The sequence below is a fragment of the Helicoverpa armigera genome, chromosome 11 (assembly GCF_030705265.1).
Source record: "Helicoverpa armigera isolate CAAS_96S chromosome 11, ASM3070526v1, whole genome shotgun sequence".
NCBI classification, from domain to species: domain Eukaryota; kingdom Metazoa; phylum Arthropoda; class Insecta; order Lepidoptera; family Noctuidae; genus Helicoverpa; species Helicoverpa armigera.
This window is the reverse complement of record NC_087130.1, coordinates 659,010-803,188: the sequence shown is the minus strand read 5'-3', so window position 1 is coordinate 803,188 and position 144,179 is coordinate 659,010. Positions and strand designations below refer to the sequence as shown.

Sequence of the window (144,179 nt, the reverse complement as noted above, 5' to 3'; positions counted from 1 at the left end):
ATTCGTTATTTTCGAAAGTGATTCACACTTGGCCGTTTTCAGATTTTTACTTTACTTTGACTAAATACAAACCTTTGTACCATTCGAAGATATATTATATAAATATAGATAAATTTAGTTCGTTTTAGTTCCTTAGGGGTATAAATTTACACCGGGTATAAAACACCTTCATTATTTTGAAACCGACTCACACTTGGCCATTTTCAGATTTTTCCCTTTACCTTGACATAAAGACCTACCTCCATGCCAAATTTCAAGTCAATACGACCATTGGAAGTGGTCTAGGTTTTTGATGAGTGAGTCAGTGAATAAGTGAATCAGTGTATAGTAAAAATAGCGATTTTCTGACGTCAATATCTCAGGACCTACAATAGGTATATTAATGAAATTTTGTATTTTAGATAAGTGAGGGGGTCTCAACAGATACTAGAAATTTGATATGCGTAAATAAAATAGATTTTGAGTTACAGGGGGGTCGAATTTGGCCCTAAATGGTTCGTGTAATATAACCCACGGCCGGTGTGTCGCTTTTTTTGCTCGAACTTGGCGGACACACTGCCGTGTGTCTAGATTGGGACTAGTACAACTAATTACATTAACACTACCACTCATTAAATAAGATTATCCCCCGAATATCCTAAAGGCGTCTTATCGCCATTTTTTACCAGGAAGTAACCTAGAGCAACTACAGATGATACCTACTAAAATTAAGTTTAATTTTAAAGACAAAAACAACACTCGAGGCGTAATACCTCAACTTTGAGTAGTATTAAAACATTTTAATATATTGTATATTTATAGCTAAATTGTAATTATTGACGGGTCATAAATAATTGTAATCTCTAGCTTGCAGCGAAACATTTTAACGTACGTTTAACGCTTTAGGCAGTAGTTAGCACATTCAAAACTTATTAGTGTTCCCTCTAAGATTTATCGTCCATTAATTAAATAATTAAATTATATTTTATAATATCGTGAAAGTTTGGTATGTAGGTATTTAGTACCGAAGGGCTATGAATTGGTTTTGTTGCATCCTTATGTCTGTGCAATTGTTTATTAATTGAAAGTTATCTAAGTATTTAATTAATGTTATATTAAGTGGAAATGTTAGCTATTTTAGTTGCAAACGTTTGTATAGACAAGCTATTCGTAAGAGTCAACTTTTCAAAGAATGTTAATATTTCTTCACTTTAAACTTTATGTGCTTCTTTTCAGCGTTTCCAACCAAATTCCGGATCCATGTTTCAGGTGGAAGTTGTTCATGACATATAAAACCTCATTGGAGGATGTATTTTATTTTTATTTTTTCTTAATTGTCAAGAACAAAAGAATGACGATTACTCTGTACACATTTGTTTTCCTGTGAGCACGTTTATATAATTTCTTCTACAATAAAAGTTATTTATACCTATTTACCACTTTGGAAAGCCTTTTTCTTTTATGTTCCCAAAGACCACACCAGCGAGATATTGAAGAACTAATTATTTAATTTTGTGGGGAACATAAAAATTGGTCCTTCGAGAAAAAGTTATCCTTCGAGCTTTCGAGAACCTGATCTATCGAGCCTTCGAAAAAGTGATTCTACGAGTCTTCGAGAAGCTGGTCCTTCGAATATAAGGAAAAATTGGTCCTTCGATTGTCTTCGACTTACATAGAAGAGAATTATTCCTTCAAATTAAATATATGTAAGAAGATAATAATTCTTATTGAAGTGGAGAATTTTGATGCTTCGTATTACAAGGTAATCCCTTTATGAAAAAGTGGTTAGAAAGAAGAAAGCCACAGGAGGATTCAGAGTCATCCATCAATAATTGTGCGTAAGGGTGTTTCCGTGCTATTACGGGAGCAGTTTCGCTGCGTGCATCGCGCGTATCCAAACGTGCAAACGAGGTAAGGCGCTGCCAACCCAAGAAAACGAAACGCAACCAATGAGCGCGCGAAGAGCGACCGAACAATGAACATTTGCCGTGAGTTTCCGGCCAAATATCGAACATCGAGTGAATGAATTGACTGTCGGCGTTCATCATTTTTTTTTCGCGTCGCCATCTTTTTCACACGTTTCTGTTTATTTTGTTAGTTTTGTTAGTTGTATATTATTTATAACAGTGTACTTAACGTTAAGGTGTTGCTTACATTTGTTGCATCTGGGTTTTGGCTTGCATCTTAGGATATAGCACCATGGCTCTTAGTGACGAGCTGGCTCAATTAAAGCTCCGTAGGGGCTATGTAAAGGGTGCAATAACTCGTGAAGAAAGTTTTTGTAACAGCGAAGAAATTGTGATCGCGTCTAGTGAGTTGCTCACAGAGCGGCGCAGTCGCTTGGCGAAAAACTTTGCCTCTTACGAGGACCTTAACAAGAGTATTTTGTGCATAAATCCAAAGGACGATGAAGACCCAGTTGTGTATGAAAGTAAGTACTTCACCTGCATATCCAAAATTGATCGTCAGCTCAATGCTTGTCGTAAATCGGGGCAGCCCGAGGCGGAGCCTCCTAGGCAAAATGCAAATAATTTTAGGAAGCTCCCACAAATTACAATAAAAGAATTTAGTGGTGCCAATATTTTAGATTATCTACCTTTTATTAATATGTTTAAGGCAGTCATTGATTCTGACACAAGCTTGAGTTTGTGCCAAAAATTATATTATTTAAGATCATTTTTAACTGGGGAGGCCTTATGCTTAATTCAAAATTTGCCTTTGACTGAACTAAATTATTCAGAAGCATTAAAGTTGTTAGAAAACCGCTATAACAATGAGCCAATGATCATTAACCATCACATTAATACTTTGATTGATTTGCCTAAATGCACTGCTGCTGATCTTAGATCTTTAGTAGCAAGTGCTAATGTGCATTTAACTGCACTAAAAAGTTTAAACATGCCGGTTGAAGCTTGGGGTCCGATAATGGTCAACATTTTGCTCCGAAAAGTGGATTCTGAGACAAACAGTGAGTTTCACTTGAGACGGGATAAAAAGGTTGTGTTTTCTATGCAGGAATTCATAGATTTTTTGGAGTCCAGAGCGTTGGCCAGGGAGAATGCAATGGAAACAATGCCTGTGAGTACTCCCAGTAGTGTGAAGCCTGGCAAGCCTGCATGTAATACAGCAGCAGCAGTCTCATGTAAGTATTGCAATACTAATCATAGATTATACATGTGTGCCAAATTTAAACTTGCTGCTGATAATGACAAGGGTCAATTTGTTAAAAAACATAAATTATGCATTGTTTGTTTGAATGCGCATGGTGGTAAATGCAAGCTGCGTTTGAAATGCTCTATCTGTCAGCAACGGCACAATACGCTTCTGCATGGTGTGGAAATGGCTAAGAAGGAGGCGAGCAATGTCGCCACTGCCAGTTCTACTGCCGCAGTGCCCTGTGCTGATGTCGGAAGGTCTGACAGTGCAGTAGCTATGTCAAGTACCTCGCCTGTGAAGGATGTGCTGCTACCTACCGCTATAGTGCGTATTATCACCAAAAATGGTACATTTATCCATGCACGCGCTTTGCTGGACACGGGTAGCCAGGTATCTTTTATTACAGAAAAGCTTGCTGATCAAATTGATTGCAAGATTACACCGGCAAATCAGCTCATTACAGGTATTCTACAAGGCACTAGTAATATGCACCAGAGGGCAAATTTTGATATTTATGCTGCTAATAGCAACTTTAAATTAGCCTTAAACTGTTATATAGCTAAGAATATAACTTGTGAACTGCCACAACAGAGTTTTTATAATGTTGGGTTTAATATTCCTTCGCATGTCTATTTGGCAGATAAAAACTTTAATAAAACTGGTGAAATTTCTTTGTTATTAGGGTGTGATGTATTTTTCCAGGTGCTTCAGAGGGAATCACTGCCTCTAACGCCGCAAGGTCCCTACCTGGTTAATACCAGCCTAGGTTATATTGTAGCAGGCAGCCTACCGGTATCTGTTGGAAACATCCATTCTTCAAATTTGTGTATAACAGTTCAAGGTACCCCCCATAATATTTCTTATAATTCTCATAATGATCATCTTGATAGTATTGAACATACTATTTCAAATTTTTGGAAATGTGAAAAAGTACCTGAAATTTATAAGGAAGGTATTACTGAACATCATCTAGCTGAGGAATGTTTTCAAAGCTCTGTCAAACTTGTTGATGGAAAGTTTTGTGTAGATTTACCTTTAAAACTTTATTTAAACAATATCCAGATGGGTAACTCATTTAATCAGGCATTGCATCGTTTTCATAATTCAGAAAGGCATTTCGCTAAAGATGATAAGTTGTATCAACAGTATAAGAGGTTCATTCATGTTTATCTTGAGCAAGGCCATGCCATGTACTTTGATATATCTAACTATGATCCTAGGGCAGGTAATGTGTATTTCTTACCTCACCACCCAGTCATTAATTTAAATAGTAAAACTACTCCGGTTCGAGCTGTCTTTGTCGCTAGCATGAAAACCAATAATGGTATTTGTCTAAATGACATTATGCTTAATGGACCTGTTGTGAAAAATGATTTATTTGATATTTTGACACTATTTAGGAGTTTTAAATATGTTTTACTGTGTGATATAAAGGCTATGTATAGGGGTATAATAGTGGGTAAAGACCATTTCTGCTTGCAAAATATTCTTTGGCGAGATTCTGCTGATCAAAGTGTGCAATGTCTTCAGTTGCAAACTGTAACATATGGTTTAAAGTTTGATAAAACAAATACTTTTGTGAAAACTTTAGGTTTGTCATATGATGTGACTTCTGATACTTTAAATATGAAGTGTCCAAGCGCTGAAATACAAAAACCTTCTACTAAGAGACAAATGTTAAGTTTTATTAGCAAATTTTTTGATCCTTTGGGTTTGGTAGGTCCTATTTTGGTGCAAGCTAAATACTTAATGCAACAAGTCTGGTTTGAAAAGTTAAAGTGGGATGATATTCTCCCTGATGCTTTAAATAAAAATTTCTTCAATTTGTTGAAGGTTTGATGAATATGTCTTGTATATCTGTTCCTAGAAATATCAATGTATATCCACATAAAAGGCTAGAGTTAGTTGGTTATGCTGATGCATCTAATATTGCACAAGTGTGTATTATGTTTCAGATTTAAGGCTAAGGCTTCCAGTCAACTTATGGGTTCATTACCACTTGACAGAGTCAATATTACACGTCCTTTTCAAATTGTAGGCACTGATTATGCAGGTCCTTTCAATGTTAAACAAACTAGAGTAAGAAATCCTGTTATTACCAAGGCTTATGTTGTTATTTTCATATGTTTTATTACTAAAGCAATTCACATAGAATTGGCGTCAGACATGACAACTAATACTTTCTTAGCTTGTTTAAAAAGGTTTATAAGCCGTAGAAATAAGCCTACAAAAATATATTGTGATAATGCTAGTTATTATAGAGGTGCTGATAATGCACTCAAAGATTTGCATAAGCTACTGAATTCCACAGATCATCAAAACAAAGTGTTTGATTATGGTTGTTCAGAGAGAATGCAGTTTCAATTTATTCCTTCATATTCCCCTGTATTTGGTGGCCTGTGGGAGGCAGGAGTAAAAAGTATAAAATATCATATGAAACGTGTAATTACTCAGAGTGTACTTACTTATGAAGAGCTGTATACAGTGTTAGTGCACATAGAAAGTATTTTAAATTCTAGACCATTAACTCCCATGTCAAGAGATTGTGATGACATGTCTTACCTGACACCTGCACATTTCCTTACTGGCTCACCATTGACTTCATATCCAGAGCTTAATTTGACTGATGTAAATGTAGGAAGGCTTAGTTTTTGGAAACAATGTTCTCAAATGCAACAGCATTTTTGGAATCAATGGCATAAACAATATTTAGTTATGTTGCAGAGCCGACCTAAATGGAAAACTCAACTACCTAATTTAGAAATAGGCAATATGGTATTGGTTAAGTCTGATAATGTATCTCCATTGAACTGGCCTGTAGGTAGAATTGTAAAGGTCATTCCAGGAAAAGATGATTTAGTTCGTGCAGTGGAGGTAAAAACTAGCAAAGGTCACATTGTAAGAACAAGTGTTATGAAAGTGTGTCCATTACCTATTGATTATAATTAATGTATCTACCCTTTATTTTTAAAGCAAGAATTGCTCATGGGTTTAGTTTATCTTTAATTTCTTTACTAATCCATTTGGGTAGTTATTTTAAATGTTTTAATTTAATTGTCATACTGGCAATGATGAGGTTAGCTTGTGGCTGAGGCCCCAGCATGTTCATGACATATAAAACCTCATTGGAGGATGTATTTTATTTTTATTTTTTCTTAATTGTCAAGAACAAAAGAATGACGATTACTCTGTACACATTTGTTTTCCTGTGAGCACGTTTATATAATTTCTTCTACAATAAAAGTTATTTATACCTATTTACCACTTTGGAAAGCCTTTTTCTTTTATGTTCCCAAAGACCACACCAGCGAGATATTGAAGAACTAATTATTTAATTTTGTGGGGAACAAAAACTTCTGCCCACTAAAACCCACCTTGTTTCTACCGTAGCCTTTTGTACTCCAGGGCTGCATTAACTCTTTCTAACAATCCCACAATCCTGCCCTTCCGTAACCAATTCATCATCTTCCGACCCTTCTTCCCAACTATATTGGGGTCGGCTTCCAGTCTAACCGGATGCAGCTGAGCACCAGTGTTTTACAAGGAGCAACTGCCTATCTGACCTCCTCAACCCAGTTACTCGGGCAACGCAATACCCCTTGGTTAGATTAGTGTCTGCAATAACCAATTTTGACTTAATTTACCACGAAAAACAATCAATTAAAAGTTACCATAACAACTTTACAACACACTTTACATATAGCTAAATAAATATTTTTTTCTAACGAAACCGTTGGTGTCACTACAGAATGATAGCACATTCCGCGTGTGTCAGCTCACTTTATTCGAGAGCACGTAGCTCCCGCGCCGACAACGCTCTTAACAGGATACAAATATCAAGCTAACGGCTGCTATGCGGCTGTCATTTAAATATAAACTTAGCTTGTAGAGGTGTAGATTAGGCATCTTTTCATGATATATTTGGCTATGGCTAACGCAAATACTGCAAATGCAGGTTTCTGCACACTGCTTTGAACAAATCAATGCAAAAATTTTCAAAACATATTATTTTATTATGTTTGTTCAGTCGTAAAACTGAACTACGAGTAAATTCGGATTGAAAAGCGCGAATCAAGAAAATATTAATTGCTGGTGTGTTTGTATAACACTATACCTACAAGTACCTATGCTAATAGTCTTTGTATATTACAAATTATGATTTAATTAGTACTCAAAACCGAACTTCTGTCTTCAATTTGATTTACTGTTGCATAAGACACATTTTGTAACTCACCATAATATATTCCATCAACTGATAACCCTTCTTAAACTACACTAAAGTAATAGTTTACCTTTCAGATCAACTCACACACATCACACCAAGTCCACTAGAAAGTGAAACAAAAGCCATCATCTGTTATGGACACAATACATAAAGTCAACAGCCGAAACTAGCACAAATACATACATTCGTAGGAGATGTGCTAACAAACACCATATTTGTATCATGTCTGTTTTGACACCCAATGCTCTGGTTTTGGACTTGTGATTTTGATTTCGAAATGTTATTGCGAATGAAAAAATGGTACGTACGTGCCAGCCCGTATGTGGCGAAACTAAATAGGTGTCAAATGTTATGTTTAATTTCTTAGCACAAGATAAATAGCACGAATATATACGACTGCACCCGTAAGAAACTGTGTAAAAGAAAACTTTAACTAGCCAACCACCCACATGACCCGGTGAAAATCGCATGAAAATCCGTTCAACAGTTTTCGAGTTTTATCGTGATCAACAAACGCATGACAGCTCGTTTCACAGCATTCAGTGACGTTCGGACATATCAACGCATAATTTTACAAACTCGTAAAAATGTTACCGCTCTAATCTTATTACCTAAAAAGGCCTGAAAATCCCCACCCAAATCTGAAACCCTTTTAACCTCCAACCTTCATCCATGAGTCATAGCGCACTGATTAACGGAGGTTAGCAAACTCGTGCGCATCTGTGGGTGTGTTGTGCAATGATGACACGCTGACTCAGTTGCGATTGATGTGATCGGTGGTAGGATTGATTCATTTGATAGGCTTGTGATTAGTGGATGTTGGTGTATTTTTTTATTTGAGATAATCTTATTTATATACCTCTTATCAATATACATACAATGAATTCTTTATTGAACTTTTATCCCTACGAATTATTTTGTTTCCACTTTTTGGTTGTCCAATTGAAAACTAATGCCCAACAATAGAAAAGTTCAGAATAGAAAATAGTTCCCAATAAACCTAGACCGTTAATATGTCCACCACCAAAACATAAATTGGTCTCGTTGGAACCATGGTCTCTTTTGGGAAAACATAGAAAATTAAAAAAATTCTCCGTCAAAATTAAAATCGTTGATCGAAACTAGATCATCGTTTAAAATAAAGTCAAGTTTCAGAATTTTTATTTGATCTTGTCCTTTAGCTACTGCTATTTAAGAAGTACTTTATGTTAGTAGTAAATTTAATTTGGTATGTAATAATAGACTGACATAAACTGAATCTGGCCTCAAGCCTTTTACATTATCTACTTAGTTTTAAGCAGCATTCTAAGCAGGTGATATTGACACGAAACTATATTTACTTGGGGACTACTACAACTTTGTATGTCTTCTAATATTACCTATCTAATCTTAATAACCACACAGGTTGACATAAGCCTATCAATGTTTATAGAGAAATGATGACTAGATTAAATTGAAAAGCTTTTTAAAAAAATTAAACCTTAGTTTCCGTATTCCAAGTTTTCAACCATTAAATCCTGTCTCTAGATCAGTAGGTTTTCATTTGCCTAGTCTTTTCCCAATTATATTGAGGCCCGCTTTCAGTCCCGGATGCAGCAGAGTGATTTATATGGAGCTACTGCCTTCCAAAACATGGAAGAAATCGTAAGGACACCCGTCCATGTGTGCATGTGAGCAAGTGTGTGTGCTAACTCGATAATCAATAGACGTGTAAAAACCGGCCAAGTGCGAGTCGGACTCGTGCACGAAGGGTTCCGTAAATTACAGTTAAATCAACCTATCTCAAAAACTATAAGAGATACTTTGATCAAACCAAAAATCGTTGAAAGAGTTAATTAGCATGCATCACCTCTATTTTTTTTAGAATTTTATACCCCGTAGTTATAAAAATAGAGGGGGGGGGACATACTTTTTACGACTTTGAGAGCTGATATCTCAAAAACCGTTCACTTTAAGAAAAATGTTTTTTAGAAAACTTTATATCATTTTAAAAGACCTTTCCATTGATACCCCACACGGGTATGTACATCGAAAAAAAAAATTTCATCCCTCAGTTACATGTATGGGGGGCCCCACCCCCAATTCTTTTTTTTACTATTTAGTGTCATATTTTTGTAGCGGTTCATACAACACATATTCCCATCAAATTTCATCACTGTAGTACTTATAGTTTCCGAGTAAATCGGCTGTGACAGACGGACAGACGGACAGACGGACAGACGGACATGACGAAACTATAAGGGTTCCGTTTTTGCCATTTTGGCTACGGAACCCTAAAAATGGCAGTGAATATTTAATTTCTATATTTAATCAACTTATCTCCACTTTATGTCCCAAGTCCACACACACAGCAATCACACAGGTCGTGGGTTCGATTCCGGAGGAGTGAACTGCCATTGTCTCACATACGTTCAAGGTTCCTCAATGAATTAGTGAACGTATACACATCGTTACTTCGTTTGAAAAGGTTAAGTTAAAGTTAAAATATTGATTTGTTTTGAAGACCTGTCAGGGATGACCGCGGGAGGTCGATGCCAATTTTATAATTTATGGACATTTATTTACCCACTTATGTATGTAATATCGTGAAGCTGAATTTATTTCGTGTCAATTTAGCTATTTTAATGTAATCGTTGTTTTGGGCCTTAGCTAAAATATGTAATGGTAAGTTATGAAGACTTACGGCCAGTTTCTTCATCAAAAGTTAAAGTTAAAGTAATGTCTAAAGTAAAAGTAACGGTCAAATTCGTTTTTTAAGGCTAAACTGACAGCAAATTTCATAGAAAAATTGAATTTAACCGTTACTTTTACTTTAGACATTACTTTAGCCATAACTTTAACTTTAACTTTAACTTTTGATGAAGAAACTGGCCGTTAAAGTGTATCCTTAAAATGGATTATTTTGCCAAAAGAAACAAGGTTTATTTAGACATAACTAATGAGTAATTATTACATCATAGACCTCTGTCTCATCATTATTCATCGTAACAAAAAACAATTTAACAACTCTCCATTTCATTTCTATTACTCAAAAAAAGTGAAACATACCGTAGTATGCTTAAACTTTTGCCATGAAGTTAAAAACAACACACACTCGTCTCAATAGAGTTTCATGTTTGGAATTTACGGTTTTATGGAAGGGATTTCTCACCTCTTGCAACTCAGTAGTCTACAAGTAGGTAGTAAACTACTGAGTTACACATATACTTTCCTATTAATAAGTAATTTTAAAATTTGTAGTCTTACAATAAAATAATGTGATAAATCCGTGCACTTTCACTGGTGGCCCTAGAGTGGTGTTTGCGCATGTGCTGTTGAACCCAACCTGCGCAGGAGTCGCGCTCCATTCACACCGCAAACATCCACTGACTCTACTCACTCATAGGTATACTCCGACTAAGATGATTTGATAGTAGAACATACGTATGTAAAAAATATGTGCATTTATAGTTAGGTACTTTTACGAGGTAAGTAGTGGTGTTTAAATGTGTTATATATGGAATAATTCAGATAATGATCAACCGCCGCTAGCTATACCATTGTAGGCTAAAAGTAGTATTCTATCATCTGCCCAGCTTTATCTTTTATAACGTAGAACACATTGAAAAGTAACTTTAACACCAAGATGTACTATGATCGTGAAATTTAGTAAAATAAACACAATGAACAAAAATCTTAGGGGCCTTAAAATACATACATGTACATTTTTTAAATTGGGAGTATTATTTACTTACATAGAAATTTACACATCTACGATAAATAAAAAAACTATCCTAGTAAAAGAAACTATTTAACATGTACTATTTTTCTCCAAACAAGTATCAAAACCGCTCACTCCCTTCACAGCACACGCAACCTAACCCGTGTAAAGTTGACGAGAGCTAAATCGCAGCTCACAAAGTGCGCGCGCGCATAAGCATCCTCCACCACTGTCTGCTTTAGATCATATGGCTACCGAATACGCAGTAAGAGGAGTACTTTACAGGCCTTATTAATAGTTAGGCTTAAATAAGTTTGCAATTACGATGTTGGTGACCAGTGACAAAATATAGGTATGGGTCAAAAAGTGACTTCAGAGCAGCAAATTTATTTATTTTTTCACACTCAAAAGCAGTGGCGGATTTACCAATAGGCCAAGTAGGCCAGTGCCTAGAGCGGCAGATTTAGAGGGGCGGCAAATTTAGCAATTTTTTTACAGGTTTTTTTTTATAATTGAGTATATGAGTACACAATCCATATATAAATAGACGATTAATAAACGCAAAATTAATAAACTGTAATATACATATACTTAGGTACTTACGTGATCATGAATTTTAAAATATTCTAATAGCGTTTCAATAAAAATAAAATAAAAAATCCGCTCGCTTCGCTCGCGGTTTTTTCATCATTCCTGGTTTGTTCTGCGCTCTTTGAGTCCTCAATCTAACAAAAAGTTAAAGCACCGAAGTAGCAAAAACAACTGACGCTCTACACTGACGATTTCTAAGCTGTTTATGAGGTGGAGAACTTTTGGAGTATTTTTGTGTTCCAAGACTCAAAAAATTTCGCGCTCGCTGCGCTCGCGTCTTTCGCTTGTCGCTGACTATTTTCTGATTTCTTTAGGTATTATTACGTCCCAAACATCAAAAATTTCGCGCTCGCTACGCTCGCGGCTTCTTCTATTTGCACTGCTTTTTTCCACTCTTGTTTGGGTAGGCATTTTTGTGTCCCAAAACTAAAAAAAAACGCGTGGTTTTTTTTTACTTGTTTTCGTACAAAATTTTTGAGTTTTTTACATTTGTCGTTTTTTATGGGGGGTGCTCAATAGGTACTCCGCCCCAAGTGCCACCCGATGCTACGCCGCCACTGAATCATAGCACCCGAACAAATGAACCGATTTCAATTTAATTTTTTTTTTGTACTACAGGTGTTTTACGAGCGAGTGTTCTTAGACATGTTTGATGAAAATCGATTGAGCCGTTTAAAAGTTACAGAGGTTTTACGCTTCAAAGTCGCTGACATATAAACTTGTTACTTAACATTCAACTCTTCGGTACATAGAGGCTTGCAAAAATAATCTAGTAACTCACAGAAATATCATTAAGTTCACAATCATTAGAGGCGGCAAAAATTGAATGGCCTACTAGCGGCAAGTTTGTAAATCCGCCACTGCTCAAAAGCTTTATTTAATCAAGTTTTATTCAATAGTTTTACAAAGCAAAGTTATTTGATGAGAATGTATTACAAATCTAGTGCCAAAATAGTATTTTAGAAATATATTTAGGTATTTATTTTTAGCTGACAGTCGCCAAATGGCTCAACTAATTGAAACCACCCAAAACAATAATGTGAAAGACTGCCAAGTTCGATAATATGGGAATGCTTCGCCTATAAAAGAAGTGAGATCTGAATAAGTACCAAGTTCCATAGTTACATATACCTCAGTTCAAAATAGTTACTTTTTAATGATGCTACTTGGCAAGTTTTCACACACCTTGTTATAAACCTACTAAACGCAATGAATCAATATCGTATTTAATTTTCTATTAAAACTTGCCAAGTAACATCATTAAAAAGTAACTATTTTGAACTGAGGTATATGTAACTATGGAACTTGGTACTTATTCAGATCTCACTTCTTTTATAGGCGAAGCATTCCCATATTATCGAACTTGGTAGTCTTTCACATTATTGTTTTGGGTGGGATTTCATTTATTTTTGTAAGGTTGATTATTTTATTTTTTTCTTATGATTAAATTAGTTAAGGAAATGTCTCATTTATACTATCTTTCAGATTTATGCTTCTTACAAAGAAATGAACTAGATTAACTAAATGGACTAGATTTACCAACTGACTGACATGACATGTTATCATATATTATGTTCGTGGATCAAAGTTACACATTCGTTATTTTCGAAACTGACGCACACTTGGTCGTTTTCAGATCAGATTTTTACTTTACTTTGACTTAATACAAACCTTTGTAACGAATTTCAGATCGGTACGACCATTCAAAGATATGTTATATAAATATAGATAAATTTATTTCGTTTTAGTTCCTTAGGGGTATAAATTTACACCGGGTATAAAACACTGTTGTAAATATAACCATGTAGGTAAGCTAACATCGATTTGTAACTTTAGTCGCATTAAAGTCAGTGGCAAGCAAACACGTATTTTCTTCAACAAAAATCCTGTCAAGCGAAAGGCAACCTAAACACAAGCAACAAACACCTTCATTATTTTGAAACCGACTCACACTTGGCCATTTTCAGATTTTTCCCTTTACCTTGACATAAAGACCTACCTCCATGCCAAATTTCAAGTCAATACGACCATTGGAAGTGGTCTAGGTTTTTGATGAGTGAGTCAGTCAGTCAGTCAGTCAGTCAGTCAGTCAGTGAGTGTATAGTAAAAATAGCGATTTTCTGACGTCAATATCTCAAGACCTACAATAGGTATATTAATGAAATTTTGTATTTTAGATAAGTGAGGGGGTCTCAACAGATACTAGAAATTTGGTATGCGTAAATAAAATAGATTTTGAGTTATAGGGGGGTCGAATTTGGCCCGAAATGGTTCGTGTAATATAACCCACGGCCGGTGTGTCGCTTTTTTTGCTCGAACTTGGCGGACACACTGCCGTGTGTCTAGATAAAAGTATATATGTACGCAGATAGGTACGGAGTAAGGAATAAACAAGCTTTTCATTATAAAAAAAACAATCCAAAAATAATGTATAACCTTGGAAAAGCGAAGATTCCAAAAGATTCCATTACATAACCATAATAATATAATCCCAAACAGTAAAATAATAATAGTCTACGGAGCAGTCACGGTAGCCGCGTGCTAGGTTAAAAGTTCGCTACACTAAGTGATGGGTACCCGGTAATGGGTGTATCGTTACTACGGTCTAGACTTGTCTGGGTGTCTGGAAACTGAGGTGTAAGGTGTGAAATCTTTCGAAAGTTGATATGATGCTGTTATTATATAAGTAATGTTTTTCAGTGTATTTTTGTTTCAAGATAGGAATTTCAAGTTTAAACTATAGAATTCAAACCCGCATGTATTTTCAATTAAGCCTATTGAAACTTTTGTGAAACGTCAAGCAGTTTCCAAAAATTTCACGTTTTCATAGAATTTGTTTACTTAAAAAATACGCATAGACACTCTTTTCACAAATAATCATTTATCTTAATTTCTAAATATCACACTGTCAAATAACAGACATCCACAAAATGCCTTACCAAATATCAACTGCTAAAACGCTCGGTATGTACCGAACACACGTAAGTAAGCAGAATAATATTCTAATTTGCGATTGTTCCAATATTTGCGTTCTCGGGAGCCAATGCACTTTGCCTTACAAAACAAACATCACTTTAAATGGTGTTTTGAATCAAAATAAAAGGAAAGAAGTATTTTTATGGCTTCTTTGTTGAGCTCATTTTTCGGTGGGTTAAGAATACGTGTGGTTTTAACACACTTTACTTATCACACTCATTTTGTTTCGTCAGAGCTATATGAAGATCGTTCAACAACATTAAAGCCCACAAAAATACCCTGCATTATTTGAATAATGATTTCGAGCGCATTTTATGTATATGACAAAAAGTGCAAAGAAAAACAACTAAGAAAATAATGTAAGAAATAAACCACCGCATTGTTCAAAATAAAAAGTAAAGAACTACCATTACAATCACTTTACAATTTGCATTCAACTTACAATACACATAAAGCCACAAAAACTATAAATCTAAATAACTCACATTTATTCGAGTTTTCGCAACCCATCCTAGCGTACACTTACTTGCACGCAAAAGTGTGCAGCTCGGTCGCGCCCTCTAGCGAATTTGCATGTGACACATTGTGCTGTCAATCACGATGCGCACGCGACTTCAGATCACCGATAAATCTACATACAGATGGCCCAGCGAGGAATTGGAAAACCCTAATGTGCTGGCACTATTCTAAATGATAATATTTTATCACAAAGATATGGTAAACGTATAAATTGCCGTAGATTGTTTAGGACCCATAAAATCCGTGAAGTCTAAAGAATGTGGAATGAGAATCATTCTACGTATTTGCTTTTATAATTGATGTGGTTTCGCTTATTTTTTTCCCATAGAACAGGGGAATTTGGGCCTATTAGAAAGAGTCATGGAGAAATAAATATTTATATTCCTAACCACGTTTAAGTATTTAATTGGCGTTATACCAGTTATGGAAATTGGTTTGCTAAAATTGAGAATGATTTAATTTCAAAACTGAGGGAAAACAAATATTTTTTTGCAAATAGGCACAGACCTCCATAAGTCGTGAGTAAAAATTAATATTTTTGTGTACCACCGAGTGTATCAAAACTTAGCTGTATAGTCGAGTAGGTAGGCAATCAAACATTATTGTTCTAATATGGTAAGCATCATTATTTCACCAAAAACTTGAAATAGGCGCAACATTTAATAGCTTCAAACCAAAAGATATTATACTTTACAATTATATTTTTTTGTCAACAAGTATTTAAAACAGGTAATACAATTACGTTAAATTCCAGAATTTTGCGACAACCCAGGAAATATGAAGCAATCAATATTGTGAATCCCAAATAAGCATTTTCATTGAAAATCATTACGGAGAATTCGATTAACGTTTAAGAATATTTCTTTTAGTAAATAATACTTGTTTAAAAGATACTATATACTTTGATTATTTCACACTTCTCTCTCTATACATTTACCTACTGCCCAACAACAACAGGGATTCCCTATCCATAGCAGACCCATAAACAAATCAATGTGATTGTGCTGTCTACAACACCTTTGTTCTAACCGCAGTGACTAACACTACCATATTGCCTACCCACTGTCGCCTAACGTAGTAAGCGTGTAGGTATGTGCTTAGTGTTTAGGTGAATTACTAGTAAATGGTTGATGGAAGAGAATTGTGTCAGTTGGGCTGATATTTGAATTTGTAAATCATCTTCTTCGTTTAAAGAAAACTCTACTATGTATTGTTGATTGTTTATTTCACTATCTAGGTATGTCTACAAGAATTTTGAGTAGCTTTCTATAATTAGGATGGCAGTAGACCCATATTTTGGTTTAAGTACTTCATTTTCAAACACTATTTGTGGTCATCTGCTCATTCTATAATACATAAGGCTTGACAAATGTAGGTAATTGGTGACTCCTTGTGTTAAAAATAAATAAGAAAGTTTGTTTTTTTTTGTCATTTGGTGTATGGACAATAATGGCATAATGCTTAACTATTTACCTACCAGCCCCTCTTTCTTCAGAAAAATCAATGGTATCCAAATAAAAGTAACAACATATACTATGCACCATTCTACATTACATTAACAAGGTCTTCACACGCGATATCTTAATGATCTTCTAACCAGCTCGCAAATTAACAAGTGAAATAATAGAGGTCCTCCCACAAATTGCACATATAGGACCAAGGGTACACACTAAGGTTACCTTTCACATCGACCAATGATTCATAATTGTCGAACAATCGCATCATGTCACTACACACGCCCTTCGCCTTATTATGTTAATGGACCATTACTCATAATGCTTATTGGAGATGTTGCTTTATCTTCTCTTGCTGGTATTGTTTTGATTGAAAATCAGTCAATCACTGCTTATTTACAAAGGATATAAATATGTAGTAGTAAGCTGTCTCCTCATCTAATTTTTGGATGAAATAAAAAGTGTAACGGATTAATCAATAGGTTTGAACAGGTCAGAGATGTACATTATAAAAAACCCCGTATTTACCCCTGGAGAACCCCGTAGTTTACTACGCGTGGCTCTGATTGAGAAGCTTCTTCAAATTTATTTTTAAGATTAATGGAGCCGATTTCCGTAATTTGCTTCCTTTCAAGCAAATATGATATACATAATTAGCTGAATTATTAGAGACTTTACCTTCATACTAGATTTTAAATAAAAATAAAAAAGCAATACCAATCCTTCAACCAGACAAATGCTTACCAATCCAAAAAGCACCCTATCACATAAATCTAAGCGTGACATTAGGGTGACCACACACGACAATGACTCGCCATCATCAGTCAGAGGCAACGTGTCGTCTTGCGAATGTTCGGAGCGAGCGCGACATTTGTTATGTGAAGTGATGCATGGCGCGCGCGTCGCCGCTGACCGACAGCATTTATCGTGCTACAAGCGACTCACCTTTACACCTTAAGGACAGTGGTACGTGGTAGTGGAGCAATGCCTTTATTTCATGGTAGTAGAATTTTGTTTTGATTAAAATGGTTGGTTTGTTATGTATGTTTTTGGAAAAAAGTACTAACGTAAGGATTTTGGCATGTATTAATTTACTTCAATTATGAATTATGTGTTAATTCCTTAGTAAATAAAAATATTACTTAAGTCCATATAAATGCTATGTACCTATGTGAGAGTCTGAATGTATTTTAATAAAATCTGGTACACAGGTCAACCATAATTTGGATGAAGACACTTTTTTGTGACATAAGCAAAGTAATAAAAGTAAGTTAGATGTGAAACCATGTACTAACTGGTATACACTACAACTAAAATACTTTTTATGTTTTGTTAACTTATTCAACTCTCTAGCTACCGAAATAAAGATATACAAACAAACATTGACGTCACAGCAATCATAAAGGTAGGTAAACAAATTGACTGTTAACTATGGTTTTATGGCCCAATTATAGCCCAGGTGTTTGATAAACTTTCTCTTTTTATATAAAGACACAATTTCCTATGTAGGTAGTTAAGTAGATTGTGTGGACCATACCGTTTGGTGAAAATTAACAGAAAAAGTTGCTAATTGATAAACGTGTTTCTTAAAGGAATTAAATACTTTGCTATATGAACATGACATACAAAAGCTAAATAACGACCCGAAAGTATAATATTTATTGGTCTGCTTCTGAAAAAAACCCTTATAAATTAATCAAAAAGAAAGAGAAAAGAAGAAGACGTGACAATGTCAAGTAGGTATTATGTTCAAAGAGAAATCTGTACTAATATTATAAAGCTGAAGAGTTTGTTTGTTTGTTTGTTTGAACGAGCTAATCTCAGGAACTACTGGTCCGATTTGAAAAATTCTTTCAGTGTTAGGTAGCCCATTTATCGAGGAAGGCTATAGGCTACTTTTTATCCGGGTTCGTGAAGAGGTACCCACGGGATGCGGGTGAAACCGCTGGCAGAAGCTAGTTGAATTCATTTAATTATAGTAAGAGATGACAGTACCAAATAAGTAGAGGTTTCATTATAAATAGTTTACTTAAATATTATTATTTAAAAACTTTAGAGTTCTCGCTAGTGAGTCTCCAATAGAGCTAACGCACTAATGTCGGCGAAAAAAGCAATGTTAGATAGCCCATTTATCGAGGAAGGCTATAAGCTACTATGTGGTGTAAGCTCTTACAAGACATGGATGAAACCACTAGCGGTAGCTAGCTCAAGCTAAGCTCGGAAGATGATCATATCCTAAAACAAACAACACACATCCTAGCTCCATCTAACATAATCCCGTCCTCCATCGACCGCACGCAAGCGATGCGCCCGCGCAGGTGTCACCGCTATCGACCGACCATTTTTACGCACTCCCACCTCTGACACGCTGTCCGCGCCTGGGAATCGAACCCACATACTTTACGGATGAAACGGGAAACTTATCTATCTTAGTACCTTTGGTTTCTCTTTGGTAATTGTAATTGTGATTGTTTGTTTGTGTTTTATATCTCTTAAATTAATTTGATATGATATCGGTGTTATGCCCATTTTCACCAACACATACCTAAATTTAGGGAGCCCTTAAGAGCATTTAGGGAACACTTAATGCGAATTTCGTTTTCTCCAAAGTTTAAGTGTCCCTTATAACCTATATTATTGAGGGAGCCCTTATTCTAAGTGAAACTTAGTTAGGAAAACGTTAAGAGATTGATGGTGAAAACGGGCATTGTATCTGACTCGTGTTTTCAGTCGCATATATGTATAAGGACACAAAAGTAATGATAAGTAAGATATCATGTATTCTTATGAGTGAACAATAAGCTTTAATACAATAACATTGACTGGGTCATCCCAGTCTTTATACATCCCACTTTATACATGTTCAGTATACGAAATACTGCAGGTACGAAATGTACTGTTGGTCTGAACGCTCGTGACTATAAAACTTTAGCATTTTATATCTAATCAAATAGAAATCTGGTATCTTCTTTTGATGAGATTAGGTATTATAAAACCTTTGAATCCACTTAGAATGTTGTTTGTAATTAATTGAACAAAGAAATATATTTGACCTAGCTTAAACTTCAATAGCAGTTTTAACGATCTCCAAAATGGTGTTTAACCTTAAAACAAGAATGGCGGACAATTAACACTTATAGATAGTTTACAGTTAAATAATGATTAATAATTTTATTGAGGCTATCATGTTTGCTATAACTAAATATGGCGTACATTCAATAATTATCGTTTTTATCGTCCACGTAATGTTCAAGATAACGTGTTCTAAGGTTCATTCCCAGTTTACCGAAAATCAGTTAATATTCAAAATATCTATGTATTTTGAAGTGTAAGTAGGTAAATTGAATTAAAATACCAGACGCATATCTTTGCTCTCACTTGAACTAGAAATAGGCAAAAGTAGGATAAATCATCATCTACTTTCAATGTAACTGAATGCAAGACTGAATGTATTTGTTATATGGAACATCCCATGAAAAAATAGTTTTGACAGAATTTCTGGCTTACCCGGAAAAACTCTTCATGACAACATCTACCGACCAACCGTCCAAGCTTTCTTCTGATGAATCGATCCGTGCCGCTGTTACTATGGCCACAATATATCCACAGAATTTCTGTATAAGTATAGACATTTTGTCACCAACTATAATACAACATCGACTAGGCTGTAGAAAAGCATAATACGACGTTGATCTATCAATCTCACACTATACAGACGAGATAAAGACACACTCAGTGTTCTTTTCACACACAATGTTAGCTATTGAAGCGAACATTTTTCCGTCAGTTCCACCATTTTCCTAGACATATTGCCTATTTTGGAGCAAGTGGTAACAACCCTGCCTGGGTGGGCAGACGCATAAAAGCACTAGATAGCTCGTAAAGTCAATTCCATTTTAAACGTTGTTACTCGAAAAGGTACTTGATACGTTCCTATATTTTGAAAATTATTGTTTCCTTGGGGAGACAATACGATGCTGTGGTTAAGGATACGTGTTAAATCTAACGGGTTCCCCTATTAGACAGTAATAAAGTCTGTTTTGTTCTGTTGGCGGAATCTGAAAGAGGCTGATGTACCTTGACTAGGACATTATGATTTTAGTGACGTTTCCCTGGAAATCTAGGAAACATTTGTAAAGCTTGCAAGATGCTTCGAACGGTATTCTATAGCATTCACATAATTACTAGAATACCTTTAAATTGTACAATACTAAAGTTCCATAAAACTTATATCAGTTTATTGTATAACTTTTTGTGCGGTCCCAAACAGAATATTTACAGCGAACAAAACAAGCTCATACCTAGAAACATCGAAGGTTTTACCCGCCAAAGGTATTGAAAACATATTTATTTCTATTTTTATTATAAACAGCCAGGCGATTCTTTATAGACCAGCAAGAAATCAAAGAACAAAAACGTACAACGGATAATAACACAAATCATCTAATAACAAAAGACAAAGCCAAAAACCAATTGATAAAAAAAGTTCCCGTTTCGAGCCACACGTCACTAAAGATGGGTACATCGAGATATCGATTATTTTAGATCGTGTTAACACGAATATCAATAATAATAACACGACAACGCTCGGGAATCGATTACAATCGAGAGAATCCATTCGAACGGATGTAACATTATATTCGTCGCGATAAACGATTGTTTCAATTTATCCGATTTTATAATCGATGGCGCTGCTCGATTCGGGTGTCCGCGGGTTTCTTGGAACTGCTCGTTTTTGACGTTTTAGGGTTAATTAAATTTATTCTCATATGACTATCTTGACCTGTATATCTTGAGAAAAATGTAATCTTGCATTCCTTTTTATTGGTGGAGACATTTTTCATAATAAAGTGTGCCTTAATTTGTCTTTTTTGTATTTGAAATGAAGCTGAGCTACAAATTCATAAGGAATTGGATGAGATTCGAAAAGGACACCTGTTGTTAAACAATGTTATCGTGATCGAATAGTAGAACATCTGTTAGTAAAACATTTATTTTACAGATTGATTAACGCGACGTTTTTAGGCGAATTTAAATAAATAATTAATCTATTTTTTCGGCAGTGACTAAAACAGTATTATTGGTATGAATTACCTCTATCATAAAACAGTCAAATACTTTAAGCATTATAATTGTCTTCATAAGTTCATTAATAAAAACATACACATTACACCTCAATGAAAACCATTCAAAACAAAAGAAACCATCATAAAACTGAGATCCGTTCCAACTTTGTCACATCCAATAAAATCAGTACCTATGCCAATTAATTAACTAAAGGATACAAGAAATAAATAAATGATATAGTCAACTTAACACCGTTCTCTCATACGATATTTCATATAAGAACGAACGACATTTAAGCTGCACGCTACATGAGTATAAAATTGGCTTTACTTTGAAAAATTAATAAATAATATTCATTTCATAAATATTGCTAGGCTTCCGCAAGTTGTCGATATATTTTATAGTGTACATATTTGATAATACTAGCCGTAAACCCCGGTTTTGTTTATCTGTCATGCAAGAATAGCATGATAAGGCGCTGAAAGTTCTTCGAACTCATTTTAAGATACACAGCACCGGTTTGGTTGAACCAGATTCATTTTTACGTTATCTTAGTCAAAGTAAATATTAATGGTTGTAGAAAGATCTAGCAAAATTATTATATTAGGCGGTTATAAGTTTATCTATAAGATCTAGTATTTCAAAATCATACGAACAAACAGACAAACCACCAAAACCAACATGAACATATCGATGTCTTGTAATTGAATACGATGCAATAATTATCAAAAAATATGCATTAGTTGGTCAGTCGCCAAGAGGCAGGGCTGGTCATAAATTAGTTTATTTAATTATGAATTTCTTTAAGTACGATTAAAGATATATTTGTACAACCTGACTCGGTCTGCCCAGGTCATATGTAACACGTAACGATTTTATTTCTTTTATAGTTTGCACAGAGTAGTGTGGCGACGTGATGTATGGAGTTCGTAGTAAAATATTTAAGCTGCTTTCTTTAAAGGACGGTGATATATTGTATTAACTTCTATTATTGTATAAGGTACTTTAAAGAAGTGTCAATACAAAAATAATTATTAATTATTAAAACGAAATTGATGGTAAAAATAATGGACATAATAGATTTTTTTTATTAAATCTATACTATAATATATAATATAATATTATAAAGAGGAAAACTTTGTTTGTTTGTTTGTTTGTTTGGTTGTAATGGATAAACTCAAAAACTACTGGACCGATTTTAAATATTCTTTCACCATTAGAAAGCTATATTATCTGCCAGTAATATAGGATATATTTTATCCCGGTGCGGGCAGTAGCTCCCACGGGACGCTTGTGAAACCGCGGGAAAACAGCTAGAGATCAATATAATTATTTGCATTTAAATGCTAATACAGAAGACTACATAAAGTGAATTATCTTCTGCATTTTTAATTTGTAGTTTCGTATATTGTCAACAAATAAAAGAACAATTCACAGTATATTAAAAACTGTAGCTAATCTCTGTACAACCTCACTACTCTGTGTCGCCTGGGACGATCGCTCGAAGTCGGGCGTCTCCGCGATCGTAGCTCGAGATAACTTCGTATAAACATTATAAATTATATTTATTGCATTATATTTGGGCACGGCCGATATTTGTTCGCTTCTATCAAAGCAAGCCCTCGGCGAAAGTTATCGATTTTCATTCGATATCGGTAAAACGATGTATCGATTTCATTTGTATTGATTTGAATGTAATGATTTGTTAGGTAGAGATTATGAGTTTTTGATGGCTTGAGACTTTTTAGTCTACTACTTTTATTTTAAGCATTATACAATAACATGAAACATAAAACTAGCTTAAGTTAATGTTTGCCTTCATTACATAGGTACACACAGATCCCACGTGACACCTTAGTAGAGTCTTTCTTTTAATAGTTATTCGAGAAATACCTTGTAATAAACTAAAAGACTCCCAACCTTTGACATTGCTACTACTGAAAAATATTTCACACTTAACAGTTGTGTTTGCGACTAATAAACCAACAACATAGCAAAACCAAGCCTTATATTAATCTAAATTAATACTATACACTCTTTAAATTACATACAAAATTCTACAATCCACATACTGACCATCATCTCCTACAGACCGCAGCACAAAATATGCCAACAAAACTCCACTCGCCACAAAACCAAATATCATCTGAAAAACAAATCCGTCTGTTAAGGTTCACATTAAGAGCAGTAGCTCAGCATAAACAAATACTATTGACTCAGCATTAAGTATCACGGTAGTATATTTACCTTTGCTTCTCAAAAACCCATCTTTGAAACGACCACCTTCAAACAAAATTCAACTCTATAATCTGAGTTATAAGGTTGGTTTTGGAGTGAGTGGGCTGTTAAAAGGGTTTCGTGTTAGTGAAATTAATTGCAATGTATAGAGTTCCCATTATGCCATTAAGATTGTAATGAAATGGTTTGCTATGTGGCGCCTGTCTCAATGGCTGTCTGTTTGTGTGATGTGAAAATGAGCTGGCTTGACGAGGTCAGTGAACTGGGATTAGGCTTTTGTTTTAGAGAGTGAAAAGTCATCTATGAAATATAAAGGGACTGAAAATAATCTAATATTTATTTAAATAAATAATAATATTACTGGTAGCACAAATTAGTTAGTAAATAATTTTTACTGTCTCTTGGCATAACCTATGTCTTCATGAAAATAAAATTACATTCTATTCTGTTCTAAAGATATTAACAATTTGCTACCGAGCATCAAAGTTTTCCCTGAAATGTGTAATGGCTAGTGGCATTTCTGTTTCAAAAATCCTCACTCACTAACCAGATCTTAGTTCATTTTTTTTTTCGTTCAAATGTTCTGACTTATATGCAAATACATAGGCTACATGGAAGTCAGAATTCCACTCCAGTCACCGACAATCCAGAACAACCCAACAGTCGGCATCATAATTTATTCTCTTACAATCATCACAAATGTATAGCACCGTCAAAAGTCCACACTTCGGTCCGTTAATCCCATCACCAGAAGAAAGGCCCGATAACACGTCACGTACCACCATGAACATTTCCCATAACAGCTCGAGGGCGAGAGTTCCGTCACAATTTGTACCGACGTTGGACAAACATTTGATCACGGAGTAAGGAAAGAGGAGCGGACATGCCGATGCAGGTAGGTCAGGCGCCTCCTTCTAAGTTAAATAGGTACAGTGGTCATGACCAAAATGATCAGTTTCAAGTGAACTAAGTAGGATTTTTGGTATAACAAAAAATGATCGGAACAACCCGCATAGAGCAAGCGTGGTGATTAATGCTCTATCCTTCTCCGTGTGAAAGGAGGTCTGTGCCCAGCAGTGGGACGATAAAAAGGCTGTAACGTAACTCAACGTTAAAAATTACGGGGTCCAAAATAAGGCGTACAAAGGACGAAAACAGTAACGTTCGCTCGGACACCCGCATTTTGGAGCGCTACTTTCTTAGGAGTTTTTCGTGATGGCACCTCCGCTAGTGATTTTGTTCTCCAAACATTTGCCCAACATGTTTGTGCAGTATGTTTGGCCCAGCTAAAAGCCATGACGCCCCACGCCCCGCTTTAGTTTGCCGCGAGAACTTGAAGACGATCATTAATGACACTTGGGGTTCAATGAACTTTGGCTTTGTTCATTGGTTTTACGAGAGGATTTTGGCGCCGTGTATTGTCTATGAGTAATGTAGAAGTTCCCTCAAGTAGTATTTAGACAAGGCCTATGTTTGCATGTTATTATTTAATAGATATCCTACTACACGAAAGGTCAATATGCGTGGTATGTCATAATAGGAATCATCCTTTAAAATTGTAAGTCTCTGCGAACGTGAAATGAAAGTATTACACACGTAGCACACCATATTTTAGTTCCTATTTCCAACTCCAACTAATACTATTCAATTTTAAATACAGAATTACCTATTTATTTGCTATTTCATGGAAAGAATACCAAAAGGTAGTAATTATTCCTCCTCATTTAAGAATAATAAAACTCAAGGTTGTAACTTTTACTATCTATAAATTCGGATTATGAAGCCGCAAAGACAAGGATTAAAATGAATGATCCTTCGTTGTATTGGAGACTTGCATCTATTTCCTGAACTATAATTAAATTCATTACCGTAGGAACATAAGCCGGTCCCAACGTAAGACAATTCCTGATGAATCGCTGTAGGGCTTTGAAATAAGCGATTTTGGTTTTGACAGTGAAAATAACTTTTCTCTTACAGCTTGTCATTTTGTTACCCCACTTTTTTAGCCTATGTATTGAAGAACATGTAAAACTAGGGATAAGTCAAAGGTATAAATAGGGGTACCCATAAACATACAAAAGACATATTATTTCGCTCATAAATGGGACAGTTCAGTGAGTACTTATTACGATTTTTTTCATTCTATTCAAGCTTATAGTTTTCCAAAACAATCAGCCTTAAAAGACAATTAAATGTTCCAGGAACGTTCCTTTTTCGTCCTATTTTCGCAGTTTCTGCAGCCCCTATCCATCAAGTGTGGAATGCAATCATTCAATACAGCGACAATATAGAAGATCTAATATTTCCTGGAGTTAAACCTCCTATTGTTGGATGCCGAGGCACAAAGGACTCGGCTCCGCACAGTTTTTGCCACCATTCTGCTTTTAACTACTTTGACCGGTCGCTCTGCACTTGAAGAAAGTAAGACCTGTTGTGGTGATTTAAATTGTTCAGATGCGACATGTTGTACTGTTTTGTTCATACTTTCATTTCTTTGATATATATATTACTAGCTGTTGCCCGCAACTTCGTCTGCGTGGGCAAGTTTCATACAAACTTTCATCCCCTATTTTATCCCCTTGGGGGTAGAATTGATCAAAATCCTTTCTTAGCGGATGCCTACGTCATAACATCTACCTGCATGCCAAATTTCAGCTCGATCCGTCCAGTGGTTTCAGCTGTGCGTTGATAGATCACTATGTCAGTCAGTCAGTCACCTTTGAGTTTTATATATTTAGATTTTTATTCCACCGTAGCATAGATTAACATACCTAGCAATCCCGAAATCCCAAAAGAAGTAACGTGACAGCATCTGATATAGAATGGCAGGGTTGTAATTGAATGTTTAAGTATATAATCATAGCTTGAGTGGTAGGTAAACCCTCGTGCGTTTACCCCTTGTTTTTCCAGTTAGTATAATTAAAGATCCTTAAAACCACGACTTCTATTAAATGATATGTCAACTTAGTTGTGAAAACTTGTAATTGGCTCTATCCTACTTATAATAATTATTATATTATATTGTATTACCAAGCTGCAAGTTTTCCTAAAAATGTAAAATAAAATAACTTTATGTTTTTCTTGTCTTTCATGTATATAACATTAAGCATTTTCTACAGTATGCTATTCTAATTTGTAGCATAATGAGAAAAGCATATCACATCTACGCATATTATCTAATCTATGTCTAGCTCTCTTGCATGCACTCCATACGGCGCGCAGTAAAACATTATTTTACATAGTCGTATAATATGCAGGCAGCAGTAAACTGGACGAAGAGGACTCATACCGACTTATATGCTACAACTGTTTTTCTAACAATTAATTTTATAACTAACTGGCTGTTCTCCGTGGCTTCATTTGCACTAGGTAGGAATTAGCACATAAGCAGTTGCTCAAAATATGACTAGTAATAATGATCAGCTGCATCTGTTTTCAGTGGCAAAGGAATTCAAAATATTTCGGGAAAGACTGACAGATTATGACAGACATTCATCATTATGTCAGTCGTAGTACGTGTACTGCTGAACATAAACTACACACAATTTCCTAAAAGACCATTCATTTCTAAGCGACCTACGTTGTTACCTTTAAAGCATACTTTAGACTGAACTGTTCGCCGATATAGTTATTATACAGTTTAATTTTTACGGTTATAGAACCCAATAGAACTTTTTACTCAGTGGTCGCTGATCATTGTGACTACCATTCATTTCAATACAGATTTATGAGCCAACTAAAAGTATGCAGTCCGAAAGAAAAACACGAAAGGTTACACCAACAAATAAACCGCGTCATAAAACTGACTTAGTACACGACTATAACTTTACATCGATGACCACTCAGATCTGATAGTGATAAAGGTAAATACTGCTACCCATTCAGTTGATACAATCCTGCGCCCGCGCTCGCAAAACGCCCACACCCGATGTAAGATCTGCCGTCTGTCGGAAATGAACAGTAGTTGTGTTCTAAAACATTAGTAATGGGAGTTATTGGCTTAGTCATACAATAATACTCAAACTTCACAAAACTCCTTGAAACCATGCAACTAGTTCGACTTTTCATAAGAACCTTGGTTAGGTCTATTTGAGATAAGAAAAATGACTTGATTAACTACATGGTAGCAAACACTGAAATATCCGCCTTGTTGTTTTCCTAATTCACAAGGCTCTTCTGTGTACAGAGAAGGTATATGAATTAATCACCACGCTTCGTCGAGGCGGATTGGAGATTTCAAACTTTAAAGTTCAGGCTTCCATAGGTTTCCAGATGTTATAGCTTCTGTATATATGGTATTCGACACTAATGTTTTACGTTCTTTCCATAGCACGGAGGACCAACCTGGATGTTGGGCATTACATGGTAAACTGACAAATCTTTGTTTTTAAAGGAATGAGGATGCATGATGCACCTAATTAATTTAGCAAACATTCAAAGCCAACCAAACAACGAACAGGCATTGTACAAGCCAACGACACATACTATGTAAACGTAATCTATACAAACAGTTGTAATTTCAACATTTATAGCTCAGTAACACATAATAAAATGTATATAAATGACTATTTAACTTCACTATAACGGTGTTGGTACTAAAACAACGCTGGGCTGGGTTTTATTCGGTACCTAGATAGTGTAGTTTCGATTCTAGTATATCTAGATGGCGCCACTTGGGAAAGTAGTTTAACAGTGACGCAGGTGCAGTCGGGCGGTTTTCATAACTTGTGATACTGTTGTTTTAGATAATTTTATTCAAGTGTTCTTAAATCCGTCATGAAAATCCGTCATATTTGTTTTATGGTATTTTTGTAAGTCTGAAGTCGCCAATCCGCCTTTTTTTAACGACGTCAAAAATCATCAAATGACCCCTCCCACTGTGGGTTAGCAGCGGTGAGGGAGTGTCATACTCTTACTGACTTAAGACCGTCGTGTTCCGGCGTAGGCCTTTTATGTACCAGGGCCGTGGTAACTCTTTCGAACAATCCCGCAGCAATCACCAATCCGCCTTCAGCAAGCGTGGTGATTAAAAGACTTCTATATCCCCCTGAGACTATAAAAAAGATGTGAAGAAATGTTATGGTGTAAAGTTAAGTGCTCTTGTATATCGAAATATTTGATATCGGTGTCCATTACTGACAGAAGAATTTGATCAATTAGTTTCTTATTGCTATTGTGTAATTAACTTGACAAATATGGCATTATAGGATTTTATAGCAATTCTTCTAAAATGTCTAAATTGATGGTTTCATAGCTGCGATTCATGGTCCGCTTCGTAAGCTTGATTGTATTTTCCGTTTAGAAAATATACTAGCTAGCTGTTATAGCTAAAGAGAGTGCTAGATATGTGACTAAATAAGTTTGAAAATTATCACAATCACTATTCGTCCACACACATAATGGACAAACTACGTTTGTTCTATTTTGAAACAAATGACATCTGCAGGTACATTTTAAAAGGTAAGTACGTCCTAGATCCTTCTGGTGACAGAATCACTAAATAAAGGATACTCCATGAGACCAATCCTAGAAACCTTTGCACTTAGCTGCTTTGACGTTATCATACACACCTATAGTAGGTGTTTTTATAATAAAAATCTTTGACTTTGACATCAGAATTTCGCAAACCAATCTCCGTCAGACCCGCCCGTCTGCCCCACAGATCTGCCGGAAACGTAAGACCATTATCGTAAAAGTGTCATCGCTCTATGTAGGATGACCCCATAAACTGAGTGATGGCAAGTGGGCGGGTTTTGTCGCGATATTTATATACTTTCTAGTGCTCGATAGTTTGTCTCAGCGATTGTTGACCGGATTTGGAGTTTGTGGAAGAAGAATGAATTTGGCAGCAAGACAAGGAGTATTGTGTAAAACTATCACATATTTTAACCCAATTAAAAAAAAAAACAATTCAAGTGTCAATTTGGAATTAAAGGAGAGTATTTCTTATTTAATCTCAGTAGGTACCTGTCAGCACTCATGGGAGACATACATAAGTGCTTAAGTCATCCTCCTCCTCCGAGCCTTTTTTCCAACTATGTTGGGGTCGACTTCCAGTCTAAGCGGATGTAGCTGAGTACAACAATAGTGCTTTACAAGGAGCGACTGCCAGATAGGGCTATCTGACCCATAAGTGCATCAGTAAATACGTGAAAAACATCAAATGTATCCTAAAACCAAAGTTATTTAGATCGTTATCAGAATTCACGTCCCATTTCGAACTAATTAAAATTTAGATAAACAAACTCAGCTACTGTGAAGGTCTTTTTAGACGGCATAAAAGGTGCATAAATCTACTAGGACATTGCCCTAAAAACTTTGTTTTCCTGACTCATCACAATCATATGTATAGTAGGTACCTATGTATAGTATGAATTCTTGTACCCGTCACGCCCTATAGTCATAAGGAGGTAAACTGTAAACAGCACTATACCAAATACTATTTAAATATATTGAATTTGTTTAAACAACACACTTAAAACGAACATAAATAACATCTGATTCCGATTTCAAACGACGATTAAATTGACGGTTATAACAAGATGGCCACGCCCCATTCCTTGTTTGTAGAACTAAAAACACAATGTATTGACAACGATTAACTTACAAACTGTGGAGGTTTGTAGCGTGATAAGTTCTGAATAATGAGGATGACTCAAAATTTGAGTGGTTTCCACCCCCTCGAAAGGCACCACAAATAAGTATGTGTCATGTTTAGGTCACTGAATAAACGAAAAGAAAGAATTCATACTGTATCACAGACAGTGCTGAAAAACGGCGCCAAAATCACCGAGAGAAAGAAACCTAACTCAAAAAGTTAGCAACACTTACATAAGCTTAAAATTCAAAATATATACCACATAACCCAAAAACCATTTATCACACAATAACTCCCGATCAATTCCGAACCACCCTATAATATATAAAACATCGGGCAACGAAACCAAAAAATCCGATACACGTAAACCGTGACTTTGGCACCCGTATTTTTGTCGCGCGACAAAAAAAACGCAGCGACATTTTGTCTCAAGTTCGTGTTATGTTTTTGAGATAATATAAAACAGAATGCGAGAGACTCGATTCTGTATGGTATTTTTTTTTCTCTAAATGAACACATACTGTATTTTGCATACAATGCAGCTGGGTGCAATATGCGGTCGATAATGTTTTTGCCTTTAAGAGATATATTTAAGCATTTGATGGCTCTGCTTAGCTTTTAAGGAAGCGTGATGGTGTATAAGAGGAATTTGTATAGTTGGTTTTAAGCTTAGTCACGGAACAATTAATTGCTTAGGATATTTAATTGATTTTATAAAACGGGTAAGGTTTTCTCTGATGTCAGCTACCTATTTGGTAATTTCGTTGGTTTTGTTCACGAGAAGACTAGTTTTATGTAGTTTTAAACTCTTAAATTATCAAATAAACGATATCAACAATCACATTTATCTGTCATGTCCAGAAATATACTACATGGATGCTCAAATCGAGAAGTGACCAAAACCATTATCGACATGAATTAGTAATCTCTTTGTATCAATACTCCAACATAAGCATCTAACTATCAGCTAAAACTTTCCAAATTTTCCTCGAAACAAATAAAATTACAAAACTTATGCACTGCTATCGAAAAAACTATTCTCTATGAGCTGCTTAACAAAAATGCCGACATTATTTATGTATATAAATGTATGTTAAGTAGATAAAATGTAACCGATTGAACAATACCCATCGATATTGTGACTTTTCCCATCACTCCTCCCAACATTACTTTGACACTCGACACCCAACCCACCGAACTCTATCACTAACAAAATAGGGTTCAAATTCGTTTATCATTTACTTCTGTAGGTGTAAAAGTAAGTTTGTAACATCAAAGTCACCTAAAAGCAGTGACCCTTGACCGCAAAGTCTTGCTACACAAATAATGTCAAGAAAAGGTTTTCTCTTCGACAGTTAAATGAAACTAAACTGATTTACATCCCGTTTGCATGTTAACGGAGTTTTCAAACGTCAATAGGTCATGTCTCGCTTACACGCAACAAAAACTTAAGATATGGTAAACATTGTTTTACAGTTATATTTGGCCAGAAGAGTATTTTCTGTTCAGTTACATTGTTCTAATGGATCTCTCTTATTGTTATTCTGGATACTACAATAGTGTATCATCTTCACGATTGCTCTGTATAGGGGTAGACAATAGTTTATCGTTGTAGAAAGTATATCCATGTAAATAAAGGTTTTATTTAATTCTTAATTTTGTTTTTATTTGCTTAGTTAATTTAATCTTAGTATCAATCAAACGGGCACGATTTTAGATTTTTATCCCCAGGAATGTAATGTTTGGAAATGTGAAGAGTGAAGAGTCACTCTCGTTATGATAGTAATCCTACAAATATATCTTGAAAAGGACAATATATGCAGAAGCTTTTAAATACCAAATATTAAACACAACCTCCGTGCACCTCACATCTTAAACGCAGCGACTACAAAATCCGTTTAACATTTTTGCCAAGAGACGAGCAAGTACACCCAAAAACTTATAAATCATAATACCACTTCATAATCATTTAAAACCCTGCCCACACAATCTTCCCTGTACAAAAGCCGTTTGCCCAAAGCAAAGACTATATTGAATATTCATAAACAGCACGCTATGGCATTCGACAAATTGACATAAAATTTCACACAAGCGTAAAGGAAAATAAGTTTTTTTTTATACATATTGTGGTTGGCGCCTCCATGAATCGATTTGGTTACATTTGAATATTATTAAGTTATGAGATGGATGGGGAATCGATTGTTTGCGTTTTGGATTATCGACAGTTGTGGATGACATATATGTAGCTATTTTTGGTAATGCGACTTTTGTCGTGATGTATAACGCGATCACATGGAAATCACGGTAGAAACACAAGAAAAAGAAAGAAACGCGAATGATAGAACTACTGTTGCAGTTGCATTTTCTTGAATCCTCCTCTACACTTACTTACTTACATACATATAAAACTCAACACATGTAAAAGAATAATTTAAGATGACAGTGAAGCAGACATCTGATCTTAATCAATTGGCTAGTCTTTTCTCAAATACGCTGAGGTCGGCTTCCAGTCTGACTGGATGTAGCTGAGTACCAGTGAGCCACATGGATTAACTGCCTATTCGACCTCTGTTTACAACCCTTTTCAACCCGACATCCTTTGGTAAGACTGATACACCCTTTACACATCAGGTATCGACGTGAAAAGCAACCATTGCAAGATTTCTGTAGTATTTTAATATTACTTATGTTTGACACAAGTTACTCGTAATACCAATACGAGTGTCATGTACGAAATGATAATATTCGTTAAGCATCGTTTGTAAATACAGTTGCAGGCCGTTCCTTTCTTATACTTGTGGTGAATGCTAAACAGTATGATTCAGAATCTTATTTATTTAATAAATATAAGCTTTCATGCATGTACATTCTGTAGGTAGTAGAGGAATTAAATACTATTTAATTGGTCCCTACAGATAATAAGGAAAATAGACGAGAAAATTCAAAGTTTTTAACATGCTTTGGATATGTTTGTATGGTTTTGAAAACAGTCACATTATGTGCTTAACTATTGTTTGTTTAAAGTTTAAAAGAAAGAAATGCTTTTATATAACGTCACACTAGTTGCACGGTCCCAAAGTCTCATGGAGAAGAACCTCAATACTGTATATAATAGTATGTAAAGCATTTTACTATCATACATTACACATTATCGATATTACTATTATCACCTTCGGCAGTGTCACCCATCAAATTATCTTCCCATAAACAGATCTCCCATACATTTTATAACAAAACCCATATCCATCATAGTTATGTCACCAGCATTCATCGCAACCACTTTTAACATTGCATTTTGAACCTTACACCCTTGTGATAAGAGTTATAGAAAGATAATGTACGGTAGCACCGATCAATCAAAGGTTTGTGTTACACGCCAATTTGTTAAAATCAGTGTAATTCTGATGGATTGCTATTGGGATACTGTTGGTGAAATCGTTTTTGTAAAAAGCGTGAATTTGGATCTATTTAGTATTGTGTTAGTTTGACTGCCTTTCCAAATGATGTTTGTGCAAAATCATTGTATTTTCTTCCTTCTTTACTTATCTAAAAGTAAACTCGCGGCGTTAATATCTAAAATCAAACATGATGAATATTATTTCATAGACAGGTTAATAGTTACTTGTCGCACCTATATTAACAAATACAAGATTTTGTTTCAAGCAAATCATGTCAACGGAAAAGATAGTTTGCCATCAATCCAGACCCATAAGACACAGACAAAGATACTCGTATACCACAAGGAAATCCCGTATTTACCTTCAATTAATTTAACTCAAAATACAGAATTACCAACATAAATAGACATCTATAGCGCAATATGACACGAACTCCAATAAATTAAAATAAATCATTTCTAAAACCAATATTGATCAAAAGTACCGTAAATTTTCTTGGACATTTCCTAATCAGGTTTATTTAAGTATTTAGAAGCGGTAATTATAACTGGTAAAGTGTAGGCCACACACAGTTTATGTGGTGGTATAAAGTTCGGATCCGTTGCCATGAATCATGGTGACAATACTGGACAATTTATTGATTGAACTGCGAGCTTTAGATTGTCGTGACTCCATGCTGTAAGTTTTTTCAGGACAGTTTTGTAATCCCGTTAGAATCTTTAACTTACAAAAATAAGAATCAAGTTCTTACAGTCCAGATTAGAAAGAAAGTTTGGAAAAAATATTTTGTCAGTTATTTTGTGAATTAAACAAATAAAAGACTTGTTACGCGTGACATAAAATCTGATTTGAGTTTCATGAGCTTACGTAAACATAAGTTAGTAAAGTTTTCTATCCTTTCGGATCTTGACCGGACAAAATTTGTAAGTAGGTACTTAGTAGACATATTTATGCAATTTGGAGAAAAACCTATTCATCTTCATATCAAGACGGTATGATGGTCACCCCACACTTGTCACGTTATACAACACTTCAACGATTTTACGATCCGAATTCCGTTCGGAAATAATTCGGTTTTTTTACTTAACGTCGCAGTAATAGTTCAAAATAGGTCCGTATTAAAAGTGTCCAGTTAATTTATGATTTGGATACGAATGAATCAAGTTTTATTGTTCGTACAGCGATTTAGAGTGACTTCCCGACATTGATGAGCGGGTATTTTATTTACGATAGCCTCTTGAACCCATTTTTTAGTTCGTTACACGTTTTATTTGTTTAGTCGTAAAATTTTTGAACGGCGCCACTGAACAATGAGCGTAATTTTTAAATCAATTGTAGCAAGGATTTGGGAAGCTATAAATATGATAGGACGTTTATGGCTACTTATTTTTGAGGTTTAGTTAGAAATGACCTCTTAGTTTTGACATTAAATTAGTTTGATGTTTCATCAATCTCAATATTTATCTACCCCTTTTATCAGCGTAGTGGCTTCAACTCATCTCCCGAGCGTTTTCCCAATATGTTGGTTTTTAGTCTAACCCCGGATTGAGCTAAGTGCCGATGCTCTAGGAGGAGCGACTGTCTATTTGACCTCCTCAATCCAGTTACCCTGGAAACTCATCAACCCCTTGCTAAGACTGGTGGTCAGTATTTCTGGCTTCTGACTACCCGTAACGACTGCCAAAGATGTTCAGTGACAACCGAGACCTACAATTTAACATGCTCTCCGAAGCTCAATCATTGATGTTCATGATATACTTAAACGTTAATGTCATTTGTTAAAGCAAGTGATTTAACATAATTTTAACCACCGAGCACCATCCAACCAAAAACAAAAAAAAGATTGCAAACAATCCAGATTTTTCGAATCCGCAATTCCCATAGGGCGAGCATTTATGCGTCGCAGGTTATCTTAGAGTAGCGCGTGCGCCGGGGCGATGCGCTCGTAAATCGGGCGGTTAACGCTTATGTCGCGACCCGGGTGGTCTTACCCGCTCCGTTTTATTTAGCGTGATGATATGGTACTGTAATGAGCCAGTGCAGGTATGTGGATTGGTAAGTGAGGATGTATGTGGGAATATTGTGACTTCGATTTGCGAAGTGATGAGTATGTTCTCGAAAAACGAAAAATATTTTTATAGGTTGATTTTGGTGTAAAATCAATGTTCTAAATACTTTTAAGGACCCAGTATTTTAATAAAAATGAATTAATGAGTGTGTCATTCGTCTTTGCAATGTTAAATAAAATTGTTTTAATTTCTTGACCTGCTTTACAGGCTGTACTTTCCACCAATTCACTAAGCTGAAGGCCAATTTAGGGTCGAAGCATCTGTGGCCGACACCCCCGATTACGTGAATTTTATTAAAATCAATTTCGAGCCAACTACTGGGGGCGAAAGCAACTGACCCCCAAATTGGACAATCTCAGTAGTCTTTCCTATTCCTAACAATTAACCTTTTATTTTTACTGCATCCTGATTTAGTAGTGAACAAAGAATATGCTCTAGGTTCTTTATAATTTGTGCATACAACCATCCTCGTTGAAGTGTCGTCGCAAACCACAGCGGTGCTATAATTCTGCGATATCGCATTGTTTAATGCCCCGGCGTCGCTCGGCTGCCATCCCGTTAATCAACAGGTGCACGGACGAACCAACAGTTTTGCATCTAGTTATTTATGGTAATGACTGAATTAAAATTGCGACTGCAACTAATATATTTATATATTATTTCGAAATATTTTGGATTAAATGCAGTAAGATACTAAATAGATTTCAAAAGCGTTCGTGCTTAGTATATAAATTGGAATATAATTATATTACATTATTATATATAAGTAACCTTTGAGCTTTGACTTGCTCTAAGTACCTATTGCTTGCACATTATTTGATTTACAATCACTTTCCGATATTGTAAATGCAAAAGTTACTCGGTCTGTTTGTCTTGCTTTCACGCCAAAACCACCCAACCTATTTAAATGAAATTTTGTTCATAGCTAGCCTAAAGCCCGATAAAAAACATAGGCTACTTTTTATCCGGTTGCAGGAGGTGATTTTCTCATGACGCAGATGAAACCACAGAAAACAACTAGTTTTAATATAATTCTGGAAACATAAGTGAGTATAGTGAAGATACCTAGTGATATTAAATGTGTGGGCAGTCCACGTACACACAGCTATATAAATCCCGGTTTCCTTATAGATGGTGGGGTCAGGTGGCAGTCACATGTACAAATCACAGCGACATTGAGCTTAGAAACTATAAAAGATGCACAAGCATTTTCTCTAACGAAACGACGCGTATAACATTACCATCAGGTATAAAACGAAGAGAAAAAATATTTTTCTAACTTTGCCATCCTTATTTTTTAGCACATTATGAATAAACATAGGGGAGCAAAAGCACCAATAAACTAACTCCTATAATATTATCAGTACATCCAATCGCAATTACCAACTCAACATCACTTTTACCATAAATATAAAGTCGCACATTCATAATATTAAAACTCCACACAAATCACCAACAGCGGGTGTCGCGTCACTACTCATTAAAAAATAAACACATAAAATTAATTCCCGATCGTCAACAAATTATCGAAGTCCCGTGATGGTTATCGCGGGATCTCGGTGGGGCACGGTAGCGCGGGATTGCGTATCGGTCGGCTGACATCACTAAATATAAATTTAGTGCTGCGCCCGACCTAGGGTTAACAACGTAAGTTGTACCGCACTATTTCTCGCCGATTCGCTGATACCGTTTATGTAACAGCCTGTTAATGGTTTGGGAATAAAGGAATTTGTTGCTAGTATAATTGTGTAAATCTGAGATTTTGTACCTATACCTAATCTTCAATGATTTAATATCCATCAAGAGAATTTCAAAACCAATCCACATGAAACCTTTAAATCTTAGGTATGTTTATTCTTAAATAGCTATATTTCATCCGCCATCAAAAATAATATGCTTTATCTATTTTTTGACCAGGATGACAGACTTTAAATGACTCAAATGTTCTAGATGCCTTTTGGCCCGTGCTACATTTTTTGGTCCTCAGATCCTAGAAACGATAAATTCTGTCAAAAATTCCAGTCACAGATCTCACTGTTCTACACAACATAAAACAAACACGACAAAAACTTTGAGTTATATATTTCTAACATTCTAAATCATCTCGAACGCGACTTTTTATTGCTAATTCTTCTTTTACACCACAAAAATGTCAAAAGATTTACGATATCGGCGCGCGCGGCATTTGTCCTCACTATATACATTTATATATAGCGCTCGAATGCTCGATACCGTGGTCGTAACTTGGATTTTTCGAGCTGATCTCTCGATATGTTGACTCGATGTAATTTATATTTTTGATTTTCTCGATATTAATCGATATTTGAGACGTTTCTAAGATACGTCCGCGCGTTTAAGCCTGATAAGGGAGGTTTTGCGTCTGCGTGTTACTCGTATTGTGCTGCAGTGTGGTATATAACAATAGTATACCTATATTTCTGGATATATTATTTTATAGGTAGATAAATAACTGAACTTCGATCATGCTTATGTAGAGTAGATTTAGTAGAATCATTTAATAATGGTTGATATGGTCAGTCATGACAGGAAGAGAGATATAGATAGATAGATACCTATATCAGATGGTAAGATGCCAAAAAAAAATCTGAAGTATTGATCATCACAGTATCAATACTTTAGACGGGCATGTTTGGGCAAGCCTCACTTATGATAAGCCATTAATTGTGGTACTAATTCTAGATCACAAAAAATCTTGCTTACGATTTTCCTATATTGATACGGTATGAAAAAATACAAATACCTGTCATTTTATTATTTATTTAAAACGAAACCACATTCTCCCAGCACAGTCCAATTTTAATTCCTAGACCATAGGGCAGGAACTTATCGATAAGCTTAACCAGACATCGGGACGTGTTAGTTTTTTTCTCCAACTTAGTATGCGTAGATAAAATCAATTAGAATCGTAGTGGTGATTTGCTTAGTGGCGAGATCTGTGCGGGACACGTCCCGTGCGATGTCGTCCCGTTATCGTCCCGGGATCGCGTGCAAGCGCATCACTAAATTGTAGTGTGGCTTTTTGTTTTAATGGTTTAAATGTGTTTATTTTTATTATGTGTTTAAAGGAAGGTGGTGTATTTCTGATTTCTGAAGGTTTGAAAAAGACAAAAATTTTAGTTTTTTCCAATCATTCCAGTACATCACCGTATACCACCTATGTAAACATCTATCAAATTCATATAACTGTAGGTTATAAGAAATTAATAAAAACAAGCGAATTTTATACAAAACCGATTGATCCAATAAAACAATTAATACGATTGTTTATAATTTTAATAAAGACCAAGGAAACCGTTTTGCAGACTTCCTATCAATAACAATTTATTGAAACGAATACATATAGTCATCAATATAACGTCTGTATGAGAAACAATTATTTAGATACACATCATAAAGTATAAGTGTTATACATCTAAGCTACGCACTAGGTGGAAAAACGCAGCATTTGGATATACCTACACTAGAACATAGTAGAACTGCGCGGTCAGTCCGTTGGTGGGGAAAATTTAAACTACTTACAAAAAACTTGGTATATTTTTTATGTTGTGAGTAATTGTGAGTTGTGTAGAAATTGTGCCTGACTACTAAAATCCGTCTCAACCAATTAAAAGTGACGTTTTTTGATCCTAGTGCGAATTTTCTCCCTATGTTACGAACACCCAGACAATACAGTTTAAATGTCTATAGAAAATAGTTTAAACTGCCGTCTTTCTATCCAAATGTTGTTTATTACAACAAGAACAATTGGACCGTTCTAAATTTCGTGATTTGGTACAGATATATCAATTTAAATCAATATCGCTTTCATATAAATCGTTTTGTTATCGATTCAAAATAAAAGATTTGTAAAAAATCGATGGATCGATCGGAAACGACTGTTTTCAGTAATTGTTTATGATTATTGTAAAGATCTATATTTACATATTTTTTTTGAATGTTTCCTTGTATATATAACCTTAAACTTTTAGAAAAGATTTTGAAAACAAAATAATGTAATTATTTTTTATTATGTTGATGATGTAGGGTGTTCTTCTATTCATATTTTATAAACTAAAGTGTTTTTCCATAGAAACATCATAAAACAATCTATTTTTTTATTGAAGCAACTCCATGGATTCAAACATGTAATTACAGTACTAACAAGCAGGTGCATATACAGACATACCAAAATGTCACACTTGTATTACAAGCTAGTAAACACCCACCGAATGCAAGGACCATTTTCGGTGACACCTCACTTTTACCACATATTGTCTCACACCTGCAGTTTAACACTACAGAAATTACTACCCGTACTGCATACAAAAGCTTGAGGTACAGCTACCAAAATACTGGTCAAGTGTGAGTAGGACTGACACGATGGGTTTCGTACCATCTGCCTTATCTGCTTACCTTTTCCCAACTATGTTGGGGTGGGCTTCCAGTTTAACTGGATGCAGCTGAGTAACAGTGTTTTAGAAGGAGCGACTGCCTATCTGACCGCATCAACCAAGTTACCCTACCAACTAGATATCCCTACGTTAGACTGGTTGTCTGACTTACAGGCTTCAGACTACCCGTAACGACTGCCGAAGATGTTCAAATGATCTTACATTGGTTATTACAAATTAAGACTATATCACAACATTTTAGTGTACAAGTAGCAGCAGAGTCTTAGTAATACGGAACCCTAAAAACCAATGAAAAACCCAGTGCTTTAATATACAAAGCACCGTGTATGCGCGTGCGCTCTATAATCGTATGCGCAGCCCGTGATTTACAGGCGAGCGGCGGCGATGCTCGATAGCGGCTTACTTATTGTTACACAGCATTGATCGCCTAACGACGTATGCAGATACGAACATCTCGTATTTATGCGCTGTCACCGACTTTTATTGCGATTCATGTAATTTTTGTGCACCTGTTTTTGGTGTACATTCTTTAGTCAAATATAAAATTAAGCAGGTTTGTTCAAACTTGGTCCTTTGTCACTTTTACAGACTATCAGTAAGTCCTTTAGCACTTAACGTACCTATTGATTCATTCGCTCTAACAAAGATTATAATAAAGGCAATCATGATGGCTCTGACTGGGTGTCAAAGAAAGCATGTTTATGACTAGAAGACCCAAGTATGCAAACACCGATTCTAGGTCTTGATTCTACGATACTGAAAACTATAATAATAGCACAAAATGCGCATATCCTACAGTTCTGTATCTTCGCAAATCCCTGAACTATCATTAAGCGTATCATCCAACACGATCAAATCCTTTTTCAATTATCCACCCGCCAATTAAACCGCAATAAAACAATACACAGAAGCCTATTCTATTTTTTTAAATCGGAAACACCGTCGTTCCAAGGCAAAGGCATAGGCCTTGTGGTAACAAAGATGCATTGTGAGTGCATCGTTCTTTGGAACAAATCCAATATTGTTGACTGTCTACTGTTAAGACAATCGTGACCTCCAAATTCCACATTTGAATTTCTGAGACATAGCTTAGGACTTAAGGACCAATATTAATTTTCTCCAAATTTGAACTTTAACCTCTTTAAATAAGGTTGAATATTGGTTGTGGGATAGTTGGATTAAGTGCATCAAATATGCCAATTAGTTTTAAGCATTAAAAGGCCAGGATGGGCAGATCGACGCCATTGTTTTCCCGACCTCGACAAAGAAAGACTCGATGACAAATCCCATGGTCTGGGTTGTCAAGGTTACTCTTGGTACGCCAAATATGGTCGGTTGTAGTAAATTATGTTTGATTGGTGTCTGCTGTGTACGTGATTAGTACTTAGTGAGGCTACCGTGTGTATTAAGTGGGCCCAATTTTTGGACGAACATTTTCACGCCAGCCATTACCGACACGCTTCGTTTTATTTATAAACGCCATTATTTAAATAGGTGGAACCGTGGTTAATTTGGCTTTGTAAAGACGGTCAATGATAAATAGTGTAATTTTCCAAGATTTCCCACTTATTTGGAAAAACCTTATATTGTTGGTTTTCCGTGTCATTTCAAGCTTTGTCAGTCCAGATTTGAAAGCATCCTAAACGTTCAAACACTGGTTTCTAATATGAGTTAATCTCAACAAATGTTATACAAATAAACTGTTTCTTTACAACAAACTGTTCAAGAACTGTTCTCTTCATTCCTTTGATCTTTTACTCCGCACTTTCAAACCCCTGCAAAATGTAGATTACGGAATCTAGATTAAAACCCTAACTAGCACAAAGCACAAGCCTTCAAAAGCGTTATTCTAAGGCCAAGTTCACACAATATTAAGTCACACTACAATGATATATTAGATTACTCGCGTCTGTATGACACGTTACATTGTAACCAGCGTACAATCACCCTGCTATAACAAAGGATTTTACGATGAAATCGAAAGTATACGAGCTGAATTTTAACAGCTAACATCTACTATTTTGTGCGTACTACAAGTATGGGGGATTAGTCAGGTTTGTGTGCATTTGTTTGGGAATACCTGGGCTTTTCTTTGTTTGAAGTTTTCTCGATTTTCTTTTGTGTGGTTGAGTTTTTCTTTTTGTAAGCTTAAGCTCAAGTTACAGTTCAAAAAATTACGTAAACACACACATTTTTTTAGTTTTAGATATATAGTAAAGGTATGTTTGGTTTCTTCTTACTATCTTAATGGCTGTTATGACTCATCTTTGGCACTGTTTCAATTCAAATGCTAAGCGTATTGAAATTAAATTTCGTGGATAAAATGTATCTTAAACTACGGAAAATCAGAGCTCCTAAGAGAACGTTTGTAGTACAGCTAATATTTTGGAATACCTTACCCTTTTGTTTTAAATATCGATAACAATAAAAGTGTGAAAAAACTAAAAACCCAACCAATTTACTCCAAAAATAAAACTTCCACCATAAAAATCTTTGCACTCAATTTTCACACAAAAGCCTAGAAAGATTAAACAAAAGTACAGTAGCAGCACCCAGCAAATAGATCACAGCAGTGCTCATTACCAAAAGGCGCTACTAGTTGCGCGCGCGCCGATAAGATCGCGCCGGTGCGCGTGCGCGTAAATCACGATACATATCGCTGTGTCCCTACATGAGGACGAGGCCTAATTGTAGATGAATTTATAGAGCTTTGGGAGTTAGTTAACAAAATTAAATTATAAATTTAAAAAAACCCCCGACCCAAAAAAAGTACGCAATAATAATGACAAAAGGTTAAAAACGCTAAACCCTATAAAAAGCAAAAAAATAACTTTTAACACTACGTAAACTAAATTTTGTCGTGTCGGGGGACCGCTCTAATTCATTACTTTAGATACGTGTTTTTTTTTTAAACGAATGTTGTAATTAGGTAGGTATAATTTGATTTATATTGTAAGTATTTATGAAGGTAAAAAGCGGTCCCCCGACACGTCAAAATTTAGTTTACGTAGTGTTAAAAGTTATTTTTTTGCTTTTTATAGGGTTTAGCGTTTTTAACCTTTTGTCATTATTATTGCGTACTTTTTTTGGGTCGGGGGTTTTTTTAAATTTATAATTTAATTTTATTTCATGCTTTTTAAAGGAGCTCCTTAATTTTTCCTTCTATCATTTTATTTATTTTATCTTAAGATGGGGTCCCTATATGCGATCTCGGCCAAAGGAAGCTGTTTAACAATCCTCATGACAAACTGGCTCTGGGAGAATTGCACAGATTGAGAAACAATAAAGATTAACCTTTGGACATTCTAGATTTTCAGCAAAAATATAAATCGGTTTATCCGTTTAATTCCGGCATTTCAGGGTTTCATCCGTCACATCCCATTTCCAGCATCAGGTTCTCGTCAATCAGAAACATGAAGAGAACTCGTCAAGACAAATTCAACGAGCCCAAACTCGATGGGTTTACTAAAAGGCAGTTCAGGGTTACGTCTCCTACCTTCGTGCCCTAACAGCAGACCAGCTCAGTCGTTCCAAAAGACATTAGTGTTTCAAATTTCAGATCCCACATATACTTGCAAGTAAACTGAGCGCGTAACATTCCTATCACATCTTGCAAACGAGCTGATGACCTTGAAGACCTGAACCGATTTCCACCAAACATAGCTAAGAACACTCCCGACTGACATACCTTTTAAACAAAAAAAACCGCATTACAATCGGATCATCCGTTTGGGAGCTACGATGCCACATACACACACACACACACACACACACACACACACACACACACACACACACAGACACGTCAAACTTATAACACCCCGTCGTTTTTGCGTCGGGGGTTAAAAAGACTATTATTTTCTAGCTTTTTGGTGAAATTAAATTGGTTAAAATATTTCGTTTTGTTACTGTTTTAAGTCGCTGAAGTTTTGTGTTGTCGTTCGTATCAAAGGATCGTGTATGAAAATGTGCGGATGAAAAACTTGGAAAAAATATTTCTTGAGTGATCATTTTTTTTATTAGTATCATTACGCAGCGGGTGGTTAAATAAAGTATTGCACATTACCTATGAGAATAAACACAATTTTTATGTTACCACCGCTATATTACGGCAATAACATAAAAAAATGTATTCTTCTGATTATGATCGAAAGTGCAAGTAGATAGATGTGTATTTAAAACTTTGTAAAATTAATTAAACATATTATTTTCATCCGATCAGTGTCAAGATTAAACCAGCAATAAATTGAAAGTTTCATTAGTAGGCATTTTCAAACAACATATTATTAACCGTAGCACAAAATTAATTGTATAAATCGACGTTCGATTTCTAAACCAGCGTGACCACAAAAACACCATTATTAATAAATCGATACTATTATATTAAAAACAACGGTCTTTCCAAATATCTAATTTGTTGAAACACTTGTATCTACTATCAGTCTGATATCGTCCCTGATATATCAATTTAATGTCTCAACATTTATCAAAGGGACATTCGATTTTTTAAACATTTTTTACACAAGACCAACTTTCTACGATAAATTCGATTCACACCGTATCACAATATATTCGTTATCTAATCACAAGAACAATATTTCCGAAATGTATAGATTGATATTTGATTTCTCTGGTCAATAAAACATCTGGGAGAGAAAGAAAGAAAGAAATGTCATAAATTGATTAACAAATCAATATATAATGTTCATTCGAATTGTGAAAAAAAATCATGCAACTTTGGACCTTGCCGCTATTGTAATAGAGGTGTGATGAATGTGGGTGTAACCGTGTCAAGTTATGAAATAATAAATAAAATATAGGTGTGAATAAAGAAAGCAATAAAGCACGGGAGGCTCTAATATGGTGACAAAATTGTCTTTGGCACTCAGTATTTGGAAATGGAGGGCAAAGTACTAAAATACGACTTTCTCTATACCTTTTTGGCGTTATTTGTGATATTCTGTATTGTGTAGACTTTTTTATTTTATAAGCATAAAGTTAATTTTGATTTATGGTTCAGTCTAGACGTCATAATAAAGATTTACAAATTAGCAACTTCTTTTTGCTGGATGCGAGAAGCCGAAAACCGATCCCAGTGGCGTGCACATGGAGAGGCCTATGTCCAGCAGTGGACTGCGATAGGCTGATGATGATGAACTTCTTTTTGTAGTACATACTTAATTATAAGTTATGAATTTGATTGTAGTTAAACTTAAGATAAACAAAATCCGAAATTGCATTCATTTAATAGGTCGATTTATTTTAATTGAACAGTCACAATATTACTTTTCATCATTTTATTAATAATTAGTAAATAAGAACATCTTAAAATTAAACTATCTCTGAGAAGGCATCTCACGTATTTTTCTTCAGAACTTTGGCCTAAGTTCATCGATAGGAAATCAAAAGGCAGATAATATTTATTTTATTACCCTTTATTAATAAGATCACGCACACAGTATCGAATGATAGAATCGATACCGTACCTACTATTTTTACTTACTTTTGTACACAATATAGGAGAGTAGAGAAGGCAATATTATTTTAAGTAAACATCTTCAAGCACCGTTATTTATTTTATATGTGCAAGTTAAGTGATGTTATTTGTTGACAGACAAAGCCTCCTATTTGTATTATCAGTCATCATATTGTAGGTATGAAAAGTTTATCGTAGAAGTAGTTTCTGGATCTACAGAATATAACTGTTCCCATACAGAGGCTCGTTTTGGTGGGCAATATTTTCTCAAGACACGGTACCTATATAATTTCTTTATATTATCAGTTTACCTAATTCTAAGTAATTTTCACTAAAAATTATGCGGAAGAAAATGTGTAGATATTTATTTACATGTGAATTTATTCCCTTTTCTGTGAAACTTCATAGATTGCACAAAGTGGTCCTTCGGTACCCAACTACTCTGTGCATTTTTATGTTAAACGCCTCTTCCATGTACCGGGTCCAAGTCGGACATATTTCATAAAACAAATTGTGGTACCCATTGTAATTTGAGAGCCATTTCACCCAGTGTACCCTTAAACATCGATTTGTATTCGATAGAATCCGAATTATATCGATACTCTTCATTTCTATCGATTCAATTTTGAAGTTCAGTTCATATGAATTTTTTGACGATAATTTAGACTTAACTTGGTTAGTGATTGCTACTGAATTAATTTAAGTCCTATGAATATTGTAATCTAAGTCATGGAAGTGTAAAATATAGATGAAAAATAGGCAGTTTGGTGTGACTGATTATCTAGTTTTCCAACTAGCTCAAAACTTTCTAACTCTTGACAGTGATAACAATAGGCGATATTGTTAGCGAATTTAAATTAATTTTCAATGTCCTTCAATTCTTCAAAATCATAGTTTTTTTTCAACTCAATATTTATCACTCGATTATGTAAATCGATATCCCATCGATACGTAAGACTCACTAATTTCAGAGTACATATGTTAATATGAAGGTTTTAATAAAAATAGTTTATGTTATTTCCATGACTAGCTTTAGCACCTGTGTGGTCTCGCTTTGTTTTCTGTTATAACAATATCTACTAATAATATATTCGATGTTTACATAAAAATGACATTCGATTGTAGTTTAAGATATATTTAAACTAAATTGTTCTTGTTGTTTTGTATTTATGTTAACTGTTGTTGAAAGTTACAATAAATATTAAATGTTATTGTTATTAAAATTGCTAGACCACCTTATGTGTAATGAGTAATTTTACTTTTATAAATGGTAATTTTATTACACTTTCAAGTAATTTCAGGAAGTATTTTATATTTTGGTAAAACAGTCAAAAATATAATTTGTATGTTCTATTTTATTTGATAGGAATAACAAACAGCAGTATCTTACACATTAGATTATTGTAATTATTATACAAAGAAACTGTGTTTGATGTTTCTCGGTAATCTGAAAACCAGTCACAATGTTGTAAGTTACTATATTTATTTATTGATCTAAAAAATATAATAATAATCACGCTTGGCTACGGCCCGTGTGGTTGGAGTTTCATTACCCCTCAATGGGAGACAAAAAAGTATATACCTTAAATAATAATAATAAGTCACCATTTCATTAAAGTTGTCTCAAAAGGGCTTCAGCGTGTTGGCTTCGGCCCCACGTTCGCCTCCCAAAAATCCGGGACTCTATAGTCCCGAGGTCTGGTAGAGACATACAAGATAATAATAATAATGAGTCTATCAGACATATTATATCTGGTTGTTCTCGTTTGGCTAATGGTGAATATTTGCACAGACATAACCAAGTGGCCAAGATTATCCACCAGCAGCTTGCTCTGCAATACAACCTTGTAGACCTTGAGGTACCGTACTACAAGTATGCGCCCGACCCAGTTCTCGAAAAGGACCATATCACCTTGTACTGGGATCGATCTATCATCACTGACAGGACTATTGTAGCCAATAAACCTGATATTGTGGTGATAGATCGATTAGCGCGCCGCGCGATGATAGTCGATGTCGCTGTTCCGCATGACGAGAACCTTGTGAAAGCTGAGAAAGAGAAACAAATAAAGTATCTCGACTTAGCGCACGAGGTTGTCGCCATGTGGAGTGTCGACACGGCTGTTGTAGTGCCGATTGTTGTTACGGCCAATGGTTTAATAGCCAAGAGCCTCGACGAACACCTCAGGAGGCTCTCGTTGGGCGGCTGGATCAACGGACTGATTCAGAAGGCAGTACTCCTTGATACGGCACGTATTGTGAGGAGGTTTCTGTCTCTGGGACCCTAACCACCGGTACCTTGGACCCTGTGCCCGATATCGGTGGCAACCTATTTTTTATATTTTTAAATGTTTTTTGTTTTTATATTTAATATTTAAAAATGTAAATTATATGTTTAAAAATAAATAAATGACTGAGGTTATAATAATAAGCCCCGCAGGGCATCTGAGGCGGATGACGGGGAGTAGCGACCCCGCGGGGCTATATATCCGAGTGCTCCAGGGAGAGTATACTGTCCCCCATCTCCGGCTTGCCGGAGTGAAGCATGATGGGGGATAGGTCTCCCGCCTCTTGGCTTGCCTTCATCGGCCGGTCAGAGTGGAGTCGCTAGAGCAAGGTTAGTCCTGCTCGGAGGGTAGGTGCCTCGTGGTAAGTGGCGAGTGGGCCGGTGATGCTGGACCCACAGGGAGCGCGTGATCTGCGTTTAAAGTCCGCCGAGGTATCCTCACCCTTCCCAGCCGCTCATGTCCCTGTTGCCCTCTTGTTGCTTTTCAGTGACTAATTCCCGGGGGCCCAGTAAGTGAGTTGGCGAGTCTCCACCTGCCATTTTAACATGTATTTAATACATTGTCATCGGCAGGTGCCATAGTTCCCATAGTTTCCCCATTCCTAGTCCATTAGCACCCCATCACAATAGCCCAAGTAGTTTTCATCCATAGTTAGCAATAGTTTATCACAGAACCGGGGATTGTCCTTGGGTACATTTCTATAGTGTATACAGGGATAATCGTCGGTTTTGTGTCACCATTTCATTAAAGTTGTCTCAAAAGGGCTTCAGCGTGTTGGCTTCGGCCCCACGTTCGCCTCCCGAAAATCCGGGACTCTGTAGTCCCGTGGTCGAGTAGAGACATACAAGATAATAATAATTATATTTTAAAGTGTATTTTAAGTTTCATTCTCGCATAAATTCGGTGTATGGAAGTTTACAACTGCTTCAGACAAAAGATAGAAAAAGCTACACAGATGATATCACTTTTACAAAGAAACGAAAGCTTCATAATTCATAATGTTTGAACCATATTGCTCACGAAACCAACCAACAAATCAAATAAACACAAATCAGATACAAAAACAATTCAAGTCCAATATTCTGTATCTAATTTGTCCGCCTTCCCATCCGTGTATCCAAAGATTAATCTGAACTGATTTCTTAAACAAAAACCACGATATCTTTTACACATACAACCTTAAACAGTCACTCTTATTGCGAAGGCAGCAGAGGTGAGTTTGTATTTTCGTAGAGGAAGAATAACTTGGTCGATTCCCATTGGTGTTGTCAACAGAATATTTTTCAAATGTACGTATATATTTCGGTTTTTTAACGTCCATGTTTCGACACGATCGCTAATGGTTGTAATCAATTTGATGGTCTCACACTTGACATTGGATTTCAAATTGTTTTGATAACATTCAACTTGGGCTTTGGATAATGGGAGTATGAGATATGTGTGAAGTTATTCGATTTATTCGAGTAAACGTGGGAATCGAGTTTTATGTAATAATGCTTGATTATGAACAAAGTAAACCGGATTTGATGAGAATAGCCTTATGGATTCTTTGCTAATATCGGTTGGGTGTCATTTTAAATGAGTGTCAATTAATCATGCACAAAAAGCCTAGTTTATGTTGCATAACTTTAGTCTGATCTTTACTCCCTATATGTAAATATGACTTACATAATATACGTTTGAACTTTTATTTTCTACAAAAATAAAACCAACCATTCTAGATTTTTATAAGCTTGAAGCACCTTGACGCCTAAATCCTGCATCTCGATATTCAAACGACAATAACAGCGTAATTAGATAAGATTGGGCTTAAAGATTACCATAATAGACCAAGGATTAGGCCACGAAACGAGACAAACAAACAATAATTATGATAAAAAATGTTCACGGCGGGGGTTCGTCGTAAGGCTGAGCGCACACGAGCGCAGGCCAGCGCGTATACACAGCGGCGCTAATTGAACCGCTCAATTGAGCGCATTAAGCGCAGGGCGCTATTAACGCGAGTCGAAGGATTGAGTCCATTGTAACACGGTTTAGGGCGTGAAAATGGATTGAAAATTGTATGACTGTAATCTGCTTTCTGTAGTTTCAAATCTTTTACGAGAGTAGAGCTATTGAAAAATTACTCCTTTCAAGCTGTTCTTAAACTATTGCCATACGAATTGTCATCTACAGCCTTATTTATTTATTATTAAATAGTTCATGTACACAGCTATACACACAGAATACAGACAAAAAGAAAATACTTATACTAGTGCCAACATAATAAAATAAAACACACATGTCGTTTGAATAGTCTTTAATGATTTTCTATTCCAAATCTATTTAAATACATTGTACTATATTCTATTTAAATACATAGTACTAATTGAAAAGTACTTAATTATTGTTATTAACAATCTAAATAATTATGGTATCGTTGTCTAAACAATGGAAACGCACTGAAACAATCACGCCCACGACTAAGTTTTTTGTATAAATATCTTATAATTGTGTTTCTCGCGTTACTGCTTACATTAATTGTTGCTATACATAATACGTAAAACGTAAGAATGATATACTTTATACTTTGTTCATAATTATGATATATTTTACGCGTCATAATCGATTATTAAGTTGTTTATTTTCGGAGCTGTGAATTATTGTTACTGAGGAATTAGAATATGGTCATTATTGTAAAGAAATTTTATTAGATAATAAATAGCCCTATATGATTTTCTTATAGAGATCAAAATATAAAAAACACGCTAGTCATGTATTGACATCAGAACTCCATCCTAATCGAAGACCGGGAAGTGGGTCAAATATATTCCAAGATTTTCTTACATACATAGTTAGTTGCAAGTGAAGCAACATAATATAACATATAACATAATATAACATATAACATAATAGGCGTGTAAAAAAAATAAAGCTTTAAGATTACTTAAAACTTTTAGATTTTTAGGTTATCTGCACCTCAGATCACACGTTTCATTGGAAATTTTCCTATTTCCACGCGCTTTTCAAGAAAAATTGCCTCTAAAAAACAAGAATTAAACCACTCCAAATAAACAACAGCAAAAAAACCCCAAAACTTAATCAGCATCTCATCAAAAATTCAAATGAGAATCCGTCGAGACATTATCCCGAACAATGAGATTGCCTAAGATGACATTCATACATGACCTCGTCATACCCTTGCACTAAATAGTAATCATTTAATTATTACATTAGTATCGTTATGTCACACGGAATAATATAAGATCTTCTCACGACCCAGTCTTTGTTAGCAGACCTTCAGATAGATAGTAATGTAAGGTATGTATGTATATGTGGTTACGTAGAACAATGGTCTTGATTATTTTTGTAGTTGACATTTGTGGTGATTTAATTTTTTGTTTTGTATGTTTGTATGTCGGTTAAAAGTTGCTGTAAATGTAATGAACTCTAATACGATGGCATCGAAGGAAACGACCAAGCAACTAACTTGACTTTTCACAAGAACACGACTTTGACTCACAAGTTGTATTTAAAACAATATTGCGTCAATTTCATTCTTGGGAAACTATTTTTTTTATGTTTGAATATATACAAACCATTTTTCCCAAAAATATTCATAATTTCAATGAATAATTACCGTAAAAAATAAAAATTGACACATCAAATTACGTAAAAACTGCTGCCCTACAACATTTTGGTCACCTTGGCACAATAAATTGCGTTTCAGTATTTAGGTTAAAATCCGACAATACACACAATAACTCAATGATAGTGATTTTTTCACACATAAACAAAATGGCGGCCGTCTAGACATTAGTCGTATCTAATTAAAATTGTTCAGATATTTGCTGTTCGCTTCATATTAAATTACAGTTTTCATGAAATAAGTTTTCGCTCTGACATTGGCTGTATCTAAGTGACTTCACGCTAGTTGAATGTACACGAGTTGTCCAATCTCTGATTACAGAGCGGCAAAGTTATTTTATGAGTTGGAAGCATCAGAGAGGAATTTGTATCAGGATGTATTTATTTGCCTTGTATTAATTCATCTTATTTCCTCTTTTTCAGATTCTTCATAGAAAACGCTCGATTAGAAAAAAATCCGCTCTACCACTTGTCTCTGGAGTGCGCAAGAAGATAGAAGCGGATAGAGGCAAACCAAGGAATCGCTGGCGAAGAAGGCTTGGACACTTTTCTCTTCAACTAGCCACAGCACGCTTCCTATAGAGACGGATGAATCAGTAATGGGAAGACTTCATACGCAATATACATCACGTACATCAGAAAAACATATGGATAGGCTACATTTATCCCAGGTGCGGGATGCAGTTCTTTCAGCATTAAGAGGCGGAAAACATTCATTAGCTACACAGCCTTAAGACTAATTTCCAGCAAAATCTCAGCTACACTAAATACTGCGGCACTCGTCAACCGTGACGGTTGTTTTGAAAACATGAGTAACCGCGGCTAAGTCGCTCCCACGTACATTACAATGTTAATATAATGCGGACAAAAACCACGCGGCGATCAGATATCTTTATGACCTACATTAGTTTGTTAAGACCTTGAAGCTGGTATTAGTGTTTATTATTTAATACGTTGTAATTATTCGGTTTTTATTTCAGTTTCACGTTGTATTTGACTGAGAGAGTGAGAGCATTGTACGCAGCCAGAAAAGCCGTCGATACTGAAAATTTGTTGGCATCTTAATGAGTACTTACAGTCCACAAACTTTTATTTAACTTTAGTCTTAGCATTTAGCTTAGGGTCCTAAATAACACCATTATCGTTACAGATTAGTAGGAAAATGTTATTACTATGGTTAGGCGACTAGCCCACTTTTGCTTATTTTTATCATCCACAAAATGTAACATAAAACAAATACATAATGAAAAATCTTTGAGTCTTTCTTTTATATTTTTTTGAAAATTATACATTTTAACCTTTTTACACAATTATACTTTTGATATGGATACAACGACTTCGCGATTTTTACCTCTACAAACACAAAAACAAAAATTCCCCTGTATTGTAATTGTAACGTTTGAGAAAAATCATTCGACCTTGCAAAGACGTTATTCACGCGGCCGATCAAAACCACAGATAATCATTTATTAGCTATTTACATTTTGTGCACGAGTTTCTGTATAATTATTATATAATGATCACTTTGGATTGTCCGGGTACGTCCGCATTCAGCGTAAATTGATTGTTTTTTAGATTTTCAAACTCGAAAAACTGTTTTAATTGATTTATTTACAGCAAACAAATAATAGAGAAACAACTCCTTTTATCTTTGCAAAGAAAAACTGAATTTTGATCTATACATGCAACAGACCTGAAAAAATTAAAACGCTATTGGAAAATGCAAATGCTAATCAAGAATTTTCCAAAATTTTAAAGAAAAGAAATCTAACTAGCCTGCCATATACTGAAGGTTCAATTTTGCGTGCAAAGTCACGGGCATTAATGAGTATTCATAATACTAATTGACACAGGTAACCTATGACTCACTTCCAACGAAAATTAATAAAAAACTTCTTCTCAAAGAACAATAGATATGAATTTTAATGATACACAATGTGGAGTAAATATGCACACATGTGTAGGTACATATTTACATATGTATGTGTGTGTAAGTATAATTTCGCACATAAATTATAGTGAATCTTGGACCATTTTCATGACACGTGCAATTTTTGTCCACTATATAATTTGGTTTAATTTTTGTGTAAAATTCCAAGGACACAAAGAAGGCAGGTACTCCATATACAATGATAAGCTTGTTTTTTGTATCAATACAATTTTCATGTGTTTAAAAGGTACCTGTAATATACTTGTTTTAAAATAGAGAATAAGAAAACCACCCAATTTTTAGTGTTGCTACAATTTCAGTGTTCAGCTTTGGTTTCAGTGAATATTTCATTCGAACATTTATTTAACTTAGCTAATAAAATTCAAGGAGTCACTCATTTAAATTATATTTAAGTTAATATACAAAAAACTACCCAATCCCCCAACCAATTTTTCACCCAATTTTCCCTACTAACAAAACTAGCTCAAACAAAAACAAATCGCAGGTCAAGCGCACACTACCGAAACGGCAATAAAGCTCGGCGCACACGTAATGTTCGCTCGTGTCATCCAGGAAGCGGCGAGAGCGAACGACAATGTCTCTCTCTATTCACCTCTGGAACTGTTTATAGTTTTTCTTGCTAGTTTCCACACTGACTATGTGGACTTGGCTTTAGAATGGGTTTTAAAACTGGTAAGTAATTTGGAATAGTGAAAGCTTTACTTACTTTGAAAAGGGTTCATGTAAAATGCTTGAAACTTGAATGCCCATGAGTTTCGTGTTTTCAAAGGCTTTACTGTCTAGATCAAGCAGTGGATTCGGGTTGGTGAAGAATGAGCAAATTCGCACCCTAGAAGAAAACCTTTGGCCATCAATGGACATTTGATTTCAGATGTATGTCGTGGCTTTTTTGATTCCAGTCTGTAAAGAACTGAGGAAAATCGAATGTCCTCAATTTCCATTTAGATCCATTTAATGCAATTTTATGACGTACAAAATACGTAGTATATTTCTGAACAACAACAATTTTCAATTTTCTTTTTACCCCAACTCCACAGTCTCAGCACAACGGTTCACGTAAACTCGCAAACTCGTAACGTTAGCAATAAACCATTTAGTGAGCAAACGTTAACTATCTCCCCAACAGCGCGCCTCACTCGAGACAAGTAAAGCTGCCTCTTTACTCGACATATACGGTCTACAATATCAGGCTATAAATTCCTTAAAACCTCTCTTTTGTCCAACACGTATCTCGATACCAAATTTTCATCGACAATTTCCCGCAACTATCGACTATATATGGGCTTGGCTTACGAGTACATTTTTCAGGGGAAAATGATACAAGTATCGTCATTCAGCTTTGGAATTCCAGGCTCAGTAGATAATATAGCTACCCATTATAGCTGAGGCTAATAAAATTATATAGCTTTAAAGTATGAAGCTGATTCATCTTAAAGAAAATATTCCTAAACTTCGAAATAATTGTATGACTTGTCCGACTTATTAGGTGTGTTTTCAGCCGTATATGGTTCTATTATAACCATAGTTTTAATAGCTTACATGTTTTTTGTTCAGACTATTTTAATGACTTCAAACTAAATACCATTGCTTTCATCATGATACAGGTTGCGTGTATCATAAAGGTTGAATATTCTCTATGCACAGCCGTTTGCTGAAAAAATTTTGTATTATAGTAAGCAAATAAATGAACACAAATATCAGTCATAGTAAGCCAACAAAATATTATTAAACGCATACCTACAGTTCATCACCCGATTTAATCCGATACACCACAAAAACTGGTATGAATTCCTAATGGTTCCCATATATCGTTCTCACGTTAATCAAATTTATAATTGGCAATAGCAAATGTATAGCAAATCGGTAAACAAACATACACCGTGTCGGATTCACGGTACATACAGAAGTTTAACTTTGTGTAACGCACGCATAAGCTCGTTTTATTGTAGGCTTTGGTAGGAGTCATTTTTGGTTACGGTTGGTACACGAAGCTAACGGTTATTCTTGTCCAGTGGCATATCAGTGGGTGGCTTTTAATCTCAGTCTTTTCCTTCTCGTCTGAATCCGTCCTAAAGGTTGTCTGAAAGAAATCGCTCTTAACGGTGAGACTGCCCATTACCTACTTGAATTAGTTCTAAGATCAAACAATTTTTACTCTACTTCATCGTTACTAAATCCTATATAATTAAAAAATACATTATCTAACGACTTTCACAACCCAGATCACACTCAAACCTTCAAATCCAGTCAAACAATACCTAACTACCAACACATCTTCTATACAATTCTATACTAAAATCTTTTAACAAAATAATCCCTTCACACTTTACAAGATCGGCATGATGGATGCCCAAGCGCAGCCGACCCGAGACTAAACGGATTTAGCCGATCTTTTGCTAACAAACGCCAGTGGTGTTTACTTGTGAAATTGATATGTTATAATCTGCACCACGTTCTGGTTATTAGCGAAATCGTATTAGGAACTATTTGGAACCCCCATTTTTTTATAAGGTATAAGAGTAGACGGATAGACGGATGGTGAGCGAATTTCGTCGCCCATGGACAACGCCAGATGAGTTGTAAATAGGGACCAATAAAAGCTTTTTGCTTAGCTATAAAGGAAATATTCTTTCAATTATAAGGTCAAATGATGAAACAATGAAAATAACATCATTATAATTACTACCTACTTATGTCTGTTAAGTCTAAGTCTAGCTCAGTCTAGTTCAGCTTCAGTGATGTAGCGACGAGTTCTTCGCACATGGTTCAGCACATCTGAATGTGTGTAAAATACCAAATTCCTTAAAGAAAATTGAAAATCCCAGGAGACGAATCAAACGAATCAATCAAAACCTATTGGCACTCCTTTATTGAAAGCCTAATTCGAATTAACTACAGACAGTTTTTAGAATTTTAGTATTAAAAGTTAATTTTAACTTTGTAAATATAGTTCATATTTAAGTTTGTATAGGTAAACAAATTATTACATGCTTTATAATTTCTTTCTACACTACTAAAACAAACAAACTGTAAGTTTTTAACTGTCGCCTTGGGAAAAGGCACATTCTATATAAGTATGCATTCCCATGTATAAAAAGCTCTTGACCTTATTCACAAAAGAGACTCGTAAATACAATAGTACATACTCTAACGTTAATAAAACTGATCACATTAAAAACTAATAAAATAAATAAGGTGCCAACAAAGCGACTCGGTGATTGATTCAATATTTTTTTATTGATTGATTCTAGTTTTATAGCGTGTGCAATAGATTGGTAACAAACACACATAAAAGGAGATTGATCGATAACCGTATTTATTAGTAACGAGCAATCTGGAATTTTTCTGATGGTGAAAACATAGGGAGATGTAATTTGAGCGGTACTTTTGCTTTCTTAAGCTGGGTAAGTAGTATTCATTTCATTTTAATGATGTCTTCGTACTTTTCTACCAGAATGATAAACTTAAATGAAGAATGGATTCCTAAGAAAAAATATATGTTTAGCAATTATAGAGGTATAGGTAATATCTACTGATTTTCCTAACTGGAAAATGCAATGCTAGTGCCAGATTTTGGAATCAGTTCTTTGATGGCTTATTATAACCTTAGGATGTTTATTATATTACCTTTCTTCTAAATATGGGAAAACCATATCAGCTTACATATCAGTAAACACATAATCCCCCAAACCTTAATCGAAAAAATGCACCCCAATTTTTTCACCAAACGGACACGCCCATTTTCCACGGCCGTACATTCCGCCTAATCGCGTTACGTTTCCACATTCGTCACAAAAAGGTCATCCGAACAGAAGGTTCGCGCGTAAGCCTCACTAATTGGTCCAAATCAAATACGAATTATCTCACTACACATCTTCCTAATCACCGTTATAACCAGACCCCAGATAAACAGAAATATGCTTCAAAAATCTACAGAGAAATAAAAAATCAGGGGTCAAGTTACGCTGGTTAAATAGTTCGTTATACAAATTGGTTTTATTTTTTATATTCGTTCGTGTATTGTGTTCGGGTTCCGTCAAAATTGAACCGTCATAGAATATTGAGCGGTCTGAATAAATGGGCGATGAATGGCGGCGCGTTGAAAGCTTATAATCTCGTTCGTTATGTTCTGGTGCGCGTACGCATGTGGTTTGGTTTGGTGAGTTTGATTAAAAAAAATATGATGATATTAAAGAAATATTCTATCTTGAGAGTAGAAGTACAGTTTATGAGCAAGCAACTCTTATTACCTACAGTCAGAACTTAGAAAAAAAATTAAGAACTTTTCTAAAAAAATAAGTTCCAATGTAACCGAGGGTATGAATTTCCCGATAGAGATAAATTACATAACTAAACTATGGCCTTAAATGAAAGTAACTGGAAACTCTTTTGTTTTGTCATAAACGAACCCAATAAAAAAGACAAATATAAAGTTCCAACCAATCATAGGTAGTTTACAAATATTTGGATTCAATTTGTATCTAATCACAGTTTACACACAAAGCTGATCTCATTCAGAAATATCACTCAATCTTCTAAGCATGTAACCTGCGCACGCGTAAATATCTGTACATGCACTAATTCAATTCAGTAGCGAGGCGTCGCGACTAATTTGTTAGCGTACGTATCAGTAATTACTAGTGAGAGATCAGTGAGCAGTGAGTATGCTCAATACTGATGCTCAACATTCAAACTCAGACATGATATACTTAAATGTGAATTAGGTGAAATGGCTGAAAATTTTAAGTAACGGGTTACAGTTCAGTGCTTGAGTTTTGGATTTGTTGCTGTGTTAAATAATTATCCAAGACACAACAATACGTGATCTGTTACTACTCTAGCTTTTGCCGCCGTTTTCAGCAGTGTCTCTTAAGAACTACTGCAAACATCCGGATAAAAAGAAAACCATAGCCGAAAACATTAGCAACTGATAGGTTATCTAATACTCAAATCATTTTCAATACTGATCCCCTGAGTCCCTGAGCTTATTACGTTCAAACACATAATAAAATTCTTCAGCTTTGCAATATTAGTACAGATTTTAATCTTCATCTTGTATCATTCTATTTCACACCTTTCAACTAATTTCAAACACATGCTACTCTCAAAACATATGTTACATTAAGCAGTTGAATCTATCAATTCAACACAGAACGCACACCACTTTTTTGCCACCAAAACAGTCATCTTCAGTTTATCTAAATCTCAGCCTAAAATAATAGGAAACCGTTACTCTCGTGCCCGGTGTAAAACGGAATCGAACCCGCATTCGATCGTATCTACGTTCGTGGTGACGCATAAATATTATACTGAGATATGTCACAAAATGTCATGACATGTGTTTTGTACTATCTAGGGTGGTATTGTAGTGTCATGCGAGATGAAATGTCGTGTGCGATATTTTTGGTTGAAACATTACATTAGAAATTCAAGCAATAATAATTATAAGCTTCAAGAGCCAAAAATTTTGATTATATGCTAGTGACGGTGAAGAGTTTATCAGGTATTTTCCGAACCTTACAATTTACATTCGTTGAATCTAGAATTTTCTGTTAATAAGTCTTATCGCTATTTCAAAGGGATATTCTAAAAAGACATAGAAAGATACTAAATAAGCTTATCGCGAAATGTTTTTTTAAGTTCAAACCTCAGTAGCAACCTAATTGACTTTAATCCAAATTATCGCTAATTCGTCCCACACATAATCCTTTTAACGACACCAAAAATGACAGACGTCACAAAAAACTTTTTAATCCTTCAAATAGACCCCTATCAAGGTGCGAAACATCAAAAAAGTCAGACAGTTACAGATTATGCGCAACCCTCCCATTATAAACATATTAAGATATTATCACCGTACAAAAACGTCCTTTTCAAACATTTATAATCCTTTCGTCCGTTGCTTTGAGAATTGACACCCTCGTCATTGGAAAAACGTCACTATTGCTATGAAAGTAAGAATGCTATGTGATCTAAATTGAGATGTCAAAGAGTTGATGATCCCACCAAAAGAAATTAAACCTTGTTAGTAAGAAATAAGGTTGATAATCCAGTGTGGTGTTTCAAAGGATTTATAAGTCAGAATTGCCTATTTAAGAAATATAAAAAGATGTTTATTCGCGTGAAGAACAATGGCGTTTAGTGAAGGGAAGTGACTTGTAAAGGAATATATGCGTAGACGCACTGAGAATGTGGACTTGTCTATTGTGAACATTTAACGGAAATTAATCGTATGCTGCTGATATCATCTTAGGCATGGCAAAGAATGCATTGGTAGGCTTGTTTATGCTGTTATAAGTATTTTATATCATATCAAATAAAGTTTAAAGCATCAATAATTCCATTCTGTTTTCTTTAGATTAAAATTACAGAATTGACATTGTAAAAATTACAGAATGTTTACAGAGTATAGTTAAAGTTCATCCTAATAAATTATTATCTATTAAACGATTAACCTTATTGAGCTTCTTCTTCTGGAACTTCTTTGAAGTTCTTAAATTATACCATTTATTTGAAATATTAATTCCTACAACGTAGAGTGTACAAAAACATTGTATTTATATTTATTATTTAAAAAGAGTTAATTTTAATATTTGAAAATAAACCTTAGTACACAAAAAACCTTTTCATTAATGTTAATTGCTGAGCTACTATAATTAACTGTGTCACTGGATTACTGAATTTACCAAATAATTATTTTATCTTACATTTACACTTAATTATATATAATTTATCTTACTTAGTATTAACATATAATTTCAGTTAGAACTTTAAAAAATAGTGCTTAATTTGTATCAAATTGTAACCATGTGTATTTTGTTATTTTTACATTTGACACGTGTAGAATTAATGAAGAAAAAGTTAAAAACCTATTTATTGTCTTCAAAAATTAGCATATTTACTTTGGTTTATAATTACCACAAGTTATAGATCTAATATATAGTTCTATAGTATCCCAACCGAAGAAAAAAACAGTTGTTACTTTTTAGATCATATTTCCTATTTGGAAATATGTATAACTAAATACCAAAAACTCACACTACCAGGTTCATTCAATAATAATCTGGTTTCATAGTAGGCTTCACTACTATCATTATTTTGCCAAGACTAAGTCACACAAGTAAGTCATCCAAAAAATGCCCAATATTTCCAACAGCCAAAAAGTACCCAAGTCAAAACTTTAAGTGTGACCAAGATCGTTATAGATAATTATTAATCCGGCGCGATAATTGTAGCCATAATAATGATTATTATTTGCAACGAAACAAAGGGTCTTTAGTGAATCAGATGTTATCTTGTTGCAACCAACGCACTCGGAATATAGGCGGCGAGTGTGCAATCAAATAAATATTACGAATGATATGCGCGCTAGGTACTGTTAAGAGTATAGGTACCTATTTTATTTGCATTGAATGCGTGCATTTTCGTTACTTTGTAATATTTTTTCAACTTTTGGGACTCGAAAGATGGGGTTTCAAAAAGCCTTCCATGTTTCTTAATCAAATGGTCCTTTTTTAAAGATCATAAGGTCATACTTTCATTATCAATATTTTTATCCAATCCTGAAACACTTTGAATATTTTACGTCAGATGTAACTTTTTGAAATACACCCAATACACTAGAATACTTTTTTTAAACTTTGTCCTTAATTAAAAACACTCTTATAATTATGCATCTAAATAAAAAATAATATGCATTTTCCCACACAACCCTGATTGCAACAATTAGACATCATAAACTAAACCCAAAAAATATTTATCAAGAACATCAATGTCAGAAATGACAAATTAAAAGCGATCAAATTAGACACACGTACAAAAGGATTCTCCTGAATTGCAGTGATATTAATTAACATTCATAATTAAATAACAAGTAAGGCTGAGTGCAGGTAAACTGACTTGTAAATAAAACAACAGAAAATGAATGAGATAAAGATTATGAAACAGGAGAAACTAAAAATATTTGTAAAACCTCTATCATACTTATAATTAATTTATAGAGACATCATGTCTTTATTCACACAAAAAAAAAATAGTTCTTTAGTCGTTACTAAACGAAATACGCCTAACTTCGTATAAAAAAAAATCATACATGGGCATGATCATTCTGAAATCTATGATACGAGTTTAAAGGAAACTCAATCAAAGTGAACCTACAGAATGCCTCAATTATGAACACACCTTTACATAGTTGGAAAACTCTGTATTTGCCTCAGTCCGACGAACAGAAAAAAACAATTGCGATGCAAATTAATTGATGCAAATGTCTTGCGTTGATAAATTATATTATTATGTAAATAACATGAAGTTTTTTAGAGTACTGCCTGATTTTATCGAATTAACGTAGAACTGCTCGTTGTTCTAGTGGCTGCAAGTGCGACTGTCGTGCATGGGGATCGTGCACGGGGTATTGGGTTCGATTCCGGATAGGGCAAAATCGTTTTGCAAGTTTCCAGAAATGAATTTGTAAATCTGTTTTTCCTCCATGCCTGGGGAAGCATGTAAGGCGTTCCCGAGTACTTAGTAGTAGTTATTGTTACAATCCCACATCACTGTCTAGCAGATATGACTTCGGAAGTTGATAAAATCTATAGCTCACTCGATAAGAAGAAGACTACACATAATAAGGTACAAGTAACAAAATGAGATCAAGACATCGAAAGAGGTCAAAATGAACCAGATGCAAGTATTGCCACGAAACTGGGGAATTAAGAAATGCTAGTACCAACCATAATTATAGAAACTGTGTTCACTTTAGAATGATTCGTGACAACACATGAACTAGCTTTAATTTAACATCGCACTAGCTTTTACTATTACGGTCTTGGAATATATTAAGAGTGAATCGAATTTGTCATAGCGTGGGAGACCTAGTTGCATAATTGTTACTGTCGTTTTCACTCATGTTCAGCTTTTATGTCAAGCTTGTTTTCTAACAATACTTTACTAATATAGCTTTAATTCTCATCGGAATATTACTTAGGGTCGTCCTTCTTCCGTACATTTTTGTATAACGTCATTTACAATCATCTTACAAGTATCTAACATTTGTTTCAGTAACCTATATCGACTGCCAAGATTCTAATATTCTACTTAATTATAGTTTTCCAGCAAAATATAAATATTTAGTTTATTGAGTGTTAACTAAATCTGAATAATTACATTCAAAACAAAACACCGTAGCAAGGAGTTACTTCTTACAACTATGTCCATAAGTAAAGACCACTGCAGTTCTATAGGTATCTTACAGCAGGTTTTTCCAATTAACATATTACTAGATTCATCTTTACAATTCATTGTTAAGAATGGGAACCGTTTTAATCCGCGTACACTTTACACTTGTCTTATTTCCTTTGAATGCACGATTTATTTAAAAGGTCACACAGTTTTTTTGCATCGTCCAGATTTAATTGAAAGACCTCATGTTGTGTTTCTTAACAAACTCTTTGACTTTTTGCCCTTGGAAAGATCTGCTCATCTTATGCAAAAACTAAGTCTATCTTTGAAATAATTTTAGAAATATTTAAACACATTTCTAAACTATGACTGATGTTAATTTCTAGATCCATCTTTGAATAATGTTGAAGCATAAATATCTAACCAAACATGCATCGCCTTATCTAGTACCTGAATTTTAATATCCATTATGCGAAAACATAACCCCTCTTCTGTCTCAGTCGGGCCAATACTAAGTATTCATCGATATACTGCAAATCGGTATACCTGAAACTCATTTGCCAATTTTGACATATGCCATTGAACAACATTACATCTTTAGTTTACGGCATTTAACCCATAGAACAATATGACTCATGCCCCATAACATACAAGTACACCACTAATCGTAGCTGTAAGTATTAGTTAGCAAATCGTCTTGTTATCATCGCACGCAAATCGCAGCATCTGGGAATAATTGTTTATTGAAGAGCTTGGAGGTCACTGAACTGAGTGACAATAGTAATGGCGACGTTTGAGTGAATCTTTTAATAACTAGGAGTTTATGAGATCTGACCGAAACTACCTGAGTTAAAGTCATAGTGGTACATGTATGCTATACTTCCTCCGAACAATATAGGAATACGTGAAAACTTTATGAAGTGCCTTAGCATAAGTAGCTGAATTCTAAATACTTGGTGAAACTGGACTGGATTAACTTGAGCTCCTCAAATATAAAACGGAGCTTGCTCTGTAAGTATGTAGTATATAGTATAAGATTTGCAAAATATGAGTGTACCACAAGAAAAACTCTAGACGTAATCTACGCTTCTATCTCTTTCCTCGTGTATATGACATACAATAAGCTTTTAAATTCTGCAAATATCTATTACCACAGGGACACAAAGGCCTATCTTTATTTACGACAGCACAACTAAGTACGCTTTAATTTTTCCTTACTCACCACACATGAAAAAAATCCGTCTAAAAGCCACTATGCGAAGTAAAACAATCGCACATACAGACAGACAATCTAAGCACTCACACGTCAACGCTCAGCCTTGTGCTCCTTAGCCGAACAATGCGCAGATAAGGCGCAATTACGCTGCGCCCGGGCAACGGCGATTTGGCGTTAAATTCCTTGCGCACGCGCCGCAGATTGCTGAATTTTGGATAGGGCAATTTTGGTGAATGCATTTAGTATATTTTGTAAGTTATACATAAATATGCTATGGACATAATGTTTATTGATTAATAGCGCTGATTTGGTGGAACGAGGGGCGTCCATGTACAACAGCGAAGGTCCTACGAGTGCAAGAGTAATGGTGGTAATGAAGTAATTTTGATTTAATTTCAATACAACAGATATTTTTAAATATTTTAGTAGCTATCTTATTTCTAAATGCATTTAGATCTATGTGAGACTAAACTTAACTGTCGTAAACTGGCAACATTTTTCCAATTGGCAGGACATAAAGTCTTGCATGCAGTTTTGTATACAATTAATACCAAGCGCCATTAAAATAGAAAATAATATGAACACATTTACCGCGTCCATATATCATGGCTCTTGGGTGGACAAGGGCTAGGTGCTCAGCGATAGCATCGCCGGCGGAACCCGCGGTCATCTCTGATCCGCAGATTCCATTCACGCAGAATTTTAGCCCATGTTTGATTTAACACCAATTATGGACTTCCTTGTTCTAAGTTTTGGTTCTTTTGTTTTAGAAAGTCTTTCGCTTTTGAAATTATCTTTTATGGCGTCAGTTTTATGTGTGATAATAAAATGGTGGTTTTCGACGGTATTTCTATGTGGGAACTTATTATGGAAAGGGTTACAGAAAGTGAGTTCCTGGTAATTGATGTATGCTTGAATGTTCATATTCACTGCAGACCTTACATGTCACAACTACGCCTTAGGTCTTAGGTATTTATTTTCGTGGTTCTTCTTTAATTTTATGAACCATCAACTAGCGAAACGATTAGAATTAATAATCTTCTGCTATTAGGTATATTGTTTATTTACTTCTATCGTTTGTGTACAATAGTAATGACAATTGTACATACATATTCAAATTAATAATTCTATAACTAAGCATTCATATTGTCAAATGTATGAAACAGTTTACGATAAGCCATGCCATAGTCCCACCTAAACATTATAAATAAGCACCCATATTCCTGAAATACGAGCGAAACCTGACTGAATGTCATAAACATGGACTGAACAATGAGCTACAAAAACAGCAATGGTCCTAACATTCAACCTTGAAGCACGCCTGTTTCCCAATTCAATATTATAGCCAACAATAATCAATAAAGTGCATACGAACGTATGTAATCGATTGTCTTGTCCTGAGCCATGCGTGGCCATGCTATTGTCGTGTTTTTTCCACATTTCCAACAGTGAAGGGACGGTGTGAACTATGGCACCGCAAGGTCGACACTGTCAAAGGCTTTTGATAAATCTTGAACAATATCATTATAGCTGGCTGGTTAGATAATTGAAGCTGTTATGACGATTACGTAAAGCTCAATTTACAATGACATCGGTGATGTTAGTTATTAAAGAAGATTGTTGATTCTTTGTCAACTAAGTTCATTGTTTTGTGGAGGCTTTTGTGCGTTTACGTCAAATCAATTTTCTTTTTACTATTTAATCTCAGTTTTAGAATAACTTTAGCAGTTTCTGAAAAAAAAAACTGAAAATTTTCAAGAGACTCTAAAAATACGACTGAAATTATTTATAAACAAGACAATTGAAAATATATTTATACCTATTCAATTCAGTTGAAGTTGTAATTATACAAATAGTAATTCTTATTATAGGTCGTTATTTGCATAATAACTTTCAGGTTATTAAACCCATTACCTTAGTTCAGTAACCGCATCGTAATCAATACCTGTAAATTGACTCTTACGACCTACGTGGGAGGATTAGCTACATACTCTTTTAATTTATACACAGACTCAGATCACCGAATTAATCGAAGCATATTAAATAGACTTTCCAAAACCATCAAATTCTACAGCAACTCGATTTCCGTAATCGATATGAAATACAACCGATGCATCATAACCGTTAATTAATCATTCGATTATATTATTGAATCGACACTGGAACTCAATAAAATTCCAAATATAAATAGAATTTCGAATGTAGAAATCACAGAGGGATGTGATGCGATCGTTTAAGATGTAGTGGGCGTAATGTGGGTACCGGCATCGATTGCAGTCGATTCGGTATAAATAATCGATTTAAAAGTCGTCATATGCATCGATGTAACCTGACACGAGGTTAGAATGTTGACTGAACTTGTTGGCATTATGAGCGCTCGCGAAAATGATAGGTAGGTACTGTCGCCAACAAAACGTTTACCACTTTATAAACAACAAGATTAATTGCGATGATATAAAGTATTATTACGAATGACGCTGTCCGGTTAATGGTTGAAGTTTTCAATAGCTATTGTTTAGTAATCACTCTGAAAACTAACGGAAAACCTTAATATTTCCTCAAGTTTATTTGTTAAATGAGTATTTTACGATGTGATATTTATGTTGTTACTAACAAAAATAAACTTTCACAGTATATGATTGTGGTTTTCTCTTGCAATGTTAATAGCGTTGGTTTTCTGAAGACTTTGGCCCGTGTAAGGAAAACAATTAGATGCATTGTTTGGAAAATCTTGTTTATTTTGTTAGTGAAAGCTTTTGTGGGTGCCTGTACATCCTAGACCTTTATTGCAGTACATTCGAGGAAACGAGTGCGAGACCGGTGATAATTATCAGTGTACAGTCGCGACGTGAAGTGTCATCGCGATGCGTCGGCGCATTATTGCGGATCGCGGGCTAATTATACTAGGGAAGGGAAAACTGTGCCGTGATTTTTCAGAGTGCTTAAGTTTTGTAGTCTTGTTAACAAGATCTTTTTGTCAATATTTAATTATAAAAACATAACCTTTAGTATAGAAGGGGTGTGTCGGGCGGGCGACTATCCTTGGGTCAGGATGATAAGGCCGATAATGACGTGATGATAGGAAATAGGCTGCCATAGCTTTAAATCTAAGTACGCACTATTTTAAGCCTTTAAAAAAAGTCTTTAATCGTCGGAGTGTAAAGCATAAAATGATTTTTGAATCGTTTTATTTAGGCATCAAACTCTACGTAAGCAAAACGTCTAGTCTGACCTTTATTATTCATAGCAGAACGAACTTTAGACACCAGCTTCTCGCTTTGTCTCACAAGACGAGAGCTCCACATATCCCATCACTATATGCCCCATAACAGACGTACATTACGGCGTCCATCACATATAAATATACAAACGAATTGGTTTGTTTGTCTGATCGCGGATAACGCCACGTCTAAATATAACCGCGCTAGTATCCTTACTGCGACTACTTGCATCAGATTAGGTCTCAAAGGTCTTTGGGATTGCATCCTGGTTCTACTTTGTCTTAGATTTATTTACTGAACAATCATAAAAATACATTCTTTACATAATATTTTCAGACTCACCTTTCAGCACTTCTAAATGTAGTGACAGGGTTGATTTCAATGGTTATTTTTCTTTACAGATTGTTGGACAGCAGTTTAGCACATAAGTACTATACTTTACATGCATACGCATATCCTTACTTTACAAATTAAACTGGACAATGTTTTGTTTGGTTAGTTTTACGCAATTAATCTACAACTTACCTTGCCCAGTTTACTTCGACGAGATGTACCTGAAAAATGAAAACTGCATTTAAATATTTCTCTACTGTAACAAACTCTAGCATTGCCTAACAAATCCTTTCATATCTCGCATGACAATATAAGGCACTGCATCCAGGATAATCATCTTACATGTAAGTATTATCTAAAACCATACTATTTACATCATAGTGTCTGCAGATCTCAAAAATAAAGCCTAAAAAACAGTATTATGTGTGCATTATGCTTACTACAATAAGCGATCACGCAGACTACAAACTTTTTGTTCGCCGACATGTTATTCGGGCTCACAAATCAGTATGGAAATGAATGGTAGTACGCACATAACAACGACCTAATATTCAGCCGGTATCAGTCGTTGCGTTTGAGCGGTTAAAAACTTTGATTGTAATCTTGATCAAAGATGAAATAGAGATATTGAAGCGAAGATGACAGACAAAAAAGTTGACACATCGGATCAACTGTCGCCACTGTCAGCCGACTATTTAGTATATAGTGTACTCCTATGCTTACTACAATAAGTGGACAAAAAGTCGGTAAGCACAGCACCGTCACCCGCGGTGGGCATTGTTGGCGCATGTGAATGGGGCCAACATTCGCGTTGCCACCTTGACCGTCCGCACAATGGACCAGCCTTGGACCTACTAGGATATCCGTGTGATGGACCAAATGGTTCTGTCGGTTTGTGGATTGAATAGTTAGGAAGAGTGATTCTTTCTCTTGTTTACATTAAGAGTTTTAAATCTAGTCACAGAAACCTGATAGTGATGATTAATCTTTCTCTTGACGCACTGACACGCAATTGCTTCAAACGTCGACACTTTCGAGTTAGGTAAAAACGTTGGGAAGTACTTTAGAAAAACGAAGACAACCTCATTCAACAGATTATAACCCGTTAAATAGTAGTTAAATAGTTAGACCTACCTAACTAAAGAACCGTCTACTTAACCGTGACACTTTTTCTAGGAATTGATGAAATAAAACCTCAGATTTATATTTTATTGCCAATTCAATGAGGTATAAACGCCACAGAATAGGGGAATTACAGTTACATAAAGATAACCATATAACCACAATCCCATTTATTGATATGAAGTCACTATTTAACCTGTGGTCCAGTTCACAAGATCTCAACAAAAAAACATTATAATTAAATTACTCGTACGTTTAAAGAAATATAAATGCAGTCATCGTCTATCTACTTCATAAATTATGAGCAATTAAAACTGTAACACTAATAGAATCCCAGGCCTTAATTATATATAATAAAATTAACTAAAACCCATAAAACAACATTCAACTATCTTCAATAATAATCGATACGAGATATTATTAATTATTAATTCAATTATTAAAATAGTAATTAGCGGCGATATCAAAGGCGTAATAAAAGAAATAGTTATCATTAAGGCTATGTTGAACTAGTACGTGGTACATGACTCAGTTACTCTAAATAGGTATGACAAGTTGAACCAATTAGACGCAGTTAAAATTGAACGCAGGAAGGGCGTTCGTATGTTTGTTTTAAACTAACAATAATTGCTACTGTAGTATTCATACACTGCTATTTTCTGAGAATTATACTATATTCTACATTTTACATTTGTAGTCTGAAATTGAAGGAAACCATAATAAAATAATGTACAGGATATGAAGAAGCTAATTAAAAACACTGTAAAATTAAGTACACACGGGTTTATATCCTACTTTTTAAAGCGATGAACTATACTATACTTGTGGAGATTATAGACTAAAACAAAAGACACTCAGTCTTGACTGCAGAAATTTCCACGTAACAAGCTTAACAGCATTCAGTTAAGCCCAGCATTTACATGATTTTGATTTTACACATAACCAAGATCAACCGTTTCATATGTCTTTAACCATTATTATGACAGAAAAGATAATGGACGGTTTACCATAGACCTATTAAATATTATCCTACAAACACACATTTTTTGAAAAGAGTCCCAATGGAGATTCTTGCCAGTTCTTCTCCATAAGACCCACTCTTTGGAACCGTACACCTAGCTATTGACGTGTGCTAAGCACCTTTAATATGTCTAAATGAAATTAAAACATTTGACTTTGATCGCCCATGTCAATAACATAACCTTAACTACTTTTCTTCAACCATCTCATCCAGCTGTTACTCATCCACAAGTTCGTCTCACGTACAAACAATATCTCTGAGGGAAAGGGTGTGAGAGTGATTGATAAGCACCATGTTGGCAATCATTCAGAACATATCTTACTACTGCTTGGCACGAGATGCGAGAGAAAACTCAGCCGATGCGTATTGGTTATTAAACTGTATTGATTCTTGACTGATATGAAATTTCTAGCAATCTAGGTTTACTAGTAGATTTTTTAAGCAATTTTGATATCATGTCAATGAGTCGGGATTGAATTCATGATCTTTCGATAGCTAGACCGTTGAACCACAAGGCTATAAGCACTTGAAAGTGCAATATAAAAAAGTTTTTAACACAAGTAAGTTCAGATCTACAATAATTATGATGTTTGAGAAAACATTAGAAAAAGATTATGTAAATTGCAATCGGCTTTTTCACCAATAAGTGCACTGACCTCACAGATATTTGTCACTGCAAGTTTTTTTAAATAAAAAATCTTCATATACAACAAAACTAGATCTATATACGTATTCTTTTGACAGGAAATGACTAACAAAAAACTGTCTTACAAGAGCTAGGCGCCAGCCTGCTTGAAGCGTAGCGACCAAATTAACAATGTCATTAAACCGAGCCAGTCGCTCATTGGTGGATTCGTCCACTTAATAGTCACAAGTACTGAGCTACGACTTCCTAAAACCATTCATTTTTTGTCACAAATTCTCCAAAACCAAATTACCTCAATAAACTCAGCTTTACCACGCTAAACTGGATCTTATCTCTCGATCGTTTAATTAAATATTGATATCGTAATTCATTAAGAAAATATTTTTTCAATTACCCACATACATTATGATTCAAACGCTATCTCACAGTACAATCGCATAAAAAATCGTTTCATAAAGGATGTGAGAACAGCGGATAGTACCGATGTACCGAAATATCAATAAGAACCGGTTGTACGAAGATTCTATCTTACGTCACTGATTAATTGCAACACATTAGAATCAGACGAATTAAATAGCTAAAAAATATATCGAAATAAAGACATCGTGATAATCTTAAGATAAAGTAGCGTACGGGAATTATCTGGGCGATCGCAGGGCATCGCATTCAAGCGGACGATTGATAAATTGACAACATTTATCAGTGCGCGATTGTATCAAAATATTTTAGACGATCTTAGGGATAAGTGTCACAGTGTAATGGAGGATTAGATCGGGGGCTTTGAAGGAAACTGCCCGGTTTGCAGCCTTATTGTGACTCTTCTAATAGGTTTTAAAAGGTGAATGATTTTGTATACGATTCTCAAGAAAAAGATAACAGTAAAGAATAGAGATAATAGAGGGAATAATAAATAGATCTATTTTTGGCAAAATGCATGAGGTCATTAATAACCAATTTAAATAAATATAAGGCCAAAATAACAATATCAGTGTAATTCAATCTCCTATTCAAGCTACACGATAAATGGTAGCAAATACTGATGTTAATTAATTCTTAATAATACGTAAAAAAGTCGTAAAACCATTTTACTACATTTTAATCGTTGTTCGAACTAAATCGACAGGGGATTGAGTTATTAAACCAATTCTATTAAAACGTAATATTGATAAAGATCCTAAATAAAATCGTTGATCATAATTATTCGTTCGTTTAAAGCCATTTAATATTAAACTAGGCTTGAAGGCTAAAGCCCTCGAGCATGATCAGTTATTACAAGAACTGCGGAATATATTGTAGCGTGTAATCGCTAAATAAAATAAATACGGTAAGTATAAAGAACGGCTATGGCAACCAGCAAACTGGCGATTAGAAGTATAAAACATAGCATTATCATTTTATTTGTATAGAAACAAAGTACGACTAGAACCTGAGAAATAATTGTAAGAGCAAATATGAGTATGAGTACAGTTTTTGAAATAAATCCCGCCAACAAAGAGGCTCGCAGTTAACGTAGTATTATATGTATACTATATAACAGTCAACAAATCACAGCTTTACATAAACAGCAAGCACACATAAATAACGGAATAGAAAACTGAATTCTCACTGAACCCGACGAACCCAATACACTGCAGGCCACATAAACCGACCACTCAGTCCATGGGAATTCAATAAAACTAACTGTAGCCATTATCTAAATGAATAATTTAACCGCGTTGAAGATTTGCGCGCTTACTCATAACCTACCTATAACTCCGTGGATATAAGTAGTCGTGTGTTACACAGGGTCACAGGTTCAAGTACCGATAAAGCGTAGATTCCGTTAAATAAGGAAATTTGTTGTAGTAATACTAAATTTCGCGTCAGTGCTATCTTGAAGTTTAATGCTGAAATATATGTGTTATGTATTAGCTTGGATGGGAACGTTGAGTGAATCGGGATTGCATTCCAAATTGACAATGTTGTTCATGCTAAAGTGTTTGCAATGGAATGGAAATAATTCAATGATTATACTGAGAAATTGTCTTGTGGAATAAAACCGTGCAAGTGACATAAAAGTAGAACCTACTTATTCTATTTCTGTAATATAATACTTCAATTCAAAGAAAACTACCGGCTCTAATCCAACGCTACTTTCCGTCAATACTTAATCTAACAGCATTAAGATAACACTATTAGCAGAATCGGAAGTCTTAACTAAAGACAATTTAAGTCCTATTCCTCAAACCCGTTTCTTCACCCGGATTAATTTCTTCTGCGACTACAAAACGGTCTTGTCAAAACTGGTTTCACCCTTACGGATTATTTTAAACAAAAGATGGATAGAATTTGTCACTTCTCTTTTGTTTATTTTGATCCTGATTAAAAACATAGTTAGTGAGAACTGGTGCGGTTTCATTATGAATGTTAATCTGTTTTTTTGTTTGTTGATGTTTAAATCTAATATTTGGGGCAGGTAAAGAACACGTGCTGTGATGTTCAATAGAGCTCTGGCTTGTTTGGAATATATTATGGTTGAAGTTGCTTTGCGATTTTTTTGCTTGGCTTTTTAGCCAACTGGGAATTGCTGTCACAATAACGGTGAGTTTGGGTGAGGATGTTTTAGGATTCAGGTTATGCTTGTTAAAATTTGTATCATATTAAAACATTTCATACACACTCTACGACGTACGTAGTAGTAGCTTTAGTTTTATTTTTTTATCTTTAGTGCTGTTCATATTCAAATCATTTTCATAAAAGTTATCACCGTGTATATTAGTACTTAAAGGTTCAGTTTGATCGAAAAGGGGCATTTTGTGATAACTTTTTCTTTACCCGTGAAACTTCATCACTCCGATATTATTGTCTACCATTTTCCCTGCATATTCTTCATTACTCTTCCCATCATCCCAATCAATACCATATACAATCCCAAAAATATCCAAAACCATCATCGTAATATTTTGTACCTCCGACATCCAAAGCAATCCCATACACATACCCATGAATCACTTGGTTCCCATACATCACGGCGCGCTCCCTAAAGCATCGCATATCGGATTAACAGCCAGTAACTGTCGGTCGTATCGCTACGGAAATGTGTTAATACTAACTGGGAATGTATGCTTTGGGGATCCGTTCAAGATTTTCAAATTCTTTATGTTGGGAATTTTGTCTTTTAAGGAAAATCTATATCTAATAAATCAAATTTAAAAAATAGTTTTGATAGTCCATTTGTCGAGGAAGCTTTACTTTTTATCTAGGTGTGTGGAGTAGTTCTCACGAGGAAAATCGTTAGCGGAAGCACAGTTTAGTATTTTTAGTTTATTTCTTTATTGATAAATAGGTGAATTCTTTAAAATATTATACATGTAAATCGTTTTTTTTTAGTCTTCTATGACAATTTTTAGCTATGCAATATATTTAGTGTATCGTTTTTGGATTTTCACACTTAATTAGTCACCGGTCTAGTTTTATTGTTTCCGGACAACGAAATTTATATTTTTTATAATTTATCATTTGACAGGAAAGAAAAATAATGAGCTTCAAGTTTAATTAATTATACTTGATGATGATATCATGGGCATTTAACTGTAGTTTAAGTTAGTATTACTTTAAAATTATTCTAATAAAAGATAAGATAAAGGAAAGTGATACCTATTAGATCAAGATAATCGCCCGATTGCTACAATCACCGTTGCTTTGAAATATTCACAAAAACTTTAGCATAAAATTACGTAAAATGTCGTGATATTGAAACTAAACTGGATTACTGACACCTAATTGAATACAAAACATCAATAGTTTTGCATAAAAGATACATCTTATAGAAATCGTTTCTTGAATTTATTGACTGATTTTAGTGACAAAATATCAAATAACCTAATTTGTGGCTACTTATCGGTTTCCAATATTGGTATTTAGACTCAAAATCGATATTTTTTACACTAATATACACTTTGAGAAAATAATGTATTATTGATATGACGATTAGACTGGTGTTTTTATATAAATCTACGTAAAATATATAATGATGACTTAAACTGTCTAAATTAGCCAAAACATACACATTAAGATCTGTTATTTCAACTGTAAAATGATAGTTTTACATTTCAAATTACCCTTATTAACATTAAACTTCTAAAACAAACCATTTTCATTTTCAATATATTTAATTTTGAACTACGAAACCACTACACAAAGTCAAGTGATCGCCCAAAATATAAAACCGTATTCCGTTACCATACATACAAACATTATCAGTTATAACGACATATTAGGTACACTACCACAATAAATACAGCCAAACACCGACACCAATAAATTTCTAGTAAAATTGAGATGTATAAAGATCTAATCTCGACCAAAAAGATTTATGTACCGAATAGATTTATTTAAAAAAACTGTCGTGTAAGGATTTAGTTAAAGTTGCTGCATGAGTTACTGGTTTCCAACAGTATTGGAACTGGACTATCTTTTGGTGTTTTTTTGTACTACTTTTAATGTTTGGTTGAAATAAAAAGTAAGTTGTTCTTTTAAACGTGGTCATTTTTAAGTTATTTATGGAATAGGATATCCGTTTAGTTTGAAAGCCTATCACAGACATATTCTAGAAAAACCTCGGCAAATGATGACGTATATAGCTATTTAGTTTTCTAATTTGGCAGAAGTTTACAATGGTGTTTGATACACGATGAAGTTCTACAAAATATCTATTCCCTGATAACTTGTTTGGCCCCCATGCTTAATTAGCCGACTTAAGATACATTCATTTATTTGGGTAAGTGAATCAGTTCTCTCAAAATGCAAGACAGTTAAAATCATCAGCAACGACTGAATGTTATAGACAGACGAACAATAAAGTTCTAGTAATTAGTAATAGAGACGCATTTAATTTACTAATAACATCATCATCGGCTGTCATTGAACATCCTTGGCAGTCATTTCGGGTAGTCAGAAACCAGTAAGTCTGACACCAGTCTAACCACGGGGTATCGGATTGCCCGGGTAACTGGGTTGAAGAGGTCAGATAGGCAGTCGCTTCTTGTAAAGCACTGGTACTCAGCTGAATCCGGTTAGATTGGAAGCCGACCCCAACATGATTGGGAAAAGGCTCGGAGGATGATTTAATTTACTAATAGTCGAACACTAAAATAATCAATGTATGTTAAAAAGCAACAAAGAGCAAAATCAATACTCGTCATCCCCTTTAAGTTCACGGATGTAACTCTATAGAGACAATTGGCGACATGCCCGACTCGCATCCTTCATGCAATAAACATGAGTCTCACAAGGAAATAAATAGAAAATATGTCGATGCGTTATATTAATTGATTCGTTGCTCGCTCATAATAATGCCTTTTATGAATAACTTGTACTTGTACTACTAAATGTAGTGAGGGAAGTTGTCTTTGATTGTAAAGGTGATTTATAAGATTATTTGTGACCTTAAGAATCAATTTTCAAAATGTTTTTTTTTTATTTATAAAATTTCATACTATACCTCAAATAGGTACCTACTGATTTTATTTTTACCTAATAATATGATCAACTTTTAATATCGTTATGAAAAAGTTCCGAATACGATATTTAAAGTTAGTAATTCTTGTAATAAAATCAATACCTACAAGAAAAAGTGAAGTCAAAAACCAACCCGTTTCGGAAACTTAACGGTCCCAAAATTCTGTCACAAAAAACAGTCCCTTATCTGACGTCACGGGCACAAACTAACGGACATTACTACCCTACAATCATAAAAAAACGTTCACCGTTTGTAAAACTAACTGTTTATTGTAACTAATAAAACAATTAATATAAAACTGTTACCGAGTTAATGTTTGCGCAAAATTTCTTTTCTGCGAATCGTTTGTCGGCGTTTTGCAAATTCTTTACTCATACCTTTTTATTGTATGCCATTTGTACTAATTTTAGGGTTGCAAAGAATATGGATCATCTTTGATTTTTTAGCACATTGTTGCAGAAAAATTGGCTAATGTTTTATTGGTTTATTAGTTCAGTTTACTGTTACCGTGTGTAAAAGTTTTGCAGTTTTTTTGCAAGTTAGTGTTTTTTATTTTTGTTTAAGTTTCGTGAATGTTTAATAGGAGCCTAAATATAGTTGGAATGCCTAAAACATTAACTTGAACGACTGGTCCAATGGCTTAGCAAGTAGTTACTATGTCTCGGGTTTGATTTCCGTTAGAAATATTTTTCTGTGTATTTTATATGTATGTGAATTGAAGTACCGGAAAATAATATAGCAGATATAATAATTCAAGATTTAAAAAAAAATGTGATTTGATTTATGAATTTTAAATAAAATGCAAGATGATAACTTTGCATCCATTACGGTAAGCGACATACAATGTAACAGATAACAGGTAAATCCATGTATTCATGTATGTATGTATGTATGTATGTATGCTAAATATTACGATTACTTCGGTTTGAAATCAACATAATGATTGTGGGAAGGTCAGTGCGTTTGAAAAGGTGTTATGTTTATAGAGAATCCATAGACTTTGATAACTGACTGAATAAGGAATATGGATGAATGATGAGTAAGAAATAATTTTGTAAAGTGTCATTAATCTATTTATTACTCTTGTATTATAATATAGCTTTTTATATAGAGAATGTCAAACCACTTCAAGTTAGCTTAAGATGTCGATACAAAACTTTTAAAATCTATGTTATTGCTATGTAAAAATCATAGCTTAAGTAAAGAATATAACGTTTCAACGTTTCAATATGACCTTTCATCTAAAAGTATTTTTATCAAAGATGTAATACGCATTTATTAACATTATCTCATTTAACTTCTAACAAATTTTCACTTTTTTACTTCTAAGAAAACAGTGTGACGTTTTTACTACAGAATAGTAAGTGACTAACTCAAAATACACTTAATCTTACCACAAATCTCGTGAAGTCCAGTTCACCTTTATTTAACTTAAATTGCTAAGCCATAATTGATGACGTGTTAGCTAATTATTCAAATACGATACTGATTGATTAATCCACTATCTGATTAATTTATTTGCCTCGATAATATGTTGCTAATGCTAATATATTATGACTATTATATGCGCTAAGTATGTTAGCAGAAAAGAGATTAAATACATACAGCCTTACTACCAACAATTAAACATCTGTTGAACACATGTCTAAAAAAAGTGTGGCTCCAAAACGGACCTTATTTCAACGTCGTAATCTGTAATTTTTAGACAAGTGTTCAACAGACGTTTAAAAGTTTTTGTGGTACGACGGATAGTTGTTACAAAAAAGTTGAACTAAGCCTACTAGTCCACTGCAGAATAAACAGTGGGCCGACAGTTGTCCCGATGATTGGAAAAAATATTTTCGTAAGAAAAGCAAAATTTTTAGTTGGTCTGATATCGACTAAATATCTGATCGTTGTTATGTGCGTACTAACAATCATTTCCATATTGATTTAGAACCCGAACAAATTGTCATCCGACTGTTTCGTGTAACTGACTCTTAGTTAATAGATTGGGTTATCCTTATAAATGAAAACGAATGTTTGTTATGTCGTCAATCGAACCGTAAGCCACTTAACCGATAGTAATATTAGTTCTGACAAAAAACTGGCTTTGACGTATTTATACTGACATAAGTGCTATCGTCAGATGGGAAAAAGTCAATAAGATTTCGTACTACGTAAAAATATGTATAGTTTTTCCTTTGATAGTACGAGCAATTAAATACTATAGTAAAAAATATTTTTTCAAGTATCGAATTATAATCGTCGCGACGGCAAACGGGAATAAGAAACGAAAAGTATTTTTTACAACTTTTTTAAATTCCGAATTGCAGCCAGCATTTGTTTTACCGAAAAGTTTGCAACTATTGTTTTTTTTAACTGCCCTTTATTTACAAAAGAAAGTTTTATTATGGTAAGTTTGTTACTGAATGGAGTCACTTTGTTAAGAAATGGTTCATTTTTTAAGAAATTCTAACTTCTTAGTTTAAATGTTCCTGGTGTTTTACGCGTTGTGAAATTACTGTCTAGAAATGGCTGTCGTACTACAAGTGAGAATCAAAGTTATTGTATTTGATAAATAACTTATGATTAACAGTTAATTGAGTCATATAGAGGTGTAGTAATTTCACCGATCAATTAAGACGCCGTTAAGTGCAACAAAGGCTCATCTTTAATTTATCTTCTTATATATCATCCGAGGCAATTAGCCATAAAATGAGAGACAAACTGTAAAATTATAAAATATTCTCATATTTTAGACTTCAATAGACATTAAATAATTACAGTCTCGCATTAGAAACAAAAACTGCATATGTTGTATTTTCAGTATTAAAGTATTTAAAAGGCGAGTTGTTGCATTAAACTGTGGAGTTACGATTATCGGCGCGCGATCTATAACGTCGCGTATCGTTTTATTAATCGCGTTGCGCGGCGCGGGCGCAGTGGCAAAGTTCACGCGATCCCACCAAACCGAACCTGTGGACCGGTAACGCACCGAGGGAGACGTCACTATGCGAGATACTGCGTGTGAGAACGAGACAGCACGAGAGATAGATGTTGCGTTAGAAGTTAGCCACGCCCCCACAGCGTTCGAAGCTCTGAGTCCACCTCCGTGAGCATTCGTGCGCGCGCGCCGCTGCAGCCACACGCCACCCGTGTTCGAATTTCAAATTTCGAAAATGGAATCGGCCGCGCGATTTCAATCCCGTCAATAGAAGATGCCAGTGTTCCGCTCAACATTTATTTCTAGAGCAGGATTTGTACAAAAAAACTGTTAAAATGATGTGCCAATAGCAGAGACAATAAGCGTAGCAGTGCGGTAGTTATCGCGTTTTCAGTTTGCGTTTTCAGTTATACGTCACATGTAAATTGGACGCGACATTCAGTTTGTTTGTTTTCATCGAAAGTGACTGGACTGTGACATTTGAAATCGATAGTTTTCGTAATTGATGTACCACGTATGCGGGTCGCCTTAGTGAAATTTGTATTGACTTAAAAAATTGAGAGCAAATTTATTTTTATTGTGAAGTGACGACAGTGGGATTTTTCGGAAAACTGCGGCCTTCTGATTGTGTATACACCAAAGATATTAAGGTAAGCGGTGTTTACTTATTATATTTTAGCTTTAAACGCTAGATAAATATTAGGCGACTAAATAGTAATTTATTGTTATCCATTTACGTATTAAATGTTACTCAAATATTTCAACAGTTGAATAAAGTATTTAACTGATTTAGAGCTGAATTCCATCTTAACTACACAAATTTTGCCTTAATCAAAACTTTACAATGTCACATACATAATCTCAAAAATAAATAATTTTCCAATTTTTTAAAGTCTAATAAATTCCTAATAAATTATTTTTATTCACGTATGCCACTTTCAAAATCGGCCGATATTCGGCAGTTCGGGAAATGCTCCCTACAAAAGACATCAACGGGCGGGCGATCCCGACAAACATAATTTACCCCGACAAAGCGAAAATGATAAAATATCTCGAAAAATCGGGCTACATGTGTTTTGTATTGTAGATATAAATTACATGTAAGCGCTAAATGGTATCTAAGTGTAGTTTAATATTTTGTCAAAAATTGCAATTGACTCGCGAATTTTTGGAGCCATTTGATATATATCTCAATATTTAACGATAAATATTAGGTACATTATTTATGTTAAAATATTTTTGCAATACTAACTAAATTAAATGCCAATATTAATTCAGACTAAATAAACAAACTGACAAAACGTAGTCACATAAATAAGTTCAATTTAATGAAAAGAGGCGTGAGATCAATACAAGATTCATGAACACCACGCCTCCTATAAAATGATCATGTTATCAAATAGCAGGATTATTGCTTAAAAATAATATTGATTTATTTGTGATTATTGATTAGGTATATCGATTAATAATAACATATATTGCGGATGCACAAAGTGCAGACAGCGCGAAATACTTTATCTCATACTTTTAAATGTCAAACCTCAAAGTTATATTTTTTCCTTTTCTTATTAATTGTTGCTGTGTTAGGTGTGAAAAGAACACTATTATTTTATGGCTTTTATTAACGGTAGGATAGCTAATAACTGCGTTAACGCTGATTGCGGAGCGTTTATGTCTTTTGTACTGAAATTGTTTGTACTGCAAACCTCGTATTAATCGGTTCAGGGAATTAGGATTATAAGCGATTTCTATTGTTTGAACACATTAACTGTTACTGTAAAAACCCTATTAAATAAAAACTAAGCTTTTCTAAGCTATGATTAGGTAGGTAATCTTATACCAGCGGTTTTAGGAACTTTATTGGTAAAAATCTGCTATGAAGGAGAAATAATGTTTTATCGCTTCGGTTATACCTAATTAGTCTATTGTTCTAGTATTACTTATTCTGTATTAGGAAAGAAGATTATTATTTTCTTGAAACTACTACTAAATCTTACTTAAAGACGATCGATTTGAAACTAGATATATCACATTCATAATATAAGTTTTATGATAACATAAAACTTTATTTATAAGAATTTCTACGTATCGATTTTTAACAGTTTATAGTTTTGAATCGAACCTACCCATAAACTGTACACATACAAATACCTTTAAAATGCACACATCTAAAATAATTTTATTTTTCGTCTTACAATAAGACTAAAGTACTATTTCTATTTATAATATTACTCCCAATAAATAGTATTTACAGAACAAATCTACACTCTATTTAATTCTCACCTCCTTTGCTAATAAAACAACCATATACATATAAAATATATCTATATATAACGCTTCAGACAGACAGACAGCGTGACCGCCGAATGACCGATGATACTTCAAGTCACATGTCATTTCAAAGAAACACCTATTTCTTGTATCGCGTTAATTTGTGAGCAAAAAACTTAGCCGTACTGGCAGACAGAACCATATATATACATCTATAGTGCTATATCTATATGTACATATACAACTCTTTATTATATTGGTATAAAACATTGCTGTTCATACACTAAATTCTCCAAAACTACTGATTTGATTTGATAAATTCTTTCACTGTTTGGAAATTTTACTATCCTTAAGTGATATAGGCTATATTTTGTCCGGGTACTGGAAGAAATTTCTACGTGACGCATGTGAAACCGCGGGAAGCAGTTAGTATTATTAATACTACGTACACTTACGCATTATACGCCTACGTATAATATTATCTAGTCCATATTTATGTAAAAAAGTTTACTTGGAAATATCCTAACTAGTATTAAAATTGAGAATGTGAGTTTGTTTGTAACGCTTTCACGGTTAAAAGACTTCACTCGATTTAGGTGCAGTTAGGTACTTATGAAGGCTGTTGTAGGCTTTTCATGGCTAAGTCTGTATAAAGATGGCTTACGGGACGCGGATGAAACTGAAACGAAAGCTTATGGCCTGAGTCTGTGAAGTAGTTTGGTCGGGATGCGGATGAAGCCTTTAGTGAAAACTAGCATAGAATATTTCAGATATGTCCAAGTTCAGAAGTACCTTCATGTATTAGAGCTAACTTTACCTGGTACAAAGCACTGATCTGAATTATAATACCTAATAAAAACAGTCATTCATTTATAATTATTTCATCCGGAAAGGATAAATATCGACCAATTAAAATTGTAATGCAAGACTTAATTAGACAAAAACTATTTATCAGTATATTAATTATTATCTATTTAAACAAATAAAAAATACGTTATGAAGCCTAAAATACAAACGCAGCAAACGTTTATAGTAATAGTAATAGACTAGCACCGCCATCTATCGGTAACTACGACAAACTAATGAACTCTCAACCAATACGAGATTGGAGTACAATTTGCTTTTGCGCTTACTTGCTGGGCACAGGTGTGTCTGTTAAAGTTATTTTGGTATAGGTATTTAAAATTAATTAAGTTTCATAGTGATCTATTAAGAGTAACAGAAGAAGTTTCTTGATTAGATATAAGTTTGCTCTGTTACATTCTACGTAACATTTTCTTAACAAGATATTTCTAAAACTAAATCTTCCCCAATTAGCAACCACCATAAGCTTATAATCCCATCAACACAACATCTCCAACAACAACCAAAAAAACCCTATCAATAACCTATCAATCAACCACATAGATTCACAAAACAATCATGCGAAAACCGAACCACAACTCATTTACTATTTAACCAACAACCGACGATCTATCGCACTGACCTCCTTAAAAAATCCAAATTCTATTGAACAATTGACCATTATGCTTATAATAAAGTGTTATTAAAAAAATAGCGAGTAATGAGTGAAACAATGGCGTCTGTGGGAATATCTCTCACGGGTTGTGTGTGCTGTATGACACGTAACTACTTATCTACAATGGACAATGACAATTGTGTGGGGATCGATTTAATGTGTTATTTAATTGGGTCATTGGTTATTTGGTTAATTTGTTGTTTTGGCCTTGGGATAGATGTGTTGGAACTTATGATAAATATTTTAGCGCTCCTTGAAAATTATATAATTATCAAACAGGATATAAAATATAACAATCCAAAAATATTGTACATTTTGGATGGGTTCATAATTACATTTTTTCATGAAAAAATAAAAAAATCACAGTGTACTAATAAATTGTAGCACAGATAGTAGAAGAGATATATCTTCTTGCCAAATGATTAGTTTTTGACCATCCTATCTCCAATAGTTTTCCATAAAAAATTTAATCTGTGATATTTTAAAAAGTATCCTGTGCAAATACTTGCTTTTACAAAATAGTAGAGACTTGAATTTAATGTAAAATTTATTTTTATTTCTATGTAACGGATCACATCGTCGCCCACAGCCAATCGCGGCGCTGCACTGAGGCCTCTCTCACAATGGAGGTACTCACTTTGATTTATTTACTTTCATTTCAATCACAAAATCTGTCAATACCTTTAAAAAATCACATTACATAGTATCCATTACCATCGTACCTAAAATTTTACAGAACTACACTGTTATGAATTAAATAATTGCAATTTAGGTACCAGAGAATAGAGAATATAATTTAAGTTGCAGAATTGATTGAACTCTGCGCCTAGAACACACGTAAAAATTACTCAAATTAAGTACTACAAAAGAATTGACCTGGCAACTTATCAAATACTTATATACTCACTTAACAATCTCTCCTAATATTTCCAGCAAAAATTAATCTCCAAAAATCATAATTTTAAACTAATTTCAAAGCAAACACACCCGACTAAGTTGTTACCTCGCTACTCACAGTTCCGTCTGCCGTCGCTCGCGTGCCGACAATCCCAAACATTTTGCATCGATCAACTACATTACGAAACATCATTATAACATTAACTATTCAGCCGAACTTTGCATAGAATTGATTTATAGTTTCACTACAAAGGTTTCTTTTAGATTGGTTAATTAGATTAATTTATAACTTTGTAGCTCTAGTAGGTTTAATTAAATTAGAACCTTAAAAAATACTGACTCACGTAAATGTAAATAAGAACATATCTTTTCACAATTATCTTTTTTTATTCAAAAATTCACTGTCTTTAAATGTACATTTAAGAAAAAAATATTACATCTAAGTATAAATTATATATAGACTACTACGTTTTCACAATAATATTACTCAACATTACTACCAAGAAATAATACCTACAACCAAGAAAATCATTCAAATGAATCATTTTCCTCACAACAACATTTCTACGAAAAATCATTACGAACCATCCTTTTCATTTATGTCACTCTAATCACCTTCCATTTTAACTGACAATACATTAACTAAAAGAACTCGGTTAACGCCAGAAATCGGTTCAAAAGTAACTAAAAATATTTCAAAACTTCGCTAACGATTTGTTTTCAAATCTTTTCAATCCTAATTGCTCAGGTGTCGAATTATCGGTTGCTCAACCACCATTGGTTGGCAGAAGTCGCTGGTTGTCGCAACCGTTTGACTTTCGGTTGGGAAATTGGAGAGCATTTAAAAACGTATTAGTATTTTGCTGGAGAGGTTAGACGGTCATTTGGGGCGTCATGGATTGGGGTTATTGAGAAGTAGAGCGACAGAGCTTAAAACATAACTTTAAAAAAATATTGTCTCTTGAAATATATGTCTAAAATGTACACATATCTTATAATATCGAATTGATCGTTCAGAAAACCTAAGGCTTCGTTCCTGATTAAAAAAACGATCACTGTTTTTGGAAGTTAGTAGGAACGACATTTTAAGGCACTTCAAGAATTCAGTAACACTTGCCTATTAAACTATAGTACCATTATTTAATACAGCATTTAAGCCATCTTAATTTGAACACAAAACAGTCAATACACTCATTAAATACCTCTATATCGAGCGAACAACGCCTGTCACTCAGTCATCAAACGGCAGCCGCTTCCCGACATTCAAAGGGCTGTCTTTTTTAGCACCTTTACTTCTGCCTACCCTCTTTATAAGCCGAGCTGAGTAAACAAGTGCGTGTCGATAGTCATCCCGTCACTAAGCCCCGCCGTTGGTGACAAAAAACTGTATAATTACCCGATCTGCTTTCATTCAAGACCGCATCCTCTTATATGGAACATTAATTAAACTGTACTAGAATATGAAAAAAATATAGATCTTTTTACGTGTCTTCGGTCAAACGTTTGATCTGAAATTACCGCTACAATAAAAATCAACCCTATTACTCAAACTATAGGGTTGGTTTTACAGTGTGAGGCGGAATTCTGTAGGTTTTTATTTTAATACCTATAGGGTAATACTTAAATGGAACTTTATATCTTTATTAAGTGAAGTTCGCCGACAATAGATAAATAAAATAATTGAGCTGACTTTTAATTTTGTGTAAGTAATTGGTTTAATTGTTATTTTTTGTCTAAACTAGTAAGATGTGTGCATTTCTAATTAGTACAACTGTTAGTAGTAAAAACATAGGTATTTAAAGTTGTGAACATTTAATAAATTGCGACAATCGGATCGTGTCTGGTGTAATAATTAAAAAGTGTTGCTTATCAGACCGCGTAAGTCACTAATCAGTTGATTGGCATTAGTTATAGCAATCGGTGCTACGTAATTGTTTTTGGACGAAACTTTTCTGCCATATCAGTGTTCTATTTATCTCTGAAAAGGACAAAAGTAGATCCAATTTTAAGGTAACAATTTAAGGTATGAAAAAACAAAAGTTTTAAAAAGTTCCAGTCGGAAAATCCTGGAGCTACAGTAAAACTTAATTTCTCTTATAAAGAAAAATGCGTTCACCTATAAAATTAGGCTTAAGGTAGGAACTCAATACGAAAATTCAAGCCATGTCTTATCTTTCCCACATTTTTTTAATCTATCATCCTAGCCCATTAAACCATCTGCCACCACCAAACTACTTACCTTTACTTTAATAAAATACCAACTCCTTGCTCCTCTAAGCAAGAGTATTTAGCCTTCGAAACGATCTCAAACTTCGCTCAATAAACGTCTGATATATTCCATCACCATAAAACACTAGCTTTAAGGTCTTCGACTATAACCTAGTAGTGGAGTTGTCCTTCCCAGTCCAGTTCCCACGCGGCTGTAATGCCGCCTAATGGCACAGGCATCATAATCGCACGGCCAAGGGACTGTGTGCACTAGCCGACGGAACGCTAAGGGGAAACCGGACACACGAATGTGTACGGCAGATTTGAGAAAACTTTGACAAGAGTGCTTGTTAGGTGATTAAACCTGCAGCTTATTAAGAAGAAGTATTTAGATTTTCACTTATAATACCACAAGAGCTTCGAAATTATCGGGTATTTCCCGATAGGTTGACGACTTTATTTGTTTGCAGGGAACCTTGAGGGAAATGCCAGAGAATTTTGAAGCTCGTGTGGTATTCGGGGGATTATTTTTCCGTCCCAAATGTCGGCCACAACCTGTCAGTTTGACATAGCAACGACCAGAGAAAATATTCAAAAAATTATCAGTATAATACCATGTAGGTTGTACCACGTGACGTCGAATGGTGCAATTCTATTGGTCGATATTTGGGTCGGAAAAATAATCACGTGAATTTTGTGAAAAGAATTTTCAACGTGAATTTTTATGTTATGTAATTTTATACATTCAATTTATGCAGTCAAATATATTCCAAAGAAAAGTGAATGGATTTTCGCTGTTACGTTATTAGAAATTCAAAATAATTCTGTTTTAATTTTACGTTTACGTGAATTGTGAATTGTAAACTTTGTACTCTGTTTATAAGATATTGCAAACACGTCTAGTGTTATATTTGGCATTGTTAAATTAGATGTTTGTGAAGGACAAAGTAATGCATACATTACATTTATAAAGACACCATTTTACTATCCTATTGCTAGAATTTTCTCACACAGTGAAACCTCAAAGTCCTGCTAGAACCGTTTCAAAGTAGTTCTCCGTACTAATCAGTGTGTAATCACCCTAACAAAACAAAGAGTACGCGTACATCGCGTGTGTGATTTACTTTCCGTTTCATACGGAGTACTGCGGCAATTTTATATTATTTTTAGTTTTTATGCAATTCGCTGAATATCGTGTTTGTCAAATGTCTAGGTTTTCTATTGTTAGGTTAATTTTTATGTTTTGACTTTTACATACACGTCAATGTTAGGTATATTATTTTAGCAAAATAAAATGTTTTCAAGATTCTCATTCATTAGCTGAAAAATAAATGTGTTGCCTTATTCTTCTGTACAATATTATTGCAACTATAGGTCACATTTTGACTAAGTTTTTGTGAGTAGACATCATAGGCCATTAAAATCCAGTCACATTTTAGAAAAAAAAAACCTACTAAGATTTATTAAGTTGTTGCTAAAAAATCTGCCCCACATAAAATCATAACAACAAAAACCTAATTTTCAAAAACCAAACTATCCATTGAAACCTGTGGCCAGAGGCAATAAATCGCTTGCACCGTTACTCGCGACACACAAGCGAACAGACAGACATACGTACAACTTTATTTGGGCGAAATCGAACATTAAAAGTAGGAGAAAATCGCGTGCTCTGTAAAATCTATCCCACAAAAAAATATTAATAACAACAGACTAATTTTCAAAATCCAAACTATCCATTGAAACCTGTGGCCATAGGCAATAAATCGCTTGCACCGTTACTCGCGACACACAAGCGAACAGACAGACATAGGTACAACTTCATTCGGGCGAAATCGAACATTACGAAGAGGTGACAATAAAATCTGCCCTAGAAAAGAAAGAATTTTGAACTACCAAATACCTACCTAATTTTCAAAAACCAAGCTATCCATTGAAACCTGTGGCTATAAGCAATAAATCGCTTGTACCGTTACACGCGACACACAAGCGAACAGACAGACGTAGGTACAACTTCATTCGGGCGAAATCGAACATTACGAAGAGGTGACAATAAAATCTGCCCTAGAAAAGAAACAATTTTGAACTACAAAAAACCTAATTTTCAAAAACCAAACTATCCATTGAAACCTGTGGCCATAGGCAATAAATCGCTAGCACCGTTATATGCGACACACAAGCGAACAGACAGACATAGGTACAACTTCATTCGGGCGAAATCGTGAGCGCTCGGAACCACTCGTCCTCGATGTTACATCGCGCTGTTTTCGGTGCACCTGTAGGGATGTTGGTTTGTGGCGGATATTTTTGGGGTACTAATATTTGTAGTAAAGAAAAAAAATAATTTGTATGACTAGCTTTTGCCAGCGGTTACGCCCATACCCTTCCTAGACAAGTAGGATATCTCTACTATAAGAATTATTCAATAAGGCCAAGTCAACTCTAACCAATTTATCAAGTAGAAGAGTCAAACAAGTCAAGACAAGTCATTAATAGAAGAATTTTAACCTAAAAAATTGAGTATCATCGTTCAGAAGACTGAAAAACGTAAAATAATTTCAAAATGCTAAAAGTATCTAAAAGATTTTTTTTAAAAAAACAATATTTCGGATAACATTGAGTACATCCCTAACCGCTGTCGCATTGATTGTCGTATTGGCTACAGATGGCGCTCTTGTTTATGTACGGGAAGGTATATTTTATTGGAATTTCGTGACGTATCCGCAATATTCGGATTTGCGTCGATTGTAACCGCATTCAGGGGAATGTCAAGGAAGCACGATCGATTTTCTTTAATGCTTTACTTAGTCGAACTTGATCCTACGTTAGTCACGATAAACTGCAAATAACTTACAATATTAAGTAGAGCTGTGATATTTTCTGAGTGATTTTCACAAACACGATTAGATTAACTAGAGATGGATTATAAATAATATTACAAATTACCTATCCTTACTAATATTATAATTGCAAAAGTGTACGACTGTCTATCGTCTTTTCACGAAAAATAACTGAACTAATTAAAATGACGTAGGTACACAGATAGTCAGAAAATAATTATCATTTGCAAACTCAACAGAAAATTATTTGCCAACAAACGAGGCATGGCCAGTTAGACCCATTACGAAGTCCTCCTCAATATTATTATCATACTGAACACACCAACAAAAAAAAGAGAAAACTGTACACAACAATGCTATAAGAAAATCCAATCAGTCTATACGTCAACAGTACTAAGTAATTACAGATATATTAATAGCCAAGTAACTACTGTATTAAATATGACGTTATTAATTTCACTCATCATCACTCCAATAATTAATTTCCATTAAAATATAATTATTTCGTCTTGTAATGGAACGATAACTGCTGCGTACTTATAACTAGTTTATAGTTTACAAGATTGGTACTTAGCTTTAGTACTGGTGAGGAATTTACTGTGGCCCGTCGAGTTACCGTGCCGTACCGAAGTTAGGTATAACCTACTGACTTCATGATATTAATATAGTCAAAAGTGATAGACAAACTTCATGGAAAAGCGTCAAACGGCTGATTTCATGTAGGGTGTGTCGATAGAGCAATGCTCGATTATAGCAATCCTCTGAAAATATTTTTACTCAGCATAAATATAGCAACTATAAAAGCATAAACTATATTTTTCAAATGTACATAAACATGTGTGAGCTTTTATAAAACTAACCTTTCTAATCTGTTAAAACGTAAATAATATTTACTAGATTAATTGCAATCAATTTCCTTATCCATTAGCGTTTATAAAAAAACCTCTTAAACTATGAACAATGAAACTTGACAGCAAAGGATACTTGTCGCGTCTTCCCGCGTCTAGCTCAATGAGCGTTGATCCTAACTGTAATCGCCCTCAAGTAGCCCCAAGTGGAAATTTATAAATCATTAATTTACAATACGCTGGTCAGTTAACGATTATTAATTTTAATTAACTGTGAAAGAAACTTAAATGTTTGTGGTGTAAGCTATTGAGATGTAGCGGCGCGATAAGCGATAGCGAATACAGATTATGATTCAAATAACATGTCACTAATCATTTCGAATATTAAAACGAACTTCCACATGAAAATGACATTCAATTATTTTATATATTCCACATCTATAAAGTTCGAATGATCTATAAAGTCTAAAATTATCCCGTGATGTCAAAATTCTTCCTATTTCCCGCTATAACTAATCATATTGCACCACACGTAACCAGACGGTCCCGAACAACGATTTCTAGCATTCCGTTCGCATGACCTCTTGCATCAGACCTCTCTCTAATTACACTGTGGCAAAAATTCTGACATTACCTATCTTCACTCCTCATATGTACCACCAACTTAACACAACCGCCCACACAACACCTATTGTCTAAACAATAGAGTTCAGTTTTGTTTGGTAGAACTGTAGTGTTAAGATTGTAATAGCTGTTGATATTTAATTTGTCAATGTTATCGATGACAGCCTCATTATTTCTATTCCTTCTATTTGTCGAAAGTGTTTTGAGAATTGGAGTGGTGAAAGATGGTCTCGATTTTTTATGGTTATTAATTACCGACTTATAATTGTTGTTTTCGTTTCGATATATCACGAACTGAATTTTTATAATTGGCTAATATGAATTCTGTAATTAATGTTGAACTCTAAGAGAATGAGGAAATGTAGGTTTAGTCAAATGATCTTGTAGAGAGGAGAATGATGTAAGCGGCTAGACTATAATTTGACAAGATGAAGTAATTATGCTCTCGTAAATGTTTTCTGAGAAGGCTGAATATAGTGAATATCCTTACTACAAAGTAACGTCGAGAGGAAGGTATTAAACAAGGCAATAATTTGAAACACAGTAAAATTGAAGATATAGGTAAAGTACAAGATTTAATGACAGTGACATAGGTACATAAATTGGACTTTAAAACAACTGCTACCTAAAAATAAGCTACTTTAAGTTGCAAAAGTCCAATCAATCAAAATTGAATTTTCCCAAGCTTGTCACACTACATGTTATAGCAAGCTTGCAACAGACATAACCTAACTGTTTGTGTATTGAGCATAGACAAGCTTCCCTCACTCGAGCTGAGTGCGAGTCTATGGGCGCCGTAACGTCTGATAGCTAAAACGTGCTCTTTATTATATGCGATTTATTTGAGTGACGAAGAAATTGCCTCTTTTGAATTTAGTATGTTTTATTATGACTGTAATACTTAGTAGTTTCTTGTCCTATTTAGATAATATCGAAAAATTGGTCATCTGGTTTAAGTTTCAAAATATCATTTCTTATTGAAAAGTAAATTATGCTGCATTTCATAATAATATTATGTAAATTAAAATATCCATAAGGAATCGGTAGTTTATTTTAGTGTTTTCTGCATACTTTATTTAAATCAAGAAGATGATCATCTGGTTTTACTCTCAAACTAAAATTCCCTACTGTAAATTGACACAACCCATAAACCCCACACCATTTACCTTATTAATCAGGAAATTGAATTTACCCCATAAATAAACAACACTACCACAACATAAACGAACTATAAACTACACGTCACAGAGGTATTTTCATACGCCATTTTACAATTACCTTTAGAAAGATTTACGCTGATGACGGTGACCGCATCGTGTCGTCGTCGTCTCGTGGCCACTAAAGGTCCTACGAAGTAAGTGCCATAACCTACTAGGCTTACGATAGAATTTCAATTTTACTACCACAATGTCATCCTGAATTATGATTGATATTCATAAATATGCTGCCATTTTGTACTGTCAGGCGTAGATTGAAGTGGGGAATTGTAGATTTTTATTGAATTAGGTATATGGTGGTTGCTTATTTGAGAAACTTTTGTTCTTGAGAGGTTCAAACGTTTGATGTTGGTTTTGTAATTATTAGTCTTATCAATTTAGTTTGTAATTAATGTGTTCGTTGTCAGTCTTGTTAGGGGAATGTAAGGATTAGACATATATATTATTAACTAACGGTCATAAGATTTTAAAATTAAGCTCTAACCGTGCTTTCCTCACCCAGATAGGTGACTTACAAATAGTACATTCAAATCCCCAAACAAAAAAATGCAACAATACAAATACACAAACATTACTTCAAACACATCACCTTACACCTGAACTTGATAATCTCACTATCTACGCTAAACTTTTTTCCATCTCATTCACAGCATTGAACTAATTAAATCGGAACAATGGCTGACGTCACGTGCGCACGCGCCGCGCCGCGTAAACTGGCGCAGTTAATTACGCGCCGGTAGCAAGATCAAGGCTGACTGGGTATTGAGGTTTAAGGGATGAAATGTAGCGATAGTGAAATGGTGCATGAAATTCAGCTTTTTCTTTAGTGAATAACTTATTCCAATGGTATCATAAATGCCCCGTAAATTAAAATCTGGATAAGCGTGTCTGGATAAATAAAGGCCTATACCCTTCTTTAATAGGTAGGCTATCTTACATTTTAAAATAAATTTAATTATTTTTATAGTTCCTAAGATTAGCGCGTTGAACGAGCTCTTAATTTAAAGTCTGAAAAGAATTACTTGTACACTCATATCCATAGTAAAATCATGCCACATATTATATTAACAACTTATAATTATGACGTCATTTTCAACCACATCATTTATAACCACAACACATACATGTTCTTGTTTGTCGGCATTTTTGATAATATGTGTCGTTAATGTTGTAATTAGTGTGTGGTTAACAATGATCTTATGATAATTGCATCAATAATTTAACACACAAATTGAATCATAAGTAGAGATGAACGCACCCTCGAAATATAAAACCTGGTTGACTGGTATAGAATGCGTTATGGCATTAATTCCGCCAATGTGAAATTTTGTGTTAAAATAAATATTCAGAACTTGTATATTTATTGCATTACCAGAATAAAAAAAAACTATTTACTTAGTCAGCTAACGTCACAAAGAAACACATCTTCATTAAAAAATCGCGTCCGCTTATGACTTGAACACACACATAACACTTGACTGGCCCGTGAGAACTAGAGCGGTATTCATTTTTTCACTTTTACTGGCAAACTCGTTCACTGTCAACAGTCAACTGTGACTTACTGTGATACAATGTCACGGTCTGATACACTGCTTATTACTGTTTGTTGCATTCGGTTATGAAATTAAGAGTTTTGGTTCTTATTTCGCTTTCTTAACACTTTTACAGGGGTTAAGCTACTAGCTTCCGCCGGTGGATTCCGTATGTTCCTTGAGCTCGTACTTACGATAAAAAGTAAAGTGGTCTAACATAAAAAAATATTTTTGAAATGGTACACTAGTTCCTGAAATTGGCACGATCAAGCAAACAAACTCTGCAGCTTCGTAATATTATAGTAATAGACATAATCAACTTCATGAAAAGCCAAAGGTCCATATAAAAAGTATATACATATGTACAATATAATACACACATGACCAAAAAACCAAACTACAAACAAAAACAAACCACAAATTGAACTCAGCACGTCACGTAACAGATTCGCGTGATCTAATTACTTTAAAAGGTAATTTCGCGTAATAACTAACTTCTTCACCTCTCAGTTGCGAAATTAAATAATATCACTCGTGTCAGGTCACAGGTTCGATTCCATTCGACAATACGTTACGAGTTTACGACCGCACAGACGTACATACGGAAAGTAGCTATTGTCTCAAATATTTTATGTGTAGCTCGGAATTTATTAAATATTCTAATTGTTTGATTTTACTGCTCGACAGTGTAATGGGAGAAAATCGTTTGTTATGAGACGTCTTTGCGGGCTTATGGCTACATATTCGGCATTTTATAACTGTGGTACAAGGCGTATTAAACCTCAAATAAATATTGTACTGAAGTGTGTTTAAATTCAAAGTAAGTGATAAGCATTAGAGGCGTAATTAACCTTTAGTGTAAGAGGGAGGGAAATGTTATTCTGTTGTTCGATATGTTTAACTGATATCAAAACTTTCTTTACTTGAAAAAGATACACTATCTCCGGATACCATAGGTTATATTCCGGGTAGATATGTCCGGGAACGGGAAATATGTTCCATAGCACGCGGAGTAAACCACGGGAAAAAGGTTGCTTTTTTACAAAAAATATCGTACAAAAATGGAAACAAATCACCAAAACAACGTTAGTATTAAAGTTGAACTTTACAGTACATAAATAACTAAGACATGTGGTGCAAGGAAACACAATTATTATGTTTAGAGCAACTATGGCAGACTCGAACCGATTCACTTTGAACTCTGAATGTTACGAAATGTCGATCCCACGTTGTATCTCTATTTGAGGCTGAAGATGGTACCATCTGTCATTTATTTGGTGCTATAATATTGTTCTGTATACAGCCTTTGGAATGTCTTTCATAGAGCTGAATAAACGAATTACTTGGCAAGTCTATAAGTGAGTTGGTCATCAGAATGGTTAAATATTTGTCCACGTTCATTGATACAAACCTAAAATAACCTTAATCTTATAGCTATTGCCTTAATCGCAAAAGGGCACAGCGTTTAGTCCCCATTTCATAATATCTAAAAAATCGACTGCACTTAAGAGTAATTATTTAAATTGAACATACCTGTACATGTTTGCCTCTGAAGACTCGAAGGTTCAATGCCAAAGGACCAATTTTGAAAGACGCTCACCCTGCAAAGAGAAATCGTGATCAACACATTCACCCAAAACATGTTCATTACAAATCATATAATCAAATACTAATACATAAACCAAACATAGTTTGTTTCGAAACTATCGTTTAACCTCGAAACAGCCCATATCACACCTTCGTTAACGAACGGACAAACTTAATCACGGATTTAACCATTCATTATGTAAACATCACTGTTTTACACTAACAATATTATCCTAGTTCGACAAATAAAAACATTGGAATATCGCCTCTATTTGTATGGCTATAAAGTGCAAACAGAACGCACGGTTAATATGGCAATGCATAAGCTTAAGGAATTAAGTAAGAAAATATTTCGACATTTCAACGGGTTAGAAAAACCCAACTTTAACTTTACGGTTTATCAAATGCGACTTATCCCTTAATTCTTCCTCCACAAAGTCGATAATCGTTTGTTTTTTAGTTCGTGGATGTTTGAATAAGTTGGTAAATGTTCGTATTGATTCATTGGTGTTCACAAGTGGTAATGAGGTCTAATGAGTTATGCGGGACTCGTGATTGGTTGTTATGATTAGAGTTTCGGATTTGGGAGATCAAAAAACAAACATTGGGAAAAAATGCTGTTAAATAGGTCATGAATGTCAGAACGAACTTTTTTTGAAGGACAAGCTCGGGTATTGAATGCGATTCGAAACATTTGTCCGATAAAATCATTCAGTGTAGTCATTGATCGTCATGGATTTTCCTCTATACATATGATTACATATTATATGATTCACATATTTGTATCTCTGGTAATATTACTAATGTAGATACAACCGTCATTTTCCCCTGCATATAAAAATAAGGATGTTTCCATCACATGTCATTCTCAGATTCGGCAAAAAGTAATTTTCCTTCTAAACCGCATTTTCCTTACTATTGTGTTTTTGGTAAAACAGACAAAAATTTACGCCCTGTATATTTTTTACGAGTCCACAGGAAAAATCTACAGCCTAAATACATGTATATTAACTATTAAGATACACTAAACCAAGTTAATCCCAGCCACCGGCGCAAACGCAACATGTTAAGTGGCCACTAACTACGCATGCGCGTAATTGGTACACACTGCCGCTTGTATTAACAACTATACTAAACTCTGTTTGTTTACAACCTGTGGGTAACTGGCTTTACTTATTTCGAGGGAATTTAAGGGTGGATGTAAGGTTTTGGTAGTTAATATTGTCTTGTTAGTTTAGCGTAATATACATAGTAAAATAGTAAATAGACATGGCTTATGAGCTTCAGAACTTTGTTAAGAAAGCTTTGGAATGCACCTATACTGCAGTTCTTACTACCTAACTAAGCTAGTCAAACAAACTAAGATTCAGTCAAACTTAGATATGTAGATCTAACTAAGCAACATATAGAGTAACTCATACTAATCTAAACCAAAAGAAAAAGGTGTAACACAAAATTACTCTCAAAAAACCCGTCCGTAGAGATAGCAAAAACATTTATCTCAATAGCAATTTAACCCTTCGTAACAAATAGCGTGATGATATCGTATCAAAGCATCGCGTGTACCGACAGCATAACAGGGAATACAATATCACGCCATGAAATTTAATTTGTGACCAATAATTGTCCATTTCGTGTGTTTTCTTGATTCGATCGATGAATCGATTCATCGATGTTTGGATTCGTAATCGATTACGAAATCGATCGTATGTTTATAAATGTCATGGATTTTACGGTTTATTGTGTGAATAATTGAACTGTGAGGTTTGATGATAGCTCTATTTTATTTAGCCTCGTAGTTTTGAACTTTACATTTATGATATGTCTGAATACCGTTAAAAACGGAGCGGAGAAGAAACAACAAGTAACAGAATTTTAGTTTTTTTTTTTCTTTCTAAGTTAGTGTTGTTTTATAAGAGTCGTGTAAAAGCTGTGTATGACAGAACCTTACGATGGATATAAACTGTGCGAGGTTAAGAGTTCAAATAATATAGGCGTGTCTAAGTCTCAGCGTGGCTGTCCTAGGAATAAACTTGGTTACTTACTGGGCTATTATTTTCTTCATTCATGGTATAAGAAATTAAAATTAGTAGTATATTTCTACCTGATACTGAGGTTATAGGAATGTTGATTTATTTTTATTCCTAGTGAAATATTTGTTGACCCCACAAACTATACAACCACGAACTTTATTTATGGTAAATATTTATTTTTAAGTTCCGTGACCATTCCACAATACTTTTTCATTGATTTGATCTCAAACTAAGGCTAGTGGTGTAACTTCAATTACAATAACTGTATTATATACTGATAGGTGCTCTATATCGAGCTCTATAGATACTATAGTAGTACCTATAAATAAATAAAAAACTGTTTTAGTAACACAATAAAAAGATCAGTAGTCAATACATACAACGCATTGTTGTAGCAATAAAAGCGATGTAAAGCTACCGCTGCCCTGCTGTCCGTACAGCGCAATTACAGAGCGTTCTACATAACGAAGCGCGTCAATCGCTTTATGAGATTCCCACGACTTCAGCATATGTGATGTGCCTTATTTTTGTATTAAATATGTATAGCTAAAGGATCTATCCAGTCTTTGTATCAAAGGACCAACTTATCTGATATATAAAAAATAGCCGTTTCCCCGTGGCTTCACCCACGTCCCGTGGCAACTACTGAGCGTACCGGGATAAAATATAGAAATATTTACTCGGGAATAATGTATTTTTCAACAGTGAAAGATTTTTTTTAATCAGTTCAGTAATTTTAGAGCCTTCAGGGTACAGCAGACAAACAAATGTTGTTTCCTATTTATTGTATTAGTATAGATAAACTTGAATTGATTAATGGCCCCTGAATAAACAAATGATATCTGTTTGTTCACGTCCTGAATAAATGCCAGTCGAAATAGCCATACACAATATATGATTAAAATTAAATCAGCATTTATGCGCGGAAAGGCTAAACCGATATAATTTACCCTCTTATCTCATTAGGCCAAGCACTAACCTTTATAAACTCGATAATTATATAACAAAGCTACATATATGTTTACATAACCCCTATTACTACAAAGTTATCATACACATTTATCTTAAAGAACGTTTCGTGTGTGAAAACTTTGAGTATCAGTGTCTTGTGAAAGATTAAACTGATTGGACTAGAACAATAATGCGATGTTTGTTTTTTAAATAGGGGGCGTGGCCGCAGATTTTATAATAGATTTAACCTTTTGATAGATTTATAAAGTGTTTTTAGTTGAGCAAGTTTGAGATGCTCTGGATTTGATAGGATAGTTTTTTCTGACCCAAATTTATCAACCGGTCGACCACAAATGGTATCGTGTTCACACGTGTTTAATTTGAGCAATCTTTGAGGAAAACATTACATATGTGATAAATAACAAATATTTTTCAAGTGTTATAAATAAACTAGTGAGCCTTATAAAAAGCGAATGTAACCCCAAATTGTCAGAGCACACGGAAGAACTAAACGTAACACAATTGACTTTCATGCGAGTCCGTAAAAGTGCTAACAAACGGCCGAACAACTTGTAATAGCACCCGCTAAATGCTCTGTAGTGTAACCATGAGAACTGACAAAATGAAAAAAAAAAAACAAAAGAAAGAAAATGGATAAAAGTAGATAAAAAATGACGAAAGAGAGTGTAGATGTATGTAGATTTTATTTATTTTTAATAATTTTATTTAATTATAATTAACTACATGAAGCTGGTTTTTTGCTTAAGTTTTTGCAATGTGTATCTAAAATGGCCATATTATTATTTATAGATAATTATGAATGGTAATATTTTACTTTATAATGCTTCTAGACCAAAAAATATTTATTAAAATCGCTTTGGATCCTGACACTTTAAAATAAATGTTCGCGGTTACATACCATGGCATTCGATAAATCAGAAAATATTGTGACATTTTATGAATATTTATAACAGATTTTCGATCTGCAAAAACCAACAACTATTATTCAAACTATGTAATATTTTCCTAAAAACACGGTAATTTATGTTTTTAAAAAACTCAAACAAAACTCGTAATTACACCAATTTGTTATATTTGCATAATTATTGGTGCTCAGTGCTTTTAACTGTAATTATACACTGATACACTTAAGTCCTTCATATTTACCTTGAAAACTGATTTTATTAAATAAAAAACCTGTACCTTTAATTTATGAATATCAATATTTATTTGTATTCTTGTTATTCATACAGAGACGGGTCGAATCATTGCAATACATTGTATTGAGTTATTATAACTACATAAATATTAATAGTACGTGAATGTGGGCTTTGTTGAAACATCTTTAGGTATTAATGTACATGTGCATATAAACGTTTTCATACTAGTTTTGCAACCTTTCAAAGTTAAGTTACTTACGTCATACGTCCTAATTGTTCTTAATTAACACGAATTTTAAGTACTTATTTCATTCAAAATAACATTTTTGTAACATTACAGTAAAAAGTTTTTTTTTACAAAAATACAAATGAAAAAAATCCTGTATTTTTGTCAATATGTCATGGTCCGTCTATTAACTCGCTACGTGCTCGGCCACAGTCTAACAAAAGCTGCTAATTCGTCCTCTATCAATCGTTGGTCATCTGAACGTGCTAATTTGGAAACTCGGCGACTTTCGCTGCACTGTGTTTGTGCGATCATTATCGGCACGACATATAAATAGAGTGTATTGATTCGTCATAAATGTGTTTGCTTTTGTTTTTTGACAAACAAAATGAGAAAATCCTGTCCCAATTTTGAATTTTAAATTTATTTTCTACTAGCCTTTTTTTCATGGTTTACTAATACTTTTACCAGGATAAAATACAGCCTATGTTAATCGGGAAGAGATATTTCAAACATTGCAAGATTTTTTAAATCATCCACCATCTCTTTCAATCAAAGTTAACCCTAAAATGATGACAGCACCTCAATTTTAAACCACACCCACTCAAAAATAAAAAATAAAAATATCACCATGAAGTGGGTTAACCATTACAAGAATGCCATAACCCATAGTGTATGGTTCATATGGGTATATGGTCTACCACCCATTACACAGCAGGACATGCCATCGCACGTATGGTCTATTAACGCGGCCATAACTTGAAAACATCTTTTGTACTATGATTTTTGTGCTAACCGTATTTGAATGCGCGTGAGCATTGTGAGTGTATTAACGGAGCACTTAAGCTGTTAGAGCCTTGGTAATAGCGTAGTGTGGGTGTCCGGCGGTCGATATCATTGTGCTAAGTTTGTATGTTTGTTTGTAAGATTTTTTTGTTGTAATTGTTGGGATTTTGGTTTAATGTTTTAATGTTAAATAGGTACTTTTTTTGATAATGTACTATAATTAAAAGTTATTAATTATTACAGTCTATGAAGTAAAAATTAATAAACTACCAGGTTTTCTTTTACGTTTACGTTTTTCCTTGTTCGTTAAGATAAGCTCAAAATTAGAACACAAATCCTCTCATATTATTCTTATCCTTTCAGAAAAGGCAATGTTTTCCATAAAACAGGTTAACCATAATTACACTGCCAATAAAAAAAATATGCTGAATGAATATCCCAAACCACCATTCCTAAGAAAACAAAAAAAAAACTGCGAAACATCCCGTTTTAATCCCGTCATTGCTACCCCAAAACCACAACTTTGTTTATTTAAGTATTAAGTAAAGCAGTAAGTTGTAAATCAATCAACCCTTACAAAAGTCAATGGACGAAATATTTTCAGTCTTTGTTTAACTTGACCGCCCCCCGCATTGGAGGGTTAAATAGCATTAGTCAGGTGATAATGCTTTCCGTGAGTTCTCGGACTTTCTATTTACTAAACCGATTATCAACCATTCAAGTCTAAATAATAAGCGCTTGCTTACCAATATTTTAACCTGATTTAAAGACTATTTAACTTTTTTGTTGACTTTGTCGCTTATAATTGTTATTTTTTGTGTTCCAGGTATGTTCTCCATCTCCGTTCATGAGCAATACGGTAAGAAATTAATATGTAATTAGCTTCTTTAATTATCACTTCTTGCATACATAAATTATTAAGGTTAAGTTAATAATGTTCTTAATTATCTTGTATATGTACTTTAGTAACTTTGAACAGGTTTTTTACTTTATTACTTGCTTACAAACACCCACGCAAATGACTAGTCTCTGAAACCACGGGTTTTATTAATGGCAATAGAACTAATTTCATTTTAAAATCCCTTTAAAAACAGTTATTAGCTGAGCAATTCCTAATAGGGGTGGGCGGGATTCACTCGGCTATTCTCGGGCGAGCTCGGCCCGGCTCGGGGTCACTCGGGTCGCCATAGACGCCGATAGAATTATGCTTCAATTGTTTTACGTTCGCGCCGTGCTCGGCCAGTATTCTTTTTTCAAAATGAAATATCGAACGACGCATCGGAGAATTTGTAGCAAGTTGTTTTTTATCGATTGTCTGGTGCTTAACGGTTGAGAATCGATATTGTTTTATTGCCGCACAACGAGGTGTGAAGCGATGTCGACACGTTTCGAACATCAATAATCGATTCCTGTTACGTCATCAGATTTTCTTATTCGATTCTCGATTACATCTGTACGCCCTCGAGACAATAATTATGAACATAGAACATTCGCACGCTTATTAAAAATAGTTAAAACAAAATCGTCCGGTTACACCGCTCCCGTAATTAACAAAAGGTTAAACTGTAATCAAGATGTAATTGTATACAATCACTTTTGACCCGAGGCTGTTCGTAATTTAATATCTTTGGAACATTATAAACAAACTACATTAGGGTTGTATCCCACCCAAAACAATAATGTGAAAGACTGCCAAGTTCGATAATATGGGAATGCTTCGCCTATAAAAGAAGTGAGATCTGAATAAGTACCAAGTTCCATAGTTACATATACCTCAGTTCAAAATAGTTACTTTTTAATGATGCTACTTGGCAAGTTTTCACACACCTTGTTATAATCCTACTAAACGCAATGAATCAAGTATTTAATTTTCTATTAAAACTTGCCAAGTAACATCATTAAAAAGTAACTATTTTGAACTGAGGTATATGTAACTATGGAACTTGGTACTTATTCAGATCTCACTTCTTTTATAGGCGAAGCATTCCCATATTATCGAACTTGGCAGTCTTTCACATTATTGTTTTGGGTGGGATTTCATTTATTTTTGTAAGGTTGATTATTTTATTTTTTTCTTATGATTAAGTTAGTTAAGGAAATGTCTCATTTATACTATCTTTCAGATTTATGCTTCTTACAAAGAAATGAACTAGATTAACTAAATGGACTAGATTTACCAACTGACTGACATGACATGTTATCATATATTATGTTCGTGGATCAAAGTTACACATTCGTTATTTTTGAAACTGACGCACACTTGGTCGTTTTCAGATCAGATTTTTACTTTACTTTGACTTAATACAAACCTTTGTAACGAATTTCAGATCGGTACGACCATTCGAAGATATATTATATAAATATAGATAAATTTATTTCGTTTTAGTTCCTTAGGGGTATAAATTTACACCGGGTATAAAACACCTTCATTATTTTGAAACCGACTCACACTTGGCCATTTTCAGATTTTTCCCTTTACCTTGACATAAAGACCTACCTCCATGCCAAATTTCAAGTCAATACGACCATTGGAAGTGGTCTAGGTTTTTGATGAGTGAGTCAGTCAGTCAGTCAGTCAGTCAGTCAGTCAGTCAGTGAGTGTATAGTAAAAATAGCGATTTTCTGACGTCAATATCTCAAGACCTACAATAGGTATATTAATGAAATTTTGTATTTTAGATAAGTGAGGGGGTCTCAACAGATACTAGAAATTTGATATGCGTAAATAAAATAGATTTTGAGTTATAGGGGGGTCGAATTTGGCCCAAAATGGTTCGTGTAATATAACCCACGGCCGGTGTGTCGCTTTTTTTGCTTGAACTTGGCGGACACACTGCCGTGTGTCTAGATAACATAGTTATATTTATTGTGTACGTTGGTACTTTGATTTTGGAGGTGGCAGATGTCATGTAAATGTTAGTTAAATAATAATTAAATAATGTTTGTCATTCGGGTCACACCTCAATGTGACAATGAACCAATCATTTGTTCTGTCAAAGTGTAGACATTAGCATTGTAATATGATCGGTACCTACTGTCATGGAAAAACATAATAATTTAATATTCAACACTATGTCAACTGTTCCCGCCCTTGTGTAACTAAATCTATGTAAAATTATACAAATCAGTGCTTAGTTATAATAAGGTAATTGACAGTCCCTTTACACCTTGTTATGAAACTTCTATTTTGAGTTATGTTTCAAAAACCTACATTACCATTACACTTAATCCCATAGATACACGTATTTTTACGACATACGAAAACTTTAAAAATCTTCTGTCTGACCAGATTATTTTTGTCAGCGCGATATGTTTTCCGCTTCCATTCCTCTCTGTCTCTCTTCATACTAACGTCCCTTCTTATTTAATCATCTTTCAGGCAATCAATAGTTATAGTTTAAATTATAAAAAGTACATCTCTGTGAAGATGAACCGTGAGCTTAATGTCTCTGTTGGAACTCGATCAGGCGATTATAACCACAGTTTAATTACAGGTTAACCGAACGATAGCACCGGCCGCTCTTAATATGTTTTAATAATATTTGCTTTGAATTTCAAGTTTGTTATTAATTACTATTTGTGGGTTAGTAAGTTATTAAGCTCGGTTTGTTTTTTTTTCAGTTCAATACCTCCCATATTGTGAGTTAGAATTGGTCGGTTTTCAAAGTGGAAGTTTCAAGATTATTTTTCATTTTAAAGAGCAGCGTTAGCGGAATTGTGAAAATTATAGATTTTTCTATTTCTAATTCTACATAAACTCTAATCCAAGAAACGCCCATAAAACGTAAAATTAAAGAGATAAAACGATAAAAAGCGAAAATGTTTCTGTATAACTTTTTCAAACGTACCGCCAACATAAAATATCTAGCAAAAGCATTCCTAGTATTGAGTTCATTTCTCGTGATTTTCCATCAATCCCTTAGAGCGTCAACTTTCGACCCATTACAATGAGCCTTAATAACCTCATTTGGTTCAACACATAATAAAGCCATGCGTTTGAACACTTCTTGCAATTCACCAACTTTATTCTATCACCCAGAAAAAAATCCGCCAAAACTTTCAACCTTGCTGCGCATAAAATAGAGTTCAAAGTGACAGGTTATGATTTTTTCTAGGGAAATCGAACTGCATGTATGCAGTAACATCATCATTGTTGCATAGTGCGACGCCTACGGCGATTGGCACGACTGTGTAGCTATCCCTTTCTTTCTCAAGAAAGTTCCTATGGCCATCTCTTTCGTACGGGGTTCTAGCATTGTCATTTTTGTAAATTGACCTCTGATCCTGAAATATAGATATTATTTCACAAATGAATTATAAGTAACTTACGGTTCTGCGTGCGATGGAGGTTAGCTCTTGTTTTGGTCCTAATGGTAATGGTCCTTTCTATCACATGAATTATGGTCTTTGAATGTATTATTCTAGTTTTTACATCTATATATATTATGGAAGCCTTCAAAGAAATATGCAGTATTACAGAAATCAACCCCCCTAGTATTTCAAACCAGTAATGTTACATTGGACAAGAAAGTTCAGCGTTTAAATCAATGTAGAAAATGCCTTAAAAATCCTAATTCCCGAGCCAGGTTAATTTATAACCAATTTCCCATGTTCATTTGATATAAGCCATTTTATCAAACTATACTAAAATTAATATACAAGTCAAACCACGGACCATAGCTATTATTAATCAAAAATCTATTGAACAATATATACAATTTAGTATTTCTAACCACGTACACTGAAGGACCGAACTTAACACATCGTCAGTAAACCCACATCAGACTATCCATTGTTTACACTTGTATCGATCGCTATCTACAAGATAAATCTACAAATTGAAAGCTATAAGTCTGCGCAGACGCCGTTTTCATAATCTTTATTAGGTCGAGGTTAAATATAAGATGGGAGGCGATACTTAATCATTTTGTTTTTCGAAGGTATTATTTTGTTTGTTTTTTTTTTCAATCACGATTAGAATCTTTAGACATATGATGTGTATGACTAATTGTTTTTTGTATGCAATAAAAACTAAAGTTCAATATTAAAATATAAGATGGAATTAATATTCAAATGGTTGTAGAAAACTAACTTAAAATGTAAACGATTATAACAAATTAATATCGATATTCATTGGGTATCAATCAGTAAATCCAAGTAATATTAATTTTCATAGGTTTATGTGGTTAGAGCGCTAACGAAGAGTTTCTCACGATCCCGCCCACGCCGCCCGCCTAACATACAGCCTTATTTATAACCTTATAATCATACTTTACACTTTGCTTTTTAGTTATGGTGTTCTATATTTTGATTTCGAATTTTTGATTAAGGTTTTGAATTAATTTGTGTGCTTAATGATGATATCAGTTTAGTTTATTAAAACGTGGTGACTATGAATATGCATGAAATGTCTTGGGTTCGATTCCCAGGTCGAAAAAATTCATTTGATTTTGATTTTGATTTCATGTGGTACCTTAGCATTGTGAAAACTGATTCATTAATTAAATCTAGAATATCAATGAAATCTCTTCAATAAACAAGAAAACAAAATCTACGTCAATCATTAAAATGTAAATGCGTACTTATTATTGACTCAATAAACACTTCTGAGGGAATATAATTTGCATAACAAACTTATTAGTTAAGTGCTTATGACAGTCTGACAGTGGAACTAAATAAGTGATTGTTTCCTCAAGTAATAGCGAGTTTAAAGTTGAACCTTACAGTAATGTTACACTGCAAATCTAATTACTTGAGGGGAAATGAAAACATACTGAACTTAAGATTGAAAGTAGCTGGTGCGTTTTTAGTATGATTTCTTATATAGGTGTAGGCATTCAGATTTGGCGCATTTCGCAATCATTTCATACTAGTAGTAAGTAAATAAAACTTATTTATTGGGATTCACTTTGAAAAAAGTTTTATAAAAATCTTCTTTTTAACAGCAACATTAAATAAATCCATTCAAATTAATTCTTACAGCTAAGTACAATTTATGCACTCGCAAAAGTAGTGAATAGTTTTTTTCCTAAATATAATAGGTACTTGGTAAAAAAATACAAAAAATCGTAGCGCGCTCGCCACAAACGCGTGCCCGTGTATCCCACCATCAAAAACAGGTACACTATCAAAGCTCTTTATATCTTTATAGGTTTTATCTTAAAATATCATCTGTGTATAGAGATAACTAGGGTTCCAAGTTAACTACCCGGCCGTATGGAATTAATTCCATATCGTTTAACCGTGCAGTACCTTTGACATCCGGAAACTGTTAACTTTAATTTTATGAGAAACTGGAGAATCTTCCTTATTAATAAAAGGACAGTTTGATATAGATAAAGATATTATTTATAGGAAAAAGTAATTATCATCATTATCACGCATAAAGCAATTCTTTGTGATTCCCTGATTGCTTCATTCATTTGTAGTCAGCTCTCTTGCACTTCAAGCGATTAGTGTTCCTTTAGAACCAATCATCTCATAACTTATTTAGTAAAATTAACAACTATTTCGCACGTTGTTGTCTATGCCACATCCAAATTAATCGTCACGCAACTGTCCCACACATATAAAACTCTTATCAACCGACTTCCCAAAAGAAGGAGGTTCAATTTCTTTAGAAAATTGCAAATGGAGGTTTAAAGGTACATCAATTTCATCTTTGACTCCCATACAACACACATGAACCTATGAACTCCAAACTGTTTCCAGAGCTAAATCAGGGCTTTACCTGGGAAATTCCTCTCGCCAGTAGCTCCAAGCTATTCGTGGTTCCCTTAGTAATAGCGCACGATTCCCCACACACGAATACTATGGGAAACCAGGGAGGGAAGGGAAGGGGGAAGGTAATTGAGACTTCTGGGAGTGTCGACTTTATAACTGTTATTGGTAGCCATTTGTGTTCTGTGTTTGTTTGAGTCTGATCGATGGGTTTATTGAGTTAGGAACATATGAGTGGATTATTGTTGTCGATAGAATATATAGTTCAGACATTGATATAGATAGGTACATCAATCCTTACTTAATTATGTTTATAATGTCATAATAGAAGCATTAAAAGGGCATCACGTCTTACTTCTAACTTGTTCTAAGACTGGCCCATGGTAGCCGTAATTGAATAGTAATACAAGCTAAAGAAACACAAGTTAACGACTACAGACCAGAAGTCTTAATTTCCCAGATATTATGACGCACACATACAAACCAGACATCGCAAGGAAACAAGTATCTAAACAGCTGATTGCAATCTCTAAACACGATTAGTAAACCATAGGTTAACTACTGTCACTAACGGTAATTTCAGTAAAGAAAAATATTCGTGGCAAGCGCATAGAATATGTTATAGAGATCGAATCTTAACATAAACATGTGATATTATTTGATCGCCACCCGATCTTATACGAAGATTGCCGATGTTCGCCGATTGGTATCATGATGTTTTTAATTTTATGAGTAGTTTGCTGTGAATATAATGATGTCGGTTGTGCGATTGTATCGAGTAGCGTAGGGTTACGTGGACAAGAATACATTGGAAGAATCATTGGAAGCGTTAGACTCCTTTTCTAACCGTATTATGACTTACAAGCCTTATATAGAAAGAAATGCTTTTGATGCCATAATATTCACTGATGATAGCTCATTTTGTATGAAGCTTTATTTGCAAACCACTTTAAAATAAAACGACACGAGTAAAAGCTTCTGACGTCACAAGCTGCTTTCCGTGACCACAGTCTAACAATTCCAGGTAAACTGAAACAAAGGTAAAACCAGTCAACCAAGTACTTCGTACGTATTGCGTCAAGACTGGATCAATACATTACTAATACTGTTTAACATGACATTATGCTTAGGTCGAAGTAATTAACATACACATTAGGCTTGGCAGGAGGCCAATATTCTGTCCTACATTCATTGTTTTTCCGTATAAACATATCGATTAATGCAATCGATACAAATCGATACGATTTACGATGCAGCGAATTGTGAAAATTATTCTGTCTCTGTCTGTTGTTGTTTTGTGTTAATTGTCGTATCTGTTCATTATGAAGTCTGGAAGAGTTCTGCCAGACGTGGTTGTAAGATTGTGGAATACGTAGTAGATTTTAAATAATCAAAGTTTCAATTTCCCCTAAACTTCTTTGCAGGCTTTATCATTGCCTATATCTCCATAATTCACCACTAGTGTCTTTTTGAGTAATTTTATATTTAAATGTCAATATTAAAAAATCTGGTATCAAAATGTCTACAACATTTTTAAGTCACCACCAAACTTATTTACAACCAAAATCCCAATTTTATCTCTCATAGAATTGTCAGCACATTCACACTACGCACAAATATCTACCTGCGAACAAAATTTATTCAAAAACTTAATAAAACCAATCACAGACAGGCTTAACTCGAAAAAAATCACAATATTGCCATAAAATATCGGGTTTGAATACATTATAATATGACGTCACTGATAACTGCCGTCTGTCTGTACACACCTTAATATTACTGTTATATGATTAACATAAAATTGATAATAATTTATATTTATTAACACTTAGACGTTTGTGGCTTTTCAAACTATTGTTAATCACGCGACTTTGTCAGCGGAGAGAATATTATAATGTGCTAAGTATTAAATATGGACCCCAACTCAAACGGTTGGTTAAAATAAAAGTTTTCACTAATCTATGTAGCCCTTTTATACCTACAATAAGCTTAAAATTTTAAATTATATTTCATTGTACTCCATGATAAGTCATAATTGTCTCAAAAGTGAAAAAAACAACAACGGATTGCGTGTTGAACATTCACAAGAATCTCAATACAAAATACCATCGATCAAAAATTATGTTCATTCCAATAAATATAGGCATACATAAATATTTTCACAAATTAACAAACAACACGTGTTTCCATATTTATAGATATTACACCCAAAGTTTATTATCATAAAGATATATTATAATGTATAAGGAGGCGACCGCTTTTCTGGCTATATATAATTGTCAGTTTAGTATATAAAATCGATTGATAATAACTCAGGTATTAATCGTGAGTTATTTGATCGGATTGAATATCAATAAGGTTAGGTCAAATATGTTTAGGTTTTATTCATTTCTAGAAACTTGCGAAGATAGTTTTATTACCTGATATTTATGAATGGTTTTGCGTAATTTACAGTCTAGTTCTAAACGAGTAACTTGATTGCAAAAAAAGAAGCTCATTAAATGCAAAATATTTTTCATGCCGTAAAGTTATCTTTAGGCTGATCTCTCGCCATAAACAGCATTCACAGCTAGTTTCAATCTGGATCATTTTACAAGTCGCTCAATAAAATACTTTATCATAAAAAATCTAGACGTTATGCCACGCCGTTACATAGGTATAACTATTATACAATTCCAAAGATTACATCGAAACATCCAACTGAGCTGGAAATATAAGCGCGAGCGCAGATCCCAGCCTCGATTCCTTGAAGTCCCTCAAAGGGCAGAACGTTATGCAGTACAAAATATACCCTATCATTCTTGCTGTAAGGTTCAAAGTTGTTTGATGTACTCCCAACCACCCGCTGTGCGCGTTAGCAGTCCAATTCGAAAAATAAAATATCAATTTTTTAAATAATAAAATCTTAGAGCAGTCACACGAAGTCATAGCGGCCAAAATTTATGCTTACATCGGTTTTGAAAAAAGCATTCTATTTTCCACCTTATTGCGTTGTCATAAAGTTGTAACACATGTTTATAATGTTGTTCAGTAACTTGGTAACGGTGTAAGGAATCGCATAAATTCGAATAAAAACGTCAAAAATGAATTCTCGAGATCGTAATCGCAATAAAGTTAATAATATCGCGATGAAATTTGAAATAAATAAAAAACAAACAATTGATGTGTGGCGTCGTTAAGAATTAGTGTACAATGGGGTTTAGTTTTATTAGGGAGGCTGGTTTTTGGAGACAGTTTTTTAGACTAAAAACGTAAATAGAAAAAAAATGCTTTACATAAATTAGTTCAACCCACTTCCATTTAATTACACTCCAAAGCAAAAAAATACATTAGACAGAGTTATAAAAACTGGGTTTGATTAAAATTAATTTAAGAAAGTTTACTACATACTAAACATGGAATTTACCCTGTTTTTACTAAGCATGCGCAGACGCAGCGACAGTAAGCCACGTTGTAGTTCCAATTACATTTACAATCTATCGCTGGGACACGATTGGACGGCGAAATGTTAAGTTTGATCACTAGACCGACCGCTTTATAGTAGAGTCTACGTTAAAGGCGAAAGCGATTAAGATTTTGAACTAATTTACAATCGAGTGCTTACTTACAGGTATAGTAACTTTACAGAAACTGGAAATTTATAAGTTATATAAAATTTTATGACGGCTATTTCTTTTAATTTCTAACAATCAATATGCTTGTTGATCCCAAATATTAATTTAAAAAGAAATAATTTCAACTTTTAAAGCTCTTATAAAGTGATTTGAATCGCTCCTTTAAGGATCACTTACACAGCACTATTTTAACGCTATAGGATCTCTAGGAAATAATGCGAATACTAAGTATTAATTCTTATGTTATCTTTAATCCTTATTATCTCGCTATAAGTTCCTCAGTCACACCGCCCCCTCTCGCCATAACATTCGCGTGTCACCGGATTGACATCCGCCTTCCATTAATTCCCACAAAGCTACCGACGGTGTAAGGAAGTCCCTTAAACGACTCACGTTACGCGCACATAGCAGATTCAATTTAAATTTAGAACCTATTAAGTGCACATTTAGATTTAAGGCGCCATTTTAATTGTGGGTGAATTTAATTGGTGGTCGGTTTTTGTGGCCGTGAGTGTAATTAGAACTAATTAAAATGTTGTCGAATTATATGTAAAGGAAGTTGTAAAATAAAAATGAGATTCGTATGAATTTACTGAGCTCTAAAAACAAACAGCAACTTTTCTAATTTTGAGAACGCTATCTATAATCAAAATAGGTCAATAGAAAACTCACCTATAATATGACACTTTAATAATATAGGTAAGTACTAAATTGTGGAGAATAGTAGCTTCAGAAATACTTTCTACTTTTACCGTACCATACCATCGGATGCTACCAACCAATAAACCAGATAAAATCCCGAACCTTGCACCAGCAAAACAGCATCTAATTACAAAAAGATAATTTCTAAACCACATCACAGATCACGCGTAATCATATACACACACCGGAAAGCCTCGGTAGGTCTGCTACCACTCGTTACATTACTTTTACGAGCGTTCGTAAGTAACATACCGACGAATGCAAATATGTGGCAAATGAGCTGATATTTACTCTGCCTGCAATGTTGCATCTGATATTTATAAGGAAATTAGGATACAAGAGGTATTAAGTTTGATTAATATTAAGTTTATGGTCCTATTAGTGGGTAACTTGGTAGCCTGGCCTTTGACTTTCTTGGTAATGTTAGCAGAACCTTAGACAAAGGTCTCGTTTTAAGTAGGTATAGACTTTCAATGTATTTGATTGGTACTATATCATCATCACATGACTAGCCTTTTTTTCAACTATGTTAGGGTCGGCTTCCAGTCTAACTGGATGCAGCTGAGTACCAGTGCTTTACAAGGAGCAACTGCCTATCTGACCTCCTCAACCCAGTTACCCGGGCAATTTGTAGGATATCAAGACGTCTACAAATTAATTGAATTTCCAAGTAAGAAAACATTCTTACACAGCTTTGTAAATAAGAAATTAACTTTCCAATTTTAATTAGTACCTTAAGTATTAGTACCTTCATATTGTCTTTCGTTTATAGGAAATGTTTGTTTTACGAGTACTTACATGAAGATTTTATGGTAGGCATATAGTATCTTACCACACCCTTAATTAGTCTTTCAACATTTCCTGTAATACTTAAAGCCCACATAAAATTACAAAATACCCTAGGTTTTGAACTCAAATCTTACATTATTTAATCAAATCAAGCCAAAAATAAACACGATTAAAACAAGCACCTAAAACTAATAAAACTAGTACACTCGTCGGACGAAAATTGTACCCACTCCGAACGCGAATATATACGAACAGCAATAAAATTCACGTGCAGTGTAATAAGATGCACCATTATAATACAAAATGCACTACAATGAGAACAGAGTAATTCCACATTGTATACAATATATGAGACACGAACGAGGTAATTATTGTAAATCTTTTTGCCAATTATACAGGAAAATATGACTGCTTTGATTTATATTTTTATGAAAGAAACTATTTTTATGGAGGATATAGTAGGATTTCGAAAGACTTTATTGGTAACATATTATCGTTTTTTATACTGTTTGATTGTGAATTATGGCGGCATATCCAGTTTGGATGATTTCGGAGGAATATCATTGCAAATTATGCCTCCAAAGTACAATATTTGAGAAAGAAAATAAACAAATGTATAAAGTTGTCCCGATATTATAAAAGCAGGTTTATAAACTGGACCTATACATTTGGCCTATCGTCCTGCTTACCTCCCATAAATCGTGAAAACACAGACCTACAATCACACTAGACCAGCTGAACATAATTCTAATGAATTCCGTTTAATCCCAAATCAGTTTTACTATTACTTATTCAACTAGACCCAGTCTGGGGTTACTCGAGTCAGACTTTCTAGTGCAAACCAACCTTCCTGCAACATCAGACCTTATTATGTATGCAGCAAGATTAAAATTCCCATAACAGATATGCTATCATCTTCACTAGCATGCTTTATGAAATTGAACTTTATGTTGACGGTTGTATGGTGGGTTGTCGGTTGTCAGGGCAACTTTTTCATTGGCCGAAGGTAGTGGCATGGTAGTTTCCGCGAGGGTCGCGGGATGATACCAACCTTTCACGCGTGGTTTCTTCGCCAATGGGCACGTATCGGTCACAGTGAATGTTACTCCTTGATATTTGAAGAAGGGTGGTGTTCTGTGGCCATTGTTAAAGCTTTCGAATTTATAAAGGTTATATAATATCACGTAATTGACCTGTTGGTTAAGGAGGACGTAGCTTCTTGATTCAACAATAGTGACCTGACTGGCTTTCAAATTGCTTTTAGCTTGTTGGATTCTCTTCCTAGCTTTGTGCTATTGAAAAACGAGACTCTACCATTTAAAATATATCATAAATTCACAAATTGGATTCACAGAATCTATATTTTCATCTATATTATCTCAACTTTCGACCGATACGTAACTATTAAGTACAAACAATTAACTAATCTACATATTTTCTGCGCCCACTGCAGAACAGCCCCGCGCATTCAATACATTTCACTATTTCACTCCGGTAGTGTGAGTTACTGCATCTATTGAAACTACTCGCCAGATTGTATGCTAATACCTGACCATCTGATGTGGTCTCCCTGAGGAATTAACGCGAGGAGACAAAAGAACATCAGCTCTGACTTAGTGGTGTACTGATTAAGCTACGATTAATTTGGCTTTGAAAATTAGTTAGCAGTAAAACATGGTCAGTTATTTAAAAGCTACTTCTCCAATTAATTTCATTTGTGTGCACTATTATAATTAGATGCAGAAAGAAATGTACGAACTAGACATTATTGATAACAATAAGAGCTTTAAAGTATATACAACTGACATCTGGACAGTTCATATCAGTCCAAGAAAATATCGATGTCAGATGTTGTAAGTCACCAAAAGAGATTTTTGCTGAAACGCACTATTCTCAGGAACCACTGATGAAATTTGAAATATCAGTTCATTTTGGGTAGCCCGTGTATACAAAGAGCTACGGCTCTATATCCAGGTTATCAGGGAGCTCGAAGTAATTCCCACGATAAAGATAGACTACGTTTTCGTCCGGCGTCACGGTAGGGTGAGTGCACGTGTTATTGGCACAGTTGTCGCGTCCTCGCTCGACACTTGCCTCACATCCGCGGCTACCCACCGTGACCGTCCCGCGCGCTGCCACGATACGGGTGATGTGATTTTGGAGATGGAAGTACATGTCAACTGTCTAATAGGCTCTAAAATGTGGCTTACCAAAAACTGCTCGATAAAGACCCTAAAATGGGTCTGTTTTAAACTACTGGATAGAATTCAAAACGTCCTTGCCTAAGAGTACGCCAGCTGAAATTATCATCCCATTGCTAAAGGCACATTTGAATCTGGTCGAAGTCGATCGAATTACTAGTAGGGTTCAGATATATACTAGGGGAGAAAATCAATTGCAACACTATAAAATCAGTAAATATTCTTCGTCAGTAGGCACCATAGCTCTTCAGTCTCTCGACATTATTATCACCTCAGTCATAGGACAGACACTACTAAACACACAATCACAGCAATCTGGAAACGGTCTACATCAGATCGTCCCTCTTTATTGCTGTCTTATTCAATGCCTTTTAATATCACTAGCATTGCTCTTTAAAGAGCTCCCTGTATACAATATCTTGACACTGCACCGAACATTTGCATCATCGTTTCCCGGACGGGTCGCTTCCAGTCGCCGTCGAACACATAAATCGGAAATAAAGGACGGTTGCTCAATCGCGCCTCGGCTAACTACAAACATCCTTTGCTATGATTTAATGGCTGCTGGGCTATATACTAATGTTTTATTAATGAGTTCGTTTTTTTTTTCGCAAATGAAGCGTGGTGAATAATTGAAATTATATCACAAAAAGGATTTTGCACAGTTAAAGCAGGACCATTTGTACAGGCACCATCAAATCGTTTAACTGTAAGCACGTTACAGATAGGTAAGGTTCCTCTTCATTTCATATGACGTCATCTCTGTCTCCATAGAACAGTAAACAATTTTCCAACATTGAAAAATCAACATCATCCTATTGCCCTTATCACATAGAATAAATAGCAAATGTACAAAGTAGCAGACCAATAAAATTTCAAAAATACGACAAAGTAACACACAGTTTCCGTACACTCGCGTTCAACCTGACTGGCACACAACATTGATATTATTTAATGTCGTAATAAGAATTTGATGACTCGTTATTATCCAGCGAAGGTTGTCGACGGCAAATGTTCCGATGTGACACAAGGTCGGATAAGTACATGCAACTAAACGTCTTCTGACCTCATGAGGTATTTCACAATCCGCACATTTTGTGGCCTTTGTCTTATAGAAATCGACACTGTAATTTGGAGCTAAATGTGGTATATTTTTCGCTTAGATTGCGGCTTTTCTGTCGTTAAATATAACGTAAGATAGTTGCTCTATTGACATACATAAGGTTGATATATCATCATGCGTAATTACCGCAGAGATACGGATAAAATGTGCATATGTCATACTTGTCTATTGTTACATAAAAAGAAGGGAATTCATCTAAAATGTCACATCAATTTGTAGCAATCAAAGACCACACACAATGAATAAGAAATTTAAATGCCAAAAATTATTCTCAGAGCTATTTTCGTCATGATTATCTCAATCAAATTATATAATTAAACGAATAACATTTAAAATATTGCAGTTTTATTTAAATTCTTATTCATTCATTTGACTGACTTATGCGTTACATAAATACGGCTGTCAATACAGCCAGATATCAAAGCTATAAATAATACGAAAAAAGTAAATTGTCAACGTAACTCTATGGTTTACCGTCATTATTACGTCGGCTGTTGTCTGACGCATGACGTCAAGAGACGGTGAAGAAAAACTTACATACAATAATTAATGACATGGTGCCCAGTTTATTTGCACGCCAGTGTACATTTGATATTCTTATCTGAGATCCTTATTGGTATCTGATGTTGTTCGTGTATTTAATATTGTATCGGTTTGTAGACATTCCAATACTGCTATTTGGAATTCCTAATATTTGTGGTATCTGGGTGTGCCCTTAAAATTGACAAGTTAAGATGGATGTCAAAATCAGACCACTTTGCAATAAAATACGTAACAGACTTTATATACTCTCTCACTAACCACACAACAAATATAATTTCATATAAATACATTAAATCGAACGTTCTATTTATGAATTCGAATTCGCGGTGCAAGCGCACGAGCGGTGACAGTTGAATGCGCGCGCGCATCCCGGGCGCCCCTCATCCATATTGATCCATCGATCTATCTATGAGTTATTGCGGCGGCACTGTGTGATCTAGATCGCGATATATTCCATACGACCGTGTTGTCTAATGCATTTTAATATTGCCCACGCGTGGGAAATGGATCATGGAAATGTCACGTTATGGAATATGGCGGCCTGTCACGAGTTTTTCTGGAAATTTCTGCGGCCTGCCTTTGAAGGTGGACTTAAAGGATGTATGATTTATAGCGCCATCTTGCAGATACTAAGAAAACCAACAGAACTATCAATGATCAATACGAGTATTGTTTTTACATGTCATAGTTTTCATCATCATAATCATCTTAGTATGATAAGCAAAACTATCCAACATGCAAACATTATTACACATATCAACATCTCACATGACATATTCCTATCTAAACGATCCGTTTAGCCCAGCGGTAATTCCCTAACAATAGCTATTAAGTAAATGATATTTATATAGCGAAATATGTACCTACGCTGATGCATCGATGCACCTTGCTTATATATGCACCTAACTGGTTTAGAGGCTAACACATGTAATTGTTGGTCATACGAGAACATACGTGCATATAATTGCATGTTATTTTCTTGTGTTACAATGAAATAGAACTAGTTTCTATTAGTAAGGAGTACTAATTATGAACGCCCTATTTTATATGGAACTTCCTCCTTGTGTAAAGTTATTGTGTTAATCGCAAGCATCGCACTACTTTCAAAATATTCAGGGGTTTCTAGTTGATATAAGAGTCAAGATTAATTGCTAAATTAATTAAAAAACTATAGATTGAGAAAAGTTGATCAGTTATTTCAACACCACTTAATAAGATTCAAGTTTAATGAGTTTAATAAGTAACCCTTCGATAAACTACGTAGATATCTTGAGAAAACCAACCCTCAAACACCGTTTAAAACCAGTCCAACATTAACAACTAATTGTGTATCACGAGTGAACGATAACACGCGTCGCTTGCGCAAGCGAGGCGGGGCGACAGCGACCAATCGGTCGTCAGCATTGCACGCATGCGCGGCGCGTGCTCTATACCTATCCGTCGAAGATCCGGCTTTTTGGAATGACGTCACCTGTCACTTGTCAATGGCCACTATAAATTCTTGTAGAATGATCGATTTTGCGGTTGTAGCTCGGAATTTGTCGAATAATTGATTGCTGTATACGAGGATATTTTGAGGGCACGTGTAGGATAGCTTGGAAGGTTGTTTAACTCATCGACCGATTTATAAAATGTGTGATTTTACCCTTAAATGTTAAATCACTGGTATGAATTGCTCATGATGTCAGAGCAATCGTAAACGTAAAACGTTCATTCTATCGTGTTTAAGTTTTCGCGAGTAAGAGACAGTGTTTAGTTTTTATTATAATTTTCTATGTTGAATAGTAAATACCTATCGCAAAACATGCAATATAATCTATTTAAAGTAAATATTTAAGATAAGTCATTATTTTCTTATTAGGAGATTCAATTAAAATTGAAAACAAATACTTAGTTATAAAACAATACAACTTATTGCAGTACTTCAAACTTCATTTAAAATACCAAAGCAAGCACCCATAAAATAAAGACATGAATTCACTTGCCTATAAACTTGAAATATTTCAAAGTTCGTGAAATTCTTATTAAATGCACCTATCTGAGTACCCACACACATTACAGCTTCCTCCCTGAAATGGCTGTCGAGCATATAACATTTATGACCCTTACATTTTAGCATTACTGATAACTTTTACGACTAAATCATTACCATTTGACTATGCCAATCTTACGACCCTAAATCAACTCTGTGTTCTTAATGCAAAAGTCCATATTATCACTAAGATGTCCACTTATTTTCAGTACTTCAAAAGAAAAGTTAGTCCTTCTCTACAGTTCATGTCCCTTATTCCAAAACATAGCGTCACAGACAATAGTTAGTTTCTTGGTGCGCCGTGATGTCACAGACATACTTAGATCTAGAAGTGCCGTCCAGCCAGCACTAGTAGCTATAAAAGCAACATTTTCTCGTTGGCTTTCCGTCGCGCGGTAACTCTAAAGAGCCCCACAATGCTTCGCTAAAGCGTAACTTGTGCAAAATTTCTTTTCTCCGAATAGATCTGTTTTACGACTGCATTTGTTTCGGCGCGCGCGCACCATCGCCTTTGTCCTTTCATGTGCCGACACTTGCGTTTTTTTACTCGTACGCCCGACACAATTACTCATTGTTAAACCTTTTTAGTGCAAATTGTTTTACTATTCGCAAACTTTAGGTTTATGCTCCGAACGGTGATAAGACTTTTTACTATTTCCTTAACAACTGTTGCGAATTTTTGCATGTTAATTTCTTCTATTTGAAGTAACGAGCTTGTATTGTTAATAAATTGTTAGTGTTTTGTGTTTGTATTTTTGAAGTCCACCGACTGGCTAGCGATGTTTTCATTGTTTGATGTGTAGTAATGTTGCTCATAAAAAGCAAAGAGTTAGCCTTCGCTAATACAATCCATTTCCTCAGTAAAGTCTTACGACTTTTGCAAAAGGTTGTGCATTCAAACGTTACTTTTATACTCCGATCTCAATGGAATGGGTTTATTATTATTTTCGTAGTAAAAGCTGAAGGAAAATACGCTGTGGTTAGGGAAACAAAAATGACGTGGTCTATTCACTTGAAACTATTGTACTTTATTGGTTTTATACTTCATCGTAATAAAAACCTTTAAAAAACAATGAATGATACACACCTGTTGAAGTACGTTATGTTTTCCTAGTACCATTTTTACATCTAGAAAATAGATTTAAAGTAACTTATACTTGTGGCTTTGTCCTTAGAATTGCACCTACGCAGACAAGATTATCACCTCTAGCTTCTAGCCGCGGTTACTTACAAATCAATTAATCAGTCTAAAACTCAACATAATAGTTTTTAAACGTTACTAATGTACTCGATTGCGTGGGTATCGATATCATTGTATTCGGATCCGATTATGAATTGAATCGATTCGGTGCAACCATTGTGAGTGACAATGACACGACACTCGCTTACTTTGACGACTTTATAGTAGTAATATATTCATGTTTTTAAATTAGATTTGTTAGTGATGTCATTTGATCGTTTTCCGGGTATAGGTTAGTGTAATATAGCAGCTGTTGATGCCTTAATTATAAGATATTGAAATTTTAATCACATAAAGCTTTTATAAGCATTTGACTTTATTATAATTTATTGTGTATTAAAAACGCTTGTCTGTAACAAGTTGGGCGGTTAAAGACAAATTATAACCGATTATTTCTTGTATATCAAAAAATGTAATTTACGTTAATGTCACATTAGGACTAGGAGATGTCCAATCAGAGAATTTATTGGCCATATGTGACAGATTTAAAGTAGTGGGTTTTAAAACAGTGACATTAATGAACACAAATCAACTTTCGAATTGCATTGGTAGTGGAATATCCTTGGTACGAGCAGTCGGGCGCCACTTTACATAAGGCTGTGCACCACATAGAGTATCGCTATAGATAGCGAACAGCGCGATGCTCCACTAAGATAGCGGCGGACACGGGTCACTTGTCATGGGAAGCGAGACTGTGACTAAGCATTATACAGTCCGACTTAAGGTACTGTTCGACTATTGCGATTTGTTGTTTTGCTCGTCTTGTCTTATCTTAGCAATGCCATTTTCTTATTATATGATAGATAGCATGGTGATTTTCAAAAAGATTCACTACAAATTAACTAATAAACGAAATTATTGAAGTCAAGGTAACAGATAGTTTTAACCATTTTTGGTTTCACTTACGTGCAATATTTATTTTCATAGGTTTCATAGTAATTATTTATCCTGTAATAACTTGTAACCATGGTACAAGTTTGCACATCAAAGTAAAAACACCTGTAACACAATTAAATTAAAAATCGCACTAACAAAACCGTTCAAAAATTAACGAAGTATAACTTACATCAAACAATAGCAGTAACAACAAAAAACTGGTCAAGTAAAGCCGCGGCGTATCATAATACTCCGAACGTACCACTCGCCGGTTCGATTCCCGTGTCAAAGGTCGGAGCCGAACTCAACAATAATATAATAGACGTAGAAAGGTCTAATCTAGTCTATTATTTAAATCCGTATCTAATATAATGGGATTTGTCTGTCTATTGACATTTTTAAGAGACATCTGATGGTTCTATAGACGTTAATGAATTAATTCTTTATGATTTTTCGCTGGTAATCGTAGATCAGAAGATAAGTCGGGAATGTCGGCGTCAAGCTTTCGTCATAGATGTCAGCCACACTTGATATTGTATGCACCTACCCATGTTTGGTTATTAACCTTCACAGAGACAATTAATAGCACTCACAACGCCAGTTATATCTGCAACCATACAGAATTATTCATTTAAATAAAACTAACAGTTACTTTATGCGTTAAAACATGTTTGTCATCCTGAACTGAGCAGATGTTGAAATACATTTCTTTGGGTACAAATTGAATTCTTTCAAAATGCACGCAGTATGCATCTGCATATCACAAGTTCCAAGTCATCGAATGCTAAACATATCTCGCTCACACGTGATCAATAACGTTCTACAATTCATTCATTCGAATTCCAAAAATTTGAATTGATTACGCAACGTCATTGGTCCCTATGCATTCTTTTGAACAACGATCGCGAAATAGGACTGTTACATTTTGAATTCTATCACAAAGGCAGAAGAATTGGATTCATTAGTAATAGAATAATATAAAATAGTTGAGCTACGTGGGATTCCATATAATGAGGGTTGTTCCAATACCATTTGACGCAACTGTTGAAATATTTTGTCACAACAATTTGTCACGGCCTGTCAAAAACTCTCGTGTCACGCTGACAAGTCACGTGACAAGCGTCCCGCTGCCAAAAGGGATGACTTATATCAATTAGGAACGATTAATCATTCGTTTTTATCGATAATCGATAGGTTAACGGAATCGTTTAAGATCAGAGGTGAGCCCCTTTTGATATGACAAATAATCGTATGAAAAATCGTTGAGTTTGTGTGTGCCCATTTTTTATTGATGACCTTTCGTTGCATATCTCTTTTCAAATCTTTATATCATTCATCATTAACAATATTATAGGTTATGATAACATTTTACGATGAGTTTACAATATTGCGCAGTGACATTTGTGCCAACGTGAGAAATTAAACATTTCGATATTCTTGATCTGAAATATTGTGTGCCACGCCTTACGCATATATTTTATAAGCAGACAATTAATTGGTAGCGAGTCGACATGGATTCCGTCACAGACAATAAAGAATGAAGTAATTTTCCTCATTAACCGCCACTTATCATATTAGTAGCGGAAAAATATATTCTTAACGCCGCGTATTAATTACAAATTACGATTAATTACAACTCGTGTACCGTGCTCGTCAACAAAAGAAATGAGAGTGAATGAAAGAATGAGTTTTTTTTTCACTTAAATTGTTTGTTATGTTCTGAGATCTTTATTCGATCGCCTTTTTAATTGCGTTCGATTTAATAATTGTTGTACAAAGGCGTTTTATGTAGCTATCTACTCAGCTTCAAATATGTATAACCTTATTTATGTAAACAAACTATTTTACTACTAATTGTTTCATACAATCCAGATGACCATACCTGAGCTAATTAGCTAAAAATACAAAAACACACCACACAATTTCAATATAATACTTTAACAGAAGCAAAATAAAGTACTGAACTTAAAAACTACATGCTTATCTCTTGGCAAATAATCTTGATCATTTACATAGACATTTTAGCATAGTTCTCGGTAAACCTAGACCAATTAAATTGACAATATTAATTGAACTTTTCGCCACATGTTATTACACTAATTGAAGCTGCGTGTAACGATTGATCAATTTAATTGGACATTTGTACACGTTTGGATGCGCAAGAGTACCTTTGAACTTCGGGCTTTTTGATGTCCTTGCGTTGGTTGATTTGTTGCTTGTTTTATTTTGATGTTTACTTCATTTGGTTCGGATTATTTATCAGTACCGTTAGGTTAAAGTCTGATTCATACATGGATGGGAATTTTATTTATTTAGTACTGGCAGTTTTTCATGAATAGTGTTTAATCTCAATCAGTTCAGTTCAATTAATACAATTAAATATAACTTCATCCGAATTTACGTTATTAGTCACCACTATAGAAAAAGGCAACACAACAAATAGGTAAGTCAAAAGTATTCGTATAAAAGATTTATATATTTTCTCATCTTATCCTTAACTTGACTTTCAAAACTCGTTCTGTAGTTCACAAATCATACGTCTGTGACTATTTACTCTGCACAAAATTACGCGTTCATAATTCATTTAGTTACAACACTTCTTCTACCCTCAATCACACTTGGAATAAAAACCTCGTTATCTACAAAAGTAACTTAGCAATTTAGTATAGTTTTCAAGATGACATACGGACAGACAAACAGACGGCTTATAATAATATTGTTACGGTTAACAGGTGTAACGTGCGTGAACCACAAGAGCATGACAAATTAACACCTATCAAAACGAAATCAAGAGTAGGGCCGACTCTAGGTAGGGCCAGCAACGTAATGTAGAGATGGTGTTGTATATTATTTTAATGATTAATTTTCTACAGCACATATATTTTTACGGTACATGGCATTAAGTTTCAAATAATAAGAGATGCAATTTTGAACCTACATTTTATATAGACACCCAAAAAACATATCAACATTACAATTATACCATCACCAAAACACACAAACAAACAATTAAATCTCTTCTTCTTCCGAGCCTTTTTCCCAAACTATGTTGGAGTCGGCTTCCAGTCTAACCGGATGTAGCTGAGTACCAGTGCTTTACAAGAAGCGACTGCCCTGCCTGACCTCCTCAACCCAGTTACCCGGGCAACCCAATACCCCTTGGTTAGACTGGTGTCAGACTTACTGGCTTCTGACCACCCGTAACGACTGCCAAGGATGTTCAATGACAGCCGGGACCTACAGTTTAACGTGCCATCCGAAACACAGTCATTGGTGTCTAATATATACTTAGAAACAAACAATTAAATCATCAACATAAAATCGCAAGCGTATTTGCCAAAACCCCTTCCTCATATCCAAAGACCCAGTAATAGTAAAATCGTGAAATAATTCATCTATCCATGTTTTGTCCCCCGTAGCCCCGTCGGTTCAGTTCCCGCGCCATTACACATTCGTCTCGCTCACTTATAAGTCTACCCGCACTTGTCTTTGTGAGAACCTTGTATCTTCAGCTATGGGAATTGGATGAAACTATGGGTTATCGGCTGGTGTTCTTTCTTCTTTAATTGGGTGAAGATTATTGTGGTCTGTTTAAGTAGGTTCTAATGTTTATGGAGAATTTAAAATTTTAATCTTTTGTTTTAATATTTGGTTTTATAATAATTATTTATGTTTACAGAATCATCTTTGACTTCACCTCAATAACATATACACTATCTATTCCAATTGTTCTTCTAGTTAATCTAATTTGATCTATCTTAAATCAAAACACTCTGCTCTAAATATATCTGATGCCACATGTTACGGATCAAAAGGTTTTCAAACGTCTGCCCATCACATTAATGTGGTATCAAATTAGTTTCACGTTCGTAGTACTACAGCCGTATGACAGCTGTGACGTGTGCCCGTCAAAATACAAGTTTATGCACTTCAGCGAACATATCTACTGACTCTATTCCAACTATGATATCTAGATTAGATGAATCATCTTTGATAAATTGCGCGATTATAAAATTATGCTCAACTAATTGCTCTTCATCATCATTTACTTCAATTAGTACAAATTATTTTCGTATATTAATTAATTGTATTGCAGATCTAATCAGTAATCAACGCTAATTCAGAAATTGTATAAATGAATCTACTTCCAATTTCTTCATGTTTAACTATGGCAGTTATTCATAAGGAAGTATCCCATAAACCGCCGTCAATCCACCATTACGGCATGTCATCAGTGCGCGGCTCAACAAATGCACCTGTTAACCCTGCCTCAGAATCCCATAAACCCCATAGATTCCCACGAGGTCGCCGGCGAGCCGCATCGATAATGGTGGTCACGCCAAATGACAGGCCGCCTCGTCTTTCACACGATACAAATAACATGTCTACCTCACCGACGGCACTTCCACAGTAAAATATAACTCAAGTATCTACAGTAAGTAGTTGCAGGAAGTAACCTTCTAATATTACAAACGTGTCAAACACTAAGCGATCGAGTTATTGATGAAGATTTGATAGCATGTCTCCAAGACAATCTAGTGTGAAATGTAGTCGACATTGCAGATATTAATATTAGTACCGTTACAGGAAACGCGTACAGTTCGCTGTTGAGCCCCGGGAACATTTAAATATGTAGATTTAGAAGCTCTCCCCCATAAGCAGTATCTGGAGATGTTTATAGCATAGTGTACACGGATTCGTTACAATTTATTGCAATTCTCAGCAGCCGCGCTGCGTGCCATTTAAAGTTCAGTGTTTTTGTGTGCGTTAATTTGCTGATTAACTCATCTCCGACGTCTGTAAATCACATAAATAACGAAGCTTCGTAGGTTCACTTGTACTCATGTAATCACAATCTGAACAAAAATATCGTATTCCGATTAATGCAACCTTTATGAGCGATAATTTTGATTTAAAGTGCAACCGTTAGTGCGGAAATTGGTCCTGCAGCACAAGATTTAATGTCTGTAAGTGTGCGTGTATTCAGTATTTAATGGATTTTGCTGCAATGTTCCTTGCTATAGATGATTTCTGGAACGGCTTCTAAAGATTGTAATATCGACACGTTTCAGTGCAGCGGTTTACGATATAATTTATATTGATGAATGTTATGAAATGATGTATTTTAAGAAGTGCACGAGGCTCCTGCGTCTACGCATTAACGAGATTAACTGTCGATCCTCTTTCAATAGATTTCCAGCTACCTTGAGGTTCGCAATACCTACTAGTGAACGTCCGACTCCATTCAAATCACCAGATTATAATACTTGTCAACAAATTCACTAGTATAAATTGATTTTTATTAAAAACATAGAATGGGCATTACATAAAAATTAACTAGTCATAATAATAACTAACCACACATGTTTGAATTTGAATCCGGCATGCTATCCGATTATAAATCAAAATAAAATCGATTTAAATATAACGACGGCTTTAATCATCGAAATATGAAGCGATTAATATGCTAATTGCATTTCCAGATTATAAACGAGATATATGATTGGAGACGGACTGACAACGGTGACAGCCATTTCGACTGCGAGCCTTTCGCGACTCCAAACTTGTCATGAGCATTCAATTTATTTGCTTGGTTAAACTTTAAATTGGTCCACTGTAAATTCAGCTTTATTATATTCTCTTGTGGTTGGTTTTCTTTTGTTTGTGTTCCGATATGGGCTGCCCTAAAAAGATGAACGCGAGCACGAAATTAATTAAGTCATGTAGTAAGGGAATCGATCTGTAGCTTCGAGTTACACGGTTCATATCGAGATCACTCGGTCCGAGTGTGCCGAAGCCGATTCTTTGCATATTAGGTCATTAACCTTGACGTGTTAAAATGTATTTTTATATCAATGATAACATTTATAATTATAATAATTGTGAGCAATATTATCTCCATTGTACAATTTAGAACGCTTATTTAAAAATTAAGTTTTTCTATATGGGCCATTTGTTGTTATTCCTTTTATATTAAAAATATGATATATAATTACTCAAAAGTGATCCAACCTTTATGGATGCTGTTGATTGGGCCAATTATTGGTGATTAGTGGCGGTGCGGCGATTATTGGAACGATCCCTACATGTGCGCACGCTGTGACATCACCGGCTAATCTGATGATCTTGATACTTGCATATTGTAATTAAAACGCAATTATGATATTTAAACCACAGCAGTTTTAACAATATATGAGTAAATAACCACAAAACGTTTCTGTGAAAAGAGGGAACTATATTATTGATGATGTAAAAATGATTCATGCAAAATAAATATATATGTGTCTAATACGATAGCTCAGAAAATTGCCTGAATTAATTTGTTTTAGTGAAAAATTAAAACTTAAAAAACAGAAAGAGGACATAAATATTTTTTTTTTTATATTTTACAATGTCAGCAGCGACAATTTAATTCTAAACAAAAACATGAAAATATTGCGGAATCGTACCTTTACATACAGTATCGCGTATAAGTCCCGATTATTTATAAACATATGAAAATTTTGAACCCTGAAAGTTCTAATTTCGAGATGCGCACGATTCGACGTTCGATACGGACGGAGCCACGCTGCGTGATTTACTTTATGTTGACGTGGATGCTACGGCGTCGAGGCTTTAATTATTGTGATGTCATACAGAGATAGAATATTTTTATTGATAGATAGAAAGTTGATAAAGATATTGAGGAAATTAATGAAGCTATAAATGCTGTTTAAGGCAATTAAAATATAATTTAGTTAAAAGCGTATCTTATTAAGTTAAACAGTTGCCCCAAAAAAATTTACTCAAATTTAGTTTTTTATTTGTCTAAATTCGACTTTTTTTTTATTATAAATTGATGAGGCTTCAATATCTGTTACCGCAACATTAAAACCTCGTAATCTTTCACCACTAACACGTATACACAAAAAAAAATAACCAAGCAACATTTTAGCTACCCTCTAAAAATCCTGCAACATTTTACCGTCTCTAACATCGTGTACAATGTCCCGTACTTGCGCGTACGCATCCACCTGCATCTCTGTCGATCCCGAACCACTAGATAAACGGATGACTACGTCGCGACTCGGCTTTGTTCGTTTTGTACGCGATTGGAATCTCGGGAATTTTCACAAAGTTTATTCCCGTGTTGGCGGATAAATCTTGAGATGTTTTGTGCTTGTGCAATTGTTTTTGTGGAGATGTATTGGAAAGGTTTCGGTTTGGGGGAAAATGTTATCAGTTGTGTTTTGTTTATGTGTGCTTAGAACGCTGCTTATGTTACAAGCACATAATTTAAGCCTACAGCCACAGAAGTACAGGCCTTTATTAATGAAAGCAAACTTTGAAACTCAAAAAATATATAGAGAATAATTTCCCCCAAAAACATGTAAAACATAAGACATAAGGGCCGCCTCATGCCTTATATTTTTCGCTATCATGGTTTCCAATCAATTTAGATTTACACAAGATAGCTTAAAAGTTAAAAATAATGCACAATAAACAGTTAGGCGCCACATAACATTAACTCGAATTCCCTTAAAACAAGTTCAACCAAAAATACTGTCTTCATATTTAGCGTCGCGATATATTTCCTCCGATTACTATCGCTTTGACAAGCGGGGCCTGGCTCAACAGTTAGTTTGTATTGAGAATCATTTAAACATGGGTTCCGTATTTTATAATTTAAAATTAATAATAGCCATTTACCTAATAATACTTTACATATGTACTCTGTAACAATGATGATGCTTCCCTTTAAGTAAAAGGCGAAAGATTCTTTTTACAAAATAATGTTTTTGTACATCATAAACAAGTACTCCAGTAGTTCATGTCTTAAAGAAAAAAATACTGCTACCAGAAACTCGCCATACTTAGTATATGATGACAGCGGTCATAAACGTACAAATAACTTTATTGTGTGAGAATAAATATAAGGATCCTAAATGACACATCATTTTGGACGACGCGGATCCCCAAATAAGACATTCCTTAATGGGCTCAAGTAGTGGCCAGTGTAGCGAGGCTCCTGTCAAATCGTAACTCCTCCTTGTACCCGAGTCTTGTATCTCTTCAGTGTTAATCACATAATTTCGGTAATAACTGACGTTTTAGTAGATTTACAACGCACATTACATTATATTAGCGGCTTAAAAGTGTAAAACCGTTGAAAGAAACATTAAAATGTGAGATTGTCATTACAGTAACTCACTTGATGACAGGGAAGGTACTACTTACGACTTTATTGTTACTTTTTAAAGTTCCACCGTGTAAAAATAAGTTCGAATTAATTAAAATTGGTCATTTATGCGTGTTAAAATTTATTAATTCTTTGAACGTTTGCAAATGGAATTTTTTTTTTTGTGTTAATCACTTGAATGATGCCGACGGACTAACTTGTGCTTACCTCATAAGGCAAGTTAACCATATCGATAATATACACCGCGACTACAGAAAAACAAATGGCGACTACATAGAAAAGAACTAAATACAATAGAAAAAAAACAAATGCGCCTCAAGTTTTGAAATATAGAACGCAGAGCCACGTAACGCATATGGAATAATATCGCAACAATTAATATCGTTTAATCGATACATACAAAACGATTTTATCGCATATGCAACCAATAACATGCCCCATGCTCTTCGAAATTAACAACTAAATGACTGATTGGAAAATGGCCGATCTCGGTCACGGCATATTAACAGTGAATTGGGTTTCTGTGGCGGATTTTCAGTTGCATTTCGTTTATGTCGAGCGATAAGAGCAACAATATTGGCTAGTTTTGTGCGCGAAGCGTGTGTATTTTTTAAATGCTTTTTTTATATTAATTTTGATTCGATTATTATTTTTTCTTTATTTTTTGTTTTTTTCGTAAATCTACAGCTTTTAAAGACTTAATATCTCATTTGTGATGACATTTTTCGTCTTAAGGATTCCTAATTCATCATTTGAAAGTCCAATGGAATTCCTGTTTTCCACACATTAAATCGATATTATTAGACTTCAAAACATATCCCCTTATTTCTCTTTATCTTTTATGCTTTGGTACATATCTAATAATATTCTATTTTCTATTTCAGATGAACCAAAAGTGCAAAGTATGTGGTGAACCGGCGGCCGGCTTCCACTTCGGCGCGTTTACGTGCGAAGGATGCAAGGTAAATATCTTCAACAATTAATATAACTTTCCTTTATAAGTGTGAAGTCCAAAATATAGGATAATGGGAATTTTGAAAGTAGCCTTGACCGATTACAGATTGCTTTAGGTGTATACTAAAGAAAGAAAGTAACAGTTTGTTAATAAATGTTTTGAGTAAGCCGTTCAAAATGTGTCATTGAAAAGGATTACTTCATTGAAAATCTGAGGTTATGGCTAGCTCTCCTCGAAATACAATAGGTACGTGCACAATATTTGCTCAGTATTCTAACAGTTGCATTTATATACAAAGAAAATTGACCTTGACAGTCACAGAATAAAATTATAAATTATATATTTTCGTATTGTACATGCTAAATAGGGAAAGTTAATTACTTCTCAAAAAGCTGTTTAACCGCTTAAAACACTACATTAGCGTCAAGTAATTAAAAATCTATGTAATCATTAACACAACAAGCACTTATTTTCTAAAGCAAAGGCATACGATTCGTTCTAATTATTAGGAAATGAAAACACTAAATCGGAAATGTAAATTTCGACAAACGTATCAAGGTTTATTGGTGTACACGGGCGGTTTTTAATCGCTACACTGTGTTATATATCATCATAGTATCATCTTTATTACTAAATCTAGCTTCGAAACTACTCTACGCAACCAAAAAATGTTGTTCAATGCGCTTGTCGGTAATCTAAATCGAAAAGAATTTTAATTATTATTGGATACCGTCTACCTTTTGCTAAGTTCCGATACTCTTCATCTACAAATAGAAATTCCAATTAAAAATTACATAACCACGTAAGTTCGTCATATCGATTATTTGTCAAAAAATAAATCTCAGAATGGAAATAAATTCTTGAGTACCTACCATCTGTACCCACCATCATTATACACTACACTTGTAAAACCGCACTGTCTCCAGAATACAAAATCGGGACCTTGAAACTTCAACCCGACCTCACAAAGGTTTGAAACCTGACCAGCAACCTATTACAACAACCAGAGGTCCACAACCTCCCATTTTATTAAACATGAACACAATTAAAACTTCTCGTCCACTATAAATGGCGATTTATAAACTTCGCGTGACTTCATTAAAATGACGATAAATCGATTGACACCTTATTCGAATATAATTAGTACAACCAACTTAATCGATATGGAACATCTGATTAATGTTTTATTCTAAATTCGTTGCCATCTTGAAAGATTGTGTGTTTTGGATATTGATTGGGTTTGAATAATTTTTGGATTTAGCAAATATACGTTAGTATTAACTGAAGGTTATCCACGATTATGTGCTTTAGAAAAATTAGGAAATAACACAAAAACGCGTTTAAACCGCTTCATCGTCCACAAAAAAATCGCAAATGTAAAAAAACACATTCCGTGATCGATTATTAATATCGATAATTGCTTTAATTCCGATTCTAACTCGATGCTTCCTCGGGTCGAACAACGTTCTTGCACCCAGATTAAAGAATTTTGAACCCAATGCTGCTCTAAATAAGTGCGTTATGAAGTGCATAATAACAAATCAATGTGTAGATATCGACAATGTCCGGGAGATGCACATCGATAATTCGATCAGCACGCATAATCATCCGTTATAGTTTTTTTGTTGATGCGTACTAAATGAGGTTGATTTTCAGCTGATTTCGCGTGTCTCACACAACTTTGTACTGTTAAACGTACACGAGCGAAAATTTCGCATCATGTAGCGTAAAATCTAAATAAATATTAATATCTGCTATTATGTCTTCGTTATCAGCTTCATACATATCATTTAGTAAACTGGGTATAACTCTGCTTACTCCATATGGCACTAAAAATAAATCATAATCGTAATATGGAACAAGTATGTTGTATAAAGTGCAAAACTCTAATGCAGCTACCTAAACAGTTAACAAAAAGCGTTAAACAGCGATTTGTTAAACCGATTTCGATTACCAACAAATCGTCTACATTTATTGTAACAAGGGCGAAGCGTACTAAACCCACTAGGCCATACAAACGACAATTTCCTCCTTGCGCAAGCACAATTTGTATGAATGCAAGTGGAACCGAACGACAATGGCTTGTGCAAGGGTGGAAACTGTCTCAGGATGTCTTCAGGTCACCGTCACAGTGTGGCCGTGAAGGTTATGTAAACTGCTTAGATTTGGGACTAACGAAAATTGAATAAGACAATATTCAATTGGTGGAGAATACTTTAAGTCCTAAGCTAGATTGAATATCATGATTTCATCACACTTTATCAGCTGTCTATCAAGTTCCATGAGTACATAACACTAAAGATTTATTTTCGTCTATAAACCCCTTTATTTGTTTCACAAAGAACTAAAAATATACAACGACTTAAATCTATTTAAAAAATACCCCAGTCATTTACCTAAAAAGCCTTTAAAACTATTTAATTAAAACATAAAAAAGCCTATTTTATCCCTTAAGCTCAGTAGTTAGTGGTGATCGTTAGCGGGCGGTCGTCAATTTGTCTCGTGTCGTGTAATTAAATGTGGCATGCGCGCGCGCACCGTTTGTATGTAAATACGTCGCACGCGACTCGAACCCACGGACACTGTGCTTGATTGTTCGGCTCGTTGCTTGATAGATTTATTTCTTTTTTGCTTTGGCTACTTGCTGATACTTGAAGAGCAAGTTTTGTTAATATTTTTAATGAAAACTGCAGCATAGTCTTTTTAAATGAGAGAATAATGTTCATACTTCATGGGCCAAATTGAAAGAAAATAGTCACCGAATAAAACAGCAGGCACTGCAATGAACTATATCATAAGTTATATAACCAAACAAAATTAAGTACTGCAATAATACAAAATCTCATTTAAATACCAACAGAACTAATTTTCAGTACTATTCTATCAATTTCACGGACAAATGTCTAACCTAGATCAGAGTATTGCGAAGTATTTTCAAAATGGATTCAGAATCAGTTTCGATATTTCGTCGGCCATTTTCCGGCTTGTGAACTTAAGTGGAGTGTGGCAACACCATAGACCTTTTGGTTGCTCGGTTGCTTGGATGGTTATCTGCTGGTTGGAGGGTAATGGGCCGTGGTTATTTGGGTCGGTACCTGTGAATTGGTTGTTTGTATTCTGTATTGTGAAGATGGAATTAGTATATGTAGAGTTAAGCGGTAGATATAAATTGGCACATGTAAGACTCTTCTTAATAACCCTGATACATAAACACTATATTTGTTTCATATTTGAGGGGATTCCCAACATCTTTTATCTTGGCAAGTTGACAACTTCATACCCCTCCTTATTTCTCCAATAAACTTGAAGAAACTTATCTCTATGAAGCGATAATCTATCGTTCGCCTCGGTCAAGACCTCTGTTCACCTCACAAAGCCAGCCGTAATGATACCGTACTCCGTCCAAGAGTTACGCAATAATTGGAGCAGCGCCACTAAGCCGGGTTCACACGTTTTTACCGAGGACAGACGATCAACATCAATCACGGCTGCCATTAACTGGCCGTCTGAACCCACCGCTACTCGTAACTATACTGTTGATATCTTTTTTAGTTCAACTTCTGTCCGGCGTCAATTGCGAACGAATTGTAGTTCTAGGTTTTCAATTTGTTAGTGGTTCAGGGAATAAGTCTATTGGTGAAGACTGCTGCAATTATAAATAGCTACATGTTGTTTCTTCTGAATTACGGTTGAAGAATAATATAAAACCGCAGGATTTTAACCTACATATCTTCACCTACAGACATGCAAAAAACCCAAGAACAAATAAGGTGACATTAAAATGACAGATGACAATCATGACAGTTCACCTCCACAGATAATGCAACGTAATTGTCAAACAGAACAAGGTTGTCAGTGTCAAATGGTCATCCAATAAACGTTCCAATTCGCACGGCCGCTCGTCATCGGGGCGAAACGAATTATTTTCAGATTTGGAGCACATTTAAATTGCGGTACAGCACGCGATCGGGAAACACTGGCGGAAAAGATATTTGGCGGTTAGGACGCGTGTATAGTGAAGCACTAGTTTATGTAGAGTAGTGTGATGTAATAATTGTTTGAGATTTCGTAATATTTAGGTAAACGATACTTTGGGAGAAAATAGATAGAAATCTCAACTTAAGTGTATTTTAAAATTACAAGAATGTCTTCCAAATCATGATATGAATTAACATCGTAGATCATCAGTGGTCTTTTGTACCGAGAAGTTAATAAAAAAAAATTTCACATTTTAGATGCACAACATTTTTGACAATATTTTTGTCAAAACCCAACCAATATAGACACAACCTAATCGACTACTCAGTTACATTTCGAAACCCGTTCAGTAATAAATCATCGCTTCTAATTTGCTTTTAAAGGTTTTTCTAGAATTATCTGTGTGTGTAATCGTATTGTACGGAGACAATTGGCCTCTCGCCACGAAGTCGCCATGAAAGGCACCGCACTCGTAATTTGTCAAGAAACCTTAACGCGAAAAGAATAAACCTCAATAGCCTTGGCGGCTAATTAATCCGGCTATTTTAATTGGCTTTAAGGCTTCTATATGTTTAATTATATTTTAAACGATAATGACCTATATTGAGTTAATTAGTTTTCAATTAGATGCCCAGTAAGTGCCACTGGTTAAGCTTTAATTAGCAACGTTTAGAACGGGATCTGTGAAAAAATATTACTTGAGAGGAAGTTTTATGTATGGTAAATCGCGAGTCATTAATGTAACTAAATGCCACTTGAGTATGTATGCTATTTCTGGATGCATTACAGTCATTATTGGCTTCATTTGCTTCATTTCGAGACCTAAGACATCAGCTATACCTTATTTATACAAAACAGCGATTCAGACATTATTAAAAAACAACGGAACTATTTAAATAATCTCATTATCAATATTTGTTTTGCATACAACCTTGCAGCGACAAGGTATCAATTAAAAACGAGATCAATAAAACGGTTCATTTGACGAAACGGCCGTCATAGTAGCGACACACCGCCTATTCACTTTGCAATACAATTCACGGGGTGAATCGATTCGTCTCGACTCCGCAGCGCCCGCAATCGATTCAAATTTGCACTTACTCACTTTTGCGTGTACGGTCTTGTTTTATTTGTATCGATTGGGGACGATTAGTTACGCGAATTTGAATTTTAAATCATTAATTTCTAGTCGACAATTGATTGGCGGGCCGGTTAATGATTGTCATTGTTTTAGAGAGGTCTCATGTCGAAATTGTCAACGGACGCAACGCAGTTGGCACACCGATCAACTTATTGGAGCATGGCAATAATTCTTATTCCCGTCACGAAATCTGCAGCGGCGTCCGTCGGACATGTTGTACGATTAGTATTGTTGCATAATTTATACGATTGTGCCGGGTTCAAGGATCTATTGTTAATAGCATCAGCCATTGCGTAACTCCTAACGTAAATTGATAGGTCAGTAATTAAATGTTAACAGGTGAATTTATACCGGTCAGCTAAGTTCACACATCCTATTTATTTTGCGCTGGCAACATTTATATCTTTCGGACAATGAATGCTCAATTGGAATTCTGATAAATGTATCATCATCGTCGGCATCAAATGTTCCAATTTCGAATGTGAACGTCGATTTCCCCGAAGAGCAAATCACGAGCGGTATCGATTCAAATTAAACGAATAATCGATTGTATTTGAATGTCAGAGCCAATCAAAACATCGCGGCGCGGTGCAGGTCAGTGCTTCCGAACGCAAACGCGAGATGACACGCGCTCGCGTTTTGAGCCATCATTACTTTGCCATCGAAAAAACCCTGCGGCGATCAATTTTAAGGCTTGTCAGGTTGAAATAAGGCTGGTTATTGATGATCTTTGGATTGAAGGAGTGCAAAATGATATTGGTACGGGTCACCACAGTAGGAGAAAGGTCAAAATTGGATGTTGTTAATGTTATCTGTTCCGTTCTCACGCTTGTTTCGCGTGCGTGATGCTGCCAACGGTTCATTTGGAAAGTCCACACGAGGTCTTCACTCGATTTGTCACACTTATCGATAAAAATCGCATCAAAAATCGATATAACAAAAATTATTCATGTGTTAAATTATAATTTGCATTGTGATGAGACGGTAGTTTATTTCATGGTTTTCCTTGACTGTCTAACAATGGGTGGATCATTTTTGACGACCATTTAGTCTCTTACAAGATTTATATTGATACATAAATCACTTGTACTTTTTACACGTTTGACCAATGGCTGTCCTTATAGTATCGATACACAAACGATTAAACCCCGCACTACAATATACCAGTAGCGTTAAGCGTTATGCATTATGCTACGTTAAACCCATAACCCGAATATGTAATAAATATCAAAATTCATCTCAGCATACTTCCTCACGACAGTTTACAGCCATAACCCCCTAGACTCGTATCATGGGCCGCCATTTAGCTACAATCGCCATACAAAGTAACCCCCATAAACTTGTGGGGTCCATCACCCATTAATACTCTATAAAGCAGTACAAAGTTATGGCGCCACATTTTGTTGCAATGATGTTTAAAGCCCTACTTTACGTATATAGGTCCATATATCTCGTGTTATGGCTATTATACTATAAATTTTCGCGGCACTCAGCCGTTTGAGAAAATTTTATATCGTTATACATGTTAATAGCTTAGTAAAACACCCACGAAGGGAAATATTGGTTGTAGCTTGGTTTTGTTTTATGGTTTTTGGGCAAATTCTACCGTTTATTATATTATGTGCGAATAACATGACATTTTGACACTAACAATTGATTTAGTGCTAAGATTTTTTTCTTACCTGCTATGCTTGTTTTTAATATGTTTTATTTATATAGCAGGACTGTTAAAGGGTTAAAGAGCATGATATAAAGAACCTAATCTGTTATTACACTATTAAATCTTATCACAACTTAATGGCCTAGCCTATAAATAATAAGATAACTATAAAAATGTTACTACTAAACGGTCCTATACAAACTAATACTCGCTAACATACACAAAAAAAAAACAAAATCCACTCAAATAACTGTATTGTCAACCGACTTCCCAAAAAGGAGGAGATTCTCAATTCGATTGTTTGATTGTTTTGTTTTTTTTTTTTTTTAAATCTCATTTCAATAAATACCAACTATTACAATTGCAGTTACACCTTTCTACCTTTTCCCCCTCGATCATAGAAACAAGAGCCATAAAGGTCGCTACACATTGCACGATATATCACCTGGATTTATCTGTGCAGACCCATCGTGTAGATTCAGCTATCGTGTGTTTGACAAATCGATGCAGGTTTACATAAACTCAGATCTTATTACAAAGCTGTATGTTGTAGTTATATAATTTTGTCAGAAGGAAGAGATTTTTTTTTTTCATATGAATAAATTAAAAAAAATATTGAGTAAACCAAAAGTACAGTGATACCGATTTTTTTGTGCAGTTGATACCTGTACATTTTCAAGGAAAAATAGCAATTTTGTACTAACTAAGAGGACTGAATACTGCACAAAAAAATCCATAGTAGGTATGGTCTGACCGTTTTTTGGTGCAGTTGACAGTGGCTGCACAAGCAACGTGCAATGTTATCACTCGCTAGAAAACTGCACATAGGACGTGTTGTCAGTATATCTAAAGCACGGCCTTGCTTTTCAAGACATCAATATATCATATCGTCTGTATCTCCAATAATTATTTATTGATTTACAGAACACAATCGCATAAAATTTAGCGGATCGTCCATTGCAGTCTTAGAACAATAAAAATGTAATTTATTGACCTATTAAACAAAACAATAGGACAGCCTTGAGAACAACTAATATGTTGCTTCTAGTTAATAATGAACTTATAGTCATAAATATAAATAGTCGTATTAGTACACAATAAATTCATTAATGTTGCTTTATATTATTTTGAACTTATCTCTAGTGCAAGGTATATTCGATATTTTGCAATATAATAGGCGAGTGTTCCAGATTGATAATTAACATTTGCTAGAAATATTAAATTAGCTAGAAGATTGAGAAATCTCCTATTTTTTAACTTTTACAAACAAACCTGTGATCACAGATACTAACTCTGTGATTCACTATTAGAACAACTAACGCCATCTAGTAATATCCATTGACATCTTCCAATAAGAATATTTTACAAATTCATTTAATTAAATGAAACCTAATTTTAAATATTTATCTACGTAAAGTTTTCAAAAATAGAATAATTATGTCTTTCTACAATACACTTTCTAAAAAAAGCTGTCTTATAACAAAAATAAAAAATATATATTACTCGGTATTTCTCATCGAAATAATTTTAAAAACCTTCACAAAAACAATAGTATCGAGTTTAGCCGGCGCGTTGCCTAGCAACGGATAATTTATTGTTCTCTTACGTTCACCTCTCGCCAGCGACTCGCAGGCGCATCCTTTATGACCGCGAGCTAGTGCATAGTGCACAATTGCGGACCGACAAATAAAAATATTATATAGCTTTTCGTTGAAGAGAATATCTGTAGCAGTTCTTTTGTTAGAAAGGGCTATTTTTGTTCTTACACGGCTATGGTCTGGTCATTGTTTTCAAAATAATCTGCAGTAACTTCAAACTATGAACTTCTTCGAGTGCTGAGAATACAGCTTTTAGCACTTAAAGTTATTTATGCCAATTTCATCGCAAGCACATTTACAATTTCCCATGAAAATCCTTCTACCATTTTCCCCCCAAAATCACTCTAAATTAGCCATATTCCAAATTCAAAATCCACACCAAACTCATCGGTACCCATCCTAAGCTCCCACCTGCAGACCGGCGCGCGCGCAGGTCATAGGTGGCCGCGGCCAGGTCGCTCGTAACTCCGCCAGTCGCCCAGCGCCGCCCGCAACTCTTGCGCAACACACAATTTATGCACATACTGATTATTAACTACTCGTACTGAGACTGTCACATGCATTTATGTTTCCAGTGGCAATAGTTTTGGCATTTTTGATAATGAGATTATATTTTAGTGCTAAAAGCAATGCTAGTTTTCTTTACATCTGATATTGTGTAGGTAGGTATCTTTCTCTCTCAGCCAATAGACATTCACTGCTGGAAAAAGGTTCGCAAATTAAATAGCATCTACTCCATTATAATAAGTCATTTAACCTGGCATAAACCAGATGACATGAAATAAAGAGCAATTACAGTACCATTGAATATTTTATTGACACCATTAAAAAAATCATCGCCTTAATTGCGTCCCGTGCAATTTTATTAGATATTATATCGTAATTGAATGAGTTCAGAAGGCATTAAAATTAATGAATGCTATTTTGGAGTGGCGCAAAATCATCGATAGGACTATTAAACTTAATCATTCTTATTTAACTGGCAACGTTCACTCTTTGTTTAACTGGCAACAATGGTCCTTCATTAGATCAGTGTTGCCAATAAAAAAAATATTTGAAACAGTTCTAAGCTTACCTGTACACAACATATGATGCAATTAAAATAACGCATGCGATGGGCGACGCTTTTATCTTCGTAATTAATTTAAATATCATATTGAATGATTGCGCGACACTTATTTAATTAAGAACTTTATTCGTTTAAATGTTGCCAGCTTATCGAGTCGTGGGCGACTGTCCTTTCTGGATATAAATCACTGCGAATGTGTAAGGATATATTGTAATAGTATATGGACGATAATGTGCAAGCATTTATAAGGTAAAGCTTCTGTAGAGTTTTGTATAATATTGACTTTAGAATATTGTAAAAAAATAATGTATTTACTTTTATTTTTTTATTTTTGGGCACTAAGAAAATATAAATATGTGTTGGAAGTGTCAGAGCTCTAAATTTATAAAATAAACGCCACCTTGTACAACAATACACTACAGCACACTTATAAGTATTTATTATTATCTTTTCTTTTAAATTAGCGATGTCATCACCAAAATAACGCTTTTTAACCCAAAGCAGAATCATCCTTATCGGCATATACATAAAGGTGAATGTCTCTTGTGATGGTGGTATGTAGAATATCGCCACGCATGCGCAGTATAATTCCCGTCACGTACACAGCACGTTCAAAGATGGCATTGTTTCAGTTTAAATTCTTCATCTATGACGTGATCCTGCAATTGGTCAATTGTAGGGTCACCATCATTTCAAATTTTCAAAAAAAAATGTACATTCATATTTTTTGTAATTTTTCCAATCAGTTCCAAGGTTTTTAGGTCAAAAGATACCTCTAAATTTTCATAGTAAAATGTTTCAAACGTAATATTTCATAACAAATTACATTACTTTAAATACTTAGTTCTTAGCATATTCAACTGTCAATTTTTCAGTGTGAGAATGTCCTCTTTCGAAATGACAAGGCCAGCTCGCATATTACGCGAGGATTTAAACACGAAACTTAATGCTGAAAATACATTATTTACGAGTACTTACTGATGCATTTAGGTAAAGTAACTGATTTTGAAATTGTCGCGTCTGTTTTTAGACATTTGATGTAGCTACAAATGAACTTATGTAGGTAGGTATCATACCATGGGTATCTTTTGTAGTTAGGATTGTTTATATGTCACATAAACTAAGTAATTCGAATGATACTAATAGTTTTGTTATTCTAAATCACTTTTTCTCCTTCACTTTTTCCGCCGTTAATTTCGGGAATGTCTCCAAAAATATCACTTACATGGCGACACTATCAGGTAGCCCGTTGATTGTCATTCAAGCGGCGATGTGGCGTTTTGCAAGCATTTTGGTAATGTTAACGCGTGTTCGTTTAGTTAACGCTCGTTTTTCATGTTACTGTGCACGTAAATGTAGTATTTGTGTTAGACAGTGTAATGTCATGTTAGGTTGTTATACGATTAGTTGGATGGGATCGGGTTTTGAGAGTGAAGGAACAGGGAGTGCACCTGTGTCTCCGCAAAAGCTTGTGCACTACAATATGTCCTTTGCAGCTTTCTGGCTTCCTTATATGAGAACAGCAGCCGTGGCTATAAGCGAAAATAAACATTTTAAATACTGGCTAGTAGATCGTCTAGAATTATCTAGGTTAGCGTATTCAGCTTTTTAACTTACCATTTCAATTACCAGCAATAAGCTAAAAGCGAAACCTAAATCAACATCCAACAAACAATGAAAACATAATCATTACAACAAACTCAGCACTTAAAATCAAAACAGTATCAAGTACATTAAAACGATAGCAATCAAACAAATCGAGCACTTTACCAATCTAATACCCATCAGAAACTTCCAAAACAATAGCCAACACTTACGTAAGAAAATCGCCAAAAAATCAAGGTCGAATGAAAACAAAACCATAGTTAAATGTGTGTAGCAGACCGGCACCGAACCCGCGGCCCGTAGGAAGTGACGTCTTAACCCGTGAACACGACATTTGTAGGCTGAGTTTTCACTATCGGAGCTACGCGGTTCGGTGGGCGCTAAGCGGCCGTGTAACCGCGCCTTTAGGTCAAACTGGAGTACTCAATTGTTCTGATAGTGAGACTTGACAACTCATTTATTGGGACTATTTTGTTATGTAAGAGACATTGCTTAAAATGTAAAGCTTTTCAGATACTGTTTTTGAACATGTCCTAACTGTCCACACTCAATACAATACAATAAATATGTTAGACTATGCGCAAGAGAAAGGCTCCCTCAAAGTTCCATGTAGAAAACCATTTACAACATGCAAAAGTAGATCCTTCGATCTCATAAGGGTATGCACACAAAACTAAATAACCATAAAAACGTCATAAAGCACATAAGTGTCCCATACACTCACCCAGGAAAACACACATAAGATCCACACATTCCACCATTAACGAGCATCATATACCGCCATATTTATTAATAACGATGTCGTTTTAATTAGCAAACTAACCTAGGACCAACCTACGACCTCCCATTTTGAATTTTATTCGCAACATGCAACATAATTCTTGGACATCATATCAATTTTGCATATTCAATTGAGTACTATGCATATGCAAGCAACCGGTAGCTCCCGGTTTGCCGATTAAATTTAATTAAATAAAGCAATTGCTTCTCAGTTGACAGTTATTTACGCACGGTTAATTAACGATATGACAAACAATTGGTTAATTGTCGTTAATTATTATGTTGGGTGTGAAGTGTGATGTTGCTTCGTAAAGAGTTGATGATTACTGTAATCGGTTGGGATTTCTTGGAGGAACTATTATTATCTGAACCTCGCCTTCTAGTCAGTTTTAGAAATATTACCACTTTATCTAATATACTAGATGGGCTTTAAGTTAATTATACACATAGTATCACCTATATTACCCTCTCAAAGTGTACAAGTGATATTTTGCTAAGCAAAAACTAACGAGTTATTTCTCTTTCCTTCCAGTCATTCTTCGGGCGGTCGTACAACAACCTGAACTCCATAACGGAGTGCAAGAACAACGGCGAGTGCGTGATCAACAAGAAGAACCGCACGGCGTGCAAGGCGTGCCGCCTGCGCAAGTGCCTCATGGTGGGCATGTCCAAGTCCGGCTCGCGCTACGGCCGCCGCTCCAACTGGTTCAAGATCCACTGCCTCCTGCAGGAGCAGCAGCAGGCGGCGCAGTCGCAGTCCCCGCCCCGCGTGCCCCCCTCGCCGCACCCGCTCGCGCCGCCCTTCCCACCTCACCTCTTCCCCGGTCTAGCACGACCAAGAACAAAAGAAGAACTCGCGCTCCTCGGCTTAGATGACTACAAGCCACCTTGCTCCGCGTCCCCCGACTCACACAAAAGTGGGTCTTCACCAAAATTAGACGAAAAATCTCGACTCACACAATCGCGACCGCCAGATAGACCGCTGACACCGCCACGAGATAATTTCGTTCCCCTCCACCTCGCCAATATAGCCTCCTTGCCCCACTTCCCCCACTCGCCCTTCTTACCACCGCCGCCGTTCAGCCCGTTCGCCCACAACCACCCGCTGCTGTTCCCCCCGGGCTTCCACCCGATATACTCAAGACATCTGCTAGACCACGCAGCCTTACGGCAAGCTGCTGAGAACAATAATGACGTCAGAATCGATGACCACAATGAGCGGACTGAGTCATCGAAACGCTTCTTCCTGGATGAGATCTTAAAACAACAGCGATCTACCCAGCCGACTCCTCAAGAGGACGTCATTTCTGAAGCGGAGTTTGTTCCCACGCCACCGGCTGAGAGGAGAACCTCTGAATCTCCGTTGCAGGAGAATCCTATGGACTTGTCAGTGAAATCAGACGGTAGGTCGAGTTCGGCTCGACGGAGATCAGACGACAGTGAAGTTATAGTGCCAGACAACGAGGACGGCGAGTCGGGCAGCGGCGCGGGCTCCGCCAGCGAGGAGGAGGACGTCTCCTACTCGCAGATCAAGAGGATCAAGCTGCACCCGCTCGACCTCACCACCAAAGTGTGACGTCACCCGCGCCCGTGACGTCATCTAGCGCCCTACTATAGACTGTATTAAACGTCAGTGAAAGAATTCAAGGCCAGTAGAGGAATGTGATTTTTGTTTAAGCTCAAACACTCGAGTTGTTTGATTTGTTATCGCTTGAAAGAGTCTATCCAAATACGTATCATAAGTAAAGTTAGTTAATACAATGTTATTGGTACTTAACGAGCCCGGTTTAAGGTTATGTACAAAATGAATGTAAATAAATAAATTATTCTTTGTAAAGTGTAAGTTAGGTTACTATAGATAATGATTTATATTTTGGAAAATGGAAACAGCCGGGTGTTGCAACATTCCATTTTGAAAATAATCTTATATATATTTTTGTATAAAAGTTTGAATATAATTTATTTCTAGTAGAATTTCGAAGTGTTGTTTGTGGTTGTAAAGTGTTAACTTCGGGTGCATTGTGAAGCCTTTTATATTTCTAAGTCTTCGTATTTCTATCTGTAGCTAAGTTCTATTATTTAATCACGACTGTCGGCTGTACTTTTATATTGATTTTGTAAAACTCTTATTATCTCTTTTCGATTTCGGAGTGTTATTTTGTTTGAAATTCTGTTTCTTTTTTCATTTCTATGTTAAAAAGAGATGGTAAGAGCTAAAGAATATACTCGATTGTTACACAAACATTCCTATTTTTGCTCAATATTGTTGATGTAAACTGTCATACATTCCATTTACTCAGCGTAGTGAAATTATCCTCACATTCATACTCAAATGTAATACTTTGACAAACGTGTTTTTTTGTAAATATAAATATAGGTAGAGTGTTTTTTTTATTTCGTAAACAAATGTTTGTAATGAATACATTCCACGGAGACGTACAAAATAAACTATTCATGCACTCGACTTTGGTTTTCCTTTATACATCTTTCCTAATTGTATACTAGAAACTTTCATAAGATACCTACAGTACTACAATATGGTGCAGCTACAAATAGCATACAAGTGTAGGGTTCGATTCCCTCAACAAACAAATAAACCAGATATAGTTATTTATGACTCCAGTATATGCTTAATAGACAGTAAGACAATACTTTGAAATAATCAAACGTTAATTAGCCCTACTTAAAAGCCGGAAGACGCTGGATGCAGGTCGCTTCCAACAGGTATCTGTGGAGATCAAAGGGGGAGGCCTATGTTCAGCAGTGGACGTTCTATGGCTGAGATGATGATGATGATGATGATGATGATGAAAAGCCATGTTTAAGCTGTACTTAAAATTGAGTGTCGATTCAATATTCGGCACTTGTTAAACAACAACTGTGTTTTTATACTGAAGACGATAAATTGGCTCATCAAACTGACCAATAGCATATCTTTACTTGCTTTACAAAAGCGGTTTCTATTCTTTTATTTGACTTTGATCCTTGATAATAAAAACGACAGAATTCAAGGTGTGGTCTACAAACAATCAATTCAGTAATAAATCTAGAGATTTGAAGAATAAAACTAGACAAAATATCTGATATTTTGAATAAATAACACAGAAATAATGACCCTATCACGATGCACAAGAAAATAGTAGTTTTAGTTCGAAACATGTTGATTAATGTATAAAAAGCTCACCACACCCAAGATAATTTGCCAGTAGGTATCATCCTACTGCTAAAGCTAAAGCTCTCAATAGTTTCACTCAGTCTTTTTACCCCTATTGAGCAAACTGCAGGTTAATCATCTAACCAGCCCTTGCGTCAGAGTTTTCTCAAATCCACCTGACGGCTTCTGACCTGGAATTATAACAACGACTTCTACTGAGAATTATTCAGGGGACGCCGGCTTTACATACCCTAGACATAGGAAGAAGGGACCGAGTGGATTCACAGACAAAATGCCAGACTTTCGCATTTATATTATTATATATTAATGAGAATGTATAGTTTACCAACTGATTAACCCACATCTTTACCAGCTATTAAGTTATGATAGACCATAACCCACACCCACGCAATCAGACCAACTCATTCGCCATCTAGATCAATTTAAGGGTGGTATAACACTTATCAAATGCACTTGGAGAGGCCTATGTCCAGCAGTGGACTGCGATAGGCTGATGATGATGATAACACTTATCAAATACTAAAATATTAAAACCGAAGTATGTATGTTTGCTTGAACGTGCTAATGTCAGGAACTACTGATTCGATTTGAATAATAATTTCGGAGTTAGATAGCCT

General features: G+C 34.8%; 2 protein-coding genes and 1 long non-coding RNA gene across 5 annotated transcripts; all 3 read left to right on the top strand.

The window, feature by feature from the left end:
• The first annotated feature begins 1,968 nt into the window (after positions 1 to 1,968).
• Positions 1,969 to 6,462, top strand: LOC135117533 (uncharacterized). The gene is made up of 2 exons (XM_064036927.1): positions 1,969 to 2,410; positions 2,995 to 6,462. The coding sequence occupies exons 1-2, from the start codon at positions 2,387 to 2,389 to the stop codon at positions 4,972 to 4,974; spliced, it is 2,004 nt and encodes a 667-aa protein (XP_063892997.1). The 5' UTR covers positions 1,969 to 2,386; the 3' UTR covers positions 4,975 to 6,462.
• A 40,996-nt stretch (positions 6,463 to 47,458) lies between these two features.
• Positions 47,459 to 48,839, top strand: LOC135117576 (uncharacterized). The gene is made up of 2 exons (XR_010276970.1): positions 47,459 to 47,590; positions 48,291 to 48,839. It is a non-coding gene; the product is annotated as an uncharacterized LOC135117576 (long non-coding RNA).
• A 30,217-nt stretch (positions 48,840 to 79,056) lies between these two features.
• Positions 79,057 to 142,851, top strand: LOC110375992 (knirps-related protein). Of its 3 annotated transcripts, XM_021334308.3 has the most exons (5): positions 79,057 to 79,536; positions 83,266 to 83,305; positions 100,409 to 100,441; positions 128,486 to 128,563; positions 140,920 to 142,851. In XM_021334308.3, exons 2-5 carry the CDS (start codon positions 83,300 to 83,302, stop codon positions 141,961 to 141,963), a joined length of 1,161 nt encoding a protein of 386 aa, XP_021189983.3. In that variant the 5' UTR covers positions 79,057 to 79,536; positions 83,266 to 83,299; the 3' UTR covers positions 141,964 to 142,851. The 3 variants fall into 3 exon arrangements, with proteins under 3 accessions (XP_021189983.3, XP_063893038.1, XP_063893039.1); XM_064036968.1 differs by lacking the exon at positions 100,409 to 100,441; XM_064036969.1 differs by lacking the exons at positions 83,266 to 83,305; positions 100,409 to 100,441.
• Positions 142,852 to 144,179: the final 1,328 nt, after the last annotated feature.

Coding starts and splice junctions, on each gene's coding strand:
- LOC135117533 (XM_064036927.1), top strand. CDS start 2,387: ATGAAGACCCAGTTGTGTATGAAA. Junction 2,411..2,994: donor AGACCCAGTTGTGTATGAAA/GTAAGTACTTCA, acceptor TTTTCTATGCAG/GAATTCATAGATTTTTTGGA.
- LOC110375992 (XM_021334308.3), top strand. Junction 100,442..128,485: donor CTCCGTTCATGAGCAATACG/GTAAGAAATTAA, acceptor TTTCTATTTCAG/ATGAACCAAAAGTGCAAAGT. Junction 128,564..140,919: donor TTACGTGCGAAGGATGCAAG/GTAAATATCTTC, acceptor CTTTCCTTCCAG/TCATTCTTCGGGCGGTCGTA.